The sequence below is a fragment of the Hyla sarda genome, chromosome 7 (genome assembly GCF_029499605.1).
Source record: "Hyla sarda isolate aHylSar1 chromosome 7, aHylSar1.hap1, whole genome shotgun sequence".
Classification (NCBI taxonomy): domain Eukaryota; kingdom Metazoa; phylum Chordata; class Amphibia; order Anura; family Hylidae; genus Hyla; species Hyla sarda.
Window position 1 is genome coordinate 201,867,372 of NC_079195.1, and position 144,179 is coordinate 202,011,550.

The 144,179-nt window shown below is 43.9% G+C and overlaps 1 long non-coding RNA gene across 1 annotated transcript; it reads left to right on the forward strand.

Annotated features, from left to right (window-relative positions):
• Positions 1-21,062: 21,062 nt before the first annotated feature.
• Positions 21,063-81,563, forward strand: LOC130283059 (uncharacterized). Its single transcript, XR_008846600.1, has 3 exons — positions 21,063-21,104; positions 58,272-58,317; positions 81,322-81,563. It is a non-coding gene; the product is annotated as an uncharacterized LOC130283059 (long non-coding RNA).
• The last annotated feature ends 62,616 nt before the right edge of the window (positions 81,564-144,179 follow it).

Below are 144,179 nucleotides of genomic sequence, written 5' to 3' on the forward strand. Positions count from 1 at the left end.
AAAACCCTTTAAATTACTAAAACGAACTCAAAAACATATCACTATAAGTTCTTAAAAAGATAAGAGCTATGTGACTGAAAAAAACTCACTACAAAACAGCAATGTACAATCTTTCCTAAGACATAAGTGTCTGTAGGACTATTGTTATGCGCTCTAAATTGCCGCCCCTTGCAGTCCTAGCCTGAGGCAAAAACTTCAACATGCCTCAATGACGGAGTAGCTCTGACGCCTAATCTGCCCCTTCTGTAACTGATGTCTCCTACGCATGAGATGTCTACCCCTGCTTCTCCTACTGCTTACAGTACCACAGGAGACTTCCTCCTCCATCCACTCCCTTTCCTCTCCTTTACATAATGGGCGAATTATCATGTATGGAGTAGGGTTCAGGCCTGACATTTTCCCAAAGCACTATCCCTACCTACTTGAACAATCCACGTTAGACAGCGACCCCCAACGGGGTGACAGTCCCTACGGTGGACAAAGTTGCAGGGGCATCAAGAATAGTCAGTCCAAGTTAGCAGCAATAGGCTAAAATATTACTAGGTTGGACTCAGAAACAAAGAGCCTACCACCAGAGGACAAAATCATCAGGCAAAAGGGAAATAATGTCACAAGCAAAGGTCAGGTATCACAGAACACATCACTAGAAGGCAAGAGGTATAAACATAATTGCAGGGGTTGAAGGGGTACTGCAGCAAAACTTAACTTATCCCCTATCCACAGGATAGGGGATAAGTAGCTGAAAGTGGGAGGGGTCTGACTGATGGGACCCCCGTGATCTCCTGAACAGGACCTGGCTGAGGAGCACGTGCAGTAGACTCCATGCACTCCATTGATTTCTATGGGAGCTCCAAAGAGACCCGAGTCCAGCATTCGGGCATCATGGACGCTTCCATAGAAATGAATGGAGCGCATGCTGTCAAGCGGTAGACAGCATGTGCTCCTCACTGAGCGAGACGGGGTCCCGTTCCGGAGATCTATAGATAGTGGATAACTTAATTTTGGCTGCAGTACCCCTTTAACTTCTTACACAGGCAAAGACTGTGAGCACAATAGGATTTTAGGCTATAACACCAGCGCTGCTGCACATTGGTTCGGCACCAAACCTCCTCATTGACTGGACCTGCAGTGTCGTTCAGTGACAAATGGGTCTGCAACGTGCAGGGCTGCTGTCAAGACAACAAGTGATGTTTCAGCCATATTGAGGGAGGAGTCCAGTTGGAACTGGAGCCCAGACCAAGTACGCATGTGACAATAACATTATACTTTCTGCACTTTAACTGGGGAGGTGGCAAAAGGGGTGTTTTGGCTGCTAAAAAAGATAAGGAGGGCACTTTCCCCAAATAATCTATACAGTACTATATAATTTCACATATTCACATGTACTTCAGTTTTATGAAATCTTCCTTAACTCTCATTCACCTTAAGTGGACATCATGTACAAAAATAAGGATTTCATGAATATTTACGATGGAACAAACGAAATTATATCCATCCCATCTGTGAGAACTCATGGCTGATAATTGCTCTGACACTGTCACCATGCCAATGTGGTTTTCTGTCACAGAGAAGATGGCAAGATGACAGCAAACCACTTTGCAATTTTAAATCTGTCCCATTTCCCTGACCTTGTGTGCACAGCCAAACAACCAGCGCTCATTTCAGGCAGACTAGCAAAGAGATGCGCAAGTGGCCTTTATGCTTTTCCAAACCCCTGACAACTTTAGAAAATTATTTTACTCATCAATGATGAAAGCTTAGAAGCAAATAAAAAACAATAGAAACTACAGTGACTTGGAAAAAATATTAAATCTGAATTCATAGAGGATGTCACTCGACTTATTTACTGTACAACAAATTTACAAATCACAGATATTACACAAGACAATATTTAAAGGGGTACTCCGGTGAAAAAAAAATGTTTTACAGATTTGTTAATTATTTCCATTTAAAAATCTTAACCCTTCCAGTACTTATCAGCTGCTGTATACTACAGAGAAACTACACAACTTCCTCTGGAGCATACAGCAGCTGACGGCTTTCTGGTGCCAGTTGATTTGAAAACATTTATTTTTCACTGGAGTTCCCCTTTAAAGCGTTAATGTCATTAAAAACAAAAAACTTTTTATTCTCATGAACATTAAAAGTTTTTGACATAGCAAGGAGAAGCACAGGGCTGTGCCTTACTTTTCCCAGTTCATTACCCTATGTTTGCAGGAGACAGTCTCCATTGTACATCGATGCAGGGGTCAAGTCCAGGGGAAAAAACTCACCCACTCCCTCCCGTTTTTTGGCTTCGTGAAACATCTTTTAAAGAAATTATTTTAATGAAAGGAATATGTTTTTCCAGATAAAAATTATGGAATCATCTTACAAAAAAAATCTAATTATTTATTACTTTGTTACTTCTTCTATCTTTTATTCTAGTTGGCTCCAACTTGCTAGATGATTGTTTACCTGTTTAATGACCGCCGATAAGCCTTTCTTCTGCACTGTCATTAGCAAAAACCTTTTCATATTATGTAGATAATAACATTATATGTATTTTTTCTAATATACAATGGTTAAAGAAATTGCATATTTTTGGCTAAAAAAAGGCTGCATACTTCTTACCACTAGGGATCCCTTAGCTGTCCAGAACACTGACTTTTCCCTGCAGCTATTGCCTGTGTGTCTCTGTACTAAAACAAAATAGAGGAAGTGTGAGCAAGTCAAGCAAGGCTTAAGTGCCCAATGGCCCCTTTGTGGTGTCCCAGCACAGGATGTCATCCTGTGGGCTAAAGATTGCCTCGGATAACCCTGTTGTCTCTGTGTTGGGCCCACTGATCCATAGTCTAATTTGTTATGCTGTGATGAATTCATGGGTTATGGTCTGCCTTAATGATGTACTGTCTTTTTAAGGGATTGCTGCAGAGTGACCCAGATGACCCTGATGCCTCAATGGGAGCCCTCCAACGATGGTCAGTGTAGTCTGAATCTAGCTGTAGTCTGGGCTTAGTCTCTGTCTAGTGAGGAGCAGTTCAGAGTACAGTGTGGAGAAGTGTGTGAAGAAGTCAGAGGAGACCTAAGGAAGAAAATCTAAAATCTGCAGCCGGGCCAATCTCAGGAAAACTCCATCGTTCAGGTGAACGTCAAAGCCTGGCGGTAAGCACGAAGTTCTTGGGGAGAAATAATCTTCAGTCATTTAAGGGTGTGTGTTTTTATAATCAGACTACACAGTATTTGTTTGTAGTCTGTAACCATGGAGATACATAGGGGCACATTACAAAATAGTACATCTTTTTGCAAAATTATTATTTTTCTTTTATATTATATACGTCTAAGAAATAAACAAATGGTTTCAAAGGTAAACATGTCCTTTGTGAGTTAAGATTTATTCTGTGCAAACTATCCACACACCATGGTTCAGTGAAAAAATGGCATTTATAGAATGGCTGGTTTTATAATGAAATTTGCCTGCGAGCGTGTTTAGACAAATCTCACTTTGCGGTAACCTGAAGCCTGTAATTTGGTAATGCATAACCCGAGATTATTCCTTAGTAACAAGAATCTGATGTCAGCAAATCCACTGCAGTAAGTGATGTTTGCAGGCTAATAGTTCATGTATTTTCCCTGACAAAGCAGCATGACAACTCCATAGCAGTTGCACCGACGCAGAAGGAAATATACGACACAATCAATGTACATATGATATTGTTACGCCCCATACAGATGTGCAACAATCTAGTACAGATTTTAGGTACAGAGTTATATGGGAAGTTAAAAAGATGAAAAACTGTTCGCTGGGGTGATATGTGTCTACAACATGAAGAATGTGCCCACATGTTGTTTGTTTTTGTCCACACTTGAGAATTCAGGTTCAGTTTTGGATAATTTAGAGCCGACCGGTTAGACACGGAAACAAGAGTAAAACTTACATTCTTATTATTGCTCCAGGTGTTAGAACAGTCTGTGGAAAGGACCCAAGAGAAAAGTGGTGGGAATAGGAAAAGTAAGCTTCCAGCGGTAGCGATGGTGACTTAACATAGGAATGGGCTCGTTAATGTGATATCTCCGGAATAGTTTCTCGCTCACCTAGAAGAAGAAAGCAGTTATTGAAAAGCTTTGGACATTCCCTTGTGCTGGTCTAACATTTTAGCAAAACATAATACAAAGGAAACCAGTAACATGATAGAGGTAACACAACAAGAAAAAACATGGACCAGGGTTGAACAATAAAATGTTTTAAGTGCTACGTTCCCTATAACATGATAAAAAGAAAGTATATTAAAAGATTCCCAATTAAAAGGTAACTTTTATTTAATTCACAATTACATTTAAAATTTGTTGGGTGCCCAGAACCTTGATGAAAATAAATTTATAGAGATGGATGATGTAGTATTTAACCATCAGACAATCAGATGATTAAAATGATAAAGTATAAATATATAGTGTGTAAGTGTGGGGACCACGGGGAAGTGGACAGACTGTGGTATGGTACGTTACTCAGGGTGGTTAGATGTATCACTACTTGACGCCAGGGCACTGTTAACCTACCGTTAAGTGTCTTTACTGAGGCAGGAGTAGTTGTTACAATCCTCACAGCGCAGATTAGAGTAGAGAAGATGCTAAGTAACCCTTGGGAGCCTTGTAGACTTGCTGTGACTTGAGTTTTACATCCACTTGACTTTACTTGTTGCAGACTTGGGACTTAAAAGGTAGCTCCCACCAACCCTCTTTTTTTTTTTCTGTCCCTGCCTATTGCCCTTCTATCCCTAATCCCCTCCCTGCCTTTATTTTTATATTTATTGACTAATAAATACCATTTTGTCTGCCTGGTAGTGACTTCCCCAGCAGGCACCACGTCACTGATGCCTGCTGGGGGTGACTTCCGCCCTTAGTTCTAACAGGGTGCCTCCAGCTGTTTCACAACTACAACTCCCAGCATGCCCTGACATCTATTGGCTTACAGGGCATGCTGGCAGTTGTAGTGGTGAAACAACTGGAGGCACCCATTCATACCAACCCCCCCCCCCCTCACCTCCGGTCGCTGCCGCCGGCAGCAGATGGGGAGAAGAAGCTGGGACCGCAAACTCTGCGCTGTGCGGCGAGCTGCGGAGAAACAGGGAATCCGGATGAAGGACGCACCGGGGAATCCAATTATGTTACCGGAGTCTGCAGAGAGAGTGCGGCCGCAATGACACCAACTGGGCTGAGGTATAGGCTGCGTGCCTGCTGCAGCCAGGGCGGCTGCTCCTGGACTTTACTGCGCTGGCTTCCTGCCTGTTTGATTGACAGACAGGAAGCCAGCGCACAGTGAACGAATTTCGACTCATTGCCAGGCTGAAATGAGACGAAATTCTGTAGTGACGTCACTGCCGAATGCATTCGGCCACTAGGACAACCCCCAGTGGCCGAATTTAAAAGTGATTTTAAACTGTTTTAAAATCACTTTTTTTAATTAAACTATATTAGAGATATGTTGTAGTACTTAAGTACTACAACATATCAATTTTTTGTTTTCATGACAGTGCCCATTTAAGACTTAGGAGGTCTCCCACACTAACTAGGGTTCTGATAGTGTCCAGTTGATGCTACACCGCCAGGGTATGAACTAGCCCTTGGGATCCAGCTGCCAGAGGTTTTCTACTGTATCTATCCCGGACTAGCACTGTGTGGCCCTTCGACTCAACGGCTCTAGTGCCCACAAATAGGAATTTCCAACACTTCCTGAGCGGAGAACACTTGCAGAATGGCGCGGTCCCTTGCTTGAAGATTTTCCCTTCTTCACACTACAGCTCATAGTGAGCGCTGCGCTCCACACACACTCTACAACACTAGAATAGCTCCTCCCCCTACACTATATATGGTCTAGCTAGGGGGCCTCCCACTGGGCAATCAGGGTAACATGGTTATTCTGCATCATGCCTCCTAATAGATATCCTTTACATTTCTTAAAGGTACAGTGCAAAACATTATAAATTAACAGGCAAAGACCATAATGAAGCATCACCTGAGCAGCAGAGCCCATCGCAAGCACCTGAAGCAATGTATACCTGACAGAACCCACTCTGCTACTGGGACACCACATAAGTATAATGTATAAATATATCAAAGGTCAATATAGAGATTTGTATCAAAGGTCAATATAGAGATCTCCCCCAGACCTCTCTATATCCCGGATTGTGACTGTATCAAGAGGCATCCTTTGCATCTAGAGGAATGAAGGATTCTACAACAAAATGGAACATGATTCTTTACTGTTAGAGCAGTGAGACTATGGAACTCTCTAGCAGAAGTAGTGTTCATGGTGAACTCACTAAGAGTTAAAAATGGGTCTGGATAAAGTGTAACAATGTTATTAGAGATTGGTCATTGATCTGATAATTTATTCTGATAACTGTATATGGGAAGGATTTTTTTTTTTCAATTAAATGGGAAATGATAAGCTCTGCCTCATAAGGTTTTTTACCTTCTTCTGGATCAATATTGTAGTATAATACTCCTCGAGGAAGCTATTGTGGAGCACACGAGTGTCTTGTGATCTGCACAAATATGACTAATAACATCATTCACTAGGGCAGGGGTACTCAACTATTTTTAGTAAGGGTCCTTTTATCCAGGTTTACTATTCGGTAAATGTCTGTGCTGAACACTAAGGCCTGGTTCATCTAGCAGTCACAGTTGCCATGAAAGAAACATACAGTGCCATGTAGAACATTATCATTATTCTAAGAATAAGTCACAGGAAAATATGAGCTACTGAAGTGTTGAGGATGCAGATCTACCCTCCATAAGCTGAAAACTGCCACATAACGTGCCTCTGAATATAATACTGCTGCACACTGTACTCCTGGTATATTACTGCCACACACTGTGCCCTTTTGTATAATACTGCCACACACTATGCCCCCAAATATAATATTGCCAAACACTGTGCCCTGAACCGAATAATTGCACCTCTGTGTCCCTCAAACCAATAAAATGAGGTATATGTGCTCCCTAAATAAATGGTACCACAGTGCCCCCTTATGAACTTTTCCACAATACCTCCCTTGAACTATGCCACTATGCTTTCCCATGAACTCAGTAGTGGATCCAGATTAATTTCCCCCATTAGTACTAAGGACATCCCTGTGTCCCAAAAGATCTTTTCTGGACACAAGGATGCCCCGGTTTACTCTCTGCGGCCCTGCGTTAACTTTAGGAGCGGAGGAGCGGAACATTGAGAAGGAGGACGCGCACTGGCCAGCATGGTAAGTTACCAGCGGCGCATCAGCTTTGGTGCTCTGACCACCGCTCCTCTGGCCCCGGGACCTGCTGCTGTAGCCTATAGACCATAGGAGGAGCGGTGGTCAGAGCACTGAGGTGGGGCAGTACACAGATATATAGGCTCCAGCCATACACTGTATATGACAGGAGGCTGTATGTCTGTGGGGGCCACTGCCTACCTAATGTGGGGGGAACTATACTGCCAACCTAATGTGGGGGAAACTATACTGCCAACCTAATGTGGGAGAACTTTATTGCCAACCTAATTTGGGGGATCTATACTGCCAACCTAATGTGGAGGACCTATGCTGCCAACCTAATGTGGGAGGAACTATGCTGCCAACCTAATGTGGGGGGGGGGGGGGACAATGCAGCCAACCTAATGTGGGGTAACTATGCTGCCAACCTAATATGGGGGAACTATGCTGCCAACTTAATGTGCTAACTGTTTTGCCACTTTAAAACAGTGAGCCTGCCGGACGGCCCGGGTCTCACATGGGACAACACGCAAGTGACATTCCTCCGCAGACCCGCGCAGGAGGACGTCAGTGACATCACTCGTTAGGCCGCCACCCCCGGAGATAAGTAAGGTGAGTGTGTCTCTGTGTTTGTGTGTCTGTCTGTGTCTGTCTGTGTGTTTGTGTGTGTGTGTCTCTGTCTGCCTGTGTTTTTCTGTGTGTGTGTATGTGTTTGTGTCTGCTAATTACTATGTCAATGTGGGGAAACTACCTAATGTGGGGGAACTGCTAATTAATGTGGGACACCAAGGGGGCATTTTTTATAGTGTGGAGGCCTATAGATGGGGAGATTGTGTAGAGGAGGGCACTGGAAAAATGCAGAGTCTAACATGTTTGTCCTGCAGATGCCGAAGATATGAAGTTTTGGCTGGAAGAAGCCATCATGTTGGTTTGATCCAAGTGGAGAAGAAAAGGAAAGAGGACGCTGCTGATCAGAAAAGACACCATCTGTGAGTCCCTAGATGTTATTTTATGGCTATGTTCACACGAGTGTATTTTCTGCTGCAGATTTGCTTTGGTAGATTTTGCTGCCCACTGACTTTAAGCGGTATCAAAATCTGCTACAGCAAATCTCCAGCAGAAAATACGCACGTGTGAACATACCCTTAATCACTTATGGAGTCCAACTTCAAGATTTCGGTGTTTAAATCAAGGCTGAAGATTTATTGCACCATATAAAGTGCTTTGTTTTATGGTGCAATAAATCTTCAGCCCTGATTTGAACACAGAAACCTTGAAGTTGTGCTGTTACTTTCTTTGTCTTTCTGTACTGTGTACAGCCGGTATCTACCTCTATATGGTCCTGTATATAATCACTTATATGGTATACAGATCCTGTGTACAGCTGGTATCTACCTCTATATGGTCCTGTATGTAATCACTTGTATATACACCAGCTGTACACAGGCTCTCTATACCATATCTCTATATGGTCCTGTATATAATCACTTATATGGTATACAGAGCCCATGTACAGCTGGTATATACCACTAAATGGTCCTGTATATAATCACTTACATGGCATACAGATCTTGTGTACAGCTGGTATCTACCTCTGTATGGTAAATGTATTTGGGAATTTGGTCTTTTGTATAGTTTATTTTATTCAGCAACAAATATAGTGTTATTAGTCAGTGGTAATGGTGGTCATTGTATGTGGTATTATTTGTTCCTACTGTTAACACACAAAACTAGCAGTGTGCACATGTTTCATTTTGTTTGCAGATGCTGACCATTTTAGTTTTTTTGTACTGGTATTATTGGTAAAATTGGTCTTAGTTTTGGTTAGATATGGTCACTAACAGTATGACGGTAATATGTATGGTGATAATATTTCTCCTTGTATACTGTACGTGATTGGGTGTGAATGAGGGCATGGTTAGGGGCATGACTGTGGTGTGGTTAGGGGCGTGGCTTGGGCTATGGGCTCTAGCCCCCAGTCTTTTGCAGACCTAGCAATGCCCCTACTGCCAATCAAACTAATGTGGGGGAACTATGCTGCCAACATAATGTGGGGGGGGAACTATGCTTCCAACCTATTGTGGGAGGTACTATGCTGTGTACTTAAAGAGGTAGTCCACTGCCCAAGTGTTCAAAACATTGTGTTCCAAACGTTGGGTGCGAACTGTGAGGGTCGACACGCCCCGTCCCATAGACTTGCATTGTGGGGGTGTGGTGTGATGTCAAGAGGGGTGTGGACGTGACATCACGCCCCCTCAATGCAAGTCTATGGGAGGGGGCATGTCGACCACCGCACGATACTCTGATAGTGCCCCCCCCCCCCGAGACTAGACTCTGGATCCGCCCCCGCATGAACTGTTGCCATTATGCCCCTCCATATTAACAGTGCCACTATGCCCCCACATGAACTGTGCCACTATGCCACTACCTGTACTGTGCAACTATTCCCCCACATAGGCTGTGCCAATATTCCCCTATATAATCTGTGCCACTATGCCCCCACAGGGTTCCTGTACCACTATGCCCCCACATGAAATGTACCACTATGCCCCCACCTATATTGTGCCACTATTCCCCCATATGTGCTGTCCCAATATACCCACATATGAACTGTGCCACTATGTCTCTACATGTACTGTGCCACTATGCCCCACATGACCTGTGCCACTTTGTCCCCATATGAACTGTGGACTTAAACAATTTCCTGTGACCATCCAGCTGTTGCAAACTACAACTCTCATCATGCACAGACAGATGGGAGCTGTAGTTCTGCAACAACTAGAGAGTGATAGACCACAAGTGAATGTTCACTGTTCCCTGTCCGAGGTCCTGCACTGATCCACTGCTCTGGCCTCTTCTAGTATGGCCTAGCCAGAGGAGAATCATACAGGTAGAGCTAATCTCGTTGCATGCATCATAGAAGAAGCGTCAGGTGGCCGTGCAGGAAACAGTGTTCCTTTGCACTGAGCTGTTCTTGGCTATTTATTGGTATTGGTGTCTTAAAAACACTGATACAAGTGAATACGGGGAGAGACAGCAGTCTCCTCGGGGAAGTGGATGGCGCTCTAGATGACTGGTGGCCATGGTCTGGATCTGGACTCTGGTCCACCAGTTAAGTACTGCTACATTAGGGATTTCTTTGGTGCACCTTACAGTTTCCTGTGTATATTTTGACCTACAGCGCAATTCTTCCCTAGAATAAGCTTGTGAAGCTGCTCACACAGTGCACCTCTCTGACTATTCACCTGACTCCAGGAGGAATTACAAAAAAGTTTTCTGTGACATTTATTCATACAGACAGAGTTGTCAGCAGAGAGCACTGTGGTCAGACTAGAAAGAACTGCACAATTTTCTCTGTAGTATACAGCAGCTGATAAGTACTGGAAGGGTTAAAAAAATGTTTCCACCAGAGTTCCCTTTAAGGGTGGGGTCACTGGTGTCGTATGTTGCTGCATATTTGCTGCTATGTATATTCCTACCCCAAAGGGGGAGATTTATCAAAGGATTTAGACAGTTTTTTCCTGTCTAAATTTGTCACACAGAAAGTCGCAGTCTAAATATGTGCGACTTTTCTGCGACTTTTGCTTTAGAGGATTTTTAGAACATGATGCATTGGTGCAGAATGTATCAAAAGCGTCTTTTCAGCGACAAGTCGCATCGGCTGAAAGTACGTCAAAATGTCAGACCATACTGGGGCAGGTTTAAATACAGTCTAAAGCATAGATCCGTTCACAGAATTTATCAAGAGCCGTGCGCCTTTTGATAAATTAGGCGCACAATAGACCGGCCTAACGCTCTGTAGTTTGGTCTATATTGATGCGGGACGAGACAGCTTTGATAAATCTCCCCCAATGGGTAGCAAAATACGCAGCAAAATACGTCAAGTCTGACCCTTCCCAAATAGTTAGAAATATAAAGGGGTAGTACAACCCACCAGGAAGGGGACAGAATAGGACCGGAGGGGCACATGACAGGGGAATTATGCGGGTATGGGAAGGGTTAATGGTTAGAGGTTAGGTCAGGTGATAGGGAGGAGTCAGATAAGGATTAAAAGGCCAGGGGGGGTAGGGGGAGGGACTCTAGTCGGCACGTGGCCAGCTGGCAAGTTCCCGCTTGCCTTTGTTGTTGTTTGTTTGTCGCAGGGTCGGGAGAGGGATCTGCAGGCATCAGCGGACAACATGGCGGTCTTTAGGAATGGAGTGTGGAAGTGGGCTGGGAGCGGTTCCCAGCCCGGTGGGGAACTCTCTATTGACATGGGGCCCCAGGGAGGTTTTGGGCTTCACAAATGGTGCTCCTGGGTCAGGTGAGCTACGGCCAGGAGTAAGTGAAGAGGTCCTAGGTTTGTAAGGACGGTGCCTTAAGGTTCTTTTCCTGCTTTGGTTGACTGCTTTGGTTTACGTATGATGTTCATACCAATTGTTATTGTTACAATGTTTTAATTGGTTTGTTAATAAATTGGGCTGCTGTGGCCTTTTTGCACCAACACCTTGTCTCAGTCTTTCTTGTAGCGAGGGGTCAATAAAGGAAAGGTGGGGAGGTGTAGATGGGGTGGTGGTGGTTGGTAGTGACATAGCCGCTATAATATCTCCTAATCATGGGATTCATCTCTGTGGACACATTATCATGTGCCGGACAGCTGTCAGCAGTACTGCTCTTCCGAAAGCTTGAAAGGAGGAGAAAATGACTGACTGGCTCCTTCAGGGAAACTCAAATAAAGTAACTGTATGTATATGTGTAGTTAGTTGTCTTCCCCAGGGCTCCCCTCTGGTAGTAGATGACATATACCAGTGTATACCCACATAGTGGGATATGCCCCATTGGAGGCACGTGTTTGGAGCTCTACTGATGTATACTTCCAACAAAAGGCCAAAATGTGATGTGAATGGGGCCTAATAGATTTTTGAAATTATTTAATTTTTATTTCTTACTTAACTAATATCAGTAACCAGTGCCACTAGCTCATCACAATATGTCGGCCTCCTCCTACAGTCTACTGAGGCCAATCTGCTGAATGACACACTCATCTCTGCTGCTGGCATCACCTGCACATAACAGCACAGTAACACAGGATGGCTGTGGGGTTGTTGGGGTAACATTGCTGACAAGAACAACACGTGCACCTTCCTTCTGGCTGCGGTTTATAGATATAAAAGTGGTTCTGAATTGGTAGATGCACCCCTTTAAAAAGTGATGAGGAAGAAATTATAGACGGAGATCAGGGAAAAACTAATATATTAAAGGGGTATTCCAGGAAAAAACTTATAGATAGATATATATATATATATCTACATCTATCTATCTATCTATCTATCTATATATATATAGAGAGAGAGAGAGAGAGAGAGAGAGAGAGAGAGAGAGAGAGAGAGAGAGAGAGAGAGAGAGAGAGAGAGATCTATATATATATATATATCAACTGGCTCCAGAAAGTTAGACAGATTTGTAAATTACTTCTATCAAAAAGTCGTAATCCTTCCAATAATTATCAGCTGCTGAAGTTGAGTTGTTCTTTTCTCTCGCAACAGTGCTCTCTGCTGACATCTCTGCTTGTCTCGGGAACTGCACAGAGTAGAAGAGGTTTGCTATGGGGATTTGCTTCTACTCTGGACAGTTCCCAAGACAGGTGTCATCAGAGAGCACTTGGACAGAAAAGAACAACTCAACTTCAGCAGCTCATAAGTACTGAAAGGATTAAGATTTTTAATAGAAGTAATTTAGCCAGTTGATATATTTAAAAAAGTTATTTTTCCTGGACAACCCCTTTAAACACATTCTTCTCCACTCTATTCACAGAGAAAAATGAAATGCCAGATAAAATACAGCGAGATAAGGTAAACTCTCCAGTACATGTCATCTGTCTAAGGCTGGGTTCACACTAAGATTTTACTGTACAAGAACCGGATACGGCTGGGGGGAGCGAAAACCGGGCACTCCCATATCCCAGCCGGACCCGGACTGTATTTAATTCATTTCATTGAGCCGACTGGAGTCAAACGGGGATTCCGGTCGGCTCATTTTTGACCCAGTTTTATGCCGCTGTTTTAGGTCCGGCCTCACACCGGATACGGGGAAAAAATTCACCGACCGGAGTCACCGCTTGACTCAGTGAAATTAATTAGATATGGGCCGGTTCCAGTACAGTAAAATCATAGTGTGAACCCAGCCTAACCCAGGAAGAAGTTACAGTGCTGCCTACAAAAAATCTAAAGGAAATCTGTCAGTAGAATCACCCGCACTAAACCTTTCACAAAGGCTTATAATGCGGGTGATGCTGATTAAAATGATACTCACATTGTCCACATTCGCCCAGCCGTTCCACCGCAAATGGCATTTTTCAATTTATGCTAATGAAGGCCCTGGGGCATGGCCGGAGCTTGACGTCATCTTTGCCAGACTCCGCCCAGCTCATCAATATTTATAACCCTCCTCCCTGCTCCTTCGCCCGTGTTAGTGTACTGCGCATGTGCCAGTTACTGTGTACTCCTGGAAGTGGCATTCCCCCCGGCTTCTTACTTATCAAAGATGGCTGCGGCAGTGAATGGGGAATGCTGCTTCCGGGAATACACAGTACATTAACACGGGCGAAGGAGCAGGGAGGGGGGTTATGAATATTGATTAGCCGGGTGGAGTGGCCGCTCGGCGAAGATGATGTCAGCGTGCCCTAAGCTCGTATCAGAGCTCCGCCCATGCCCCAAGGCCCTCATTAGCATAAATTGAAACACGCGATTTGTGGCGGAACGGCTGTGAAAGTCTGAACAATGTGAGTACAGTTTTAATCAGCATCACCCGCACTACAAGACTATGTGACAGGTTTAGTGTGGGTGATACTACTGACAGATTTTCTCTAAATAGACCAATCGCCAGGTCCAGATGTTATTCACCCCCGTGTTCTAAGGGAGTTAAAGGGGTTATCCAGGAAAAAACTTTTTTTTTATATATCAACAGGCTTCAGAAAGTTAAACAGATTTGGAAATTACTTCTAAATTACTTCTTAATCCTTTCAGTACTTATGAGCTTCTGAAGTTAAGGTTGTTCTTTTCTGTCTAAGTGATCTCTGATGACACGTGTCTCGGGAACCGCCCAGTTTAGAAGAGGTTTGCTATGGGAATTTGCTTCTAAACTGGGTGGTTCCCGAGACACGTGTCATCAGAGAGCACTTAGACAGAAAAGAACAACCTTAACTTCAGAAGCTCATAAGTACTGAAAGGATTAAGATTTTTTAATAGAAGTAATTTACAAATCTGTTTAACTTTCTGGAGCCAGTTAATATATAAAAAAAAGTTTTTTCCTGGATAACCCCTTTAAGTTAAGTAATAGACAGACCCCTATTTCTAATACTCCAGGACTCTATAGTGAGAGAGAGAGTTAGCAAATGTGGTGCTAATGTTTAAAAGGGGGTCAAAAGGTGACCCTGGGAATTACAGGCCTGTCAGTTTAACCTCCATTATGTAAATTGTTTGAGGGTTTTCTAAGAGATGCTATTTTGGAGTATATTGATAAAAATAAATGTATGACTCCATATCAGCATGGCTTTATGAGGGATCGGTCCTGTCACCTGATCAGCTTTTACGAGGAGGTGAACTCCAGACTGGACCAGGGGGAATCGCTGGAGGTCGTATATCTGGATTTTTCCAAACCTTTGATACGGTGCCACATAAAAGTGGTTGCATAAAATGAGAAGGATTGGGCTGGGGGACAATGTGTGTAAGTGGGTCAGTAACTGGCTCAGGGTAGGCCATTTATATGGATACTGTCACGATTCGGCTAGCTGGATGTGGATCCTCTGTGTTAGCGAGGGATTGGCATGGACCGTGTCGGTGGACCGGTTCTAAGATGCTACTGGTATTCACCAGAGCCCGCCGAAAAGCGGGATGGTCTTGCTGCGGCGGTAGCAACCAGGTCGTATCCACCGGCAACGGCTCAACCTCGCTGACTGCTGAGAAGGCGTGGGACAGAAGGACTAGGCAGAGGCAAGGTCAGACGTAGCAGAAGGTCGGGGCAGGCGGCAAGGTTCGTAGTCAAATGGAATAGCAGAAGGTCTGGAACACAGGCTTTGGACAACACTAAACGCTTTCACTGGCACAAGGCAACAAGATCCAGCAAGGAAGTGCAGGGGAAGTGAGGTAATATAGCCAGGGAGCAGGTGGAAGCTAATTAGGCTGATTGGGCCAGGCACCAATCATTGGTGCACTGGCCCTTTAAATCTTAGAGAGCTGGCACGCGCGCGCCCTAAGGAGCGGAGCCGCGCGCGCCAGGACATGACAGCCGGGTGCCGGGACAGGTGAGTGACTTGGGATGCGATTCGCGAGCGGGCGCGTCCCGCTATGCGATTCGCATCCCCGCCGGCAGTGTCAGTGCAGCGCTCCCGGTCAGCGGGTCTGACTGGGGCGCTGCAGAGAGAGAAACGCCGCGAGCGCTCCGGGGAGGAGCAGGGACCCGGAGCGCTCGGCGTAACAGTACCCCCCCCCCCCACTTAGGTCTCCCCCTTTCTTTGTCCGGCAATTGCTTCACGTGGGACGAGGACACTGGGAGCGATTGTAGGGTTTCCTCATCAAATGCAGGCAGTTCAGCAGGAGTGGGAATGGGGAGGGAGGGCAGAGGGTGAAGCTTGGCACGGGGCAGAGTGTTACCAGGACAGGGGCTATGAGGAGGCAAAGCATAGTCCTGATAGGTTTTGGGGAGACCAGGTGTAGGAGGAGGCACCGAGGCTTGCCTGACAGGACTGGGAGGAGACGTGAGGCATTTCTTGCGGCAAGCAGGGACCCAATTCTTGATCTCCCCGGTGGTCCAGTCAAGAGTGGGAGAATGATGCTGGAGCCATGGCAGACCGAGGAGGACTTCAGAGGTACAGTTGGGAAGGACGAACAATTCAATCTTTTCGTGATGGGGTCCAATGCACATTAAGAGGGGTTCTGTGCGGTAATGCACGGTGCAGTCCAATTTAACTCCGTTGACCGAGGAAATGTAGAGCGGCTTGACGAGACGGGTCACCGGGATGCAGAACTTATTCACCAAAGAGTCCAGAATAAAATTTCCAGAGGCACCAGAGTCCAAGCAGGCCACGGCTGAGAGGGAGGAGTTGGCAGAAGGAGAAATCCGCACGGGCACCGTGAGACGTGGAGAAGCAGACTTCGTACCAAGAGACGCCACACCCACGTGAACTGGGTGCGTGCGTGCGTTTCCCAGACGTGGAGGACGAATAGGGCAATCCACCAAGAAATGTTCGGTACTGGCGCAGTACAGACAAAGATTTTTTTCCCTACGGCGAGTCCTCTCTTCCTGGGTCAGGCGAGACCGATCCACTTGCATAGCCTCCTCGGCGGGAGGCACAGGCGTAGATTGCAAAAGATACTGTGGGAGAGGTGCCCAGAGATCAAGGTCTTTTTCCTGGCGGAGCTCCTGGTGTCTCTCAGAAAAACGCATGTCAATGCGGGTGGCCAAATGGATAAGTTCTTGCAGGTTGGCAGGAATCTCTTGTGTGGCCAGCACATCCTTGATGTTACTGGATAGGCCTTTTTTAAAGGTCGCGCAGAGAGCCTCGTTATTCCAAGATAATTCGTAAGCGAGAGTACGAAATTGGATGGCGTACTCGCCTACAGAAGAATTACCCTGGACCAGGTTCAGCAGGGCAGTCTCAGCAGAAGAAGCTCGGGCTGGTTCCTCGAAGACACTACGGACTTCAGCGAAGAAGGACTGGACTGTGGCAGGATCATTGCGGTCCCAGAGCGGTGTGGCCCAAGACAAGGCCTTTCCAGAAAGAAGACTCACTACGAACGCCACCTTAGACCGTTCTGTGGGGAATTGGTCCGACAACATCTCCATATGTAGGGAACATTGAGACAGAAAGCCACGGCAGAGTCTAGAGTCCCCATCAAATTTGTCCGGCAGGGACAAGCGGAGGCTAGGAGCGGCCAGTCGCTGCGGAGGAGGTGCAGGAGCTGGCAGAGGAGATGGTTGCTGCTGTAGTAGTGGCAGAAGTTGCTGTAACATGGCGGTCAACTGCGACAGCTGCTGTCCTTGTTGGGCAATTTGCTGCGATTGCTGAGCGACCACCGTGGATAGGTCAGCGAGACTCGGCAGCGGCACCTCAGCGGGATCCATGGCCGGATCTACTGTCACGATTCGGCTAGCTGGATGTGGATCCTCTGTGTCAGCGAGGGATTGGCGTGGACCGTGTCGGTGGACCGGTTCTAAGATGCTACTGCTATTCACCAGAGCCCGCCGCAAAGCGGGATGGTCTTGCTGCGGCGGTAGCAACCAGGTCGTATCCACCGGCAACGGCTCAACCTCGCTGACTGCTGAGAAGGCGTGGGACAGAAGGACTAGGCAGAGGCAAGGTCAGACGTAGCAGAAGGTCGGGGCAGGCGGAAAGGTTCGTAGTCAAATGGAATAGCAGAAGGTCTGGAACACAGGCTTTGGACAACACTAAACGCTTTCACTGGCACAAGGCAACAAGATCCGGCAGGGAAGTGCAGGGGAAGTGAGGTAATATAGCCAGGGAGCAGGTGGAAGCTAATTAGGCTGATTGGGCCAGGCACCAATCATTGGTGCACTGGCCCTTTAAACCTTAGAGAGCTGGCGCGCGCGCGCCCTAAGGAGCGGAGCCGCGCGCGCCAGGACATGACAGCCGGGGGCCGGGACAGGTGAGTGACTTGGGATGCGATTTGCGAGCGGGCGCGTCCCGCTATGCGAATCGCATCTCCGCCGGCAGTGTCAGTGCAGCGCTCCCGGTCAGCGGGTCTGACCGGGGCGCTGCAGAGAGAGAAACGCCGCGAGCGCTCCGGGGAGGAGCAGGGACCCGGAGCGCTCGGCGTAACAGATACAGCTTAATAAAATGGGAATGGTTGGTGATATTAACTTCCTGTTTGTGGCACATTAGCATATGTGAGGGGGAAAACTTTTCAAGATGGGTGGTAACCATGGTGGCCATTTTGAAGTTGGCCATTTTGAATCCAATTTTAGTTTTTCCAATAGGAAGAGGGTCATGTGACTCATCAACCTTATTTGGAATTTCACAAGAAAAACAATGGTGTGCTTGGTTTTAACGTAACTTTATTCTTTCATGAGTTATTTACAAGTTTCTCTTTGTTTACAGCCATTGACATGTCGTCGAGGTTAACACGTGAGGAGCGGATAGAAATTGTGTTGATGTCTGGTGACAGGGTCATTGCAGCAGATTTCAATGCAAGACACCCTACGAGACCACCCATCTCCCATGCTACAGTTAGCAAACTGCTTGCTAAGTTTTGTGAAACTGGTTGAGTGTTGGATTTGCCAAAATGTGGACGCATGAAATCTGTCACTAATGAAGAAACATCAGTGGCTGTCCTAGCTTCATTCAGCAAGAGCCCACAGCGTAGCACTCGCCGCATGTCACTGGAGAGTGGCATTAGTCGAACATCCCTTTGGTGGATATTAGCTACTCTCAAATGGCACAAACTCCAGCTACTGCAGCATCTCAACGAGGATGACCCAGATCGGCGCATTGAATTTGCAAAATGGGCAAAACAAAAATTGGAACAGGACCCTCAGTTCACGCAGAAGATTTTGTTCAGTGTTGAGGTAAACTTTTATGTGAATGGTGAAGTTAACAAACAAAACCACCGCTATTGGTCTGACACTAACCCACATTGGATAGATCCCTCCAAGACTGTTGCAACACAAAAATTTATGGTATGGTGTGGTATATGGGGTACAAAGATAGTGGGGCCATTGTTCATCAATGGAAACCTCAAGGCCACTGGATATGCGAAATTGCTCCATGATGATGTGTTTCCCTCTTTATACACTGAAGCTGGCACGTTCCCTGAGTTTTTCCAGCAAGATGGTGCACCACCACTTTATGGGTGTCAGGTCCGAGCATTCCTAGATGAACAGTTTCCTGGAAAGTGGATTGGTTGTCGTGGGCCAGTTGAATGTTCCCCCAATGTCTCCCGATCTGACCCCCTTAGACTTATCTTTGGGGTCATCTGAAGGCAATTGTCTATGCTGTGAAGATACGAGATGTCCAGCACCTGAAACTACGGATACTGGAAGCCTGTGCTAGCATTTCTCCTGCGGTGTTGCTATCAGTGTGTGAAGAGTGGGAGAAGAGGGTTGCATTGACAATCCAACACAATGGGCAGTACATTGAATCACATCGTTGTTTTTCTTGTGAAATTCCCAATAAGTTTGATGTGTCACATGACCCTCTTCCTATTGAAAAAACTAAAGTTGGATTCAAAATGGCCGACAAATGGCCGACATGGTCACCACCCATCTTGAAAGTTTCCCCCCTCACATATACTAATGTGCCACAAACAGGAAGTTAATATCACCAACCATTCCCATTTTATTAAGGTGTATCCATAGAAATGGCCCACCCTGTATAATAGATTTATAGTGACAGAACGTTGATCCAGGGATTTATACTGATGCCATATTTGGAGTCGGAAAGGAATTTTTACCTCTAGTATGAGGGTTTTTTGCCTTCCACTGGATCAGCTCAGTAGGGACTCATTAGGGTTATAGGGTGAACTTGATGGACTCTGGTATTTTTTCAACCTTATGAACTATGATCTCACTTTCTCCATAGTGTTTGAGGCTTTGCGGTGCATGTCCCCTTTATCCAGCCCCCATGATCCTTTGTGATTACCCCCTGTGACTGATAACAAGTACTTGTTTGCCTGTCTACATTCTGCCTGTTGGTTTGTATTTCCCAGTCCCCGGTTGTGATCTCAGCTCCGCAGGATGTTTTGAGTGTTTTTCTGCGTGAGCGCTTTCCAAGCAGACCTCTGGGATTTTCTATATAATGTAAAAAGCTTGAGGACAGAGAAGAATTGCTGTGCTCAGCTCCTATTAACCTGTAACTTCATATGGTTTTGCACCGAGCATTGGTTCATTACATGTACTAAAGACTAAAATGTATGTTCTGGGATAATCAATATGGTTGAAATAGAAATGTAATTGTTAAAGTGGTTTCCTACAAATACATATTACATATCTTAGTTCGATTACAAACACGTCTAATAATCATTAAAGTGTACCATTACACAGAAAAAAATAATGCTCATATATGTTACTCACTAGGTCATGCAGATGCTTTACATGACTTTTTTAGACTTTTTTATGTGTATAACTTTTGTATTTTGCTCACAAATCTCTCCGTTCTGCTGCTAAAATTTTGTAACCTTCACTGTCCGTGGCAAGCACTGAGCCTGCCCTCACTCATCAAACATTCACTTCCTTCCTTTCTTTTAATGTACTGATTTTTCTTTTTCTTCTAATGGGCATCTACAATAATATAAATCACTCCTCTGACTATGTGTAACAGGGGAAATGGGTCCCCAGGGTATGGTAGACACCCTGTTTGGAGTGGGGTGAAATAGGTTCTGTGATGGGGGGGTCACAACTCAATGATATAAGTGGGGTCTGCAGAGAGACACAACACAGTAACTGGCCAGAACTTTAGACTTGAGGCTGTCCCCTTGCTCTGGCCACTCTTGTGGACAACTTTTGGCACATTGTCTTGAATGGGCCACCTCCACAGGACAGTCCAGGAAACATCTGCACAATTTAGGATACCTCCAAGGGAAAGCAAAAATTTGCTTTACGGCTGGGAAGTGGTGTAAAAATAGTACACGTTATTTTCATCTCCACCAGTGCTGTGCTAATGATTTAGGTTCTCCTCTGGTCTCTTTTGGTTCTGTGTCCTTTTGACCCCACAGGTCCAGTCTGCTCAGCCAATTATTGGCCACAGTAGTCTCCTATCTTAGTCATTGATTGGCTGAACGGGCAGGTCCAGTGGGATCAGGATGACACAGAACCGGGAAGAAGTGGAGACCAGTGCAGGACCAGGAGTGTTGGCATGGCAGCTGCAGGGGACCGGAGGAGAAGGTGGGTATAGCGTGTGTTTTGTTTTTACACCAGCCCTAGCCATTTATACCTAATGACCTCCTTCAATTATCTTTCTAGCCAACCTAATTAAGGGGGTTATTATTAGATACTGTAGTGTCATATAGAGGGGGGGAATTTACCAAGGGTGGTATCGGTGAGTGATTTCTCTACACCTTTAACTTGTATGGTGGTAATGTGTAGGTGTGCCAAACTTATTAGATGCATTCACCAATAGATCACCATCCAGGTGATCCAATAATTTCCCTTTATTTCCCATAAACTAAAATAGTTTTTTAAACTTTATTTCTACACACAATAGGTTAAACACTATGGGGGAGATTTATCAAAACCTGTGCAGAGGAAAAGTTGCCCAGTTGCCCATAGCAACCAATCAGATCGCTTCTTTCATTTTGCACAGGCCCTTTTAAAAATGAAAGAAGCGATCTGATTGGTTGCTATGGGCAACTCATCAACTTTTCCTCTGCACAGGTTATGATAAAGCTCCGCTTAGTCTCACACAATCCCTGGTCCAGTTACTTCTTGTCTGAAGGTTGCTCAAATCCTTCCAAATCATTATTTATTGAAGGCTCTGTGGATGCAGACCACAGTAGCTTGCATGGATTGGGTGAGCACTGCTTTTTAAACTTAACACTCTGCCTCCCTCGACATGTTTCACCGCAAGCTGCGGCTTTGTCAAAGCCGCAGCTTGCAATGAAACATGTCGAGGGATGCAGAGTGTTAAAGGGGTATTCCAAGGAAAAAACTTTTTTTTTTTTTTTTAGATCAACTGGCTCCAGAAAGTTAAACAAATTTGTAAATTACTTCTATAAAAAAAAATCTTAATCCGTCCAATAATTATCAGCTACTGAAGTTGAGTTCTGATCTGTCTGGAAACAGTGCTCTCTGCTGACATCTCTGCTTTTCTCAGGAACTGCTCAGAGCAGAATAGGTTTGCTATGGGAATTTGCTTCTACTCTGGACAGTTCCCGAGACAGGTGTCATCAGAGAGCATTTAGACAGAAAAGAACAACTTAACTTCATCAGCTCATAAGTACTGAAAGGATTAAGATTTTTTAATAGAAGTAATTTACAAATCTGTTTAACTTTCTGGAGCAAGTTGATATCTAAAAAAAAAAGTTTTTTTTCCCTGGATAACCCCTTTAACCCCTTAAGGACGCAGAACGTAAATGTACGTCCTGGTGAGGTGGTACTTAACGCACCAGGACGTACATTTACGTCCTAAGCATAACCGCGGGCATCGGAGCGATGCCCGTGTCATGCGCGGCTGATCCCGGCTGCTAATCGCAGCCAGGGACCCGCCGGCAATGGCCGATGCCCGCGATCTCGCGGGCGTCCGCCATTAACCCCTCAGGTGCCGGGATCAATACAGATCTACACATCTGCGGCGGTTCGCGATTTAAATGAACGATCGGATCGCCCGCAGCGCTGCTGCGGGGATCCGATCATTCAGAACGCCGCACGGAGGTCCCCTCTCCTTCCTCCGTGCGGCTCCCGGCATCTCCTGCTCTGGTCTGTGATCGAGCAGACCAGAGCAGGAGATGACCGATAATACTGATCTGTTCTATGTCCTATACATAGAACAGATCAGTATTAGCAATCATGGTATTGCTATGAATAGTCCCCTATGGGGACTATTCAAGTGTAAAAAAAAATGTAAAAAAATGTAAAAGTAAAAGTAAAAAAAAAGTGAAAAATCCCCTCCCCCAATAAAAAAGTAAAACGTCCGTTTTTTCCTATTTTACCCCCAAAAAGCGTAAAAAACATTTTTTATAGACATATTTGGTATCGCCGCGTGCGTAAATGTCCGAACTATTAAAATAAAATGTTAATGATCCCGTACGGTGAACGGCGTGAACGAAAAAAAATTAAAAAAGTCCAAAATACCTACTTTTTTAATACATTTTATAAAAAAAAAAATTATAAAAAATGTATTAAAAGTTTTTTATATGCAAATGTGGTATCAAAAAAAAGTACAGATCATGGCGCAAAAAATGAGCCCCCATACCGCCACTTATACGGAAAAATAAAAAAGTTAGAGGTCATCAAAATAAAGGGATTATAAACGTACTAATTTGGTTAAAAAGTTTGTGATTTTTTTTAAGCGCAACAATAATATAAAAGTATATAATAATGGGTATCATTTTAATCGTATTGACCCTCAGAATAAAGAACACACGTCACTTTTACCATAAATTGTACGGCGTGAAAACAAAACCTTCCAAAATTAGCAAAATTGCGTTTTTCGTTTTAATTTCCCCACAAAAATAGTGTTTTTTGGTTGCGCCATACATTTTATGATATAATGAGTTATGTCATTACAAAGGACAACTGGTCGCGCAAAAAACAAGCCCTCATACTAGTCTGTGGATGAAAATATAAAAGAGTTATGATTTTTAGAAGGCGAGGAGGAAAAAATGAAAACGTAAAAATTAAATTGTCTGAGTCCTTAAGGCCAAAATGGGCTGAGTCCTTAAGGGGTTAACTGCCTCTCACTGGATGACCCCTTTAATGGTGTTTTGTTCATTGTCTAACATATAAATGAGCTTTCAGGATACCAGCAGGAAATTGGATGCTCACCTTTGCCACCAGTTTCCCACACCAGAAGTGCTGTGATGATGTACTTATACACTGAGCATGTGACTCTGCAGCCAATCACTGGCCTCACTAGGTGAGCGTCACATGGTCAATTTGCAGGGTCATCATTGCAGCACTTTCAGTTGGGGAAACAGGAGCAGCAGAGGTGTTGGCAAGCTAAGGGGTGAGTACATTTATTTATTTTTTTTCCGCAACCCATTCCTTGCCAGTATGCATTTTTTTTTAAAAGGCTGGAAACAATCTTTAAATAATGTCAAGCGATTTCTTTCGTGAGCTTTAGAAAATACTACACAACGACAATGTTCACAGTATTGAGACCATACATTGTGATTACATTACTCCTACTCACTGCTCTAGAGCACAAGGACAACATCTACTTGAATAGGGGAATATTTGTCTTCATCTTTATAGAATTTTATCATTCGCATTGAAAAGTTTTATTTTTTCTGTGACATTTCAGGCTATGTACTTTTACAATTCATGTGCAGGAACATTACTAGGTACATTTAACCCCTTAATGAGCTTATCAGGAGTAGGAAAACAGAGCGCACTTCTTCCAAACTGTTCAATGAATTCTTCAGGTTAGGGTTAGTCTCCGGAAGAACCCTTACTTTTTTTCGCCCACGCGCCAATGCATAGGTTACCGACATGGTGTGTTTGACCCTCTTAATCTGAATGTATCCTCTGTTATACACCTCCCCCCACAGCTATTTGTCTTTATTTCTTTCACCTTCCTTTCTTTCTCATCGTCTATGATCCATAACATCTTCACTTTTTCCATTGACAGAGCTGTATAAAAGCTTATTATTTTATATATATATATATATATATATATATATATATATATATATATATATATATATATATTTGCACCATATAATGTATTGCAAAGCAAAAGAAAAAAAATTGGGGTCAAACTGGAGAAAGAAAAAAAAGAATTTGCACAATTTTATTGTGCGTTTATTTCTTCTGCATTCAAGGTGTAGTAAAAAAAATGTTTTGCAGATCCTTATGATTATAATGATACAAAATGTATTTTGTTTTTGTTTTATTTTACTACTTGACAGAAAATAAATAAATTAATAAATAAATAAATTTAGTATTTGACTTTGTATTACCATGTTCTGACCCCTATAACTTTTTTTTCTATCTTTCTGTCTACGATGCTTTGTGAGGGTCCGTGTTTTTTTTTTTGCATGGTAAACTATAGTTATTATTGGGAACATTTTTTATACAGATGGAAATTTTTTATTGCTTTTCTTATGTTTTTAGGAATGTGTGCTGACAAAAAAAAAAATAACACAATTCCGGCATTGGGTATTTAATTTTTTTGTTACGGCATTCACCCTGTAAAATACAGAACATTATTTTTTAATAGTTCAGACATTGTGGTGACCCGCCTCAGCAAGTGATTGGCTGGATGTTTATTAGCCATTACTCATGTGCTGAGGTGAGAAAAAAATGGTGCATAGCGGGGATCCAGTATTGGTGGGAGATTAGGGAGGTGAGTATATATATATATTTTTTTTATATATATATATTTTTTAATCCAACCTGGGCCACTTTATCTATCTATCTATAAATATAAATATATATATATATATATATATATATATATATAAAGAGAAGGCCTGACTCACTGACTCATCAACGCCCAGTCTAAACCCTTGGTCCTAGAAAGCTGAATTTTTGCACGTGTTGTTTTTAAGAAGTAGACGAGGAATTAGAGAGGATTTTTCAAAATTCAACCCTTAAGGGGGTGAAAAAGGGGTTGAAAATTTGTATGGAAGTCCATCATTTTTGAAGCTAGAAGCATGAAACTTTGTTTTTAGGCTAACAATTAGAGATAAAGAAACACATGTTTTAACGTTTTCTAGAATTCCACCCCTGAAGGGGTGAAACGGGGGTTCAAAGTTTGTATGAATTAACCCCTTGCTGCAGAACGCTGGGTATACCTGGCACTGTGGCATGGGAGGGTTATGAAGCGAGCTCAGGAGCCAGGAGCTATCAGCAGCCAGGAACCGTGGCTAAAGCCGGACATCGCTGTTCCGGCACATGTCCGGCATTAACTCTTTAGACACAGCGATCAAAGTTAAAAGAATTCGGGTTGTTTGGATGCCGTAGACTTTACCCAGAGCGGCCTCATTACTATAGGATCGTTAAAAGTAGATCTATGTTACCCAAAATTTAATGCGAGCAAAGCAGTGGGCAAAAGCTGGTACAGAATATAATGCCAAATATTCCCAGCAAAAATAAATACTGCCGTATAAACATTTTTGCAGTTGTTTGTCTTATAAAATCGAGCCTACGATTAAAGAGTCCCAGGGAGCAGGTGCCATCTTGGATTCTGAGCTTCGGAACGCACCTCCAAACCGCTTTGATCAGTATTGATCAGGCCCTACTCAGACACCCTGACCAATCTTTAAGGTAGAAAGCTTGGTGGTAAAGAGATGGAAGGGGCGGTTATTATCTAACCTGGCCCTAATGGACATCTATGCCTTTTACTTACCAAGTGGCACAGCATAACTTCTTTGGTGGAACAATTTAAACTAATTTGGCTTGTTTCACAATGTCTTATGTTGTTTAAACCCTTCCTGACCCATGATGAACATTTACTTTGGGGTGGCTAGGGGAGTATGGCGAAGGCTCGGGACCCAAGCCTGTCCCATACCTGGCAGGTGCTGGCTGCTATCTGTATATGGAATAGAAAACCAGCACTCACCTGAAATGTTAAATCATGTAGATTCAGGATTGAAGGTTCAGGATTGAAGGATTGAAGGATGCAAGATTGAAGGATGCGTTTTCGGTGTATTGCCTTCCTCAGCTCGCTTCCTAGGCAGCGAGCTGAGGAAGGCAATATGCCGAAAACGCGTCCTTCATGTTACTATTTCTTCTATGGATCAATAAATCTACATGATTTTGCATTTCAGGTGAGTGCTGGTTTTCTATTCCATATACTGGTCTGCTCTCACCTCGTGCACCACCACCATAGACAGAAGTGTCGACCTGACTACTACCAAATTGGCTGCTATCTGTGACAGAGATCTGTAAGTAATGATGGACATTGGAGATCACTCTGATGTCCGTCATTTAACTATTTAGATGCCATGATCAATAGTAATAGTAATAGCATCTAAACAGTTTTTGTAAATCGTAATCCTTTCAGTACTTATGAGCTGCTGAAGTTCAGTTGTTCTTTTCTGTCTAAGTGCTCTCTGAGGACACCTGTCTCGGGAACTGTCTAGAGTAGAAGCAAATCCTCATAGCAAACTTATTCTACTCTGTGCAGTTCCCGAGACAAGCAGAGATATCAGCAGAGAGCACTGTTGCCAGACAGAAAAGAACAACTCAACTTCAGCAGCTAATTATTGGAAGGATTAAGATTTTTTTATTGAAGTAATTTACAAATTTTTTAACTTTCTGGAGCCAGTTGATATATATATACATATATATATATATATATATATATATATATATATATATATATAAAATAAAAAAAGGTTTTTCCTGGAATTCCCCTTTAAAGGGGCTAAATGAAAAAGTAAAAAAAAAAAAACAAAGTCAGAAAAAGGTTTTTATAAGTATAAAAAAAAAATCCCCCTTCATACAGGAACAAGGATTTGGAATGTCCAGCGGAAATGGTCATGCAAAAATGGATTTCTTTATTATAAAAAAGCCATAACAGGGGTAAAAAGTAACGCGTTTCAGGAGTGTTAGCACCCTTAGTCGTACATGAATAAAACCACAAATGCCAGTATCTTTTGAAAGGCTATTTGTTTTGTGCTCCCCTGGGGATTTATTCCTTGCCCCTTTCTCCGATATGACTACGACCAGTATGCCAACTGGGAACTCCAACACCAGCATGTGTTTGAAGTCAGCAGAAGATTGGAAGGTTGGTGCACAAAAAATGAATACATTGTTAAATAATGCAAGCCGAGACAAACAGGAGGTTGTAGATCTATGCATCAACATGTCACAGCTGGAAACGGCATTAATACAAGAGCTGAGACTCACATGGGAGATTTCAACTTTGCAACAATACCTGGATGATAAAATGATTCCGAGAGGTCTCAGAATAAGGAAATTTCCTTCTACAATTTACTGTGATGCCTTTAGAAAGGAATGGGAAGAGATATTAACTGACTCATCTCTATGATTTATAAAACTCCTGATTAAATATGAAGAAAATGCTTTGGATCAACTCCAGAATAATATTTCTACGCTGCAAAAAAACAGTTTCTCAATTTGAGGACAATGCTGCCTTTTCTGATTTGGACAAGAAGATTCAAGAAAACCTGAACAGGCTAGAAGCCACCATCATGGACATTAAACAGTCTAATCCGTGACACACAAGATTATAAAATGGACAATGAATATATTTGGACTCAAACAGATACAAATTCCTCAGATTCTGCTCCTGAATCCATTGATGTGCCCGGTCCGCACAATTCCACTCCTTCTTCACATGTTCTAGCTGCACCTGTGAAACCTAAATCGTCAAAAAACGACAAGCGGGCAGAAAGCATCGCAGGAGGAATTAACAATTCCCATATATATAATTTATCGGCCAAGGTTCTGTCCACTCATCACATTTCTTTATTGTCTAAAGGATTGTCCTTTTCTCCAACTCAAATTTTTGATTTATTTTCTACTTTATTGGACGTTAACAGATGTGTGAGAGGTATTACAACCCGTAAACACTTTGCCCATGTCGATAATCCATCTTATATATGTGGGGAGGATTATTTAGTAGATGTTTCAAATGACAATATATTGGAGGATGGTATTGCTACTTTGTTTAATACACAGATTGGTGGCGTAAAAGTGTTCACTTGTTCTTTTTCTGAATTGTGCACTATATCTGAATTACAACATATGTATGAACCCTCTGATTCCACAGGCAGTGTCATTCCCAATTTCAATATAAAAAATCCTTACTTCTATCCGGTCATGTCTCGCACCCAGACACTTGATTTTTTCCAGGAGTCTGTGGAGCGAGACCTGACCGAATTATTCCATTCAGTTAAAGAGGCACTGTCATTGTTAAAAGCTTTTCATATATTGCAGGACTCATTATAATATGACATTTCACAATATACACCTGTTAAAATTTTTTACATTTTCACCTGAAATTCAAGCTCAAAGTAGCCACCACTAGGGGTCGCCTGTCTTTAAGCCAGACAGACTAGTCTAGATTTTACAGCATACTGGATACCGGCCGTAAAGCATACCGGTATCCAGTATAGTAGATTTCTATTGTGCATGCAAAACTACAGATAAAGGATGTGTGGACATGCTGGGAGCTGTAGTTTTAAAACAGCTGGAGGCAACACTGCTCTAACACAGTTATTTACAAACATTGCAGCTTCAGTTGTTACTAAACTACAACTCCCAGCATGCTGAAATAGTCAAAGCTTTCTCGGACTCCTGAATGACAAAGTTGATCAAACATTCAGGAGTCTGTGAAAGATGAATGACACACATAGTGATGATTGGCATCCAGCTTTACTAGGAGAAGATAAAACAGATAGAACATGTATTCATAAAAATGCTGTACTTTTATCTAAAAAAATCCTTGCACTAATTTTATAAAGATCTATTCTTATATTTATAAATTTTATCCTGTGATGAATTCACCATAATGTCTTCTGATTACTGCAGGCAAGCTCCAAGTATCTGACACATGACACAGCATAAAACCAGAGAGGAAAGGGTTACAGAGTAGAGAGTACTGATTGGCTGACTGCCCAGGCTTGCTCCTGTGAGGGAGACAGACTGACACGCCCCCTCCAGCCTGCACAATGAAAAAGTAACTCACCAGCAGATAAATGCTTCTATCTCTGGATATATAGGTCCGAGACACATAACAATTATATGCACATGATCAGGATTGGGTCCTGAGTAACATATCACTTTTTTTCATTTTTTTTAGCTTTAAATGAACTTATTCTAATCTCACATAACAGGAATTCATGGCCCTTAAAGACATTTCGACTTGATTGTACGTCAAGCAGATAAAGGTGGGGCTGTAGTGTTGCTCGATGCCGACCTATATAAAAAACTTAGCCTTGAATTATTATCTGACACTGATACATATAGACCGCTATCCAGCAACCCCTGTTCCATATTTAAAGAACAGTTAAAACATCTTGTTGATTTGGGGGAAGTAATGGCTTTCTTTCCAAATCACAGGCTGATTACATTAAAATTGAACATCCTATTACAGCCATTTTTCATTCACTCCCTAAAATACACAAGAATTATTTTCTCCCACCAGTCAGACCCATAGTTGCAGGTATAGGTTCTCTAAATGAGAACCTATCGGCCTGGTTGGAGAATCTTCTTCAGCCACTCATCCCTACTATATCTGGCTTTATTCAAGATACTAAGCATCTTTTGTCTGCAGTTGAAAATTTAAAGTGATCTGACCAGTTTTCATGGATTACAGCAGATGTGACATCACTCTACTCTGTTACTCCCCATGACCATGCTAAAATAGCGCTGAAATGGTTTCTGTCAGTATATTCCAACTAGAATAAAAGTAGCATGTTCGTTTAAAAAAATAATAATAAGCTGCAATTCCCTTTCTAGTTTTACATTTTTCACTACAAATAATTTTTTCCTGTCTGGCTTTGTAATTTATTATATGGTAAAATAAATAGGATACATAAAAGTTTAGTTTAACCCTGGCCAGGCTTTTTAAAGAAGCACTCCGCTCGCGGATCACTTCCCAATCCACTTACCTATCCCGGTCCCCGGCTTTCACGTCCTGGCGCGCGTGGCTCCGCTCCCTAGGGCGCGCGCGCGCCAGCTCTCTAAGATTTAAAGGGCCAGAGCACCACTAATTGGTGCCTGGCCCAATCAGTGTAATTAGCTTCCACCTGCTCCTTGCTCTATATTACCTCACTTCCCCTTCCCTGCATTGCCGGATCTTGTTGCCCTTGTGCCTAGTGAAAGCGTTTCCTGTGATTGCCATACCAGTGTTTCCAGACCTTCTGCCGTTACCATTGACTACGAACCTTGCCGCCTGCCCTGACCTTCTGCTACGTCTGACCTCGCCTCTGTCTTGTCCTTCTGTCCCACGCCTTCTCAGCAGTCAGCGAGGTTGAGTCGTTACCGGTGGATACGACCTGGTTGCTACCGCCGCAGCAAGACCATCTCGCTTTGCGGCGGGCTCTGGTGAATACCTGTAGCAACTTAGAACCGGTCCACCGGTACGGTCCACGCCAATCCCTCACTGACACAGAGGATCCACATCCAGCCTGCCAAGTCTCGCTGACCTATCCACGGTGGTCTCCCAGCAATCCCAACAGATCGCCCAACAAGGACAGCAGCTGTCGCAGTTGTACGCCATGCTACAGCAACTTCTGCCACAGGTACAGCAGCGACCATCTCCTCCGCCAGCTCCTGCACCTCCTCCGCAGCAAGTGTCCGCTCCTAACCTCTGCTTGTCCCTGCCGGACAAATTTGATGGGGACTCTAAACTCTGCCGTGGTTTCCTGTCTCAATGTTCCCTACATTTGGAGCTGTTGTCGGACCAATTTCCTACAGAACGGTCTAAGGTGGCTTTCGTAGTTAGTCTTTTGTCTGGAAAGGCCTTGTCATGGGCCACACTGCTCTGGGACCGCAATGATCCTGCCACAGCCACTGTCCAGTCCTTCTTCGCTGAAGTCCGTAGTGTCTTCGAGGAACCAGCCCGGGCCTCCTCCGCTGAGACTGCTTTACTGAACCTGGTCCAAGGAAGTTCTTCTGTAGGTGAATACGCCATCGAGTTTCGTACCCTCGCCTCTGAGCTAGCCTGGAACAATGAGGCTCTCTGCGCGACCTTCAAGAAAGGCTTATCCAGCAACATCAAAGATGTACTGGCCGCACGAGAAATTCCAGCTAACCTGTCTGAACTTATCCATTTGGCCACCCTCATTGACATGCATTTTTCTAAAAGACACCAGGAACTCCGCCAGGAAAAGGACCTTGATCTCTGGGCACCTCTCTCCCAGTATCCTTTGCAATCTACCCCTGTGCCTCCCGCCGAGGAGGCTATGCAAGTGGATCGGTCTCGCCTGACCCATGAAGAGAGGACTTGCCGCAGAGATAAAAATTTATACCTGTACTGCGCTAGTACTGAACATTTCCTAGTGGATTGCCCTATTCGTCCTCCGCGTCTGGGAAACGCACGCACGCACCCAGGTCACGTGGGAGTGGCGTCTCTAGGTGTGAAGTCTGCTTCTCCACGTCTCACTGTGCCCGTGCGGATTTCTCCTTCTGCCAACTCCTCCTTCTCAGCTGTGGCCTTCTTGGACTCTGGTTCTGCGGGAAATTTTATTTTGGCCTCTTTTGTTAATAGGTTCAGCATCCCAGTGACCCGTCCCGTCAAGCCGCTCTACATTTCTTCTGTCAACGGAGTAAAATTGGACTGCGCTGTGCGTTACCGCACAGAATCCCTGCTTATGAGCATTGGAGTGCATCACGAAAAAATAAAAAATTTTGTTCTGCCCAACTGCACCTCTAAAGTCCTCCTCGGTCTGCCATGGCTCCAACGTCATTCTCCTACCCTTGACTGGACCACCGGGGAGATCAAGAATTGGGGTCCTTCTTGGGTCCTCCCCTGGGAACTGCAAATAATTTGCACTGACCCCACCCACTTATGAGTCTCAGCAGTTTAGACTGCTGAAGTCTAGCCGGGTGATAGATCACCAGTGATATCATTAGGGGAACTGCAGAGACAGGGCCGGCGTTAGGGCGGGGCAAACCAGGCAATTGCCTAGGGCCCCCATCCCCCAGGGGGCACCCTGCCGGCTGCTCAGCATAGGCCTAATCAAGCCCAGTGGGGATCCGCGGCCGCCACTGCGCAGCCCGCAGGGGGCCCCCCTCACATTCTGGACATCCATGTGTCCCGAAAAATCTTTTTGGGACACAAGGAATTCCCTGTTACCTTTCTGCGGTGGCCCCCCGTGCGTGCGCCCATAGCAATGGAGGAGTGGAGCGGAGCAGTGAGGAGGAATCGCGCCGGCCGGAATGGTAAGTCACCAGCACCAGCTGGCAGCACGTCCTCCTCGGTGTTCCGACCACTGGTCTTCCGGTCCAGGGACCTATTCCTATGGTCTATAGGCCATAGCAGTAGATCGTGACCCCAGACTAGAGGACCGGTGGTCGGAACACTGAAGTGGGGCAGTACACAGACATACATACTCTGTATATGGCTGAAGGCTGTATGTATGTGGGGGAACTGTACTGCACCTTATATGGGGAACTATACTGTACCTAATGTGGGGGAACTATACTGTACCTAATGTGGGGGACTATACTGCACTTAATCTGGGGGAACTATACTGCACCTAATGTGGGGGAACTATACTGCACCTAATGTGGGGGACTATACTGCACTTAATCTGGGGGAACTATACTGCACCTAATGTGGGGAACTATATTGCACTTAATCTGGGGGAACTATACTGCACCTAATGTGGGGGAACTATACTGCACCTAATGTGGGGGAACTATACTGCACTTAATCTGGGGGAACTATACTGCACCTAATGTGGGGGAACTATATTGCACCTAATGTGGGGGAACTATACTGCACCTAATGTGGGGGACTACACTGCACCTAATGTGGGGGAACTGTACTGCACCTAATGTGGGGGAACTATACTGCACTTAATCTGGGGGAACTATATTGCACCTAATGTGGGGGAACTATATTGCACCTAATGTGGGGGAACTATACTGCACCTAATGTGGGGGAACTGTACTGCACCTAATGTGGGGGAACTATACTGCACTTAATCTGGGGGAACTATACTGCACCTAATGTGGGGGAACTGTACTGCACCTAATGTGGGGACCTATACTGCACCTAATGTGGGGGAACTATACTGCACCTAATGTGGGAGAACTGTACTGCACCTAATGTGGGGAACTATACTGCACCTAATGTGGGGGAACTATACTGCAGCTGATGGGGGGAACTATACTGCACCTAATATGGGGAACTATCCTGCACCTAATGTGGGGGAACTGTACTGCACCTAATGTGGGGAGCTATACTGCACCTAATGTGGGAGAACTATACTACACCTAATATGGGGAACTATACTGCATCTAATGTGGGGGAGCTATACTGCACCTAATGCGGGGGAACTGTACTGCACCTAATATGGGGAGCTATACTGCACCTAATGTGGGGGAACTATACTGCACCTAATGTGGGGAACTATACTGTACCTAATGTGGGGGAGCTATACTGCACCTAAAGTGGGGGAACTATACTGCACCTAATATGGGGAACTATACTGCACCTAATGTGGGGGAGCTATACTGCACCAAATGTGGGGGAACTGTGCTGCACCTAATGTGGGGGGAACTGTACTGCACACCTAATATGGGGGGAACTGTACTGCCAACCTAATGTGGGGGGAACTATACTGCCAACCTAATGTGGGGGAACTATACAAAAATATAAAATTTTAATTTTCTGATTCTGATCCCTATAACTCTTATTTTTCTGTATATGGGGATATATGAGGGTCATTTTTTGGGCTTTCATTTGTAGTTTTTATTTTATCCTGCACCTAATGTGGGGGAACTGTACTGCACCTAATGTGGGGAGCTATACTGCACCTAATGTGGGAGAACTATACTACACCTAATATGGGGAACTATACTGCATCTAATGTGGGGGAGCTATACTGCACCTAATGCGGGGGAACTGTACTGCACCTAATATGGGGAGCTATACTGCACCTAATGTGGGGGAACTATACTGCACCTAATGTGGGGAACTATACTGTACCTAATGTGGGGGAGCTATACTGCACCTAATGTGGGGGAACTATACTGCACCTAATATGGGGAACTATACTGCACCTAATGTGGGGGAGCTATACTGCACCAAATGTGGGGGAACTGTGCTGCACCTAATGTGGGGGGAACTGTACTGCACACCTAATATGGGGGGAACTGTACTGCCAACCTAATGTGGGGGAACTATACAAAAATATAAAATTTTAATTTTCTGATTCTGATCCCTATAACTCTTATTTTTCTGTATATGGGGATATATGAGGGTCATTTTTTGGGCTTTCATTTGTAGTTTTTATTGGTACCATTTTTGTTTTAATGGGACTTTTCAATTGCCTTTTAGATATTTTTTATGGTATTTGAAGTGACCAAAAATGTGCAAATCCGGTTAGTTTTGATTTTGCCTAGTGCCACGCTAAGCCTAAAACCGGCCCTGTGCAGAAAAGAGACTCCACCTTCTCTCTCTGCAAAGCCAGAGAATTTATGGGAAAAAGCAGCATTAGAAAATAATTTCAGTGCTTAAACTGGAATCAGTATGGCTGAAAATTCATGCCTGCCACTTGAACAAAAACGCACAAGGCATACACAAGAAACTCTACATTATTCTTTAGAAATAGCCTTTGATTAATTATATAAGCACAAAAACATGTTCCCAAAGTTCTTCTTTAATTGAAATGTAACATTTGAGAAAATTAGAGCAATTGGAACAAAGCTTATTGTTCTACTTCCATGTTCTTTCATGCAATTCATACTGTATTTTCTGCTCCGTTCCCAGGGCTGGTTGGACACTGGCCACACACTGAGCTATTTAATAATACATAGGTTGTAATTCCTGCTGCTTGAATACAGTGAGAGCTTTCATCAATCATCTCCTTGAGGACAGTCCCTGGACAGTACGGGGGACAGGAGGAGGGGGTAGTAGGCGATATTCTCCGCTTTTATAAGTCTGCACAATGAATCGTTGTGAGTTTCTTATATCCCACAGAGACCATAGAAAAAGCGATGAATAATTCTTTCTTTATTATAGGTGCAGCATCTAATTGATTGTTTTACATATTAAAGGAGTCACTCAAATGTGAAATGTTTAAATCTCAGATGTTTTTGTGTTTTTATCAAGTTTAAATAACAAAATGGGGAACAAACAAGCAGCATCACTTGAATGCACATGACAGTAACATCAATTCAGGGATTTTCTGTTCATGACACCGAGATTATAAAAATGCCAGAACCTGTAAGATTTAATGTTACTGATTTTTTTTACACTTAGTAGGATATATTGGGGTCACCATCGCTCAACTTGTCTGTGGTACCCAGGTGGTGTAGTGCAGGTAGTAGTAGGGGCAGGTTGTAATAGCCATGGGGCAGATAGTAGTATAATCCCTTGTAGTGTTCGTGACGCCAGGATGTGGTCGTTTGGTGTAGGGCACTGGCGGCACCGCCGACAACCGACCCAGAAATGGCATATATTAAATGAGAGTCCAAAGCAGGTTTTGATGCAACTGGAACTTTACTGAAGCAGGCAGTATAACATTTCTTACAGATAGCCAACTTCCACAGAGGTGACCGGGACACAGGAAACCTGTTTGCTTGGACTAGTAGTAGTAATAATGATGGTGCAGGCCCCTGTGCTACTGTTATGACTTTGGTAGGGACAGTAGAGACTTGACTTAGACATAGATGAGACTAACAGATTAGATGTGGCTGCAGACTTGTAGGATTTGGTCTAGCTGTACTGGACTGAACTTGTACAGGACTGGTGCTTGCTTTACTGTAAAGGAAGTGAAGAGAGAAGAGAAGACCTAGTGTGGAGGCTACAGCCCCTTATATATCAGGGGGCTGGACTAAAGCCCATTGGTAGCTGGTTGCCTGTGGTTACCTGTGCCTCTGGAATTCTGGGTGTCAGGTGATCACATAACACATGACCATATCACATGACCTTAGGAAGGTCCTATACAGTAACCTTTGTACATAGGTTAAATTCACTGTACAATACCTGAAATAAACATACAGAATTAATGTACAATAGAAATAATAATAATGACCTACGGAGATCCCGCAGGAGAGCCCCGTGGACTTGAGGGACTTTACCTGAGGGGACTTTAGGAAACTGTACAGAACCACGTTCTGCACTGGAACATGACATGTCTATGTATTCAGAGATATAAATTATTAAAGGGCTTTTCTCATCTTGTAAAGTTATCTGATCTCAGAAGGCTCGACTGCCACTCCCCCCCCCAATCTTGAGAGCAGAGACCAGAGTCTCCAGTTAGAAAGAAGCACCTATGGTCTCTGAATGGAGACCCAAGGGTGCCATGACTGCCCTGAGCATCTGAATGACTGCTCTGAGCTATCTGATAGTACTCCTCTGTGCTCTCTCCTGTCTGATAGGACTCCTCTGTGCTCTCTCTCCTGTCTGATAGTACTCCTCTGTGCTCTCTCCTGTCTGATAGGACTCCTCTGTGCTCTCTCCTGTCTGATAAGACACCTCTGTGCTCTCTCTTGTCTAATAGTACTCCTCTGTGCTCTCTCCTGTCTGATAGGACTCCTCTGTGCTCTCTCCTGTCTGATAGGACTCCTCTGTGCTCTCTCCTGTCTGATAGGACTCCTCTGTGCTCTCTCATGTCTGATAGGACTCCTCTGTGCTCTCTCATGTCTGATAGCACTCCTCTGTGCTCTCTCATGTCTGATAGCACTTCTCTCTGCTCTTTGCTAACTGATAGTACTCCTCTGTGCTCTCTCCTGTCTGATAGGACTCCTCTGTGCTCTCTCCCGTCTGATCGGACTCCTCTGTGCTCTTCTGTTTCATAGTACTCCTCTGTGCTCTCTCCTGTCTGATAGGACTCCTCTGTGCTCTCTCCTGTCTGATAGGACTCTTCTGTGCTCTCTCCTGTTTGATAGCACTCCTCTGTGCTCTCTCCTGTCTGATAGGACTCCTCTGTGCTCTCTCCTGTCTGCTAGGACTCCTCTGTGCTCTTCTGTTTCATAGTACTCCTCTGTGCCCTCTCCTGTCTAATAGTACTCCTCTGTGCCCTCTCCTGTCTGATAAGACTCCTCTGTGCTCTCTCCTGTCTAATAGTACTCCTCTGTGCTCTCCCCTGTCTGATAGGACTCCTCTGTGCTCTCTCCTGTCTGATAGGACTCCTCTGTGATCTCTCCTGTCTGATAGTACTCCTCTGTGCTCTCTCCTGTCTTATAGGACTCCTATGTGCTCTCTCCTGTCTGATAGGACTCCTCTGTGCTCTCTCCTGTCTGATAGCACTCCTCTGTGCTCTCTCCTGTCTGATAGGACTCCTCTGTGCTCTCTCCTGTCTAATAGTACTCCTCTGTGCTCTCTCATGTCTGATAGTACTCCTCTGTGCTCTCTCATGTCTGATAGCACTCCTCTGTGCTCTCTCATGTCTGATAGCACTCCTCTGTGCTCTCTCATGTCTGATAGGACTCCTCTGTGCTCTCTCATGTCTGATAGTACTCCTCTGTGCTCTCTCCTGTCTGATAGGACTCCTCTGTGCTCTCTCCTGTCTGATAGGACTCCTCTGTGCTCTCTCCTGTCTGATAAGACACCTCTGTGCTCTCTCCTGTCTGATAGTACTCCTCTGTGCTCTCTCCTGTCTGATAGGACTCCTCTGTGCTCTCTCCTGTCTGATAGGACTCCTCTGTGCTCTCTCCTGTCTGATAGGACTCCTCTGTGCTCTCTCATGTCTGATAGGACTCCTCTGTGCTCTCTCATGTCTGATAGCACTCCTCTGTGCTCTCTCATGTCTGATAGCACTCCTCTCTGCTCTTTGCTAACTGATAGTACTCCTCTGTGCTCTCTCCTGTCTGATAGGACTCCTCTGTGCTCTCTCCCGTCTGATCGGACTCCTCTGTGCTCTTCTGTTTCATAGTACTCCTCTGTGCTCTCTCCTGTCTGATAGGACTCCTCTGTGCTCTCTCCTGTCTGATAGGACTCTTCTGTGCTCTCTCCTGTTTGATAGCACTCCTCTGTGCTCTCTCCTGTCTGCTAGGACTCCTCTGTGCTCTCTCCTGTCTGCTAGGACTCCTCTGTGCTCTTCTGTTTCATAGTACTCCTCTGTGCCCTCTCCTGTCTAATAGTACTCCTCTGTGCCCTCTCCTGTCTGATAAGACTCCTCTGTGCTCTCTCCTGTCTAATAGTACTCCTCTGTGCTCTCCCCTGTCTGATAGGACTCCTCTGTGCTCTCTCCTGTCTGATAGGACTCCTCTGTGATCTCTCCTGTCTGATAGTACTCCTCTGTGCTCTCTCCTGTCTTATAGGACTCCTATGTGCTCTCTCCTGTCTGATAGGACTCCTCTGTGCTCTCTCCTGTCTGATAGCACTCCTCTGTGCTCTCTCCTGTCTGATAGGACTCCTCTGTGCTCTCTCCTGTCTAATAGTACTCCTCTGTGCTCTCTCATGTCTGATAGTACTCCTCTGTGCTCTCTCATGTCTGATAGCACTCCTCTGTGCTCTCTCATGTCTGAGAGCACTCCTCTGTGCTCTTTCCTAACTGATAGTACTCCTCTGTGCTCTCTCCTGTCTGATAGGACTCCTCTGTGCTCTCTCCTGTCTAATAGTACTCCTCTGTGCTCTCTCATGTCTGATAGTACTCCTCTGTGCTCTCTCATGTCTGATAGCACTCCTCTGTGCTCTCTCATGTCTGAGAGCACTCCTCTGTGCTCTTTCCTAACTGATAGTACTCCTCTGTGCTCTCTCCTGTCTGATAGGACTCCTCTGTGCTCTCTCCTGTCTAATAGTACTCCTCTGTGCTCTCTCATGTCTGATAGTACTCCTCTGTGCTCTCTCATGTCTGATAGCACTCCTCTGTGCTCTCTCATGTCTGAGAGCACTCCTCTGTGCTCTTTCCTAACTGATAGTACTCCTCTGTGCTCTCTCCTGTCTGATAGGACTCCTCTGTGCTCTCTCCCGTCTGATAGGACTCCTCTGTGCTCTTCTGTTTCATAGTACTCCTCTGTGCTTTCTCCTGTCTGATAGGACTCCTCTGTGCTCTCTCCTGTCTGATAGGACTCTTCTGTGCTCTCTCCTGTTTGATAGCACTCCTCTGTGCTCTCTCCTGTCTGCTAGGACTCCTCTGTGCTCTCTCCTGTCTGATAGGACTCCTCTGTGCTCTTCTGTTTCATAGTACTCCTCTGTGCTCTCTCCTGTCTAATAGTACTCCTCTGTGCTCTCTCCTGTCTGATAAGACTCCTCTGTGCTCTCTCCTGTCTAATAGTACTCCTCTGTGCTCTCCCCTGTCTGATAGGACTCCTCTGTGCTCTCTCCTGTCTGATAGGACTCCTCTGTGATCTCTCCTGTCTAATAGTACTCCTCTGTGCTCTCTCCTGTCTGATAGGACTCCTATGTGCTCTTTCCTGTCTGATAGGACTCCTCTGTGCTCTCTCCTGTCTGATAGCACTCCTCTGTGCTCTCTCCTGTCTGATAGGACTCCTCTGTGCTCTCTCCTGTCTAATAGTATTCCTCTGTGCTCTTTCATGTCTGATAGTACTCCTCTGTGCTCTCTCATGTCTGATAGCACTCCTCTCTGCTCTTTCCTAACTGATAGTACTCCTCTGTGCTCTCTCCTGTCTGATAGGACTCCTCTGTGCTCTCTCCTGTCTGATAGGACTCCTCTGTGCTCTTTCCCGTCTGATAGGACTCCTCTGTGCTCTTCTGTTTCATAGTACTCCTCTGTGCTTTCTCCTGTCTGATAGGACTCCTCTGTGCTCTCTCCTGTCTGATAGGACTCTTCTGTGCTCTCTCCTGTTTGATAGCACTCCTCTGTGCTCTCTCCTGTCTGCTAGGACTCCTCTGTGCTCTCTCCTGTCTAATAGTACTGCTCTGTGCTCTCTCATGTCTAATAGTACTGCTCTGTGTTCTCTCATGTCTTATAGCACTCCTCTGTGTTCTCTCATGTCTTATAGCACTCCTCTGTGCTCTCTCCTGTCTGAAGGCACTCCTCTGTGTTCTTTCCTGTCTGATAGGACTCCTCTGTGCCCTCTCCTGTCTGACAGCACTCCTCTGTGCGCTCTCCTGTCTGATAGGACTCCTCTGTGCTCTCTCCTGTCTGATAGGACTCCTCTGTGTTCTCTCCTGTCGGATAGGACTCCTCTGTGCTCTTTCCTGTCTGATAGTACTCCTCTGTGCTCTCTCCTGTCTGATAGCACTCCTCTGTGCTCTCTCCTGTCTGATAGCACTCCTCTGTGCTCTCTTCTGTCTGGTGGCACTCCTCTGTGTTCTTTCCTGTCTGATAGGACTCCTCCGTGCTCTCTCCTGTCTGGTGGCACTCCTCTGTGTTCTTTCCTGTCTGATAGGACTTCTCTGATAGGACAGGAGAGAGCACATAAAAGTGCTACCAGGCAGGAGAGAGCATAGAGGAGTCCTATTTTGTATATATTTTGTGTATAACAAGCCTATGTCCAGGGGTGTTGCTGGCGGGGGGAGGGGGGGGGGGGTCGATAACGGGGCTGGAGCCCCAAGTCTCAGGCCCATAGCCCCGGGTCTCAGGCTGCATCTGTGTTTTTTTTTTTTTTTTTGCCACTGCTGCTTTAAGACAGCGGTGGCTTTAACCCCTTAAGGAGTCAGCACATTTTCACCTTAAGGACAAATTTTCATTTTTTGCATTTTTTAATTTTCCTCCTTCCCTTCTTAAAATTATAACGCTTTAAATTTTGCACCTACAGACCCATATAAGGTCTCTTTTTTGCGTCACCAATTGTACTTTTTAATGACATCACTTATTTATAATATAATCTGCAATGAAAAACAAAAAATATTTGTGGGGTGAAATAAAAAAGCCATTTTGTAAATTTGGGGGCTCCTGTTTCTACGCAGTGCACTTTTCAGTAAAAATTACATTATCTTTATTCTGTAGATCCATACGGTTACAAGGATACCCAATTTATATGGGTATTTTAGTACTTAAGAAAGTATTCACCATGCACCAAAATTTGTATGTTTAAAATTGGCACCTTCTGACCTCTATAACTTTAACATTTTTACACATATGGGGCTATATGTGGGCTCATTTTTTGCACCGTCATCTGTAGTTTTTATTGTTTTTTGTTTCGGGGTCGGTTCCGGCGGCTATCAACGGCCGGGACCCGCGGCTAATACAGGAGATCACCCATCGCGGTGATGCCCTGTATTAATCCTTCAGACGCGGCGATCAAAGCTGACCGCCGCGTCTGAAGCGAAAGTGAAAGTATCCCGGCTGCTCAGTCAGGCTGTTCGGGACCACCGCGGTGAAATCGCGGCATCCTGATCAGCTTACAGGACACGGGAGGGCCCTTACCTGCCTCCTCGGGGTCCGATCGGCGAATGACTGCTCCGTGCCTGAGATCCAGGCAGTAGCAGTCAAGCGCCGATAACACTGATAACAGGCATGTTAATACACGCCAGTGATCTGTGTAAGAGATCAGTGTGTGCAGTGTCCCTATGGAAGCTATAACACTGTAATAAAAGTTTGAATCCCCCCCCCTTTTCCCATAAAAAAAATAAAACAGTGTAAATAAAAATAAACATATGTGGTATCGCCGCGTGCGTAAATGTCCGAACTATAAAAATATATCGTTAATTAAACTGCACGGTCATGTAAAAAAATTCCAAACTCCAAAAAAGCTTATTTTTGGTCACTTTTTATACCATTAAAAAATGAATAAAAAGTGATCAAAAAGTCCAATCAAAATCATAAAGGGGGAAAAATCCCAAGGGAAGTGCTCTAAAATATAGCTTTTAATGATACATGATAAAACTACACCAATATCAATATGTGTGACCCATTAAAAAGGTATTAAACTATATAGGTACCAAAGAAATGCAACCCAACGCGTTTCCACTGTATATGACAGTTTCCTCAGGGGAATAGCATCGGTACAGTGACCACTGCCCACTCAAGGGTATGTTACAGTGGTCAGAGTCTATATTGTTGGTATGCAGAACTAGCCAAATTTAAATGAGCCTCAGTTGGTGGGCATTCACATCCAAACAGGTAGTTATGTAACTGACAACATGGTGTGATTCATAACTTTATGTTGAACTGAGTTAAAAAAGGTTCACATGTAATTGTTGCTCAAAATAGTATATTCACAATAGAAATAATTTTGCCTATACCGGACTGCTTGGTATCCCACGATGACCTAGGAATAAAGGACAGCAAAAATAGGTACAATTACTTCTAATTCAACCAGTATGTGAGGTTGATTTAGTAAATTCCATCGTAGTGTCTACCTGCCATCACCTGGGAAAAAGTAAACAGAGGAAAAAGAGTTCCCCATTAGGGGTACTGTCTAACTCTTGAGTACCTGTAAAAAGAAGAGTGCAGGCAAAGCCTGACTACTCACGTTTAAATGTCCGGGTAAGTGGAGCAATGAGCGCTACCTACAGTGGTAGGGAGCCACGCTGCTGGCTACTGGCACTCTGCTCAAACTTGGCCTAATATCCGGAACAATGCGCTCACGTGACCCACATCATGTGACGCGAGCCCCGCTCGCCTAGATCATGATGCCGTGATCTCGCGAGAGGCACATTGATGCGCATCACTGGCGTGTGCATAATGTAAACATGACCAAGCCGCGGTGCGCTCATGTGATCAATGCTGGCCACATGATTCAGAGCCCGTTCCTTAATGACAGGCGTACATAGAAATAGCGCTACAGGTATGTGTCAGTTCTAGTGCTGCAGGGCTATAGTGATTAACTACTAGTGGGCATATTACTGTTAAGACTAAAGTAATTTAGGCTGATGGGCACATCCAATTTAGATACTATGCCCATAACTATGACATGGGACAGAATAGAGGGAGGGGGAGGTACTAAAGCAATAAGGCGGTCAATTCACAAAAAATGATCACGGATGAGGTAAGGCACGCATAGAGTCACCGCAATCGCGAAAATTGGTGAAAAATGCGTGTTGATGATAGTAGGAGGAACATAGGTGAATAAGAATTAGAGGTGGCCAACCCCCACCAGTGTGGGATCACTAACCAAGAAAGGGGAGGGAGGGGGATCAGACAGGGGCCTAGTGGGCCTCCCCTAGGTCCCTAAAGCAGCCCTAGTTACAAGCCCTAATGCCCAGGCGGGGTGGCCCCCCTAAGAAGGGCGGTCCCGCTCAGGAACCTCCTAGTGGTCCCTGCCTTATTCTGTCTAGGTAGTGATACTAAACTTCGGACCTCGACTGCGAGTCCTCTCTCTGCCTAACCAGTCACTACCCAGGGGTGGGGCAAGCCACCTCCGATTCAATTATAAATAGCAAGAAAAATGTTGTTGTTCGTTCAGTCCTGTTGGTACCACCGAGTTGAGTTTAAAGATCCACCGACACTCCTTCTGTAAAAGTATCCGGTCAATATCACCTCTTGTGGATGAGTCTAGGATATCGCAATGCTTTATTATTTATAGCAGAGGTTCAATTCAATTCAATGAGGTCCAGTTAGAGAAAAGTTCCTCAAGCAAAGGAGGAAAATTATGATAATGACTAACTTTTGTCTATCACTCAGTGCCATGGCCTGTTGGCAGTAACAGCCTCCCTGTAAATAGTGACAGACCTCCTGTAAGTAGTTACAGCCCCCATTAGTAGTAGCAGCCCCCTGTAGGCAGTAACTGTCCACCCTGTAGACACTAGCAGTTTGCTGTAAATAGTATTAGCCCTTCCCCGTGTAGGTAGTAATATCCCCCTTAGTAGCAGGTAATAACAGACACCATCTAGGTAGTAACAGCCCCTCTGTATGTAGTAGCAGCCTCCTGTAGGTAGTAACAGTCCCCCTGTAGGTAATAGCAGCCCCCATTGTAGGTAGTAGCAGCCTCCTTTAGGTAGTAACAGTCCCCCTGTAGGTAATAACAGTCCCCCTGTAGGTAGTATCAGCGTCCCTTGTAGGTAGTATCAGCGTCCCTTGTAGGTAGTAGCAGCCCCCCTTGTAGGTAGTAGCAGCCTCCTGTAGGTAGTAACAGCACCCCTAGTAGGTAATAGCCGCCCCCTGTAGGTAGAAACAGTCCCCCTGTAGGTAATAACAGTCCCCCTGTAGGTAGTAACAGCACCCCTTGTAGGTAGTAGCCGCCCCCTGTAGGTAGTAACAGTCCCCCTGTAGGTAATAACAGTCCCCCTGTAGGTAGTATCAGCACCCCTTGTAGGTAGAGCAGCCCCCTGTAGGTAGTAACAGTCCCCCTGTAGGTAGTATCAGCACCCCTTGTAGGTAGTAACAGCACCCCTTGTAGGTAGTAGCCACCCCCTGTAGGTAGTAACAGTCCCCTGTAGGTAGTAACAGTCCCCTGTAGGTAGTAACAGTCCCCCTGTAGGTAGTATCAGCACCCCTTGTAGGTAGTAGCAGCCCCCTGTAGGTAGTAACAGTCCCCCTGCGGACAGCAGTAGCCCTCCTGTAGGTAGTAACCACCACCTTGTGACATGAATATCACATGCTACTCCATAGGATGCCATGTTATGAATGGGGGAACAGAGCAACTACATATTACAGAGAATTGGGCCATACAGTATATGACTAAGTGATCCCTTTCTGTTCCCTTTTCAGAGATGGGAGGAGCTGGATCCGGTGCGGACGGCAGCTGGGTCCGGACCCCGACCACCATCTGGCTATTAGTGGCCTCAGATTTACAGCCTCCATTATTACCCAGATACACTGTGTTAGGCAGGATTTAGAACCTCTATACAATGTCATAAACATTTAATTGAGCAAACAAATTACACAATTTAAACAGCTTTCCTGACTATAACCCATGACCATTTATTTGTATTTTGGATGGTAAGAAAAAGATAAGATGTACAAATGTCATTACTTCCCTATGCACTGCTTTTATGACTGCAAAAATTGTGTTGCTACAAATTTGGATGTCACTGTCCAAGAATAATAATTCCTATTCAATATTCTTTCAAAGAGTCATCTCTATAATAGAAATAAATATGCACCATTTCAACACATTTAGACCAAATAGATGTCAGGGTCCAGACTAGCGGCTGGTGTAGACACTGGAGGTGGATCCCCTGTACCAGAGAGGCGATGACGTGGGCCGTACTGGGGAATCGGTTCTAAGCAGTTACTGGTGTTCACCAGAGCCCGCCGCAAAGCAGGATGGACTTGCTGCGGCAGTAACTACCAGGTCGTGTTCCCCAGTAGCGACTCGACCTCTCAGGCAGCTGAGACTGGCGCGGTACACAAGGACTAGACAGAGGCGAGGTCAGACGTAGCAGAAGGTCAGGGCAGGCAGCGAGGTTCGTAGTCAGGGGCAACAGCAGAAGGTCTAGGTACACAGGCTTGGGACACACTTAAACGCTTTCTCAGGGCACAAGGCAACAAGATCCGGCAAGGAGAGGAAGGGGAAGTGGGTTTTTATAGGTTAGGGAGTGATTGGGCCAGGCACCAATCAGTGGCGCACTGGCCCTTTAAATCTAAGCAAGTCGGCGCGCGCACACCCTAGGGAGCGGGGCCGCGCATGCCGGGAGGAAGCAGACAGGGGCGAGAGGTGAGTGAGACGGGGCGCGACCCGAGGGCGGACACGAGCCGTGCCTCGGATCGCGTCCCCTCCGGGGACCAGAGAGCAGCGCTCGCGGTCAGCAATGCCGACCGGAGCGCTGCAGCCAGAGGAACGCCGTGAGCGCTCCGGGGAGGCAGCGGGACCTGGAGCGCTCGGCGTGACAATAGATAGTAACATGTAATCTGAGCATTTAGATTTCAGAGGCCTTTTTCTTTTTGTGGTTGAGTGAGTTGAATAGCTTAACAGATATAAAAAAATGAAAATTATAGTATATATATAATAAATATAGTGTGCTAAAGTATGTCTTGTGCAACAAGAAACGGGTGTGGATCGCTGTGCCACCCAACTGGTTTGGCTTATTTTTGTGTCGCCCTAATTTTTTTACACAGTGAACTTTTGTTAGTGCAGCCATTACAGCTGGCTGGGGTGGTACCAAATATGTGTATTTTTTTTTTATTAGTTGTAAAACATTTTATTTAAAAAAAGTTTTCTTTCTTGTGCCTTTTCACTAATATTTGTTTTCCAGGGAACTCCTCCCTTTGTCTAACCCTCTAGATGCCATGATCACTGTTCATAGAGGCATCTAGGGAGTAAATGGTCAGGATCAGAGCTAACTTCAATCCTAGCATTGCAGCAAGAGCCAAGCAGTATATTACAGACGGGCACAGTTGCAGATGGCACAGGCACAGTAGCTGAGCCTGTGCAGTCCGACTGTATGTCGAGTTGCGGGTAGGCACTTAAAAAAACCAAAAATGCTGTTTCGTTGTTTTGGGGGAAGGAGTTAAATAGGGAAGAAAAACTTAATAAATATTTCAGTTCAAAAGGTCAAAACTAGCTATGGGTTGGCTGCATCTCAGATTAGTGGACAAATAACTGGTTTATTGATTTCCAGCAGCAGACACATCTCTACATTAGCGGTAGCTTCAACTAATTTATTGTGGAAAATTTCTCCAACAAATAGCAAAAAGCCACAGGGAAATCTACACCAAATTATCTGAATTGTGTTGTGAATTATGCTGCGGGGTCGAAGCTCCTCATTGTAAAAAAAATTAATGGAGTATATTAATTTTACCAAATCCCTTGGTGAGCCAATAGTAAGACTTCTCTGGTCCTCTGCTAGTCTTTGTTTACTGTTGCGGTGTCCCGGTACAGGACCTGTCCTGTACCATCCTTGAGTCCCCTCAGGAAGAGTCCCGTAGGTCCATTGGGCTCTCCTGCTGAGCTCCCCCCTTGTTGCCTGATATAAATGCAATGTATATTCATTATGTGTATCTGTTGTTCGTATGTATAAAGTTGTACAGTTTGTATAAAATGTATAGGCAAAGACAAAGAGAAAAAAAGGCACACGCGCCCCTAGTGTGATATGTTAGGATGATGGATAAGTGCAATAAAAGTCACACTTACCAGAAAGTGTTGCGCTAAGGACACAACACCATACAGCTTATTAATCAAGGAAGGTCTGTTAGCAGCCACGATCCTCCGGTTGATACCAGCTCACCGGTCCAAACGGCAAGAAGCAAAAAATTGTACAGCAAATATGGATCATTACAGGCGCATAAACAGCAGAGGATAACGTACCAAAGGTCATCAAATCTATATATTTATTTAAAACACATAAAGCAATGCGTTTCCTGCCCGTAGCGGGCACTTCATCAGGCAAGTGTGCATGCACACTTGCCTGATGAAGTGCCTGCTTGGCGCAAGAAACGCGTTGCTTTATGTGCTTTAACCCCTTAAGGACTCAGCGTTTTTCCATTTTTGCATTTTCATTTTTTCCTCATTACCTTCTAAAAATCATAACGCTTTAAATTTTGCACATAAAATTCCAAATGATGGCTTATTTTTTGCGCAACCAATTCTACTTTGCAGTGACATCAGTCATTTTACCAAAAAAATCCACGGCGAAATGGAAAAAAAATCATTGTGCGACAAAATTGAAGAAAAAATTTCATTTTGTAACTTTTGGGGGCTTCCGTTTCTATGCAGTGCATTTTTTGGTAAAAATGACACCTTATCTTTATTCTGTAGGTCCATACGATTAATATAATACCCTACCTATATAGGTTTGATTTTGTTGCACTTCTGAAAAAAATCATAACTACATGCATGAAAATGTATACGTTTAAAATTGTCATCTTCTGACCCCAATAACTTTTTTATTTTTCCGCGTACAGGTAGTTGTGAGGGCTCATGTTTTGCGCCATGTTCTGAAGTTTTTATCGGTACCATTTTTGTATTGATCGGACTTTTTGATCGCTTTTTATTAATTTTTTTATGATATAAAAAATGACCAAAAATATGCTATTTTGGACTTTGGAATTTTTTTTCGTGTACGCCATTGACCGTGCGCTTTAATTAATGATATATTTTTATAGAGCGGACATTTACGCACGCAGCGATACCATATATGTTTATTTTTATTTACACAGTTTTATTTTTTATGGGAAAAGGGGGGGTGATTCAAACTTTTAATAGGGAAGGGGTTAAATGACCTTTGTTAGCTTTTTTTTTCACTTTTTTTTTTTGCAGTGTTATCGCTCCCATAGGGACCTATAACACTGCACACACTGATCTCCTATGCTGATCCCTGCAGAGCCATAGCTCTGCATGGATCAGCGAGATAGGGGCTCGATTGCTCAAGCCTGTAGCTCAGGCTTGGAGCAATCAAACCCCGATCGGACGTTGCGGACACAGGTAAGGAGACCTCCGCCTGCGTCCCAGCTGATCGGAACATCGCGATTTTATCGCGATGTCCCAATTAGCCCGACTGAGCTGCTGGGAAGCGTTTAGTTTCACTTTCAGACGCGGCGGTCAACTTTGATCGCCGCGTCTGAAGGCTAACACCGATCGTTGTGCCGTGCGCTGTTAGCCCAGGGTCCCGGCTATGATTAGCAGCCGGGACCGACCCGGTGTGATGCGGGGTCACGGCGTGACCCCGTTTTAAACACCGGGAGCTGGGCTCAGGACGTACCGGTACTTCCTGAGTCCTTAAATGGGCACTGTCATCAACTTTATTTTTTGATATGTTGTAGTACTTATGTACTACAACATATCTCTAATATACTTCCATTATTTATTTATTTTTTTTCATGGTGAAATTTACGTTTAAAAACCGGCCACTAGGGGTCACCCTCCTAGTGGCCGGCAGCAGCCTGGCGTGATGTCAGGCCAAAAAAAGGACTGTTTTTGGCTGGGCAAAATCAGTCCTTTTACTTTTCGGCTGCGCTCGCTCCCTGCCTGTCAATCAGACAGGCGGGAGCGAGCGCATTAAACGCCGGGGCTGCACGCATTGGCTGGTTATAGTCGCGCGCAGCCCAATCATCCCCGCCCCCGACATGTACACGGCAGTATAAACACACTCTCGGTCCCGGGTCTCAGCAGGTGTCTGTCGCTATGCAGGCTACTCCTATACTCCTCCTCCCCGGGTATCACATGTACAGATAAACAGGGAGGAGGAGACCCCGGAGCAGCCTGCCATGCGATTGGCTGATCATCTATGCGCGCTCCCGACGCGAGCGCAGCATAGATGAAATGAGGGCGGAAGTCTTTGCCTAGCAGGCGTCAGTGACGTGACGCCTGCTGGGAAAGCCGGCTTCCGGGAGAGGAAAGAGCAGCAAGCAAGAAGACCAGAAGATGACCGCTATGTAAGTCCCAAAAAATGTTTTTAAAGGCAGGGAGGGGGTTAGGGATAGATTACCTATAGGTAGGGACAGAGTAAAATAAATATGAGATGGTGGGAGCTACTCTTTAAGGAGTTAAATAAATATATGGACTTGAAGACCTTTGGTACATTTCCTCTGCTGTTTATGCACCTGTGATGATCCATATTTGCTCTACAATTTTTTGCTTCTTGCTATAAAATGTATAGGACCTTCTTTGGTCATGTGACCTACTGTCATGTGATATACCCAGAGTTCCATGGGCACAGGAACCCCAGGCATTAGCAACCAATGGGCTTTAGTCCAGCCCCCTAGTATATAAGCGGCTCTTAGTTCCTGCTCTTGTTCCTGCACTCCCTTATCTCCTGGACCTAAAGAAAGCATAAAGTCCTGTATATTGCAAATCCATCTCATCTAGGTCAAAGCCTAAAGAAACGCAGCCACTTCTAAAACGTGAGTTACAATTCTCTCTACAAATCCAGTGACTACTACTCAGCTAAGGAATATATTAGTAGCACAGGGGCCTGCCTAATATCTCAATAACTACAAGTCCAAGCAAGCCTGCGAGGTATCCTGTGTCCCGGTTGCCTCTGAAGAAACTGCATAATAGTAAAGACTGTTTCCTAAGCATTTCGTGTAAAAGTTCCAGTTTATTCAGAATCCCTGCTGTGGACATTCCTTTATTACAAACCGTTTTTGGGTTGGTTGACGGCGGTTACCATACCGGAATAATCACATCCTGGCGTCACGAACACTAAGGGGTTAACAACATCTTGCCCCCAGGGTTAATACCACCAGACCCTACTACGTACTGCAACATCCCAGTCACCACACTGTCCTTCTGGTATAGTGTAGGCCAGCCAATAAAATCCAGTACACTAGAGAAGGCTTCTTCTTAATGGTCTATTCACACGTACAGTATTCTGCACAGATTTCATGCGCAGGATTTTCAGCTGCAGATTTTAATGTAAACTTAATGATTGAACACAGCTTGAAATCCTGTACATCAAATCTGCGCAGAATACTCTATAGAATTGCGCACTGGAGGCAGGCTCACTGGCTGGATTTGAATATTCATGGTAGGCACAGGCGTTCACATGACCAGCGACCATGAATATTCAAATCCAGCTGGCATGCCCGCTTCCAGCGCACAATTCACAGAAGAAACAAGCCAATCTTCAGAGTGACCAGGCGCTGGACTGCAGGTACGTATATTAGTCAGAGAGCCCCCCATCGGTCTCCTGTTCACCCGCACTATAACCCGGTGTATTGGGTTTAGTGTGGATGAATGGGTGCCCGTTTTACTTTATCATTAGATGGGTGTTCTGGGAGAAAATCTAAAGGACAGCAGGGGGAACCATAACAGGAGTACTGTGTGATCTAAAAAAGAAGGTAATGAATTGTCATAATAGATATAACCACCTGACCTAAAGCCACTAGAAACCAATGTGTTCACAAAATAACCAAATATGCAGGAAAATCATTTTGTGGTAATCTGGAGTATACAGATGTAACCAACGCTCATGTAAAAAGTGCTACACTAATAGCATTGTGGGCTTTGCAAGGAGTAGGGACATCTGTCTTTGCTATTCTATTCAGTGGTTGGCACTGTTGCCTTGCAGCGCTGGGGGCCTAGGTTGGCCTAGGTTCAAATCCCACTAAGGAGGATGTATGTTGACATGGGACCCTGGAAAGCAAATGCTGGTTTACCCAGTGCTGTCTTATCTACTAGTGTTGCTCGCGAATATTCGCAATTCGAATTTTATTCGCGAATATAGCGCTATATATTCGTAATTACGAATATTCGTTTTTTTATTTTTTTTATTTTTATTTTGTTCACAGTACACATGACAGTGATCATCCCTCTCTGCTTCCAGCTTATGTGGTGTAAGAAGGCTCTAATACTACTGTGTGAGAGCGGTGTGCGAATATTCGCATATACGAAAATGTGAATATGCTAATATTCGCATATGCGAATTTTCGGTTGTGCTAATTTTTGCATATGCGAATATTACGAATATGCGAATATTCACGAATATGACGAATATTCGCGAATTCGAATATGGCCTATGCCGCTCAACACTATTATCTACTAATGTTTAATTCTACAGGGTTTCCAGGGTCAAATTCAAAAGGGCACTTGGGCCCCCAACCAAAATCCGGTGCTTCCTCTGCGTTAGCACAGAAAACTCAGTGGCGTTAACTCCTTAACAACATATGCTGTACATTTACAGCACAGCTGTGTGAGCGGTGGCCATGAGTTAAAATTGCATCAGGGGGCCACTGCGTACCTCCGTGCTGCTGATCCTGGATCTTTCATATAGTCTATAGGCTATACAAGTAGATCATAGGGAATATTGATTAATGCTAGGGCACACGTCATGTAATAGTCCTCTATGGAGACTAAAAAATGGTGAATAAAACTAAATAATTAAATAAAATAATTGAAATAAGCCCCTACCCTAATAAAATATTAAAATCATCCCCCTTTTCCTATTTTATAAATAAATAGAGTAAACAAAACTAAAAATAAACATATTTGGTTTTGTTACATGCGGAAATGTCTGAACTATTTACTAGTGTTGCTCGCGAATATTCGCAATTCGAATTTTGTTTGCGAATATCGCATATTACGAATATTCGTTTTTTTTTTTCACAGTACACATAACAGTGATCATCCCTCTCTGCTTCCAGCTTGTGTGGTGTAAGAAGGCTCTAATACTGTGTGAGACTGGCGTGCAAATTTTCGTATATTACATATGATAATTTTCGCATATACGAATATTCGCGTATGATAATGTTTTTTTGTGTAAATTTTCGCATATGCTAATTTTCGCGCACACGGATATTCGCATATGCGAAAATAAAACGGGGATGTTGCGAATATGCGAATATGACGAATATTCGTCCATATATTCGCGAATATTCGCGAATTCGAATATGGCCTATGCCACTCAACACTACTATTTACATATAATGTGAAAGAAAAACTGATATTCTGTTCGCCCGCACTAAACAATACACTGGGTTATAGTGCAGGTAAACAGATAAAATGAAGACTGGGAGCTGGCTTGCCAAGCTCCCCTGCCTCCTCTTTATGCAGCGCTATGGCTCACCTGATAGGAATTTTCTGATTTCTTCACTTTCACACCACTGGGGTGGTAGATAGTGTTGCTCACGAATATTCGCAATTCGAATATTATTCGTGAATATCGCATATTCGCGAATTCGCGAATTTCGCGAATATAGCGCTATATATTCGTAATTACGAATATTCGTTTTTTTTTTGTTTGTTTTTTTCACAGTACACATCACAGTGATCATCCCTCTCTGCTTCCAGCTTGTGTGGTGTAAAGAAGGCTCTAATACTACTGTGTGAGACTCGCGCGAGAAAATTTGCATATGCGAAAATTAGCATATGCGAATTTGCGCGTATGTTAATTTTGTATATGCTAATATTCACATATTTTTATTTTCGCATTTGCGAAGTTTCGCATATGCGAAAATAAAACGAGAATATAACGAATATGCGAATATCCGCGAATATATGACGAATATTCGTCCATATTCGCGAATATTCGCGAATTCGAATATGGCCTATGCCGCTCAACACTAGTGTTAGAGTGAAAACATTATAATATCGTTCAGATGGGCAGCATAGCGCTGCATAGAGAAGAGGCAGGGGAGCTTGGCATAGCAGTGCTATAGCAATGCCGCTACTGGAAGGGAAGAATTTTTACCTGCTGGACAGAATTATATAAGTAATCTCTCTTTTTATCGCTGTTCACCCGCGCTACAACACAGTGTTGTGTTTAGTTCAAGTGAACAGGATGTCAGTTTCCCTTTAATGAAATCGCACAGTGAATGGAGTAAACGCAAAAAAAGAAAAAAAAATCTGAAATGCTGACTTCTGGTCACTTTATATACTAGACAAAAATATATATAAAGGGATTGAAAAGTCCCATCTACATAGAAATGGTACCAATAAAAACTACAGCTCCATTTACAAAAAATAAATAAAAGAGTTATAGGAGTCAGAAGAAGACAATTTTAAGTACAGTCATAAAAAAAAAAGAAAAAAAAGAAAAGAAAAAACTATAAATTGGGCATTGTTCTAATCATATGGAACAACAGAATAAAGATAATAGGGGTGATTTACTAAGAGTGGAGTTTTCTTTGTAGGTTTTGATTCCCGACTAGTGTTGAGCGGCATAGGCCATATTCGAATTCGCGAATATTCGCATATTCGTTATATTCTCGTCTTATTTTCGCGCATGCGAAAATACGCATATGCGAAAATTAGCATATACTAATATTCGCATATGCGAATTTTCGCACGCCAGTATCACACAGTAGTATTGGAGTCTTCTTTACACCACACAAGCTGGAAGCAGAGAGGGATGATCACTGTGATGTGTACTGTGAAGAAAAAAAAAAACAGTACGCGAATTCGCGAATATGCGATATTCGCGAATAATATTCGAATTGCGAATATTCGCGAGCAACACTATTCCCGACAGGTATTTTTAAATCCACCACATTTTCTGTGGAAACATTAGTAAATAAGTTGGGATTTCTCAAAACTGTCTGGGCCACACTCCTTTTGTTGGGGCCTCTCCCCCTTTCTCCAGTGGTTACGTCCCTTTTCGGGCTTTCCTTGTAATATGGAGAGTTTTGGGTATTTTGGTCACAAATTCTGTCACATGAAACACAATTTGGGCGCAAAAACCGTAAAAAAAAGAGTCAGGATCACGTTAGCAAATAACCCCTAATGTGTTATTTTAACAGTAAAGTGCAAAAGTGTAAGTGTAAAAAAAACAAAGCTAAATTTGCAAATTCCATTGTTTTTTCTTCTAATTTCACCCCAGTAGGTTTTGTGTTAAAATAGTTCATGTCATTACAAAGTTCAATTGGTCCTAAATAAAACAAGCCTCATATGGGTCTGTGGATGGAAAATAGAGTTATTATTAAAGGAAGAAACAAATGAAAATGCTAAAGTAAAAAAATCTCTGTGTCCTTAAGGGGTTAAGCACAAACAATTCTGGACTCAGCAGAGGTAAGAGTGTTTTTTTTTTTGTGTTGAGCGGCATAGGCCATATTCGAATTCGCGATATTTCGCAAATATATTTACGAATATTCGTCATATATTCGCTAAATTCACATATTCGTAATATTCGCATTTTATTTTCGCAAATGCGAAACTTTGCGTATGCAAAAATTAGCATATGTGAAAATTAGCATAAGGGAAAATTTGCATATGTGAAAATTTGTGCGCCAGTCTCACACAGTAGTATTAGAGCCTTCTTTACACCACACAAGCTGGAAGCAGAGAGGGGTGATCACTGTGATGTGTACTGTGAAAAAAAACAACAACAATATTCGTAATTATGAATATATAGTGCTATATTCGCGAGCAACACTATTGACTACATATATATACCGTATTTATCGGCGTATAACACGCACTTTTTAGGCTAAAATTTTTAGCCTAAAGTCTGTGTGCGTGTTATACGCCGATACACCCCCAGGAAAGGCAGGGGGAGAGAGGCCGTCGCTGCCCGCTTCTCTCCCCCTGCCTTTCCTGGGGTCTAGAGCGCTGCTGTCGGCCCTTCTCTCCCCCTAGCTATCGGCGCCGCTGCCCGTTCTGTCCCCCTGACTATCGATGCCGGCGCCCCATTGCCAGCGCCGATAGCCAGGGGGAGAGAAGCGGCGCCGACAGCCAGGGGGAGAGAAGGGGCAGCGGCACCCATTGCCGGCGCCGCTGCCCCGTTGCCTCCCCCCATCCCCGGTGGCATAATTACCTGAGTCGGGTCCACGCTGCTCCAGGCCTCCGGCGTGCGTCCCCGGCGTCGTTGCTATGCGCTGAACGCCGCGGCGCATGACATCAGAGCGCCGCGCCGTGCATAGCAACGACGCAGGGGACGCACGCCGGAGGCCTGGAGCAGCGCGGACCCGACTCAGGTAATTATGCCACCGGCAATGGGGCGCCAGCACCGATAGTCAGGGGGACAGAAAGGGCAGCGGCGCCGGTAACCAGGGGGAGAGAAGGGCCGACAGCAGGGCTCTAGACCCCAGGAAAGGCAGGGGGAGAGAAGCGGGCAGCGACGGCCTCTTTCCCCCTGCCTTTCCTGGGGATGTATCGGGGTATACACGCGCACACACGCACCCTCATTTTACCATGGATATTTGGGTAAAAAACTTTTTTTACCCAAATATCCTTGGTAAAATGAGGGTGCGTGTTATAGGCCGGTGCGTGGTATACCCCGATAAATACGGTACATATATATATATATATATATATATATATACACTGCTCAAAAAAATAAAGGGAACACTAAGGTAACACATCCTAGATCTGAATGAATGAACTAATCGTATGAAATACTTTCATGTTTACATAGTTGAATGTGCGGACAACAAAATCACACAAAAATTATCGATGGAAATCAAATTTATCAACTCATGGAGGTCTGAATATTGAGTCACACTCAAAATCAAAGTGGAAAACCACACTACAGGCTGATCCAACTTTATGTAATGTCCTTAAAACAAGTCAAAATGAGGCTCAGTAGTGTGTGTGGCCTCCACGTGCCCGTATGACCTCCCTACAATGCCTGGGCATGCTCCTGATGAGGTGGCGGATGGTCTCCTGAGGGATGTCCTCCCAGACCTGGACTAAAGCATCCGCCTACTCCTGGACAGTCTGTGGTGCAACGTGGTGTCGGTCGATGGAGCGAGACATGATTTCTCAATCAGATTCATGTCTGGGGAACGGGTGGGCCAGTCCATAGCATCAATGCCTTCCTCTTGCAGGAACTGCTGACACACTCCAGCCACATGAGGTCTAGCATTGTCTTGCATTAGGAAGAACCCAAGGCCAACCGCACCAGCATATGGTCTCACATGGGGTCTGGGGATCTCATCTCGGTACCTTATGGCAGTCAGGCTACCTCTGGCAAGCACATGGAGGGCTGTGCGGCCCCCAAAAGAAATGCCACCCCACCCTTACTGGCCCACCGCCAAACTGGAGGATGTTGCAGGCAGCAGAACGTTCTCCACGGCATCTCCAGACTCTGTCACGTCTTTTACATGTGCTCAGTGTGAACCTGCTTTCATCTGTGAAGAGCACAGGATGCCAGTGGCGAATTTGCCAATCTTGGTGTTCCCTGGCAAATGCCAAACATCCTGCACGGTGTTGGTCTGTAAGCACAAACCCCACCTGTGGATGTCAGGCTTTCATACCACACTCATGGAGTTTGTTTCTGACCGTTTGAGTGGACACATGCACATGTGTGGCCTGCTGGAGGTCATTTTGCTGGGCTCTGGCAGTGCTTCTTCTTGCACAAAGGCAGAGGTAGCGGTCCTGCTGCTGGGTTGTTGCTCTCCTACGGACTCCTTCATGTCTCCTAATGTACTGGCCTGTCTCCTGGTAGCGCCTCCATGCTCTGGACATTTCGCTGACAGACACAGCAAACCTTCTTGCCACAGCTCACATTGATGTGCCATCCTGGATGAGCTGCACTACCTGAGCCACTTGTGTAGGTTATATACTCCGTCTCATGCTAACACTAGAGTGAAAGCACCGCCAGCATTCAAAAGTGACCAAAATATCAGCCAGGAAGCATAGGAACTGAGAAATGGTCTGTGGTCACCACCTACAGAACCACTCCTTTATTGGGGGTGTCTTGCTAATTGCCTATAATTTCCACCTGGTGTCTGTTCCATTTGCACAACAGCATGTGAGATTGATTGTCAATCAGTGCTGCTTCCTGAGTGGACAGTGTGATTTCACAGAAGTGTGATTGACTTGGAGTTACATTATGTTGTTTAAGTGTTCCCTTTTTTTGAGCAGTGTATAATTTTTTTTATATTAATTCATTTTTTCCTTGTTTTTAATATGTGTTTTTTTTTTTTTTTTTACTACTTACTTTAGTGGAGCTGTGGTTTCCCCGTTCTTAGTCAGGGGCTTTAGTGCCTTGAAGAAGGTGCAGCGTTCTGTGTGCTATTACAGACTTTAAGTACACATCCCATTTTATTGGACAATGGTCGTTTTCTTTCATCCAAAACATTCCTTGTAAGATCTGGTAGTCATAGAAGTAGCAGCAGCGCAGAAAACATTTTTTTTTGCAGTTTTCAGAGCTGGTAACTGCTCCATTGTGTCAATTCATTTTATCTCTTGCTTCTAAGGGTTAGCAGCAGAGCAGAAAAGAACATTTTGTTTTCTTCCAAATAATTTTCTATTACTGTTATGAACAAATGTTTTCAGAGCCGAAATTGTGCGCATTCGCTTTTCACATTATGTGACATGTCTGTTACTAGTAGTAATACAGTAGCTGCAGAGCAGGAAAAAAGAATAAGGTTTTTTTCCACACAAATTACCATCTCTGTACGTACACAGGCGATAAAGGCAGCACTGTGCACATTTGTTTTTCAAATTAAATTACATATCTGTTTCTCATAGAGGCTAGTAGTAGTAGCCACGGCGCAGACAAAAAATATCCTTGTGAACAATTTATTTTTACTGCAGTCACACACAAACATTTAAGAGGCGGTAAAGGTTTCGCTATGCAAATTTGTTTTCACATTAACTCTTTTGTTCTTTTTCTCTTTTTACAAAAAGCTAGGGCAAGGGCCGGAATTGCCTCCTTTGAAAACTATCTATTCAGGTAAGGTAAAGAGGACCTTTGGCCAACCCCCCCAAAATTTAGATATTACTGTCATTAAATTAAAGTGCCTTGATCTAACACATTTAGAGATCGCTGGAGTAAGGTGAAGATCTCTGTGAGGGACAGTGATAAGTGAACAACACAAATAGGAATAGGACCACACATTTAGAATGATTTAAAGAGTACCTGTCATCAAACCATATTTTCTAAACTAACTCAGATTATATTCACTAATTCCTCCTAACACTCCTCCTGCCCTAAAAAAAAAAAAAAAAGCTGTATATCATACCGTTTCCTTTGCTCCCATTGTTTGACCTCCCGCCAGGAGAAAGTGGGTATTCCCCAGCAGGGGTGACGTCACTGAAGCCTGCAAGAGCTGTGCCTCGCCATGCCCCGCACCTACTTCCTGAGTTTGGACTTCTGGAAATCCGGGTGGAGACCAAACTAACTGTTTGACTTGTTTCACTTGCAGGGAACAGAACAGAGCCACCTATTGGCCGTTTTTTCAATCACATTAAAAACATATAAAGGTTGAGAATTTTAACAGCAAGTAAGGAGCAAAGTGTCTTATAATAACATAAGGAACAATACATAAAAAGTTTTGTTTGGTGACAGGTAATCTATAAAGGGGTACTGAAGTGGAATTTTTTTTTTTTTTAATCAACTGGTGCCAGAAAGTTAAACAGATTTGTAAATTACTTCTATTAAATCTTTACCCTTCCAGTACTTTTTTTAGCAGCTGTATGCTACAGAGGAAATTTGTTTCTTTTTGAATTTCTTTTTTGTCTTGACCACAGTGCTCTCTGCTGACACCTGATGCTCGTATGAGGAACTGTCCAGAGCAGGAGAAAATCCCCATTGCAAACCTATGCTGCTCTGGATAGTTCCTGACATAGACAGAGGTGTCAGCAGAGAGCACTGTGGACAAGACTAAAAAGAAATCCAAAAAGAAAAGAATTTCCTCTGTAGCATACAGCTGCTAAAAAGTACTGGAAGGGTAGAGAGTTTTTTAACAGAAGTCATTTACAAATCTGTTTACCTTTCTGGCACCAGTTGATTTAAAAAAAAAATGTTTTCTATCGGAGTACCCCTTTAAGTAAAGCAGCAGAGAGCTTTACACTAATTGTGCACTAATAAAAGCACAGAGGGTTTTGTGTCACTTTTATGCGCTTTCTAGGATGCCAATCATGTTGTTACTCCCCAAAGTAGGAATCATTTTTCACAGCGGAGAGTTGAGTTGTTTATTGACTACTCTATTTGGTGTGAGGCAGACTGAGATCTATCTTTTCCAAATCTATTCTGGTTACTCAAGGTCTTCCTCTACAGATGGACAATTAGTTCTGATAAAAGGACTACTGAAATACCGTCTGTAAAATTATATATACCTTATACTGTGGGTGTCCAAGCACAGGATGTCGTCCTGTGGGCTTAAAGGGGTACTCCGCCCCTAGACATCTTATCCCCTATTCAAAGGATAAGGGATAAGATGTCAGATCGCTGGGGTCCCGCTGCTGTGGACCCCCGGGATCTCGGCTGCGGCACCCCGCTATCATTACTGCACAGAGCAGACTCGCTCCATGCGTAATTACCAGCGATACAGGGTCCGGAGCATTGTGACGTCACAGCCCGCCCCCTTAATGCAAGTCTATGGGAGGGGGCGTGATGGCCGCCACGTTACGATGCTCAGGCCCCTGTATTGCCTGTCATTACGCACAGAGCGAGCCTGCTCTGTGCAGTAATGATAGCGGGGTGCCGCAGCCGAGATCCCGGGGGTCCACAGCAGCGGGACCCCGGCGATCTGACATCTTATCCCCTATCCTTTAGATAGGGGATAAGATGTCTAGGGGCGGAGTACCCCTTTAAGATTGCCTCAAGCATCCCTGCTGTCTCTGTGTTGGGCCCACTGCTCCATAGTGTAATTTATTGTACTGTGTTGGTTTCCTGTGTTGTGTTATCATTAAATAATGTACTGTTACTTTAAGGGATTGCTGCAGAGTGAAACAGGTGACCCTGACGCCACAATGGGGTACCCCAAAACCCAGGCCTTGTATAGTTTATGGGGGGGGGGGGGGGGTTAGAGTAGTGTAGCCTGAGCCTAGTCTCAGTCTAGCTGCTATTTATTCTCAATTCTGCAGCAACAGCAACTGCAAATCCCAGCAAGGCGACAGGCTATCCCAAATCACTCTGCACTTCCCTTTGAACTAAAGTTTGTACTGTGACGGATTTAACAACTTCTGCCTCAGTAAACATAGTTATCCATAACCTTGCATAGATGTATTCATTACCCCGCACCTGGCCCAGGAGAAGCTATCTCATCCTCGGAATGTGTAGGTTAACGTTGACCTGGCGTCACAAATAGCACCTTACACCCTTTATTCACTCAACCCACGATCAATACCAGTGGGCGCCACAACACTTTTAGCATTTCATTATGTACTGAAAACAAGTTTGTAATACCTTCTGACATTTATATACACTGCTCAAAAAATAAAGGGAACACTTAAACAACATAATGTAACCCCCAAGTCAATGACACGTCTGTGAAATCACACTGTCCACTCAGGAAGCAACACTGATTGACAATTTCACATGCTGTTGTGCAAATGGAACAGACAACAGGTGGAAATTATAGGCAATTAGCAAGACACCCCAATAAAGGAGTGATTCTGCAGGTGGTGGCAACAGACCACTTCTCAGTTCCTATGCTTCCTGGCTAATGTTCTGGTCACTTTTGAATGCTAGCGGTGCTTTCACTCTAGTGGTAGCATGAGACGGAGTCTACAACCCACACAAGTGGCTCAGGTAGTGTAGCTCATCAAGGATGGTACATCAATGCGAGCTGTGCAAGAAGGTTTCTGTGTCTGTCAGCGTAGTGTCCAGAGCATGGATGTGGAGGAGGTAGTAGGAGGGCAACAACCCAGCAGCAGGACCACTACCTCCCTCTTTGTGCAAGGAGGAGCAGGAGGAGCACTGCCAGAGCCCTGCAAAATGACATCCAGCAGGCCACAAATGTGCATGTGTCCACTCAAACGGTCAGAAACAGACTCCATGAGGGTGGTATGAGGGTGTGCTTACAGCCCAACACTGTGCAGGACGTTTGGCATTTGCCAGAGAACACTAAGATTGGCAAATTCATCACTGGCGCCCTGTGCTCTTCACAGATGAAAGCAGGTTCACACTGAGCACATGTGACAGACATGACAGTCTTGAGATGCTGTGGAGAACGTTCTGCTGCCTGCAACATCCTCCAGCATCCTCCAGTTTGGCGGTGGGTCAGTAATGGTGTGGGGTGGCATTTTTGGGGGTCCTGCACAGCACTCCATGTGCTTGCCAGAGGTAGCCTGACTGCCATTAGGTACAGAGATGAGATCCCCAGACCCCTTGTGAGACCATTTGCTGGGTGGTTGGTCCTGGGTTCCTCCTAATGCAAGACAATGCTAGACCTCATGTGGCTGGAGTGTGTCAGCAGTTCGTGCAAGAGGAAGGCATTGATGCTATGGACTGGCCTGCCCATTCCACAGACCTGAATCCGATTGAGCACATCTGGGACATCATGTCTTGCTCCATCCACCAACGCACGGTTGCACCACAGACTGTCCAGGATTTGGCAGATGCTTTAGTCCAGGTCTGGGAGGACATCCCTCTGGAGACCATCCTCCAGCTCATCAGGATCATGCCCAGGTGTTGTAGGGAGGTCATATGGGCACGTGGAGGCCACACACACTACTGAGCCTCATTTTGACTTGTTTTAAGGACATTACATAAAGTTGGATCAGCCTGTAGTGGGGTTTTCCACTTTGATTTTGAGAGTGACTCCATATCCAGACCTCCATGGGTTGATAAATTTGATTTCCAATGATAATTTTTGTGTTATTTGTTGTCAGCACATTTAACTATGTAAAGACAAAAGTATTTCATACGATTAGTTCAATCATTCAGATCTAGGATGTGTTATCTTAGTGTTCCCTTTATTTTATTGAGCAGTGTATGTTGTACCACTTTGCAAACAAGTTATATTTCTTTGCATAATCATAGATTTTGTGTGCCTTGCATTGTAAAAATGTTTTTTTTTGAAGATTAATAAAAAACAAATTTATCATGGTGTGAGACAATGACAGGAATGGTAGTCGGGAAGCGCTATATTTCCCTAAGGTACCTGTCATGCATAGCTACCTTCAGGAAGTGCATATCTCATCCTAGGAAATCTGTATGAGATATGAGAAATCCGGTAATAGCTGAATCTCTTGTAGACCATAGCATGTATTTTTTATGGAATAAAAGACAGCTTTTTAGCCTTTCATTCCATTCGTGGCCAGTCTAGGTTTTCAGTGTGACAAAAACCAGCACAGGTGCTGAAGACAGCTGGTTAATGTGCCAAAGACAAGGGGTAACTCAGTCTGCAGGCTGAGGCAGTGAGGAACGTGAATCTCTGATAGGAGTTGGAGTTCTGCTGTCTGCAGCCTCAGAAAGGGACATTTTAACATGTGTGAGACTGCATTTGATGACTATTTTGTTGGGTGGCTAGTAGTAAGCCACCTGTATAGACAGGGAATATTACTGTATAGCTTGACAAGCAGGCATTTATTTAGTATGTTCTACCTGAGAATGAAAGCTGTATTTTGTTTGCTAAAACATAAACACAGATGTTGCATTGCGGTTAGCTAAATGTTCACCTGAAATGCTGTTGTGGTAGGGCCTTGGGGGTGTAGTGTAGTTGGGGTGTTGCTTCGGTATATGAGGGGTCAACTTAACCCCTGTCACTCGTGACGCCAGGGTGAGGGTTAAATCTTCGGCCTATCTCCACCCTTCCCAGAAACAATAGGTGCGTGCTTAAATGAATGAAGGTCCACAATAGGGATGAACTTGAACTTGTATAAACTTTACTGAGGTACTTGCGGTTCATCCAATTAACAGCAACAGTCTTAGAAATACAGTCTCTACATAGTACGGCAGTGATTGACAGATGTCGCGGACCATTAGCTTATCCAAAGGACTAGTAGAATTAGGATTGATGCAGAGATCCGTCCGGATTTAGGGGTCTGTTTAGGTCCGGTGATCTTGCAGACTTAACAGGAATTGAGATAACTCACAGTTTTGTAAGATGGCCGTTGCCGCAAGGCTTGGGCCTAGTCACTGCTGACGACAGCTGCGCAGATGCTCCTCTATCAGCAGCCCACGAGGAAAGAGAGAGAGTAATGGCCGCCGCTCCCTTATATGGGCAGGTCCTGCGACACTACAACAAGGTAAGTACACTTTATTTACATATTTACACATTGGATTTTAATAATTTTAACTATAACAGGGGTGACAAGGGGCTAACTATAGATGAGGACCCCACCGGTACCTAGGGACTCTGACTTTGGGGACCTCACCACAAGGTAACGGATGCAATCCGGTACCGGGACACCACAAACCCCCTTTCTTAAAACAAGTCGACCCCGACGCCTGTCCCATAAGGCAGAGGAACTAGGGCAGGTCGAACAGGATTGCTAACTAGACAGAATCTATATCCTGACAAAACTTTTATACACATTAGGTACTTTTAAACCTACTAGATATTTTTCTAGGCATTTCTAAACATTTGCAGACTAGTAATCCTACTAGGCAATTATACAGGCTTCCTGGACAATTATGAAGCTATCTAGACCTTCAGTTTCTAGCTTCTTAGACATTTTAATTAAGCTTACTATACATTCTAAGCTTACTATACAATTAGGCAGCTATCTGACATTTAGTTGCTAGCTCCTAAAACATTTTGTTTTAGCTCTCTACACATTTTATGAGGCTAGCTAGACATTAGTACAGCTCTCTATACATTTAGCTTCAAGCTGACTAAACACATTTTTTATTATCTCACACATTTTTTTCTTTTTGCCAACAATGAGTTAGTTACCTGTTAGTACACGAAAGGTATATTGGCTAGCCGGAATCTAGGTCACAGTAAGTTTGGCTGCTAGGGTCTATCGGCTACATGCCACTTACCCCTAGAGCACTTCAAAATAACCTACCTAGGTTACCTTTAGAACTACATGTTTAATTCTATACTCGCAAGAGCACCTACTGGCCAGGTAGAGCATCTCACACACGCAATACAGAGAAGAGAAATATGAGTGTACCTAACAGTGGCAGGAATTGGGTATCAATAGGCTACAATTCCTAAGTGTTTCTTGAATGTGAGATACATTTTGTTTTTGTGTATGTACTGAAGTATATTGAAGTAGTACAATTAAGTGAGTATTCTAGAGTCTATGTGTACAAGTACTATCTTAAGGGTAAGTTACCCTATTATTTTTGTTGAGACAGGTGCTAGCAATTGGTCGACTAGAACAATGTCACTCTCGGAGGAGCCAAGAGAGTCACCTATTGAGCAACTACTAAAACACCTTGCATATAGCGGGCAATTTTCTGTGTACAACCCTTACTTACTTTTTATGTACAAAGACATGAAGCTATTTTTCCTGTTTACAAGAACCATATACTATTTTTTATGATATATTTATTAACACTCCAACAAGGTTCAGGCGCATACACCTGATAAGTGCAACATTTAGCAGAGAGTCCTATAAATATAGGGTTATGTACATAAAACGTACGTGTAAGGATCTGCAGTCCACCTACACTAGGAGTCTATGGGAAACACGGCTTTACCACAATCAGCTGGGCACAAAACTTACGAATCTCCTACTGGCTAGGAGTCTCTTGACCTGATGGTCAGGCACAAAGCTTGATGGTTACGTTGCTGAACTTAAAACTGGAACAATCTTAGCACAGTCCTGCTAGGCACATGTCTTGAACTTTTCTGTTACTGAAAAACAAAAGTGGTTAACAAGAGAAACAACAGGACATTACTTTAGAGTCTCTTTAGAGGATGTTCTTCCTCACTCTTCTTGTGCCTCTCTGGGTTCCCCTATACCTGCCAACATCTGGAGCAGATGAGGAGTTAATGTAACTCTCCCACACCACATTGGTGAGAGTAGAATGGGCAACAGTAGGATTCAAGGTGACCAGAGGCTTACTAGCCGGAATGTAAGTGGGGCAATAGGGCTTGAGCACCATCTCCAAATTAGGAGTGGGGCAAAACACTTTCGTCGGTACCCTGGAAGCAGGCAAACTCTCCATGTCAGAAGAGGCCCTTGGTACATACGTTGGTACCTGTGCAGGAGGAAAACTCTCATTGCTCCGAGAGGGCCTATGTACATGCGTTGGTACCTCTGGAACACACAAACTCTCATTGCTCCGAGAGGGTCAAGGTACGGTCTTTGGTGCCCGCAGTTTAGGCTTACTTTCTTGATCTTGAGCAGGACTTGGCACTTTACTGTACACAGAAGATGATTGCTGCTGTAGAGGCTCCTCCTCCTTGAGTACGTTGGTAGAGGCATCAGGAGCAGACCATTTCGGCCTCAGGTTGAAGGGATCCAATTCCCAATCTGTAGACGGAAAGTATTTGAAGGGAAGCTGTGTTGGGGCTGTTGGTCTTGTGACCACTGCAGCCCATTCTCCACGCAGGCTCTGGATGGGGGTGTACTCCACAATTTCACCCACCTCCAAGGAGTAGAACTTCTTATGAAGATATGGCCTCTGTACTGCTCGTCGGTTTACAGGGATGGTTTGCCCTGTGTGGCAATCTAGGAGTGTCCCATAACCTCTGACCTTGTTGAACTTGGCCACAGTTGCTCTTCGTCGTTCTAGAGGCTCCTCCCCTTCTCGGGGATGTCCCATTTGCGGATGAATAAAGCTTCCATCTCTTTAGTATTCTCCTGGTAGCGAATTCTTTCTTCAGGAGGCAAATGCACATGCTTAGGGGCGTACAGTTCTCTGTGTCGGGCCTTTAGTCTGACCATCAATTCAGCCAGCTCGGCTTCTTGACGGGCCCTTTCCCTTTGAGCGGCTGGAATTGGTGGGAGTGGCTTCCCAGGTATAAGTTGTAGAACCGCGTGCATATGCTTGATGAGTCCCGGCTCATCCACAAAGATCCACTGGGGCAATTCTGGTAAGCACGGTCGTGCACTTGGCAAAGTAGATAGAGGTATTTTAGCTTCAGGGCTGGAGGAGGAAGAATAGGCGGGGTACTCACTGCAGACTCCTCCGATGGGATCTCGGCCCACGAGCCCCAAGTTCTGTGGTGAGGGGACAGTCTCACCGGCGATGCACCTCCAGGTGTCCCTGCGCTCTCCGCTGGAGGTGTCTCTGGTCAATCGTCGTCATCATCAGGCAGTGGGGGAAGATTTCAGGCCCCCTCTTCGTCTAATGACAACCACTGCAGACGGTCAGCAAGTTCTTGGAAAAGTCAGGCTGCAACTGCCACAACTTTCCGCTGTTCCGGCGCCATTTTGCCATCTTCACCATGTGGAATGCTGCTCTCCGCCATGTCTGTACTCTCCGGCTCCCTGTGCAGACTGAAGAGGTCGCTGTGCGTGGCGTCTTTTATAGTTGGCTTCCCCAAAATGGCGGCCGGCAGGAAGGACATCATCGGTGCAGCACCGACTTCCAGTCGCTCCAAAGATGACTCCTGTATCTCCAAGTTCCCTTTCGGCTGTGATACAGCAACTTGGCAGCCACGCCCAGGGGCAGGGCATGGCGCAGAGCGGGCCTTCTTCGCGCGCTTTTCCGGCAGCAGTTTAGCTCCACCTGTGCAGACCGGACCAGAGGATCGCAGCATGAACTCATTGCGCAGTTTACACATCTTAGTTGCAGATAAATTTTCGCCTCCCCCTTACTTTTCTCGTGGCCCTTGTATGGCGCACCACAGACACCACTCCCGTAGACAACAACACGGTTCACAGCACATGAATAAAGTTCGTTACTTGGGGGGGAGTACACTTTCACTAGTGGCAACTGTAGTAGGCACACACCCGAATCCTGTTCATGCGATGCCAAAAAGGCTTTGTGGTAGGGCCTTGGGGGTGTAGTGTAGTTGGGATGTTGCTTCGGTATATGAGGGGTTAACTTAACCCCTGTCACTCGTGACGCCAGGGTGAGGGTTAATACGCTGAGGTAAATCTTCGCCCTATCGCCACCCTTCCCAGAAACGATAGGTGCGTGCTTAAATGAATGAAAGTCCACAATAGGGATGAACTTGAACTTGTATAAACTTTACTGAGGTACTTGCGGTACATCCAATTAACAGCAACAGTCTTAGCAATACAGTCTCTATGTAGTACGGCAGTGATTGACAGATGCCGCGGACCATTAGCTTATCCAAAGGACTAGTAGAATTAGGATTGATGCAGAGATCCGTCCGGATTTAGGGGTCTGTTTAGGTCCGGTGATCTTGCAGACTTAACAGGGATTGAGATAACTCACAGTTTTGTAAGACGGCCGTTGCCGCAAGGCTTGGGCCTAGTCACTGCTGACGACAGCTGCGCAGATCCTCCTCTATCAGCAGCCCACGAGGAAAGAGAGAGAGTAATGGCCGCCGCTCCCTTATATGGGCAGGGGCAGGGCCGTTTTGGATTGGTCCATGTCAGCTGTCACTCACCGTTACAATGCATGGTGGGCGATCACATGACTTCCTCCAAAGGTCCTTGAACCATAAACCATAGAGTTTTGGAACGCATCACGTGACCCGCAGGTCCTGCGACACTACAACAAGGTAAGTACACTTTATTTACATATTTACACATTGGATTTTTAATAATTTTAACTATTACAGGAGTGACAAGGGGCTACCTATAGATGAGGACCCCACCGGTACCTAGGGACTCTGACTTTGGGGACCTCACCACAAGGTAACGGATGCAATCCGGTACCGGGACACCACAGTGTTAACCTGCATTTTTAAATACTTTTCAGCTTTTGATTTTTAGCATTTATGGTGCAAGTGCTAAAACTAGCAAGTATAAAGAAACAAAGATAAACTGCAGACATTTTTAAGTATTCACTAAATATGGCCAACCGCCACACAACCACATTGGCCCTCATTTCTAAAAGCGGGGTGTAGTTTTTTTTATTGTATCTTGGCAAATTTCCCTCTTTTTACACATGCTTTGAGGTTTCTTTTGAAATTGTAGGTTTTTTTCAGACACGCCCCTTTTCCCTAACGGCAATGCCCCCTTTATAAGATTTTAAAGTAAACTGGAGAGTTTGTAGGATTTTTTGTCGGAAATTCTGGTGACTGACACATGGAACATGAAAAACCCTACAAAATCTACTCAGAAAAGCCTTAGTAAATGAAGCCCATTGTGTTTTTACCTTGAGGGTATGTTCAGACGGCAGAATTTCCATGGGAAATTCTGTGGAAATTCCAATGTTCTTTACTGTCTTATGACTTAAACGGAATTCTGCAGTCCCATTCAGATGGCAGAATTTCTGTGGTGGGCATTCCGCTGCAGAAATTCTGCTTTCGGCATTGCACAAAAATATAAAACCAATCTTATATTTTGCGGAATTTTGGGGTGGAATCCCATTTAAATCAATGGGGCTTGAATTTTTGCATTCTCAGAAAAGAGAAATTCTGCCAGAAATTCCACTGGAATTCCGCTAGAATTCCGCAATTCTGTTCAGCATGCTTTGCTGAACAGAAGTTCTGCGGAATTGTGGAAATTTGGCTGTGTAAACATAACCTAACACTGCTGGAGGCTTAAAAACACTATACAATATGTATACATAAATGATGCTTTGTATGCAGCTTATTTGCCACTTCATGAAATTTTAGGAAAAAGGCAATACTGAAGTGTTTCCCACTGAAAGCTCTGCATTCAAGCTCAGACTAAGCTGCCAAAATGTAGCCACATAACGGGCTACATACACAAGGACCCGCTCTGCAGCCACTTAGTTCACATGGTGCAGTCATCATGGGGTTAATTAAATAGGTTACTAGTTCTACTGAATCTTATTCCACAAATATATATATATATATATATATATATATATATATATATATATGTCATTTGCTGCCACAGGTTGGACATAACATGGCAGGTATAAAGGAGCAGGCAGAATAAAATTATTGAAAAATTGTTCTTGTTTTTTGTACATATTATATTATAAAGATCAATTTTTGCTGTCAATTAAAAAAAAAAACTTAAATAATGTACTCAGAATATATAAGAGATAAGGACAGAGCACTTTGATGTATTAAGGGCAGCCTCACAAGGTGACAGGTTGAGACATCACTGAGACAAATCCCTGGAGAGCGACAACTACCGAGGAAAACTAACAAGGCCCAGAGGAAGTTGTTTTATCAGTCGTTCATAGAGATCACTGTGGATGGCAGGACATTGGCTGCTTAAATAATACTTTTAGTGTGTCTAGTAGAGTTTTATAAGGGAATATGACAGTATCCAACATAAGTAAGTCTACCCCTCACATTATATATACAGTATCTCCCATAAGTGAGTCCACCCCTCACATTATATATAGTATCTCCCATAAGTGAGTCCACCCCTCACATTATATATACAGTATATCCCATAAGTGACTCCACCCCTCACATTATATACAGTATTTCCCATAAGTGACTCCACCCCTCACATTATATACAGTATTTCCCATAAGTGACTCCACCCCTCACATTATATATAGTATCTCCCATAAGTGAGTCCACCCCTCACATTATATACAGTATCTCCCATAAGTGACTCCACCCCTCACATTATATATAGTATCTCCCATAAGTGAGTCCACCCCTCACATTATATATACAGTATATCCCATAAGTGACTCCACCCCTCACATTATATACAGTATTTCCCATAAGTGACTCCACCCCTCACATTATATACAGTATTTCCCATAAGTGAGTCCACCCCTCACATTATATATACAGTATCTCCCATAAGTGAGTCCACACCTCACATTATATATACAATATATCCCATAAGTGATTCCACCCCTCACATTATATACAGTATATCGCATAAGTGACTCCACCCTTCACATTATATACAGTATCTCCCATAAGTGAGTCCACCCCTCACATTATATATACAGTGTCTCACAAAAGTGAGTCCACCCCTCACATTATATATACAGTATCTCCCATAAGTGAGCCCACCCCTCACATTATATATATATATACAGTATCTCCCATAAGTGACTCCACCCCTCACATTATATATACAGTATCTCCCATAAGTGAGTCCACCCCTCACATTATATATACAGTATCTCCCATAAGTGAGTCCACCCCTCACATTATATATACAGTATCTCCCATAAGTGACTCCACCCCTCACATTATATACAGTATATCGCATAAGTGACTCCACCCTTCACATTATATACAGTATCTCCCATAAGTGAGTCCACCCCTCACATTATATATACAGTGTCTCACAAAAGTGAGTCCACCCCTCACATTATATATACAGTATCTCCCATAAGTGAGTCCACCCCTCACATTATATATATATATACAGTATCTCCCATAAGTGACTTCACCCCTCACATTATATATACAGTATCTCCCATAAGTGAGTCCACCGCTCACATTATATACAGTATATCCCATAAGTGAGTCCACCCCTCACATTATATATACAGTATCTCCCATAAGTGAGTCCACCCATCACATTATATACAGTATCTCCCATAAGTGAGTCCACCCCTCACATTATATACAGTATCTCCCATAAGTGAGTCCACCCCTCACATTATATATACAGTATATCCCATAAGTGAGTCCACCCCTCACATTATATATACAGTATATCCCATAAGTGAGTCCACCCCTCACATTATATATACAGTATATCCCATAAGTGAGTCCACCCCTCACATTATATATACAGTATCTCCCATAAGTGAGTCCACCCCTCACATTATATACAGTATATCCCATAAGTGAGTCCACCCCTCACATTATATACAGTATCTCCCATAAGTGAGTCCACCGCTCACATTATATATACAGTATCTTCCATAAGTGAGTCCACCCCTCACATTATATATACAGTATCTCCCATAAGTGAGTCCACCCCTCACATTATATACAGTATCTCCCATAAGTGAGTCCACCCCTCACATTATATACAGTATCTTCTATAAGTGAGTCCACCCCTCACATTATATATACAGTATATCCCATAAGTGAGTCCACCCCTCACATTATATATACAGTATCTTCCATAAGTGAGTCCACCCCTCACATTATATACAGTATCTCCCATAAGTGAGTCCACCCCTCACATTATATATACAGTATATCCCATAAGTGAGTCCACCCCTCACATTATATATACAGTATATCCCATAAGTGAGTCCACCCCTCACATTATATATACAGTATCTCCCATAAGTGAGTCCACCGCTCACATTATATATACAGTATCTCCCATAAGTGAGTCCACCCCTCACATTATATATGCAGTATATCCCATAAGTGAGTCCACCCCTCACATTATATATACAGTATCTCCCATAAGTGAGTCCACCCCTCATATTATATACAGTATATCCCATAAGTGAGTCCACCCCTCACATTATATACAGTATATCCCATAAGTGAGTCCACCCCTCACATTATATACAGTATATCCCATAAGTGAGTCCACCCCTCACATTATATACAGTATATCCCATAAGTGAGTCCACCCCTCACATTATATACAGTATCTCCCATAAGTGAGTCCACCCCTCACATTATATATACAGTATCTCCCATAAGTGAGTCCACCCCTCACATTATATATACAGTATCTCCCATAAGTGAGTCCATCCCTCACATTATATACAGTATCTCCCATAAGTGAGTCCACCCCTCACATTCTATACAGTATCTCCCATAAGTGAGTCCACCCCTCACATTATATATACAGTATCTCCCATAAGTGAGTCCACCCCTCACATTATATATACAGTATCTCCCATAAGTGAGTCCATCCCTCACATTATATACAGTATCTCCCATAAGTGAGTCCACCCCTCACATTATATATACAGTATATCCCATAAGTGAGTCCATCCCTCACATTATATATACAGTATCTCCCATAAGTGACTCCACCCCTCACATTATATATACAGTATATCCCATAAGTGAGTCCACCCCTCACATTATATATACAGTATCTCCCATAAGTGAGTCCACCCCTCACATTATATATACAGTATCTCCCATAAGTGAGTCCATCCCTCACATTATATACAGTATCTCCCATAAGTGAGTCCACCCCTCACATTCTATACAGTATCTCCCATAAGTGAGTCCACCCCTCACATTATATATACAGTATCTCCCATAAGTGAGTCCACCCCTCACATTATATATACAGTATCTCCCATAAGTGAGTCCACCCCTCACATTATATACAGTATCTCCCATAAGTGAGTCCATCCCTCACATTATATACAGTATCTCCCATAAGTGAGTCCACCCCTCACATTATATATACAGTATCTCCCATAAGTGAGTCCACCCCTCACATTATATATACAGTATCTCCCATAAGTGAGTCCACCCCTCACATTATATATACAGTATATCCCATAAGTGAGTCCACCCCCCACATTATATAAAGTATCTCCCATAAGTGAGTCCACCCCTCACATTATATATACAGTATATCCCATAAGAGAGTCCACCCCTCACATTATATACAGTATATCCCATAAGTGAGTCCACCCCTCACATTCTATACAGTATCTCCCATAAGTGAGTCCACCCCTCACATTATATATACAGTATCTCCCATAAGTGAGTCCACCCCTCACATTATATATACAGTATCTCCCATAAGTGAGTCCATCCCTCACATTATATACAGTATCTCCCATAAGTGAGTCCACCCCTCACATTATATATACAGTATATCCCATAAGTGAGTCCATCCCTCACATTATATATACAGTATCTCCCATAAGTGACTCCACCCCTCACATTATATATACAGTATATCCCATAAGTGAGTCCACCCCTCACATTATATATACAGTATCTCCCATAAGTGAGTCCACCCCTCACATTATATATACAGTATCTCCCATAAGTGAGTCCACCCCTCACATTATATACAGTATCTCCCATAAGTGAGTCCATCCCTCACATTATATACAGTATCTCCCATAAGTGAGTCCACCCCTCACATTATATATACAGTATCTCCCATAAGTGAGTCCACCCCTCACATTATATATACAGTATCTCCCATAAGTGAGTCCACCCCTCACATTATATATACAGTATATCCCATAAGTGAGTCCACCCCCCACATTATATAAAGTATCTCCCATAAGTGAGTCCACCCCTCACATTATATATACAGTATATCCCATAAGAGAGTCCACCCCTCACATTATATACAGTATATCCCATAAGTGAGTCCACCCCTCACATTATATACAGTATATCCCATAAGTGAGTCCACCCCTCACATTATATACAGTATCTCCCATAAGTGAGTCCACCCCTCACATTATATATACAGTATCTCCCATAAGTGACTCCACCCCTCACATTATATATACAGTATCTCCCATAAGTGAGTCCACCCCTCACATTATATATACAGTATCTCCCATAAGTGAGTCCACCCCTCACATTATATATACAGTATATTTCAGAGCAGAATTCCGTTTTTAAATTCCGCTCAGAAATTTCAGTGCAGCAGAGTCCCATTGCTGGCAATGGGAATCTGCTACACAGTGAACCCTGCAGAGTTTTCGAGGCAGATTTTCTACCCGGAAAATCCCCTAAAAAAATTCCGCCAGAACATTGAACTCGTTCAAAGTTCTGGCGGATCCTCGTTCCACAGACATTGCCATTTATGGGAACGGCAATGTCTGTGTGGTTGCTGCTGCCTGCACTGGGACCACACAGTGTGAAGCCTTATAGCCACACATGCGTTAAGTGGCCAAAAATTACTTCTTGCAGTATTTTCTTCTCGGCTCATGTCCAGCTATTTGAATGGATCCTGCAGAGTTCCCTGAACAAAGCTCGTAGATGTGAACTCCTTATTCTATGCGGATGTACACACCATGAATTTTTAGCCCAGGAAACATTTGAAACCTTTATTGTTTTCCCATATATTTTCCCAAATAGGTACGAACCATATATAATGTTTTACTGAGCTTCTTTATGAGTTTAGCATTTTTTACAATATGGAGAGATGTTACTTATAGAAAGTTAGACCTGTTTTGTTTTGAGACTGCCATCTCATAAAATGGAGTGTTACACCCTGGAGCAGGGCCAGACAGTGTTGAATATTGTTGTGAGCAATGAATCGCTGTTTCAATGCTGTTCCTTGCCAAACCATAATCATATTTTACACTGCGGATCCGCAGATGACTAACCCTGTAGTGTGCCTCCTGCTCTGCCTGCTTTGTCTGCTTGCAGCAGCAAAAACTGCACTGCACGTGGCGACTCCCCGGTCCCTGTATGTCTGCTCGTAGCGGCAGATTGCTGCCACGAGCAGGCACAGCAGGAGGCACATTATAGGGTCAGTCATCGGTGGATCCACAGCTGCGGATCCGTTAGGTGTGACCGTACCCTATCTCTAATATCGTAATCACTTCCGTATATCAACCTTACATTTACACACATAAAGTTGCATATAAAGAATTCCTTTTTGGTGCGTTATTTTTTTGTTGAATGTATATTAAATTATTCAGCACAGACCTTTTGACCTAAAAATAAGACTAATCTTTTGATTCTAGCATTTCTGCATTGGTAGAATAGGTATTTATTATGGCTTTCATACATAAATAGGTGCTAGAGATGGTCATTTCGTTCCCACCAGTATGGAGTACAGGCATCACTTAACATTTAACTTTTGCGCTCTGTAGTTTCTGCAGGAAATCATGACAAGTGCACAGGGAATCGGCTTAACAGCGGAGGGATAAAGTGCCAGCTCAGTAGTAGCTATTCTAAAATAAGATATCTTTTCCAGAGAACTGCAGCAGTTAAGACAGCTAGAGAATTACAAGTTACACGTGTAAGTGACATAGTGACAAGGCTGATAGAACAGGAAGAAATTGTTAGATATTATCAAATGGTATAATTTTTCAAGAAGATAAATGGAGAAGTTTTCCGACAATTTACTGAGGAAATATCCAGTTACACAGTTTTCTTATCTAAAGTTGTTCTCTGCTTTGCACAAACCCTAAGTGTGAAAAGATCCCTTAAAGGGGTATTCCAGGCAAAAATTTATATATATATATATATATATATATATATATATATATATCAACTGGCTCTGGAAAGTTAAACAGATTTGTAAATTACTTCTATTAAAAAATCTTAATCCTTTCAATAGTTATTAGCTTCTGAAGTTTTCTGTCTAGCTGCTCAATGATGATGTCACGTCCCGGGAGCTGTGCATGATGGGAGAATATCCCCATAGGAACTGCACAGCTCCCGGGACGTGAGTCATCAGAGAGCAGTTAGACAGAAAACAACAACTCAACTTCAGAAGCTAATAACTATTGGAAGGATTAAGATTTTTTAATAGAAGTAATTTACAAATCTGTTTAGCTTTCTGGAGCCAGTTGATATATATAAAAAAAAGTTTTGGCCTGGAATACCCCTTTAACAACAACCTATTGGGAATCCTTTTGATCAGCTGTTATGTGAGGCTATTGTATGTGTCCAATTTTCCTTTAGGACCCCCATAGAGAAAATTAACCACTGCACAGTGCCCATTCAAACCAATGGTAATCCAGGATGATATGTGCTGGTTCTACCCAGTCTTCATTATGACCAAGAGATCTCAAACATTGGATTTTCCTCTATTAAAGGAGTTTTTTCTGGTTATTAATAACTTGCCCTCTATCCTCAGGATACAGGATGTGTCTGATCATGGGGGGTCCTACAGCTCCAGAACGGGGCCTGTCCTTCTCTGCAGAGTGCTCCGGCCCCCACCTTCGGAGATGTACTAGTCTTGGCAGTGACAGCCGACTTAGCCAATCCCCGGCTAAAGCAGGAAATCACTGCTGCTAGAGATTGGTTGAGCGTCAGTCACTGCTGAAACCAGTTAGTTTCGGCAGGTGAGGGCCAAAGCAAGGAGAAGTGGGTCCCATTCTGGAGCTGTAGGACACATTCCCTATCCTGTGGATATCACCGTTAATGACCATTGGATTGAATGGGCACTGTGCAATGGGTTCAAATTTACCCCCCCCCCCAATGCACTCCCAGTGACCCCCCCACCCCCACCCCCAAGGGGCAAAGTTTTTAATGAACTCAAGGCATAGGATAATAGTAAAGGCATCCATACACATTAGATCAAGTTAATGGGCTATTTCCACTAAAACAAATGTACATTGGGTGAAAAGTAACTAATGATGAAAGATTGTTTTAGCTAACCAATGACATCCATCGTCTGGAAAGAAGTCAGCCATGCCAATAGTCATAGTCAGATAAAAATATTTTTGTTCAGAAAGGATATTTTGTCTATAAATGATCTTTCAAAATATTGCTTTCTCAGAACGCTTCCAGGTTGTCCAATTGTCATCGACAATCAATGGCCAGTTAAACTGTAAATGGCAAAGTAAGGCTGTGTCTGCAATACGATTGTTCATCAGACAAATGTTCATTCAATGATCAACCTTTCGCATTTAACCATCCACATTATAATGTTTGTTCAATCTATCTTATGTGTATAGCAAGCAAGACTCATGGAGAGGGAAGGTAATTAAAGGGGTACTCTGGTGGAAAACAAATGTTTTCAAATCAACTTGTTCAAGAAAGAAAAACAGCTTTCTAAATTACCTCTACTGAAAACTCTTAATCCTTCCAGTACTTATCAACTGCTGTATGCTCCACAGGAAGTTGGGTAGTTATTTCCAGTCTGACCATAGTGCTCTCTGCTGTCACCTCTGATAGTGTCAGGAACTGTCCAGAATAGAAAAGCAAATCCCCATAGAAAACCTTTCCTGCTATGGACAGTTCCTGACACAGACAGAGGTGTCAGCAGAGAGTAGTGTTGAGCGGCATAGGCCATATTCGAATTCGCGAATATTCGCGAATATATGGACGAATATTCGCCATATTCGCGAATATTCGCATATTCGCAATATTCTCGTTTTATTTTCGCACATGCGAATTTTCGCGTATGCGAAAATTGCCATAAGCAAATATTCGCATATGCGAACATTAGCGTATGCAAATTTTCGTAAATGCGAAAATTCGCACACCGGTCTCATACAGTAGTATTAGAGCCTTCTTTACACCACACAAGCTGGAAGCAGAGAGGGATGATCACTGTGATGTGTACTGTGAAAAAAAAAAAAAAAAAAAGAATATTCGTAATTACGGATATATAGCGCTATATTCGTGAATATTCACGAATTCGCGAATATGCGATATTCGCGAATAAAATTCGAATTGCGAATATTCGCGAGCAACACTAGCAGAGAGCACTGTGGTCAGACTGGAAAGAACTTCACAACTTCCACTGGAGCATACAGCAGCTGATAAGTACTGGAAGGATTAAGATTTTTAAATAGAAGTCATTTACAAATCTGTTTAACTTTCTGGAACAAGTTGATTTGAAAACATTTGTTTTCCACCGCAGTAGCCCTTTAAGGACGTAAACAAATTTGTGTATACTTAGAACTGATGAGTGCAGGGGCGGTCCGATCGGACGTGGTCCAAGAGTCCGGCTGGGTAAAGGGCCATCGCTGCCGCTACTGGGGATCCAGGACAACGCTGCCTTCTGTTGTATGTGCGGTACATGCACATGCAGCAGAAGGCATCCCTTCTGTGTGAGCTGCATCTGCCTACACAGAGGGGAGACGTGACCTCTGCCCCCACGCAGCACGCAGTGTAGGCACCGATGAGTGATCACTCATCGGCGACTGCGCTGTGGAGGAAGGAAGATGTGGGCCCCTGCTGCGCTCTGGAGAAGATTGCTGCATGGGATATCAGGTGAGCTTTTTTTTAAAACCTGGGAAGAGGGGGGGGGGGGGGGACTCTGCAACTCTGCTGCCTACACCTGCTGAAGGGGGGGGACTCTGCTGCCTGCACCAACTGGGTAGGGGGGGCAGGGAAAAACTCTGCTGCCTTCACCTACTGGGGGGGGGGATTCTGCTGCCTACACCTACTGGGGGGGAGGGGGAGGTGAGAGGGAAAAACTCTGCTGCCTACACCTACTGGGAGGGGGAGGGGGGGAAATCTGCTGCTGACACCTACTGTGGGGGATCTCTGCAGCCTACACCTACTGTGAGGGAAATCTGCTGCCTACACCTAATAGGGGGGGACGACTCTGCTGCCTATACCTACTGGGGGGGGGGGAGAAGTCTGCTGCCTATACCTACTGTGGGGAAATCTGCTGCCTACACCTAATGGGGGAACCTCTGCAGCCCACACCTACTGTGGGGAAACTCTTCTGCCTACACCTACTATGGGGGGACTCTGTTGCCTATATCTACTGTGGGGAGCTCTGCTGCCTATATCTACTGTGGGATAACTCTGCTGCCTACACCTACTGTGGGGAAACTCTGCTGCCTACCCTACACCTACTGTGGGGGAACTCTGCTGTCTACACCTAATATGGGGAAACTCTGCTGCCTACACCTACTGTGGGGGAACTCTGCTGCCTACACCTAGTGTGGGGGGGACTCTGCTGTCTACACCTACTGTGGGGGAAATCTGCTGCCTACACCTAATGAGGGGAACTTTGCTACCTTTACCTACTGTGGGGAAATCTGCTGCCTACACTTAATGGGGGAAACTCTGCAGCCCACACCTACTGTGGGGAAACTCTGCTGCATGCACCTATTATGGGGGAATTCTGCTGCCTACACCTAATGTGGAGGAACTCTGCTGCCTACACCTACTGTGGGGAAACTCTGCTGTCTACATCATACTGTGGGGAAACTCTGCTGCCTACACCTAATGTGAGAGACTATCTGCTATGTTCCTGCCTAGCTAATATGGGAGCAAACTACCAAACTAATAGGAGGGCTACCTACTACCTACATCGGGGGTTTTAATGCAAGGGAAACCTATCTGAGGGATTTACCTACAGGGGGCATGACTATCTATCTGGGGGACATTAACTACCTGGGGGCATGATCTACTAGGGGCCACTACCTCCTGGGGACATTACCTTCCTGTAACTGCCATAAGCAACACCTTATTTTCTGCCCGGTAAAGAGAAATTCTGATTGTGCTGATCCTGAGACTAGACTCTTGATCTGCCACTGGGTGGAAGGGGGTGCTGGCTACCTACTTGAATAACTACCTGTCTACCTAACATTTTACCTGAATGCCTAACTACTTACCTTCATACTTGGCTATCTAACTACATACCTGGCTGCCTAACTACCTACCTACATATCTTGCAACATACCTACATACCTGGCTACCTAACTATGTACATACCTTGCCTTCATACATGGCTGCCTAACTACCTAGCAAGCAACCTACCTACCTTGCTTGTCACCTACCTACAGATCTGGCTTCCTGATCTACCTACCCAGTTACCTATTTACCTGCCTACCTGCCCTTTAACTGTGCAGGACACCAAGGAGGGAATTATTAGTTTGTGGGCCTATAGATGGGAATATTGTGTAGAGAAGGGGAGGGCACTGAAAAAATGCAGAGTCTATCATGTTTGTCTTGCAGATGTTAAAACATCGGCATGGCGGTCTGATCTGGATAGAGAAGAAAAGGAAAGAGGGCACCGCCGTTCGGAAAATACGTAATTGTGAGTCCCTAGATGTAACTGTAATCACTTCTATGGTGTACAGATCCTGTGTACAGCTGATATCTACCGCCATATGGTCCTGTATATAATCACTTATATTGTATACAGATCTCTGTACAGCTGGTATCTACCGCCATATGGTCCTGTATGTAATCACTTATATTGTATACAGATATCTGTACAGCTGGTATCTACCACTATATGGGCACTTTATATAATCACTTATATAGTATACAGATCCTGTATAGTATACTGGTCTGTGTATAGTGGTTTTATTTAGAACAGTATGGTATTATCCAGTTATTGTGTGGTGGTATATATTTACTCCTTGTATACTGGTATTATTAGTCATGCAAAATTATATTACCTACCTTAAAGTGTTTCTTATATATAAAATTGTGTTTATTTTGTGTGCAGGGGTGGTGGAGGGATTTGGGTGGAATAGGGGCAGAAGTGTGACCAGCGGCAGAGCATCGCAGGGGGTCCTTGCTTTTTTTGGACCCTGAGTGTTGTCAGTTTGCTCCTGGATGAGTGAATTGATTGCTTCAGGTCTCAGAATAGATAACTACATACAAAAGTAAAAGCAACTCAAGAGTAAAAAAAAAAAAAAAAAAAAAAAAAAGGTGGAGTGAGGAGTAAGGTGTCAGGCATAGTATGTTCCCCAGTAGTGTTGCTCGCGAATATTCGCAATTCGAATTTTATTCGCGAATATCGCATATTCGCGAATATTCGCGAATATAGCGCTATATATTCGTAATTACGAATATTCGTTTTTTGTTTTTTTTTGTTTTTCACAGTACACATCACAGTGATCATCCCTCTCTGCTTCCAGTTTATGTGGTGTAAGAAGGCTCTATTACTACTGTGTGAGACTGGCGTGCTAATTTTCGTATATGCGAATTTCCGCTTATGTCAATTTATTGTATATACAAATTTTCGCATATGTTAATTTTCGCACACGCGAATATTCGCATATGCGGAAAAAAAACGAGAATATTACGAATATGCGAATATTCGCGAATATGACGAATATTCGTCCATATATTCACGAATATTCGCGAATTCGAATATAGCCTATGCCGCTCAACACTATTCCCCAGCAGGTGCCAGGACGATTTTGTCTTTACTAAGGTACATGGGGTTAAAGCATAAATCTGAATCTTTCTCCTGGGTGAAGGAAAGACTTGCTACAACTAGTGTATGATGGGCTTTGTTTATATTTCCACTAATCTCTGTTTGGACAAGTTTCTGTTGCTTTTTGATGGTAATGAAAGCTTAGACTGCTGTATTACAAACCTTATGGGTCCAATAAAAGTCAATCCGTTAGGGTTGGCTTGTAGTGGATTAGTATGTACTAATAGAAATACTTATACTAAAAAGGTTAATTTTTTCCTAATCTGCATTGTTTATCCTCCTCCAGCTGAACTGCTCCCTCCTCCTTCACCTGAAATACTCCTTCCCCTTCCCATCAGGAATCGAAGCTGGCGCTGGAATGTAGCAGGGAGATGGAATGCTACTTTCTAGAAAAGTATGCAGAAGGAGATTTAACCAATAAAGTGCTTTTAACACCCAATTAACACAACCCCTTTTGCAGACGTCACTATCATCTATATAAACCTTGTACAGTCTCTTGGTAAACCTGGTTTAATAAAAGAAAGTATCAATTCAGCTAACAGGTGTCTGGGTGGTTTTTCTTAGCATGTGCACTGCTTCTGATAAAACTAATCAGGTTGAAGATAGGGTCCCCATCTGTCTAGTGAGCGGCTGGTTGCCTCCAATGCTGGCAATAATTCATATGGGTATTTTGCCTGTACAGATTGCTGAAGTTCAGTAGCCTCTCATCAGGGAGGTCAAGGTAACACACAAAGGGGAACAAGGATATAAGACAGGCTGCACTGTCAGAACATGGCTTGTCTTAAGGAGAGTTGACTCAGGAAAGAATCTCCCAATTTATGTTTCACATTCTTTATTAACCACTTAGGGACAACGGGCGTACAGGTACGCCCTCGCTCCCTGGTACCTAAGGACCAAGGGCGTACCTGTACCGGACAGGGATGATGCTGATATCTATCAGCAGATATCCCTTGCCAATGCCTAGGGGTTCCTGAGACACCCCTGTCACGAACCGAGACGTGCGGGTGGAAGGGTTATCTATAAAATCACTATTTGCCTGCACTAGACCGAAAATAATTATAAAAAATCCCTCTTACACCACCCAATTTAACGATATCGCTGCCAACACCTGCCTGTTTCAAGCCGACAGGAAGCTATCAATCCAATCTAGATATGTTACAATTCACAAATATAATCTACTATCCCCAGTAGTATATATAAAAAAAAAAAAAAAAACAGGAAAAAGATTAATCCAAATCTATAATGTAGCCGAACCGGTAAGTAAATTTAACGATATAACTTAGCTCTCTTCAAGGACAATGTATGTCCGTTTTACCAGACATAAGGCGGTACTTAATAAATTAATGATTTTTTATGAAAGAAAAATATTCACAGTACATGTAAAAATAGATGTTAACAAGACAAAGTTTCACCATGCAGAAAATAAAATAAAAGGGAAAAAACATAGAGTCCTTACTTACAAAAGTTAGAGTTCTATCCCATGGGGTCTGGTAGGAAATGGCGTCTGGCATCCAAAATTACATCTCGTCCCCCATGCAAGCGCCCCCTAGTCCCCCAGGTCTGCAGTTTTATACTCTGCTATGGACAGGTGACACCTCTATGTTCAGCCCCTGGGCAGGACAAGGAGGAGAGATTGATTCTGCCCCCTTCCTCCTGATAACCTTATGCCCAAAGAATAGGAAATTACCCCTAACTGTTATCATGGGTCAAGCACCCACATCATTTTGTTATATTTGGGTTCTCCATCAAATCCTCTTTCTAGGGGTACCTGACATGACCCCCTTATTGTGTATGATTTACCCAGCACATACAGTTCGGGCAGGGATCAATACACAAGGGTCATGTGAGGACTAATTTTAAAGGTAGTATGATGGAGAATCTAACCGTACAAGATAGGGGCTGCGGACATACTACCCTGACCCCCATATCTAATATTTGGAAGATATGGCATCTACATCAATTGATCTATTGACATCAGGCCTTGGAGTCTGCTTGGCTGTGAAGGTGTTACCTTTCCTGTCATAGAGCAGCTGTGTTAGTGAACCCCCTGCTAGGATTAGTCACACCTATACCCAGGCTGGATAGACATGTAGGCTCCATGGTGCCCTGATCAAAGAGAATTAATTGGCCCCCACTGGCCACTGGATGCTATCGCTCAGATTGTCGTCTCTGGACAGTTAGACCAAACAGAAGGGATTCTTTGAAATGTTCAGCGATGCAGATAGGTGTGTAATGGAATTAACAGTTGTGCATACCGATAGAAATTTTGCAGAACATGTATCACAAATGACAAGCAATCACAATGCAACATGAATACATATTTTGCCATGGTATATGACACCCCCCATGTCAGCTGGAGATATGCAACTTCAAGTCCCAGCATGCTGAGACAGCTGTTTGTGGTTTGGGCATGCTGAGAGTTGTAATTTTGCAAGATCTGAAGGGCCACAGTTTAGAGACCACTGCACAGTGATCTCCAAACTGTGGCCCTCTAGATCTTGCAAAACTATATCTCCCAGCATGCCCTCCGGCAATCAGTACATGATGGGAGTTGTAGTTTTGCAACAGCTGGAGGCGCACTGGTTGGAAAATACTAAGTTAGGTAACAGAGCCTAATTGAAGGTTCTCCAACCAGTATGCCTCCAGCTGTTGCAAAAGTACAACTCTCAGCATGCACGGTCTGTCAGTGCATGCTGGGAGTTGTAGTTTTGCAACAGCTGGAGGTTTGCCTCCCCCCGTGTGAATGTACAGGGTACATTCACACGGGCGGGTTTACAGTGAATTTCCTGATTCAAGTTTGAGCTGCGACAAATTTTCCGCCGCAGAGCAAACTCCAAGCGGGAACCGCACTGTTAACCCCCGCCTGTGCAAATGTACCCTTAAAACACTACACTAACACATAATAAAGGGTAAAACACTATATATACCCCCCTTACACTGTCCCCCCCTCCCCCCAATGAAAATGATAATGTATCATACGGCAGTGTTTCCAAAACAGAGCCTCCGGATGTTGCAAAACAACAACACCCAGCATTTCTGGACATCCACTGACTGTCCAGGCATGCTGGGAGTTTAGCAACAGCTGGAGACACCCTGTTTGGGAATCACTAGTGTAGAATACCCCTATGTCCACCCCTATGCAATCCCTGATGTAGTCCTCAAATGCGTATGGCGCTCTCTCATTTTGGAGCCCTGTTATATTTCAAGGAAACAGTTTATGGCCACACATAGGGTATTTCCGTACTAAGGAGCAATTGCACTACAAGTTTTGGGGGGCTTTTTCTCCTTTTACCCATTAAGGAAAAGGTGGGTTCTACACCAGCCTGTTAGTGCAAAAAATTTTAATTTTTACACTAACATGCTGGTGTTGCCCCATACTTTTTATTTTCACAAGAGGTAAAAGGAATAAAAGGCCCCAAAATTTGTAACGCAATTTCTCCTGAGTACGGAAATACCCCATATGTGGGTGTAAAATGCTCTGCGGACATGCGGACACACAACAAGGCTCAGGAGTGAGAGCGCACTATGTACATTTGAGACCTAAAATGGTGATTTGCACAAGGGTGTCTGATTTTACAGCGGTTCTGACATAAACGCAAAAAAATAAATACCCACATTTGACCCCATTTTGGAAACTACACCCCTAACGGAACGTAACAAGGGGTATAGTGACCCTGAACACCCCACAGGTTTTTGACAAATTTTTGTTAAGGTTGGATGGGAAAATGTATAAAAAAAATGCTGGAGTTACCCAAAATGTTTCATTTTCACAAGGGAAAATAGGGAAAAAAAAGCCCCCCAAAATTTGTAACCCCATTTCTTCTGAGTAAGAACATAGCCCATATGTGGATGTAAAGTGCTCTGCAGGCAAACTACAATGCTCAGAAGAGAAGGAGCGCCATTGGGCTTTTGGAGAAAAATATTTGTCCTGAATGGAAGGTCACGTGTGTTTACAAAGCCCCCATAGTGCTAGACCACCCCCCCCACATGTGACCCCATTTTAGCATCTACACCCCTCACGTAATGTAATAAGGGGTACAGTGAGCATTTACGCCCCACAGGTGTCTGACAGATTTTTAGAACAGTGGTCCGTGAAAATAAAAAATGTAAATGTCATTTTCTCAGCCCACTGTTCCAAAGATCTATCAAACGCCAGTGGTGTGTAAATGCTCACTGCACCCTTTATTAAATTGTGTGAGGGGTGTAGTTTCCAAAATGGGGTCACATGTGCGGGGGTCCACGGTTTTGGCACCACGGGGGGCTTTGTAAACGCACATGGCCCGTGACTTCCATGCCAAACAAATTCTCTCTCCAAAAGCTCAATGGCGCTCCTCATCTTCAGAGCATTGTAGTGCACCAGCAGATCACTTAACATCCACACATGGGGTATTTCCATACTCATAAGAAATGGGGTTACAAATTTTGGGGGGCATTTTCTCCTATTACCCCTTGTAAAAATGTGAAATTTGGGGAAAAAAATGCATTTTAGTGAAAAAATTTTTTTTTTCATTTACACATCCGACTTTAACAAAAAGTCGTGAAACACCTGTGGGGTGTGAAGGCTCACTGTACCCCATGTTACCTTCCCTGAGTTTTTTTTTTTTTTTGCTGTTCTGGCACCACGGCCACATGCCTTGCAAAAACCATTTCAGCAAAATTTGCTTTCCATAAGCCAAATGTGACTCCTTCTCTTCTGAGCATTGTAGTTCGCCCGCAGAGTATTTTATGTCCTAACATGGGGTATTTCCATACTCAGAAGAGATGGGATTACAAATTTTGGGGGGCATTTTCTTCCATTACCCTTTGTAAAAATGGTAAATTTGGGGGAAAAACTGCACTTTAGTGAAAAAAAATTTATTTTTATTTACACATCCGACTTTAACGAAAAGTCGTCAAACACCTGTGGGGTTTTAAAGTTCCCTGGACCCCTTGTTACATGCCTTGAGGGGTGTAGTTTCCAAAAGAGTATGCCATGTGTTTTTTTTTTCTTTGATGTTCTGGCACAATGTGACATGTGACATGCCCTCCAAAACCATTTCAGCAAAATTCACTCTATAAAATCCCATTGTTGCTCCTTCCCTTCTGAGCCCTCTACTGCGCCAGCTGAACACTTCACATACACATATGAGGTATTTCCTTACTCAAGAAAAATTGAGTTACAAATTTTGGAGGCTTTTTCTCCTATTACCCCTACAAGAACATGCGAGTGTAAAAAATGAAGATTTTGAATTTTCTCCTTTACTTTGCTGCTATTCCTGTGAAACACCTGAAGGGTTAACAAACTTTCTGAATGCATAAACATTTTGAATACTTTGAGGGGGTGCAGTTTCTATAATGGGGTCATTTATGGGGTATTTTTTAATATGAAGGCCCTTCAAATCCACTTCAAAACTGAACTGGTCCCTGAAAAATTCAGATTTTGAAAAAAATTTGGAAAAATTTTAAAATTGCTGCTGAACTTTGAAGCCCTCTGGTGTCTTCCAAAAGAAAAAACATGTCAACTTTATGATGCAAACATAAAAAAGACATATTGTATATGCGAATCAATATATTATTTATTTGGCATGTCTATTGTCCTTACAAGCAGAGAGCTTCAAAGTTAGAAAAATGCAAAATGCAAAATTTTATCAAATTTTGGAATTTTTCACTAAGAAATTATGCAAGTATCGATGAAAATTTACCACTAACACAAAGTAGAATATGTCACAAAAAAATTACGGAATCAGAATGAAAAGTAAAAGCATCCCAGAGTTATTAATGCTTAAAGTGACAGTGGTCAGATGTGCAAAAAATGCTCTGGTCCTTATGTGAAAATGGGCTTCGTCCTTAACGGGTTAATAACCCAAGTGTGCCACCGCTAAGAGTATGTGACACTTAACAGTGTCCTGGTTTTGCTGCCTACCTGACTAGCAACATAAAAATATGGCTGTAAATTGGTAAAAAAACAAACAACTCTTGTAGGTTGAAAGAAAACCTGGCGTTCTTTTGTGTCTTCTGGTACTTTTATTCAAAAGTTAAAGGGATACTCCACTGGCCAGCATTTGGAAGTAAATGTTTTGAACACTGTTTTCGCACTGCGGGGGGTCTCCACTTCCCTTGTGACATCACGGCAATGACCCCTCAATGCAAGTTTATGGGAGGGAGTTGTGAAAGCCATCATGCCCCCTCCCATAGACTTGCATTGAGGGGGCATGGCCATGATGTCACGAGTGGTGTGGCCGACCCCCTCAGCGCGAAAACAACGTACAGAACAGTTACTTCGGAACGCTGGCCAGTGGAGTTCCCCTTTAAGTAGCAGGTGGAACCGTAACATGTTCAGCATTTGTATGTTTGCCGTCTCCCGAATAAAAGCACAAGATGACATGTCCAAGTATAGGGTTTCCTTAAAACCTAGATAAGAACAGAGTGACAAAAAGCACATGTAGCCGTAAACTTTAAGCTAAAACGGTTTCATAGTGAGCACAGGTGAAGCTAAATAAAACTGCAAAATCAGTGCCAAGAAGAATGTATCACAACCACTAAGTGTGGATGCAAACTAAGGTCATTTCAAAAACTAAGACTATGAAGCCTGCAGTTATTTTCTCACTTATCTTCACATGAGCCTAATTCATGCTAGGCAAATACTTTATCACAAATAGGTTTCTGCCATAACACGTGACGTTTTGCATCCAAGATTATCTTAGCTTTAAAGTTATCTACTAGTGTTGCTCGCGATTATTTGCAATTCGAATTTTATTCGCGAATATCGCATATTCGTGAATTTGCGAATATTCGCGAATATAGCGCTATATATTCGTAATTATGAATATTCGTATTTTTATTTTTATTTTTTTTTACAGTACACATCACAGTGATCATCCCTCTCTACTTCCAGCTTATGTGGTGTAAGAAGGCTCTAATACTACTGTGTGAGACTGGTGCGTGTATTTTCGCATATGCGAAGATTTGTGTATGCTAATTTTCGCATGTGCGAATTTTCACTTATGCTAATTTTTGTATATGTAAATTTTCGTATATGTTCATTTGTGCACACGTGAATATTTGTATATGCGAAAATAAAACGAGAATATTACGAATATGCGAATATTCGTCCATATATTCGCGAATTCGAATATGGCCTATGCCGCTCAACACTATTATCTACAACTAGCAGAGTACCCAGTGTTGCTCAGTCTTCATATCCTGCCCTCATATCTCGACCTCATATCCCATGTTCATATTCCTACCTTGTATCCCATCCTCATATCCCAACCTCATTTCTCGTCCACATAGTCCATCCTCATTAGTGTTGAGCGGCATAGGCCATATTCGAATTCGCGAATATTCGCGAATATGTGGACGAATATTCGTAACATATTCGCGATTATTCGCACATCCGTTATAGGATTGTTTATTTTCGCATATGCGAAAATAAGCATATGGGAAAATTTAGAAAATTCACATATGCGAATATTAGCATATGCTAATTTTCGTATATGAGAATTTTTGCACGGCAGTCTCACACGGTGATCACTGTGATGTGTACTGTGAAAAAAAACAAACAAAAAAAAAAAACGAATATTCGTAATTACGAATATATAGCGATATATTCGCGAAATTCGCGAATATGCGATATTCGCAAATAATATTCGAATTGCGAATATTCGCGAGCAACACTAGTCCTCATGTCTCATTCTCATATCTCTTGGTTCTGTGTGTACTGAGGTAAGGGTGTACTATATTTATGTTGACACAAAAATATTGAGCTCAGTTCTAGTTCCATACTTATTCATTGTGCTTGGTTCAGATTCCATATTCACACGGATATATATATCAAGTAAGGGCATTCTTTGTAATCACCTATATTCCTGCATTAATAGTATTAATTAATAGATAGCACTGTACCTCACAAGTTCTATCACAAGCCACATAAGTATGTAAAACTATCAAAATAATAGGTGTAGAACACTGAAATATGGAGATCCTGGTACTAGGGGGCTTCATATATGTACTCCCTTGGAATAGAATTATACACTAAAAACATGGAGTCATTTCAATTGAGATAAAAGGTATAATTTTATTGATCACATTAAAAACAGAAATAAGGAAAAGCTAACAAATAGTGTTGAGCGGCATAGGCCCTATTCGAATTCGCGAATATTCGCGAATATATGGACGAATATTCGTCATATATTCGCGCATATTCGTTATATTCTCGTTTTATTTTCACATATGCGAAAATACGCGTATGCGAAATTTTGCACGCCAGTCTCTCACAGTAGTATTACAGCCTTCTTTACACCACACAAGCTGGAAGCAGAGAGGGGTGATCACTGTGATGTGTACTGTGAAGAAAAAAAAACAAAACACGAATATTCGTAATTACGAATATATAGCGCTATATTCGCGAAATTCGCGAATCCGCGAATATGCGATATGCGCGAATAATATTCAAATTGCGAATATTCGCGAGCAACACTACTAACAAATAGTGTTGCTCGCGAATATTCGCAATTCGAATATTATTCGCGAATTTCGCGAATATAGCGCTATATATTCGTAATTACGAATATTCGTTTTTATTTTTTTTATTTTTATTTTTTTTCTTCACAGTACACATCACAGTGATCATCCCTCTCTGCTTCCAGCTTGTTTGGTGTAAAGAAGGCTGTGTGAGACCGGCGTGCGACAATTCGCATATGCTAATTTTCGCATATGCGCATTTTCGCACATGCTAATTTTGTATATGCTAATATTCTCATGTTGATATGCGAAAATAAATCGAGAATATAGCGAATATGCGAATATTCGCGAATATATGGACGAATATTCGTCCATATATTCGCGAATATTCGCGAATTTGAATATGGCCTATGCCGCTCAACACTACTAACAAAGGAGGGGAATAGGACAAAGAATGGCGTCACTACTGCCAGCACATGTAAACATTATGGGAAGTACAAAAGTAGTGTTGAGCGGCATAGGACATATTCGAATTCGCGATATTTCACGAATATATGGACGAATATTCGTCATATATTCGCTAAATTTGCATATTCGTAATATTTAGTGTTGCTCACGAATATTCGCAATTCGAATATTATTCGCGAATATCGCATATTCGCGAATTCGCGAATTTCGCGAATATAGCGCTATATATTCGTAATTACGAATATTCGTTTTTTTTTTCACAGTACACATCACAGTGATCACCCCTCTCTGCTTCCAGCTTGTGTGGTGTAAAGAAGGCTGTAATACTACTGTGTGAGACTGGCGTGCGAAAATCCGCATATGCTAATTTTCGCATATGCGAAAATACGCATATGTTAATTTTCGTATACGCGTATTTTCGCACACGCGAAAATAAAACGAGAATATTACGAATATGCGAATATTCGCGAATATATGACGAATATTCGTCCATATATTCGCGAATATTCGCGAATTCGAATATGGCCTATGCCGCTCAACACTACTTGTATTAGCCGCGGGTCCCGGCCGTTGATGGCCGCAGGGACCGCGGCGATAGGTGTGTATTCGCCGTATAAGACACACCAACTTTTCCCCCCTAGTTTTGGGGAAGAAAAAGTGCATCTTATATGGCGAAAAATACGGTAATCCTATATGGTACACATATTTTTTAAGTGTTTCTCACACTGGAATGGCTATTTGTTTATTGTTCTTTTTTTTTCTTGAATTAATATGATGATTTTTTTGTCCCAGGGAGCAATGTTAAATGTCAATTTGTAAGTAAAATATTACAGCTGAATATTTCAGTCATTATATTCACCTGCAACATTGTTTCTTATCAGTTTCTACTTTACCTTTCGTAGAGAGTACTGGATTAAATATCTGAATTTCAAGCAAGTAATTATTCATCTCTGGGTAATAATGTGATAAAAGAAGATGGAAATGTAAAAAGCCACATGATAATTAGTGTTGAGCGGCATAGGCCATATTCGAATTCGCGAATATTCGCGAATATATGGACGAATATTCGTCATATATTCGCGGATGTTCGCATATTCGTTATATCCTCGTTTTATTTTCGCGTATACGAAAATTAGCACGTGTGAAAATTCGCATATGCGAACATTAGCATATGCGAATTTTCGCACACCAGTCTCACACAGTAGTATTAGAGCCTTCTTTACACCACACAAGCTGGAAGCAGAAAGGGGTGATCACTGTGATGTGTACTGTGAAGAAAAAAAAAAAAAAAAACGAATATTCGTAATTACGAATTTATAGCGCTATATTCGCGAATTCGCGAATATGCGATATTCGCGAATAATATTCGAATTGCGAATATTCGCGAGCAACACTAATGATAATGACACATTGTTCTGCTTGTCACTGGCTCTTATGGAGCATGAATCAAATTACCTGATCCAATGTTCTGTGCATCATCCGTAGACAAAGTGTTCCAGAGCCCTGTGATCCGGAGCCATACATGGATCAGACCGCACTGTAAATTATAAGCTTGTCGGTCACAGGTGAACGTCCTCATTGTTTTTCTTCTATGTTATTCCATCATCCTTCAGCTTCAATATTAGTGTTGCTCGCGAATATTCGCAATTCGAATTTTATTCTCGAATATCGCACATTCGCGAATACGCGAATATTCGCGAATATAGCACTATATATTCGCAATTACGAATATTCGTTTTTTTCTGCTTATGCAAATTTTAGCATATGCTCATTTTCACATATGTGAATTTTCTTATATGTAAATTTTCTCCTATATAAATTTGCGCACTAGCGAATTTTTCCGCATATTAATTTTCGTGCATGTGAATTTTCTCCTATGTAAATTATCGCATATGTTAAGTTTCTTATATACGAATTTTCTGGTATGACATTTTTCGTATATGCGTATTTTCACCTCAGTAAAATTTTCTTATAGGCGAATTTTTTAATATGCGCATTTTCTCGCATGTACATTTTCGTGTATGCGAATGTTCGCATATGCGAAACTTTACACGAATATTACGCATATGCAAATGTAGCGAAAATATGATGAATATTCGTCCATATATTCGCGAAATATCGCGAATTTGAATATGGCCTATGCCGCTCAACACTATTCAATATTTGTCTTAGCTGCTCATGTTAAAGGGGTACTCTGGTGGAAAACTTTTTTTTTTTTTTAAATCAACTGGTGCCAGAAAGTTAATCAGATTTGTAAATTACTTCTATTAAAAAATCTTTACCCTTCCTCTACTTATTAGCTGCTGAATACTACAGAGGACATTCTTTTCTTTTTGGAACACAGAGCTCTCTGCTGAATCACGAGCTCAGTGCTCTCTGCTGACATCTCTGTCCATTTTAAGAACTGTCCAGGGTAGGAGAAAATTCCCATAGCAAGCATATGCTGCTCTGGACAGTTCCCAAAATGGACAGAGATGTCAGCAGAGAGCACTGTGCTCATGATGTCAGCAGAGAGCTCTGTGTTTCAAAAAGAAAAGAATTTCCTCTGTATTATTCAGCAGCTAATAAGTGCTGGAAGGTATCTGTGGAAACCATAGTAAATATGTTGGGTTTTTGTGAAAATGTCGGGGACACGCCCCATTTTGGTGACCACGCCCACTTTTTTTTTACCAATGGCCATGCCCCTTTTTCATTTTTTCTCAGTAAAATGGCTAGTCGAGTTTTTTTCAATTCTGGCGCAGACCTAACAAAACATGTCGGGTTTGCAATAGTAAATCAGGGCCATTGTGTTCATTCAAAATTACAATGGATCTGACTTATCTAGAAAATTAGGTTAACCCCTTAAGGACCCAGGGTTTTTCCGTTTTTTAATTTAAATTTTTTCCTCATCACCCTCTAAAAATCATAACGCTTTAAATTTTGCACCTAAAATTCCATATTATGGCTTATTTTTTGTGCCACCAATTCTACTTTGCAGAGACATTAGTTATTTTACCAAAGTATCCACGGCGAAGCGATTAAAAAATTAATTGTGCGACAAAATTGAAGAGAACATTTTTGTAAGTTTTGGGGGCTTTTGTTTCTACGCAGTACATTTTCCGGTAAAAATGACATCTTATCTTTATTCTGTAGGTCCATATGGTTAAAGTGATACCCTACTTATATAGGTTGGATTTTGTCGCACTTCTGAAAAAAATCATAACTACATGCAGGAAAATTTCTACGTTTAAAATTGTCATCTTCTGACCCCTATAACTTTTTTTTATTTTACTGCATATGGGGCGGTACGATGACTCATTTTTTGCGCCGTGATCTGAAGTTTTTATTGGTACCCTTTTTATGTTTGTTGGACTTTTTGATCGCTCTTTATTCATTCTTTCTTGGAATTTTTTTGAACGCCATTTTTTTTCTTGGAACGCCATTGACCGATTTCAATTCATTCATGCGGTTTCATTAACAATATATTTTTATAGTTCTGACATTTCCGCACGCGGCGATACCCCATATGTTTATTTTTATTTACACAGTTTTTTTTAAATGGGAAAAGGGGGGTGATTCAAACTTTTATTAGGGAAGGTGTTAAATGATCTTTCTTAACTTTTTTTCACACTTTTTCTTTGCAGTGTTATAGCCCCCCCCCCCAGATCAGCCCAACTGAGCTGCTGGGAAGCTTTTACTTTCATTTTAGACGAGGTGATCGACTTCGAACGCCACGTCTTAAGGGTTAATAGCGCGCGGCACAACGATCACTATTAGCTTTCATTAGCCGCCGGGACCAGCCCGGTATGATGCGTTATATACTGGGACCGGGCGCAGGGCGTACAGGTACGCCCTGCATCCTTAAGAGGTTAAAGGGGTACTCCGATGGTGGGAAACAAATGTTTTCAAATTAACTGGTGCCAGAAAGTTAAACAGATTTGTAAATTACTTCTATTTAAAAATCTTAATCCTTCAAGAACGTAGCTGCTGCATACTACAGAGGAAGTTCTTTCCAGTCTGACCACAGTGCTCTCTGCTGACACCTCTGTCCGTGTCAGGAAATGTCCAGCATACAAGCAAATCCCCATAGCAAACCTCTCCTGAAAAAAATCTTTTTTCAAACCAACTGGTGTCAGAAAGTTAAACAGAATTGTAAATTACTTATTTATTTTAAAAAATCTTAATCTTTCCAGGACTTATGAGCTGCTTTATGCTCCAGAGGAAGTTGTGTAGTTCTTTCCAGTAAGATCTCAGTGCTCTCTGCTGACACCTCTGTCCATTTTAGGAAATGTCCAGAGCAGGATAGGTTTGCTATGGGGATTTAGTCCTACTCTGGACAGTTTCTGACACGGATAGAGGTGGCAGGAGAGAGCACTGTGGTCAGACTGGAAAGAACTACACAACCTCCTCTGGAGCAAACAGCAGCTGAAAAGTACTGGAAGGATTACGATTTTTACATAGAAGTAATTTACAAATTTGTGTAACTTTCTGGCAACAGTTGACAGGATTTTTTTTTTTTACCAGCGGAGTACCTTTAATAAAAAGCTAAGCTGATTGCTTGCTATGGGCAACAAGACTAGTTTTTCCTTATATGTCTGGTGCAAAAATGTAGTTACCTATAGCAGCTGATCAGATGCCAGCTCTTTTTTTTAGGGGCCCTTTGAAAAATGTTTGCTTGCTATGGGCAGTGATTCTGTTTCCCCTCGCATTAGCTTTCCCCTCAATACTCTCCCTCAATATTCTGCAAAATGTAAAAATTTTTGGCTAATAAAAGTATGTTTTAGGCTAGGATTCCACTTGTTTTTTTTCTGGCAGTTTTCGGATTGCTGCCACTGCAGTTTTTGAGCCAAAGCCAGAAGTGTATTCAAAAGGAATAGGACATTTAAAGGAAGGACTTATACTTCTCCTTCCTTATGGATCCACTTTGGATCTGACTTTGGCTCAAAAACTTCAGTGGCAGTTTTCCAAAAACTGGCAAAAAAAAAACAAAACAAGTGGAATCCTAGCCTTACAATCAAGGTATAGAGCAAAATGGAGCCTGAATATGTTCATGAAGGTGTGATACAGTAGGGGTTGGCATAAAAACAAACAAACCTGCAGCTCTGGGTGAATGACGCAACACTTGTGGTTCACCATTTAACTACTTTATCTTAAAGGGGTACTCCGGTAGAAAACTTTTTTTTTTTTTTTTTTTTAATCAACTGGTGCCAGAAAGTTGAACAGATTTGTAAATTACTTCTATTAAAAAAATCTTAATCCTTCCAGTACTTATTAGCTGCTGAATACTACAGAGGAAATGTTTTTCTTTTTGGAACACAGAACTCTCTGCTGACATCACGAGCACAGTGCTCTCTGCTGACATCTCTGTCCATTTTAGGAACTGTCCAGAGCAGCATATGTTTGCTATGGGGATTTTCTCCTACTCTGGACAGTTCTTAAAATGGACAGAGATGTGAGCAGAGAGCACTGTGCTCGTGATGTCAGCAGAGAGCTCTGTGTTCCAAAAAGAAAATAATTTCCTCTGTAGTATTTAGCAGCTAATAAGTACTGGAAGGATTAAGATTCTTTAATAGAAGTCATTTACAAATCTTTTTAACTTTCTGGCACCAGTTGATTTTAAAAAATAAAGTTTTCCACCGGAGTACCCCTTTATCTATTGACGTGTATGGGCAACATGTCAAAAGTTATTCTAAATCACAATAGTTTAGTATGGCTCAATGGGAAGCTAAAATTCTCTTCCGTATTCGTTTTCAAAGACATTTCATGTGAAAAGTTTTGCAATGTTGACATCATTGTCTATAAAACTTTCTGTGCACTTTTTGTGCTACTGTAGTCAGTAAAATCGTGTAGTAGGAGTGTGACCACATCGACACACCACAGATGGGATGTATGGCATTGCCAGCAGTTCATTATCAGGGGGATTGACTTTAATTAATTAAAATTTGGAGAAAGAAAAGCTTTGTTGTTTTTGGATGCGCTAATACTGTTTATCTTCCCTCAAAGCAATTGGGCGGCTAAATGAAAGATGCAGACTGCAATGCATTCTGGTTGTTACTCGTCGTCTTTGAGCTCAGCGTGGCTTATGCCTGACAATCTGTAACAACATGACAAAATGTAATACTGTATTCGGCTGGCAGCAAGAAGATTAGGAGAAATCACTCTGTTCTGTCGTATCCAAGACATTTTCCTGGATTAATAAAAGCCCCGATAGTGACAGTCCATGTCTGCTTATTTTATGGGAAAAAGACACAGAGATGGAGTTTTTATTTGTTATACCCGAACCACCACCTCTCCGGCCGGCAGAAGATATTGCAGAGACACCTAATGCTACAAATTAGATTGTTTTGCTCCAATTCAATATTAAAGGGGTATTTCGGCTTCAGACAACTTATCCCCTATCCAAAGCATAGGGGATAAGATGTCTGATCGCGGGGGTACCGCCACTGGGACCCCCATAATCTCTGTGCAGCTCCTGGCATTCTGTGCCAGGTGCGGCTCCAGTCTCGGACACCCTAAGTTTCCAAGACGGAGACGTGATGTCACGCTACGCCCCCCTGTCACGTCACGCCACACCCTCTTCATTAATGTCAATGGGAGGGGGCATGTGCAAATATAACACTAAGCAGCTAACCCCCTCATGTATAGTAGAAGTGTAAGTGATTGTTCATCGGTATTTTGCACCTGTGCCACCTCCTCTTATATAGCATTGTGGCTGATCTGAATCATGATGGAAATAGGTGCCTATCCTGTCCTTGTACCAGTAACCAGTAAATTCAGCTTTTTTTCTGTGATTTTATGAGTGATTTTTGTCTCATTTGTCTGTGATTTTTTTAATTTTTTTAATTGAATGAGCAGTTATATGAGCTCCCCCCTAATCTTATCAATGGTCTGGTCCTCATCAGTCGGAAGGGAGAATGGAACAGGGACAGAAGCTTTCACAGAGTGTGATATGATGTCACAGTTACAAACCAGACAGCTCAACTAATATGGAAAGATCTGTGCAGTATGCCTAATAATATTTTATACCGTATATATTCGAGTACAAGCCGAGTTTTTCAGCATGATTTTTCGTGCTGAAAACACCCCCCCCCCCCCCCCCCCCCCCCGGCGGCTTATTCCCGAGTGAACAAAAAAACATTTCTGGCTTAGCTGTGAGGGGATCGTCCGGGCCGTCCATCTCCACCTGTCAATCGCTTTTTAAGTGGTCTTCAACCTGCGGACCTATAGATGTTGCAAAACTACAACTCCCAGCATGTCCGGAGTTGTAGTTTTGAAACATCTGGAGGTCCGCAGGTTGAAGACCACTGCGGCCTTCGTCATCATCCAGAACCCCCCCCCCCTTTTTTTTTCTACTCTTCTCCCCTCGGTGGGAAGGAATGGTGAGCTGGTCCGGGCCGTCCATTTTTGGCCATCTATGCTGCAGGGATCGTCCGGTGGGGAGGGTTAGTCATTCCGGACTGTCCAACTTTATTGGGAGGCCCTCTTCTCCGCTCCGGGCCGGCACCGAACTAGTGACGCTGCATTGACACCACTGCGCAGGGACGTTCATGCGCAGGAATGTCATGGACATCTGCTGCACACAGACGTCCCTGCGTGTCATCGTCAACGCAACGTCACTAGTCCGGGGCTGGCCCGAAGCGGAGAAGAGGGCCTCCCGATGAAGATGGACAGCCCGGAATGGATGATGACAAGGGTGATGATGACGGGGTGATGATGACAGGGTGATGATGACGGGGTGTTAATGACGGGGGTCTGAATGATGACAGGGGAGGATGATGACATGGGGGGATGATGTATTTCCCACCCTAGGCTTGTAGTCGAGTCAATAACTTTTTCTAGGTTTTTGGGGGTGAAATTAGGGGCCTCGGCTTATATTCGGAGCGGCTAATACTCGAGTATATACGGTAAGTTGTTTATTATACTTTTTGACGCTATAAAAAGGTTGTTTCTTTCACCGGACAACCCTCTATTTTATAGTGGAAGCCACAGAAAAATGCTGGATCTGTTGTATGACTGCACCTGATAGACGCAGTGACATTCAATGCTTGTTTTATTGTGTTTTCCATCAATTTAACTACAAGAACAGCATAATTGGTAGCAATCTGAGTTCATAGACCCCAGTTACATAATCTTCTCAGGCTTCTGAGATAGGCTTCTATTACTATAAATAAGCAATCCCTTGTTACCTATTGAAGAGCACATTGATGTTTTAGCACTATTTGTGGACTCTACTCTTCCAAGCTGCTGTAAACAACTATGTAACATATCATTAAAATATTAACAGGTAAAGTGAATAACAATGTGGAAATGGCAATTGTCAGAAGGTCAGAATACAACAGCCATTTCTTGAAGTTGATTTGTTAGAAGCAGAAAAATGGGCAAGAGAAAGGCTTTTTTGTGGCGATTTTTGTGGCATAAAAACGCCAGAAAAACTGCCACAGTTTTCCCCTGCGTTTTGGCGTTTTTTTCTGGCGTTTGTACCTTTGTGTGGAATTTTGCCTTTTTTGGCCCCTTTTGCATTTTTTTTTACGAAATAGTGGGTACCAAAAAAAAAAAAAAAAAAAAGGATGCATTAGGGATGTAAAAATGTATTTAACTAAATGTTTATTTTTTATAACAAAATTTTTAATACATTTTTTTGTAAAGTGTGTGTGTGTGTTTAACTTTTTCTTCTCTTTTCTTACGTAGTACTACTACTCCCAGCATGGAACACACTGTAGTACCTGTACTATAGACATATCGCCCCGGGTGTCAGTCTGACACTCGATGCGATCGTCCATTATGTAGCAGAGAAGCGGAACGGCTCTATACAGCACTCGCACCTCTGCTCTGTACTTTGAGTGATGTTCTATTCACATCACTCATTCATATTTTCCACCCAGAGCTGTGATTGGCCAGATGGTTGCAGCCAATCACAGCTCTGAGGAAAAGATGAATGAATGAATGGCCGGCCTGGAGTACAGAGCGATGTATACAGCCGCTCCATCTCTGCTATAGACAGGACAATCACATCGGGTGTCAGTAGTGATACCCACTGTGATCTGTCACTTACTGCAGGTACTCCTACTCCCAACATGGAGCACACTCGGCTCCATGCTGGGAGCTGTAGTACCTGCATTAATAGACAGATCGCAGCGAGTGTAACTTCTGACACCCACTGCGATCTGTCTATTAATACAGGTACTACATCTCCCAGCATGGAGCAGAGTGTGCTCCATGTTGGGAGTAGTAGTACTTGTAGTTAAGGAAAGATCACTGCGGGTATCACTCCTGACACCCGCTGTGATCCTCCGGTATAATGTATAGATGCGACCGGCGCTCTCCTATGGTCCCCTGCGCGCCGTATATATACACATTCCGATTTCTCACAGAGAGCTGTAATTGGCTGGAACCATCTGGCCAATCACAGCTCTGTGGGAAATATGAATATGTGTAAATATACGGCAGTGCAGGAGACCATAGAAGAGCGGCCGCCGCATCTATACATTATACAAGAGGATCGCAACGGGCGATCTGTCAATTAGTACAGGTACTACTACTCCCATCATGGAACAGTGTGTTCCATGCTGGGAGTAGTAGTACTACCTAAAAAATTTGAAAAACACACACACACACACACACTACATTTTTATTATTGTCGGCTACATTTTTAGTGCTTTACCCTCTCACATAAATTGATCCCTGTTTAAAAATGAATAAACATTTCATAATAAAAAGATACATTTCGTTAGATACAATTTTTTCCATCACTACTGTATCTTTTTTATGAAATTTTTTTATTGTACCCTACGAAATTTTAATAAAAAATCACCCGGTCAACAGAGTTCCTGCACTTCAGGTTGTCCCTTACATATAGCTTCCCATGAAAGCAGCACCAGGCCAAGTCCCAAAACTTCTGGGGGATCCTTTTCATGTTTAAAAGGTACAACCCCACCCTCAGATTCCGACCTGGGCTGTCCCTGAGCGCCTGAGGCTTCTGGAAGTGGGTCAACAGAACCCGTTTGTCAAGGAACGGCCTTGACTGGTCTGCCTTGACTGGTCTCCCTGATCTCCCACACTCCCAGACCCCACCAACGTATCACCTTCAGAGTCGGGGTAGCGTAAGCCGGAAGATATCCATGGGGCGTACGGAGGTCCTTCACTCGCCCTCCTCTCTCCCATTCCTGGAAGAAAGGCCGAAACCATTCCCTGCAGGAGAGTACCCACGGAGGAGCCCTCTCTTTCCAGAGGTTTGCAATGTTGGCTTTCAAGAAGGTGTTCGTAAAGAACAGCACCGAGTTTACCATAGATAAACCCCATAGTCTCCTCGTGCGGTACGTAACCTCCCTCTTGACTAGGTTCATCCTGTTCCCCCATAACATCTGGAAAAACAGGCTGTAGATCCTAGTGTAGTAAGCCTCTGGCAAGATACATACACTGCCCAGATAGATAAACAAGGGGAGCAGGTACGATTTGATCAGGTGTACCCTCTCCCTGAGGGTAAAAGACCAACCCTTCCACTGGTCCACCTTCTGAGTGGCATCCTGGAGCTTACCATCCCAGTTTTTGATGGAATAATCATCCTGGCCGAATGTGATGCCTAAGACTTTTGCTGATTCTTGGGGCCCTGGAAGGGTGTCCGGGAGATCAAACGTGGGATCTCCCCCCTCCCAGCCAGAGACTCTCACACTTCTCCCGGTTGATCTTAGACCCGGATGCCTCCGAATAGCGTTCCACCTCCGACATCACCACATCGACCTCCTCTCTCGAGGAGACGAAAATAGTGACATCGTCAGCGTACGCCACTACCCTCTGGATGGCCTCTGGCTCCGCCAAACTCATCCCGACTCCTGCCAATGGTCCGCGACTCACCCTCCTAAGGAAGGGATCGATCGCGAACACATATAACAGCGGGCTCAAAGGACAACCCTGACGGACTCCGGACCCCACTCCAAAAGAGTGGTCAGACCACCCGTTCACCAGTGGGAAACTCTGTGCCCCTGCATACAAGATCTTAAGCCAATTAACAAAAGTACTCGGTAAGCCATATCTCAGGAGGACGGACTAGAGGTACTCATGGTTCATCCGATCAAATGCTTTGGCCTGATCCAAGGACAGCAAGTACCCCTTCCAGAAACCCGCACTATTCCGCTCCACTGCCTCCCTGACACTAATGACAGCACTTAAGGTGCTTCGGCCTGGAACAGTGCCGTGCTGGGCCTCCGAAAGGAGCCGGGTGCAAACTTCCCCAACCGATTAAACAGTATCTTAGCCAGAAGCTTCCTGTCCGTATTGAGAAGAGCTATGGGCCTCCAATTCTCAATACGGCTAGGATCTTTACCCTTTGAGAGAAGAATCAAGGCTGACCTCCTCATTGACTTCGGCAGAGTGCCTGAGGAGAGACACTCATTGAATACCTCAGTCAAGAGGGGAGCTAAAGACTCCTTAAAGGTCCTGTACCACTCAGATGTTAAGCCATCCGGACCTGACGACTTCTTGGGGGCAAGCCCCTCGATCGCCAGTCTCACTTCCTCTTCCCTGATCTCTTCTGCCAAAACGCCAAGAGAGGGGTCTACCCCTGGCTCAGGAATGGCTTCAGCCAGGAAACCCAACATCACATCCCGATCCAGATCCTTCCTTCCCAAGAGGTGCGAGTAGAAGGATCTGACGACCTCCAAGATCCCCGATCTGGACCGATTCAGAGATCCCGTACTATCAATCAGTCCTGAAATTACTTTACTACTCACTGAAATCTTGCAGTTTCTGTAAGGGTCGGGCGAGCGGTACCTCCCGTAATCCCTCTCAAAAACCAAAGATGTGTGCCTATCGTACTGACAACTCATCAGCAAGGACTTCACTCTGGAGATATCCTCCCGGCTACCTCCAGTCGAGACGAGAAGTTCGAGTTTCCTCCTCAGACCCTGATACAGGCGATACCTGTTCAGGGACCTGAGGCTCGAGAGGTGGTGGAAGAACCCCGCAACCCGCTTCTTGAATATCTCCCACCACTCTGACTTACTACTACATAGGTCCAGTAAAGGTACCTGACTCTGAAGAAAATCCTCAAAGGACTGTCTTATCTCCGCTTCCTCCAGGAGGGACGAATTCAGCTTCCAATAACCTTTTCCCATCCGGGGGGTCTCTGAAACATTCAGGGAAAACAAAATCATACAGTGATCGGAGAACTCCACCTCAACCACGGACACTGCGGAAGAGACGGCTTCCTTCTTTAAATAAAACCCATCTATCCTAGACCTGCGACTACCTTGATGATAGGTGAAACCCACGTGGCCCAAGGGGCTCCGGATGTGGGCGTCCTCTAGGCGAGCTTCTCTAGCTATGCTAATCAGTGCCACACTATCGCATGTCAGCGGACCATTGGAGCCTCTCCGATCTTGGGACCTCGTGACATTCTTGAAGTCCCCTCCAAAGATCATTTGCCGACTTGTAAAAAGAAAGGGCTTAATCCTCATAAAGAGATCTTTACGGCCCCACTTAGTTTGCGGGGCGTAGATGTTAATGAGCCGAAGCTCTTGTCCCTTCATGAAGACATCTAAGATCAGGCACCTCCCCATTTCTAATTCAATAACCTGTCGGCATTCAACAGGAGCGGTAAAAAGCCGCAAGAGACCAGTGGGAGGGACCGTGCCTACACTCTCTTCTGGCTTTTACCAGAGAGGCTAGATCTGACAACCTGGTCTCCTGTAAAAAGAAAATGTCGGTTTCAACGCGGCCGAGAAAATCAAAGGCTGCAAATCTAGCCGAATCAGACTTTATGCTGGCACAATTAATAGATGCCAGCGTAAATGGGGTGAGTGCCGCCATACAGGGTGATTGAATTAGATGGCCTCACCCTTTATTTCTTTTTCCCCTTCTTTTTTACCCCCTCATCCCCCGAAGAAGACGAGAGGGTTGGACCACACTTAGACCTTTTTTTGGATTCCGATTGACCCATTTGATCCCCGTCTCCATCCGGCCCCGGTCTAGCCCTGCCCTCCGAGGAAGGTGTCCCAACAGGACAGGGCCCAGTTCCCCCCAGAGGCTCTTTCTTCCTAGGTACCCTGCCCTCACCTTCCCCCTCCAAGGAGGGGGATGAGATGGTATCGAGAACAAGGTACCGGTTTTACAGGTCAATCAGAGGGGGGGCAGTCAGGCTTCCGTCTTGGACCTGGCCCGTAGTACAAGGTACAAGTACTGACCTCTTCTTTCTCCCTTTCCTTTTGCCCTTATCTTTCTTTTTAGGCCTCTCCCCACTCTCCTCATCCACACTTTCATAGTGGGAGGAATCAGAAGGGTCGGACATATTGCCCTCCTCTTTATGCAGCCTCCTGATCTCCTCATCCAGGACGTTCTCCTCCAGGGCTTCAGCAGTTACAGGGCGAGCTTCAGGAGCAGGGGCTGAAGCTACCCCCGCCACCTGGGCACTCTCCAGCTCCCTACTCCTTCAACGATTTTCTTTCCGCCTTAGTTTGGCGGGGCCCTTTTTCCTCCTCACTAGCCCTGTTGCACCCCCATCCCTGCCCGTACCCTCCCCAGCCAAGGCAACTTCACAGCTCTCTTCAGCCAGAGCAGCCGCAGCACAGGCGAAGGCGCTGGGACAACGGCTAAAAGGGTGCCCGAGGACACCACACAGGTGGCACCGGATCTGCCTGATGCGGCCAGATGACCCACCCCACCACACAAAGCGCAGACCTGCACAGTACAGGCTGCACTAAAGTGGGTGGGGCTGCCACACCTGTGACAGACCTTAGGTTGCCCCTGGTAGAAGACCTGGATCCTATCAGGTCCAAGGAAGGCGGCTGACGGAACGAGGGCAACCGTACTCCCTGAACGCTTGAGTTTGACGGAAAACGTCCAGGCTCCGGACCAGATACCGTGCTCATCAAAGTTTCTCTTGGGCATGTCTGTCACATCCCCAAACTGTCCAAGCCAGGTCATGATGTTATAACAAGAAAGCGACTTGTTACGGGTCAAAACGGTCACTTTCTTGACAGAGTTCTGATGGGAAATCACCTTTACAGCAAAATCCCGCCAGCCGGGCTCGTTCTTCCCCACTTCGTAGTTTGACCAGAAGAGTTTAAGACCCTCTGGCCGAACGAAACTGACGTCAAACTCAGACGAACCGTAGGGGTGAATCAGGGCAAAGATGCCACTCTCCCTGAATTCCATCAGAAGGAGGAGCTCAACCACTTTAGCGCGAGGTGGACACGCATCCTCGCCCCTCCAAATCAGACGGACCACATTCCTACGGTTATTGTCCTGCCCGGGTGTCGGGAGGGACCAGACCACCTCCCCATTCCGCTCTCGGAAAGCCCCCAAACCGTGCCTCTCTATCCAGAAAGACAGGTCGACCTCACCCCTTCCCTCTACCTGGATCGACCTGTCGCTCCTGCGTAAAGCCTCCAGGAGGCGCTGTTGCAAGAGGCCTCCAGAGCCGGATGGAGACGGGGACCCCCCTGAACCCCCGGCAGCGACATTGGCATAGCTCCTAGGAACAGTCGCTACCGGGGGGGCAGCCAGACCAGACCCAGAACCAGAACCACCCATACCACCATTCACACCACTATTCTCATCCTCTTTATTTTCATTCATACCACTACTACCACCAACATTCACTCCACTGACACTCCCACACACATTCCTCTCATCCACAACACTACTACACCCATCATTCTCACATCTTGCACTCTTATCATCCTGCCTAACAAATTCTGGGCTGGCTGGGACTTGTAGTGTTGCTGGTTTAATATAGGTTTTCTGTGCTGGTCTAGCTGCTGGGGTCGACGCTGATGGCTCCCCCTCCATGGCTGATGTCTCCTCCTGAGTCTGGGGCTGCCCCACCGGGCGCACCCTAGCTCCTCCCACAGTGCCAGTGCTTAATTTGCCTGACCGTACGGGCTCTGCAGCTGATCCAGGCGCCCGGACACTCCCCCCCCTCACAGAGGAGTGCCCCGCAGCACCCGCAGAACACACTGTACTCGGAGGACTGCCCCCCGAGCACACAGATGCAACACTCTCTGCCACCAGCGCCCGAACACTCCCCCCGTCACAGGGGAGTGCCCTGCAGTGCCGGTAGTGCCCACAGCACTCAGGGAACCGCCCCCCAAGCACACGGTGGCATAGCTTGCCTCTGGCACTTGGACACGTCCCCCGCCACCCTGGGGCGGTCCTGTAGTGCCAGAGCTGCCCACCATGAGCCCATCCTGCCCCTCCCTACCGGCAGGATGGGTGGGCTTCACATCTATTGCGTCCACAGCCTTTACTGATGCCATGCTGTACCCCCCATGCTGGCTCTGTTCAACCACAGAAACGGGGTCTGGCAGTCTAGGGGGCCCAGCAGCCTGAACCAGCTTTGCAGCTGGCCCAGACTGCTGGAAAGGAACAAACACATATTTCACTGCTTCTTTGCTTTTTCCTCTTAACTGCCACATCTTCACAGAGATCATCACCAAAGGTGAAATTCTGGAGGTACGCTGGGGACTCCTGCATGACTATCGCCCTTAGCAATCCCCCAGCCTCACTCTCCACATCATCCTCCTCACTCTCACGTGAAGGAAGAGCCACCTGGGCCGGTTCAATATAGCTGTTCTGGGTGGTCTGGGTATCACAGGGAGCAGCCACAGGCACAGCATGTTCCTCCACCCTCTCCTCCTCCTTTTCATCACCACCATCCTCACTTTCTTCACCGCCACTACTCTCCCCATCATCCACCTCCACCTTACCTGGGGATTTCATGGCGGCAAACCGGTCTCCATTCACCAGCTTTTCCCGGAAAAGATTGCTCCCCTCCAGGATCTCGGCTCTCCTCTCCTCCAGCTTTTCTATCTCAGCCTTCAGGGCTGTGATTTTTTTCCTCAGGTCTGGCTTGTTCCTCCTGGACCCAGAGTTTGCCAGACTCTGAGTCCCGCGCAGGTCTTCTCTGGCAAACCTTAGCTCCTTACCACACCGCTCATACTCTGAAAAGCGTGCTGTAATGCAGGAACAGAAGGTCTCGCTGGATTCCTTGGGCCCTCTTTCTGCCCACATCTCAATGGTCTTCCTCCTCGCCTTCTTTCCACCAGATCTCTGGCTGGCACCCGTTGCCAGAGGAGCAGAGCCTGCATTGCTGCAGACTCTGCTAGATCTTCTTCCTCCGGCCAGAACATTGGCTGTTGCAGTTTTCTCTCCACTCCCCGCCAGCCTGGAAGAACGAGGAGTGGAGGCCCGAGACTCCATGCAGGGAGGCTCTCCCGAGGAGCCTGCCACACTCCTGGGATAGGCTGATGTAACACCTGCTGCTTTGCCTCTGGAAATCTGGAGGAGCTCAGAAAGGGACACACCCGCTCGCTGCACACACTGAACTTCTCTGGACTACAGGAAGTGCTCTCTGCTGACACCTCTGTCCATGTTAGGAAATGTCCAGAGCAGGATAGGTTTGCTATGGGGATTTACTCCTACTCTGGACAGTACCTGACATGGACAGAACTGGCAGCAGAGAGCACTGTGGTCAGACTGGAAAGAACTATACAACTTTCTCTGGAACATACAGCAACTGATAAGTACTGGAAGGATTAAGATTTTTTAATAAAAGTAATTTACAAATCTGTATAACTTTCTGGCACAAGTTGATTTGAAAAAAATAAAATAAAATAAAAATATGTTTCCACTGGAGTACCCCTTATAATAATGCATGTGGGGAGTAAAAGTTAGCTTGTCTGGTCCAATCCCACAGAAGAGCTACTGTAGGGAATATTGTACATAAATGTGCCAGACCACACTGTGTAGTTGCACACCGGTTAGAGTGCCCATGCTCAGTGGCGTTGCAACCCGGGTGCGGGGGGTGCGGCCCTCACCGGGTGACACCAACCTAATGGGGTGACAACAAGACGCTCCGCAGCACCCCCCCTTCCCCAGCTACACCGACACCGCCCATCTGTGCCCGACCTGCCTCCCGTCCGTCAGCACCCCCCCCCCCGGCCTTCACCTGTGCTGTGTGTGCGGTGTGTCCGTCCGTCAGCACCCCTCCGGCCTTTAGCTGCACTGTGCGCCCGTCCGTCATCACCCCCCCCTCGCCTTCCCCAGCACTGTGACCGGCCTCCGCTCCCACGTCTGCGCCGGCCTGACGTCACACCGCATGGCCGCGCAGGAGGACGTCAGTTACGTCACTCGCAGGATGGAAGGATGAGAAGGATCGCTGCACTGGATGGGTGAGTGTGTGTGTCTGTCTCTATTTCTGTCTGTGTGTGACTCTGTGTGTGTGTTTGTGTGTGTGACTCTGTGTGTGTGTGCATGTGACTGTGTGTGTGACTGTGTGTGTGTGTATGTGACTGTGTGTGTATGTGACTGTGTGTGACTGGATGAATCTGTGTGTGTGTGACTGTGTGTATGTGTAACTCTCTGTGTGTGTGTGACTGTGACTCTGTGTGTGTGTGTTTGTGCGACTCTGTGTGTTTGTGTGACTCTGCGTGTGTGACTGTGTGTGTGACTGTGTGACTCTGTGTGTGTGTCTGTCTGTGAGTGTGTGTCTCTCTGACTGTGTGTGTGTTTGTGTGTGTGTCTCTCTGTGTTGTATGTGTTTTTTTTTGTGTGTGTGTGTGTGGGGGGGGGGGGGGGGGGGGCAGTTTGAACCAGCGATCTAATGTGGGGAGACTTTGACCCATTGTGGGGAACCTGCAAGGGAACCTGCGGCCTAATGTGGGGAAACTACTACCAAATGTGTGGAGTCTATGCTACCTAATGTGGGGAGTCTATGCTACCTAATGTGGGGAAACTGCTACCTAATGTGGGGAATCTGTGCTACCAAACATGGGGAGTCTATGCTACCTTATGTGGGGAATCTGTGCTACCGAATGCGGGGAATCTATGCTACCTAATGTGAGGAAACTGCTACCTAATGTGGGGAATCTGTGCTACCTAATGTGGGGAAATTGCTACCTAATGTGGGGAATCTGTGCTACCTAATGTGGGGAAATTGCTACCTAATGTGGGGTAACTGGTACCTACCTAATGTGGGGGAACTGGTACCAAATGTGAGGAATCTATGCTGCCTAATGTGGGGAAAAGATGCTACCTAATGTGGGGAAACTGCTACCTACCTAATGTGGGGGAACTGCTGCCTACCTAATGTGGGGGAACTGCTGCCTACCTAATGCTCCCCCCCTTGGCAGTAGCACCCTCATCATCCACCAGCAACCCCCCCCCCCCCCCCAGCATTAGCACCTCCATCAGCAGATCCTGATGGTGGATGATGGCGGTGCTCCTGCCAGGAGGATGATCCTGCCTATGGATGATGGGGGTGATACTGCCAGGGGGGATGGCCAGTAGCACCCTCATCATCCTCCAGCAACACCCCCCCTAGTAGTAGCACCCCCATCCTCCACTAGCAACACCACCAATACCCCCCTCCTGTGGTAATAGCATCAGCTAACGTATGTTGAGTGGTGTTACTGCGGTTGTGGTATTATATTCAGAGGGTGCACTGTATGGCAACGTTATATTCAGAGGGCGCAGTTTGTGGTAGTATTATTAGAGATGAGCGAACTTACAGTAAATTCGATTCGTCACAAACTTCTCGGCTCGGCAGTTGATAACTTATCCTGCGTAAATTAGTTCAGCCTTCAGGTGCTCCGGTGGGCTGGAAAAGGTGGATACATTCCTAGGAAAGAGTCTCCTAGGACTGTATCCACCTTTTCAAGCCCACCGGAGCACCTGAAAGCTGAACTAATTCATGCAGGAAAAGTCATCAACTGCCGAGCCGAGAAGTTCGTGACGAATCGAATTTACTGTAAGTTCGCTCATCTCTAAGTATTATATTCAGAGGGTGCAGTGGGTGGTAGTATTATATTCAGAGGGTACAGTGTGTGGAGGTATTATATTCAGGGGTACAGTATGTGGCAGATTTTTATTCAGAGGGTACAGTGTGTGGTAGTATATTCAGTGGGTACGATGTATGCAAGGTTTATAATCAGAGTATAGTGTATAGTAGTATTATATTTAGAGGATACAGTGTCTGGCAGGTTTATAATAATACTTGTTTTCATATATAGTGTTGAGCGGCATAGGCCATATTCGAATTCGCGATATATATTCGCTAAATTTGCATTTTCGTAATATTCGCGTTTTATTTTTGCATATGTGAAAATTTGCGTATGCGAAAACTAGTATATACGAAGATTAGCATAAACCAAAATTCGCATATGCGAAAATTCGCACGCCAGTCTCACACAGTGGTATTAGAGCCTTCTTTACACCACACAAGCTGGAAGCAGAGAGGGGTGATCACTGTGATGTTTACTGTGAAAAAAAATAAAAATGAAAAAAAAAAAAAAAACGAATATTCGTAATTACGAATTTATAGTGCTATATTCGCGAATATTCGCAAATTCGCGAATATGCGATATTCGTGAATAAAATTCCCATTGCGAATATTCGCGAGCAACACTATTCATATAGAGGATGAGAATGCGCTGACATAGTGAGGAGACGTCTGGGCGTCACATTCTGCAGAGAGAAGATGTAGCAGGAACAAGTCCTGGCGGTATGTACCATCTGAATTGATGTGATATCTATTGATTTGGTTAGTAATGTAGTTGCCTAATGATTTTAATGTTGTCCAATGCTATACAGCTGATCAGTTTGCAGGTTACCTGGCCGATTAGGCTTAGGTAACCCTGACTGCAGGGACGGAAGGGGTTAAAGCAGGGAACCAGGGGTTATCCCTCCCACTTTGTGATGTGCCTGGGAGGGGAGTATGGGATACGCCCAGAGGCTATATCCTATCCCTCCCTTCCCTGTATCACCCTCTTTGGACTCACCACCATCTGAAGGTCCCACTCGCCCTCCCTGCCTTCTTTCTGTGTTGTAATATTGTGTTATTTGGCCGCGAGTCCTATTGTGGGGCTCTGCGGTCCCTGTTACCCCTTTTTCTAAAAACACGTCTATTTACCTTTCATCTTACAGTACTATTGTCACAGGCTTGTTATTTTGCATTTTGTAGTGTTTTGTGCTTTCCTACTCAGGTCCTTTGAAGTCAAAGCTGGCGTGAAGAGATCGTCTGTGGATGGAAAGGGGCCGTTGGCATTCATGCCGTCATGGACACGGCGGGGCATACTGCTTCGGCTTGAAGCCATGAGAGTTTGGAGTTACTGTTTAATGTTACTGCTATGCAGTGGTTATAGTTAATTATACGGTTATATTTTAATAAACGAGCTGTGACCATCACCCAGCCCACGAAAATATGGAACAGTGTGCAGTGTTTTATTTAATGGGAGAAGGGGAGGGACGTGGGTTCTATTACACAGTGGTTGTTCCATGCAGTCATACCATCTGGTGCAGTAGACTGGACACTTGTGCTTTGTTGCTGTCTTTGTTGTTTTTCCACAGTATGATCTCTGCAAATTTCATTATTTTGGATGTAAGCATTTTAGAAAACAATTTACAGAGTAAAGAAAGTTTCCACAGTCTCTTCATATGTAAAAGAGGCAAAAAGCAGACAATTCTTTGTAGAAACAGATTATTCTGTTTTGTAACAGTTTTTTGTGCTAATCATTCAGAAACAGAAGCCTGGAGAACCGCAACAAAACAGGAGAAAATAAGAAAACAGGTGCTTATAGAAAGAAAATAAATCTACAAAAGTACTACGCTGAAAGATGGTACAAAAACCAACATCTTGGAATCTTATCTTATAAAAAAAAAAGCAAATCCTAATTCCTTTCATTCCTAATAGAAATTTGACAAAAGTTTTTTTTTTTCCCTATTTTTTTGGCATGGCATTTAACGCATTGCATGCCGTAACGCAACACAGTTTGCATCATCATGGTTTGTAACAGGTTAAATGTCAAGTTAATATCTACTACAGCTGTAATGTGATATCATACAAACTAAATGGACACTGTCAGTTTCAAACACTTCTTATATATATATTGTACATCTTGGCAAAATATGAACCTTTCTCATATACTTCAAATGAAAATTGTATTTCCCTTTTATATAAATCATGGCTTATAAAAAATAAAAAAACACTAGGGCCCCCATACCATCCAGAACTTAATCCTGTTTGGCTGCAGCATCACTTTTGTCCCAGCTGAAGTACAGGCAGGGACAAAGTCCAGTAAATGAGGGTTGGACTAACACTACTCTGTGCTCACTCCTGTCCTGTCAGCCTTCAGCAGAGAGGAGGGGGTTACAGAGCTTTCAGTGATTGTATAAAGATACCCAGTACACAGGGAGGAAGAGGAGTCATGCAGAGTGAGGACATGCCCCCTCCGAAGCACAGAATGACAAACCAAGTGAGCAACAGAAAGAAGGTATTTGTAAGAAAAATAGGTGCTAGACACATAAACTGATATGTACATGATTAGGTAGTGAGTAACATATGATTTTTATTATTATTATTATTATTTTATGTGACAGGTATGCTTTAAGCGGCCATAAAAATTCCTCCATTAGGCTCAGTGTTACGCCTAGCGCTCCGGGTCCCCGCTCCTCCCCGGAGCGCTCACGGCGTCTCTCTCCCTGCAGCGCCCCGGTCAGTCCCGCTGACCGGGAGCGCTGCACTGTCGTGGCCGTCGGGGATGCGATTCGCACAGCGGGACGCGCCCGCTCGCGAATCGCATCCCAGGTCACTTACCCGTCCCGGTCCCCTGCTGTCATGTGCTGGCGCGCGCGGCTCCGCTCTCTAGGGCGCGCGCGCGCCAGCTCTCTGAGACTTAAAGGGCCAGTGCACCAATGATTGGTGCCTGGCCCAATTAGCTTAATTGGCTTCCACCTGCTCCCTGGCTATATCTGATCTCCTCCCTTGCACTCCCTTGCCGGACCTTGCCGCCTGCCCCCGACCTTCTGCTACGTCTGACCTTGCCTCTGCCTAGTCCTTCTGTCCCACGCCTTCTCAGCAGTCAGCGAGGTTGAGCCGTTGCTAGTGGATACGACCTGGTTGCTACTGCCGCAGCAAGACCATCCCGCTTTGCGGCGGGCTCTGGTGAAAACCAGTAGCCTCTTAGAACCGGTCCACTAGCACGGTCCACGCCAATCCCTCGCTGACACAGCGGATCCACAACCCGTAAGCCGAATCGTGACACTCAGGCTCCAATGTGACATGGTAGTCAGGGGGTTTAAAAGTCTTGATAACGTTTGATAATCTCAGCTGATGATATCATCCAGAGTGTTGTCGGACACATGGTTTGATGGATCCGCTGTAGGGTATAAGTGGATGTGATGGTAATGGTGTGACATTGTTGGCAGCATCATAAGAGTGTTGACATAATTCTTGGCACTGTCAATAAAGTTGCTTAACTTATTCCATTCAAGACCCCAGAACAGGAAGTGATGTCACAAAACAAGGACTTACAAAAAAAATCCTATAACGTTTATTATTTCATATATGGGATTGTATGAGGGCTAATTTTTTGCACTGCAATCTCTATTTTGTTTTTACCATTTTTGTTTTGATGAGATTTTGTTTTATCACTTTTTAATTAATTTTTCTCATATATGAAGCGACCAAAAATCAGCAATTCTGGATTTTTGTTTTTTGTTTAGATCATTCAACGGCGATACCATACGTTTTCGTTTATTTTTATTTACATTATTTTATTTGAAAAATGGGGAAGGGGAAGCTTTTACTAGGAGAGAGGCTTATTTACATTTATTAAAACTTTTATCCCCATAGGGGACTATCACATGCAATCTTTCAAATGCAAATACTATTCACTGATCAGTGTTATCGGTGCTCTGCTTATACAGGCGTATCCGACGGCACATAGGAGTGACCTCCAGCCGTGATGTTAACTGATCAGGACCCTGCAGTCAGAGATGCGGAGGTTCCGATCAGCCCCCCTATCCGACCGGCAACATTAGTTTAACACTTTTAGAAGTCGCAGTCGACATCTGAAGGGTTAATGCCCAATACTGGTGATCATGCCAAGTAAATTCACCCTGGCAGAGATTTTCTTTTTTCACCCTGGCAGACAATTTTCATAATAAATTTAGACGTATATAAAACTATGACAAAGGAGCAGTGCTGAAAGGACATCTACCTTATCGGAAACCTGTCATCCCTCAGAGCGTAAATCCTCTTAATAATCTAGCCATGTCCGTATGGCTTCCTTCCAGCAATCCTCCGCCTCTATTTCATGATGATATTCACAGTTTCGTGATCCTGTTGAATATTTCGCCTTTCTGGAAACATAGATCAGTTTCAGGATTTCATTACAATTATCTTTTTCATCTTTTTTTTTTTGGTTTTAATTTTTTTATCTTGTTATGTTGTTTCTGAGAATATACTGTTTCCAAATGATGAGTTTTTATTCCATTTCCTTAGTTAATCTCACCGTGTCAGGTTGGTTTTGGTCTCGGTGTGATAAAATTATTTACAGTTTCACGATCACATTGAATACTCCGCCTTTCAAGAAAACATAGATCAGTTTCAAATTTCATTACAATTATCTCTCCTCAGCCGAAGTTTTTCCTCTAAAGACTTTTTTTTTTTTCATTTTCTTCCTTGGTTTGATTTACTGTCACTAAATTGTGAGATTATTTAGTTTTCTCTCCAAAGAAAATTAACGTGATTAAATTGGCCATCTGCTTACTCTGTAGAATCTTATGGGAACACGTTTCAGTTCTGAAGGACTCCGCTCGGAGCCTACCCGCTTGTGAAATGGCATGTCATTTGTCATCTGTGTTCTGTACATCACAGCCAATGGGATTTGTCACATCATTTGTAACATCACCTCTCATTTTCTGTTTTAGCAAAATAGTTACATGAAATTTACACCCCTTTGTAATATAATATTGCAACAATCCAGGAAGGAATTATTTGTATATATACTCTGGACTTCCTTAAAATTGGTAAAGGAGGGATTATCCTATGGGGTGTTTTTTGTTTTTTATTCTTTCAATAGATTTTAATAGCCTGTGTGAGTTAGTTAAGTTAACCCTTCAGTGTGGTAACAAGATTATTTTAGTGCTCTCATTTGTTATTGAGCCCATGAGTGTCCCCTCCATGGTCCACAACTCTTTCCGATTCTCTCCATTATATTGAGGGACAAGACCAGAGCTGGGCTGTTCACAAGCAGTAATTATTATCTTTCTCTCCCTTATTTATTTGGTAAATCACAGGGCAGCACCTATACCTCTCTACAATTCCATGACATAGTGCTGGAGAAAGTGCACTCGACTGATCAGGCTGGCACTGTGCCGGGGGATGATTTATAGTATACTACTTCAGATAACATAATTGATGGACTGGCTTAAAAAATTGCTATACGAACAAAAACAGAGACAGCATCACAGCAAGACATCACAAAAGCAGACCTGGTCTAAGTAGTGAACTGCTGCTGGTGATGGCAAAAAGCTAAAGGGAGATGGGATGTTATATTCTTACCTGTCTCGACTCAAGTGCCACCTCCATTGTCCGTTCAGCGCTTCGATATAGCCAACCTAAGTCATGGCATTGTAGAGAGGTGTAGGTGCTCAGGAAGTGAGAGGGACGGCCAATCATCTGTCTCTCCTGCTCTCGCAACTCCCGGCAGCAGAGAATTTAAATTATGCAGCTGTTTTATCCTCCATGTTTCCAAGATAGAGATTTATTCCTTTTACTAGTGTCCCTTATCCCTGTGATTTCCCTGACATTCTGCTGCTGTTCTGTGCTTCTGCGACCTGACTATTTGCCTGTGCCCTTACCATTCTCCTGTCTGCTGAATTTGTACTGTTCCACTCTCTAGGTTTAACCTATTGCCTGTCCTGACTTTGTTTGCCTCTGATTTTACTTTGCTGCCTTCTTGCTTCTGACTTTCTTGCTTGTTCCTATTTACTTTTTATTTGCTGATTTAGTACTGTATATGCAGTTGTGGTGGCCCAGAATGCGAGATGTTACCCCGTACCCTTGCTTCCCTGTCAGGCAGCCTCCTTCAGTGTCCCCAGGGTCCCTTGCACCTGTATCCCCCTGTACATTTGTTCTGAAACGTATTGTATTATAAAATGTGTTGTATCTTTAAGATGTTATGTCATGTGATTGTTCCCCAGGAGCTATCAGTGACCAGGTGATCCCAAGAGTGACCTATGGGCTCACTGCTAGTCTCCCCCACATAAGCCCTGGGTAGAGCTTCTCTCTCTTTGAGCTCTGCTCTTCTGCTAAGCTGAGGTTCAGTGCAGTCGTCTAGTGTGTGTCCAGAGTGTATGAGGCCTCAAAGTCAAGTCCTGCAGCCACCATCAATTCAAGTAAGCTAAAGTCGCAGCTTTAGGAGTCATGTCAAGTCAGTCCCAGTCATCTGTCAAGTCAGTGTGGTCTGCATTCAATTGTCCAGTCCTACTACAAGTCCCAGCAAGCCCTTAAGGTCTCTGCGTCACTGGTCACCTCCTTGTGCCCTGGCTGAACTGTATAGATTTTACCATCTGTCTACCCTCAGTAAAGCTACCGTTGTCCGTAACTTGGCGTCGGAGTCTTTATTGCCCCGTGCCTAGCCCAGGATCCAGCTGTATACCTTCTAGTGGTTTTAGGCTAAAGCACACCCTGGCATCATGAATACAAGGGGTTAATGCCATCTGCCCCTAGGGTAACAACATCTGGCCTCATCACACCCAGCTACCACACCGTGTTCAATTGACCTGGATGATTTGACACTTCTCGATGTCCTAGCTCTCAGACCATCGTAGGGACTGCTGCCTAGTTCGAGACTGCCGTTTAGGCAGGGACAGTAATTTGGAGCTACATCTAGGTTGCGCTGCTCCCTACCGATCTGTGACGGGGAAAGGGAATTACAGCAAGTAAGGGGTTACAATACAAAATCAAGCCTGGTCTCCTCCGGAGAGGGTAGAAAGGCTCCACTTACATTCACATAGTACAGGCTCTCTCCTGCGCATAACACTAGCTAATCCCTGCCCCCACGTTATGTGTTCCATCTTGGTGTCACTGCTATTAGAGAATAACTGGCAGTAAACTGCAAATTCAATGGAAGTAGGACCCCTAGTGGCTGAACGTTTGAAGTCAACAGGTGTCAAACTAATGGATGTGATCTTAGAAAAGCAATAAATCTTTAATTATACTTACATTACCCATTCCTTACTGATCCCCCACTGGTCAAGTCTGGCCTCTTTGCTGCTTCTCTGTTTACACCGACACCACCACAGTCATAGTAATAGTAACAGCAGTTCAAAAAATAAAGATTAGCGAAAATACAACAGAAACCATAGTTTTGCCTCTTGGGTTTATTTCTTTGACTTGATTTGTGACTAGTGTCATGGGTCACATACCAGATAGAGATCCCACAAAACTGTAATTAATTTGGGTCTGACAAAATGTGGAGTCTAAGGTATTAGCAGTAACCATGCTGCAGATCAATGACGTGGTCAAAAGGGGTGGTCTTCACGGAACTAAGGACATGAGAGCGAGGGCTTCAGAAGCAGGCTGAGGCCAGAATCCAAAACTAGAACTACATATTCAAAGAAGTCGATGCCCAAATAATTGACAGAACTGCTACTGGTCAAAAACAAATCCAAAATCTAGGTCAAACTATAAATCTGTAAATAGGCTCGATCCAGGTACCTCAATCACTTTGCAGTGTCCAGCTGATTCAAAGGTGTCGAACTTTATGCAGATAACCACAAGAAAAAAGAAGGTTGCGACCTAAATCTGTAGAGCTGCTGGAGAGACACTTATTTATATGTAATTTAAAGGGGGTTGTCCAGGGAAAAAATGGCTGGGAGTTGAATAAAATAACAAACAAGCTACCGTATATACTCGAGTATAAGCCGAGTTTTTCAGCACGATTTTTCGTGCTGAAAACACCCCCCTCGGCTTATACTTGAGTGAACTCTCCACCCGCAGTGGTCTTCAACCTGCGGACCTCCAGAGGTTTCAAAACTACAACTCCCAGCAAGCCCGGGCAGCCATCGGCTGTCCGGGCTTGCTGGGAGTTGTAGTTTTGAAACCTCCGGAGGTCCGCAGGTTGAAGACCACTGCGGCCTTCGACATCATCCAGCCCCCTCTCGCCCCCCTTTAGTTCTGTACAGTACTCACCTCCGCTCGGCGCTGGTCCGGTGCTGCAGGACTGTCCGGAGAGGAGGTGGTCCGGTGGGATAGTGGTTCCGGGCTGCTATCTTCACCGGGGAGGCCTCTTCTAAGCGCTTCGGGCCCGGCCCCAGAATAGTCACGTTGCCTTGACAAGGCAACGCCTCTATTCCGGGCCGGAAGCGCGGAGAAGAGGCGCCCCCAGTGAAGATGGCAGCCCGGAACCACTATCCCACCGGACCACCTCCTCTCCGGACAGCCCTGCAGCACCGGACCAGCGCTGAGCGGAGGTGAGTACTGTACAGAACTAAAGGGGGACGAGAGGGGGCTGGATGATGTCGAAGGCCGCAGTGGTCTTCAACCTGCGGACCTCCGGAGGTTTCAAAACTACAACTCCCAGCAAGCCCGGACAGCCGATGGCTGCCCGGGCTTGCTGGGAGTTGTAGTTTTGAAACCTCTGGAGGTCCGCAGGTTGAAGACCACTGAGGGCGGATGATGAGAAGAGGATGATGAAGGGGGGGGTGGGATGATGACAAGAGGATGATGAAGGGGGGGTGTGGGATGATGAAGGGGGGTGGGGATGATGACAAGGGGATGATGAAGGGGGTGTGTGAGATGATGACAAGGGGATGATGAAGGGAGGTGGGGATGATGACAAGGGGATGATGAAGGGGGGTGGGGATGATGACAAGGGGATGATGAAGGGGGGTGGGGATGATGACAAGGGGATGATGAAGGGAGGATGTGTGGGATGATGACAAGGGGATGATGACAGGTGATGATGATGAGGGTCTGGATGATGACACGCGGTGATGATGATGAGGATGTTAATGACGGGTCTGGATGATGACAGGGGGGGGATGATGTATTTCCCACCCTAGGCTTATACTCGAGTCAATAACTTTTCCTGGGATTTTGGGTTGAAATTAGGGGTCTCGGCTTATACTCGAGTATATACGGTATACTAACCTGGACCCCACAGGAGCTGCCCCATAAGCCAATCAGTGGCTTCCTTAATCAATGATTAGCTGAGCAAGACAGTTCTTGTGGAATTGGCACATCACAGAAACAAGATAGAAGTGGTGACCAGTGGTGGACCGGAAGCATTAGTATGGTAGCTATGGGGGGTGGGGGGGGTTGTTGAGGCAGGTGAGTTTAACTAGTTTATTATTTTTCACCACCCCCAGCATTGTAGAAAATATTTTTAACCCTGACAACCCCATTAAAAGTGAACATGCATATATTCTGCATAGAAGGAAAGTGGAACCTCAGAGTCATTTTATTTGTCAGGCCCAAAGAAACCCAATCGGGCACTTGGAGTAGGCACAATAATAAATATTTTTGATCAACTCCCCCTCCCCCTTTCATTGTGCTCAGCATTTTTGTTGTAATGAATATTAATAAATAGATACTAAAATTTCACAACCTAAAGAACTGTGAACATGTCATAAACACCAATGGCTGATATATAGTCACAGTGATAATTGGAAAATATCTGTAGATCAAATATGGCTATTAGTCCATGCATAGAATACTGAACATTTACATGTAACGTAATGTGAGAAATAATTGTTAAGGTCATCGAGTATCAGTTAGCTTTCTAGTTATGAATTCTTATTTGCGGCTCTATCATGTACATACAATGTATTCTGCAATACTGTAGAATCTAATAACTACTGTATAATAATATAATACATAATTATGAGATCACAACTTCTTGTTATTACTAATTGTTTATGTAGTCAGCTAGCAACGATCAAAGATTCCACAAAAGAATACCTGCCATGTAAGCTACCTCCAACCAGACCACCTATGTACCCCAAAGTATGTTTCGCACTAGGACTACTTCAGGCCCCCTGATGAAGCCCTAGTGTGAAACATATGTTGGAGTACGTAGGTGGTCTGGTTGCAGGTAGCATACATGGCAGGTACTCTTTAGTTTTCTGTCTCTAGTGTACTAGAGCTATTATCCTTTATATGGTGCATTGTATTTGACTTGAAAGTTTTCTTTATTTACATTTTGGTATCCAGCAGTCCTGTAGTTCCAGCGTTTGTCTGATATTAATTTCCGCTGTGACCCTTTTACATCATTTGTTCTCAAATTCGTCTGTATGTAACCATCATATGTACCCTGTGATTACCACCTTCTCTTCTGTGACTCCTCTGCTTATGCTTTTTTAATGTTTTTATGTATATTGATTAATAAAGTTTTTGTATTAGTTTGTGATAAGTCTTAGTGACTGGTGTTCTTTTTTTTTTTTGTGGGGGGGGGGGTTAATTTATATTATGTCCCAGTCTTGCTTATTCTCTGCCCATTTTTTTTTTTAAATGTTGATCATACAGAGTTTTCATTGTAGCGTTTCTCAGAAGTGAGACCCGGTCTGATTAAAACTTTTTGACATGCCATTTATTGCACCCAAGGTATTACCAGCTAGCCTGTACTGTCACTCCTATTCTCCTTGTGGACACCACATATATTAAAGGGGTACTCTTGAGCACGGTTCTAAAATTGAAACACCAGGTGAAACAGAAAAGCTCATCTCACGATTTGGACAGTAGTATCCCTTATTTGTATACCAGCAGGTACAATCAAAGCCCTGTGAATACTTGCCAAATCATAATGGTCATCAATATCAGATGCCAAAGTCCCAAAATGTACTTTATCATGCACACAGGAAGAATGCCGATCAACCTGAGCAATGGTAGAGTCCATCTTACAGTCAATAGCTTCCATACATGCACCCAACACTTGAACATCAGACCTCAAATCGGAGGAAATTCTAATGTAAGTTTTACAAACTTCAAGAAAAAGTTATAAATATTATATCAGACCGCTTGGTTAAAACTCTATAGTAAAGTGGATACAAACATGTATTGTAATCAGATATAATAAAAATAATACATAGAAGATAAGAAATGGAAATTAGAGAATATAGATTAAATCGTACAAGCCACAGGGCCCTTGTGGGAATCACCACTTCATTAACCTAGTTGCCTTTTTAAAGAAGAAATCCAGTCTGCAGGATAGGTATTAAATGTCTGATCGCAGGGTGTCCGACTGCTGGGGTCTTCCATGTGGAGCCCCGACTTGGCCCTGGTTGAGCTGCTGTGTGTGATGTTTCGCACACAGCAGGTCAGCTACTCCATTTATCTCTACAGGAGAGGAGGAGACCTCTCCCATAGAGATGAATGGAGGGGTCCTGTGTCCCAGCGTTCGGACACCCCGATCAGACATTTATCCCCTATCCTGCCAATAGGTAATACATTTCTAAGCACTGAACATCTTCTTTAATACCTATAAATTATGAAGAAATTTTTTTTTCACAGAAGACACTGATGACAGTCCTCTGACACAATAGACGCAAATATACCATGCCACTCGCAGTTAATATTCAAATAAAATATAAGAGTACTGCCAGGATACATACAGCACCAGCTATAGACAAATATCTGGCACACGGACAACTCACAATGCCCTACGCGTTTCGGTACACCAGTCTTGATGACCTCATCAGGGGCTGCATATAGTGTGTGTCCATAGACAATTCAAAACAGAGGACTGTATATTTACACACCAGTCCCCTATAGCATTAGGATCATATAGGTCATATATAGCTGCAGATACATAAAGGGCTGCCAATACAGTCACAGCCCTTAATGATATTAAGGCAATCTTATTTTGCTGCAGAATTTTAAGCTGCTCGTTCAGTTTAGACACCATACACAATCTCTGTTCCGTACCATATAAAGCTGTTTTATAATATTACGTTTATTTCAGTCTTCTTTTGATCTTTTAAAGAACACAAACCTATTGTCGAGGCACGTGGTCTACCTTTATTTGACTTATTTCATGTTGTCTGGAATTAACCTTTCGAGGTGTGATTATCCTTGAAGCGTTGTTTTGTTGTGATGCTCCGGCGAACATTTTAGATTCTAAACCATTATTTAGGCCAGCAATTTTATCGCTCCTCCAGCAGCAGTCAGATAAGACAAGTTTTAAAAATAATGTATTCACAATGAGGTTTTTTGTTTAGCACAAAAGGTATCAATTTCTGGCATTGATTCTTGTAAGTGTAACGGGGCTGTTTTACTGACAAGGAAAATGCTAATAATTGCCAATTTATTCATACGTTCGCATGAGCCAAACAACATAGGGGAAGACTTATCAAAACCTGTCCAGAAGAAAAGTTGCCCAGTTGCCCATAGCAACCAATCAGATCACTTCTTTCATTTTTAACAAGGCCTCTGCAAAATGAAAGAAGTGATCTGATTGGTTGCTATGGGCAACTGGGTAACTTTTCCTTTGCACAGGTTTTGATAAATCTCCCCCATGAGTTTAAACAAAAGAAGCTCAAGAATTGTTATTTTATGAGGAGGACAATACCTAATCTGTCTTGTGGCGACATTCCTGTTAAAGTGTACCTGTCGTTAACAAAAAACTTTTATATTATGTAGATAATACTATTATATGTATATTTGTAGTATACATTGGTTAAAAAAAATGTGTATTTTTGGATGAAAAAATTCTGTTATTGCAGCTATTGTCTGTGTACTTAGTCTGCCTAATACACCCCCCTCCTGACTGTATAATCCCACCCATCACCTGACAGTCCCACCCATTATTCAAATTAAGTTCACGCCAATCTGACCGATTCCCTGAATTGTCAAACAAACTATAAACTAGTGTTGCTCGCGAATATTCGCAATACAAATTTTATTCGCGAATATCGCATATTCGCGAATTCGCGAATATTCGCAAATATAGCACTATATATTCGTAATTACGAATATTCATTTTTTTTATTTTTATTTTTTTCACAGTACACATCACAGTGATCATCCCTCTCTGCTTCCAGCTTGTGTGGTGTAAAGAAGACTAATACTACTGTGTGAGACTGGTGTGCGAATTTTGGCATATGCGAAAAATAGCATATGCTCATTTTCACATATGCGAATTTTTGCTTGTGCAAGTTTTTGTATATGAAAATTTTCGCATATGTTAATTTTCGTATACGCGAATATTTGCATATGCGAAAATAAAACGCGAATATTCGCGAATATATGACGAATATTCGTTCATATATTCGCGAATAATCGCGAATTCGAATATGGCCTATGCCGCTCAACACTACTATAAACCCTCATATCTCAGGAACAGGAGGGGGCATATCAAGAATCTGTAAACAGGTGTGTGATTAGGGCACCGTAAGCTAGCTAATGATTAGTGTTGAGTGCGAATATTCGAAATGCAAATTTTTACTGCGAATATAGGCACTTTCGCGTATATTTAGAATATAGTGATATATATATATACGTAATGATGAATATTCGTTTTTTTCTTCAAATATGCGAACATATTCAAATATTTGTGAATATGCAAATATTCGTGAATATCGGCACTTCCAGTCAGAGGACACTGATCCCTCCCTTCTTTTAGGTGAAAGATATAATCGCGCATGCGCACTATGTGAATTTCGCAAACATAGGACGAATATTCGTCCATATATTCGCAAAATATTGCAAATTCGAATATGGCCCCTGCCGCTCATCACTCCAATTGACAATGATATCTCTTTTTTTTTTTTTTTTGCCACAGGTCCTCTTTAAGAGAAGAAACCACAAGAAGGGATCAGATGTCTTAAATCAGAATCTATTTCTAGCAGTGAAAGGAAATCAAAGTACGTGGAAATTCATCAATATGTGACCTTTTATCAGCAGTCAGCATTCATGGACTAATGACAAGTATACATCAAACAGCATTTTAAGAGCATAACGGAGGTTATTCAGCTATTATTTACCATCACAGCCGCCATTTGAAAGCTTCAATTACACTTCCGACCAGAGCACTGGTACATAGAATATCTGTGCTGCGGGGTCACATCGATGTGATGTATGTTCCCAATTACCACGTAATTCCCTAATGTTAACATTGCAGTATAATGCCTTCATGGTTTGTTAATTGCTACCTAAATCATGGTATCCATTAAATCTATCAATTAAAATTCATTATTTTAGTTGTCATGTATTTACCAATACACCTTCTCCAATATATTATCAGTTCTGATAGCTCTAATTTATTAACATATAATTGATAGGGTTGCCTACAGTGCACTGACAGCCTAATGCAATTTACTGAAGCACACTGAGGCCGATTTTAGACCTGCGGTATTTGCTGTGGGAAATCCTCAGAAAATACAGCAATGGATTTAAAGTGTACCTGTCATTAGCAAACACGTTTTATACAATGTAGAAAATAACATTATGGCCCTCATTTACTATTGCAAACTCGACATGTTTTGTCAGGTTGTGCACCAGATTCTGTCGCATTGCGCCCAAAATTCTGTCTGTGCCAGATTTTGTGCCAGAATTTGCACCAGAAATGAAAAAACCCAGACTAACTCTCCATTTTGCTAAGAAAACATTTTCACAAAAACCCAACACATTTACAAAGGTTTCCACAGAAAATGTGGAGGATTTGAGCTGAGGAAAACCACACAGATCGGAGCAGGTGTAAAAAAAAAAAGCAAAATGTAGGGAAAGTTGAAAATGTAGGGAAACCTTAGTAAATACCGTGGAAAATAAATTGTAGGGAATTAAAACCCACAAAGAAACCTACACAACACTCTTAGTAAATGAGGGCCAATATGTATATTTGTAACATACATTGGTTAAAAAATGTGTATATTTGTGTCCCTGCAGCCATTGCCTGTGTGTCCCTGTGAGGAGAACAAATACACAAAGTATGGGTGGACAAGCAGGGCTCTGTGCACTGAAGTCAAGTGGGGATCTGTGCACTGAGGACACGCTGGGCTCTGTGCAGTGAGGACAAGCGGGGCTCTGTACACTGAGGACAAGCAGGGCTCTGTGCAATGAAGTCAAGCGGGGATCTGTGCACTGAGGACACGCTGGGCTCTGTGCAGTGAGGACAAGCGGGGCTCTGTGCACTGAGGACAAGCAAGGCTCTGTGCAGTGAGGACAAGCTGGGGTCTGTACACTGAGGACAAGCAGGGCTCTGTACACTAAGGACAAGCAGGGTTCTGCGCACTGAGGACAAGCAGGGCTCTGTGCACTGAGGACAAGCAGGGCTCTGTACACTGAGGACAAGCAGGGCTCTGTGTACTGAGGACAAGCAGGGCTCTGTGCACTGAGGACAAGCAAGGCTCTGTGCACTGAGGCAAGCTGGGCTCTGTGCAGTGAGGACAAGCAAGGCTCTGTGCAGTGAGGACAAGCTGGGGTCTGTGCACTGAGGACAGGCAGGGCTCTGTACACTAAGGACAAGCAGAGCTCTGTACACTGAGGACAAGCAGAGCTCAGGACAATAAGGACAAGCAGAGCTCTGTGCACTGAGGACAAGCAGGGCTCTGTACACTGAGGAAAAGCAGGGCTCTGTACACTGAGGACAAGCAGGGCTCTGTGCACTGAGGACAAGCAGGGCTCTGTGTACTGAGGACAAGAAGGGCTCTGTGCACTGAGTACAAGCGGCACAAAAAGACAGGAGGGGCTCAACCTAGTGCAAGCGGGGTGCTATCCAGTGAAAAAACAACAGAATGTCTAAACCAGAAAAAGCCATCACTGATAAATGGTAGCACACCCAGTATGATTAATTGAAAATGTTTATTGATACAAAAAATACATTAGAACATGCAGTTGCACACAGGAAAGAAATTAAAAGCAATAAAATCTCTGGCTAACTAAAGCCAGCACACAACTAGGGGAGGGGCCATGAACCCCCTCTCCTACCTGACACCCGTCCTCAGTAATACAATCAACGACCTACGTGTCGGGTCTGCGGATCATATACAAAGAACAGGAATGCAGAAAGCAATGATATCAATAAGGGGTATGTATCACAATAATGATATAACTAGTGTTCAGCGGCATAGGCCATATTCGAATTCGCGAATATTCGCGAATATATGGACGAATATTCGCGCATATTCGTTATATTCTCGTTTTATTTTCGCATATGCGTAACTTCGCGTATGCGAAAATAAACATATGTGAATATTAGCATATGCAAAATTAACACATGCGAAAATTCGCATATGCGAAAAGTAGCATATGCTAATTTTCGCTTATGCGAATTTTCGCACGCCAGTCTCACACAGTAGTAATACAGCCTTCTTTACACCACACAAGCTGGAAGCAGAGAGGGATGATCACTGTGATGTGTACTGTGAAAAAAAAAAAAAAAAAAAAAAACGAATATTCGTAATTACGAATATATAGCGCTATATTCGCGAATTTCGCGGATTCGCGAATATGCGATATTCGCGAATAATATTCCAATTGCGAATATTCGTGAGCAACACTAGATATAACCAATAGTGTTGCTCGCGAATATTCGCAATTCGAATATTATTCGCGAACATCGCATATTCGCGAATTCGCGAATTTCGCGAATATAGCGCTATATATTCGTAATTACGAATATTGTTTTTTTTTTTTGTTGTTTTTTTGTTTACAGTACACATCACAGTGATCATCCCTCTCTGCTTCCAGCTTGTGTGATGTAAAGAAGGCTCTAATACTACTGTGTGAGATTGGCATGCGAAAATGCGCATATGCGAAAATTAGCATATGCTAATTTTGTATATGTTAATTTTTTTATATGTTAATTTTCGTATATGTTATTTTCGCACACGCGAATTTTCGTATATGCGAACATAAAACGAGAATATTACGAATATGCGAATATATGGCGAATATTTGTCCATTATATTCGCGAATATTCGCGAATTCGAATATGGCCTATGCCGCTCAACACTAATAACCAACCATACACTAACTGACTGCAACATTGCACTGTGCTAGGTTACCACACAGACCAGACATCAAGGGCCAAATGAAGGTGGAAGAGTGAAGGAGGACGGGGTCACCAGATACCCACGCGTTCCGTTGCACACAAGGGCAACTTCCTCAGGGATCCTGAGGAAGTTGCCCTTGTGTGGCAACGGAACGCGTGGGGATCTGGTGACCCCGTCCTCCTAGACATTCTGAGTACAAGCGGGGCTCTGTGCACTGAGGACAAGCAGAGCTCTGTATACCAAGGACAAGCAGGGCTCAGTACACTGAGGACAAACGGGGCTCTGTACACCGAAGACAAGCAGGGCTCTGTACACTGAGGACAAGCAGGGCTCTGTGCACTGAGGACAAGCAGGGCTCTGTGTACTGAGGACAAGAAGGGCTCTGTGCACTGAGTACAAGCGGCACAAAAAGACAGGAGGGGCTCAACCTAGTGCAAGCGGGGTGCTATCCAGTGAAAAAACAACAGAATGTCTAAACCAGAAAAAGCCATCACTGATAAATGGTAGCACACCCAGTATGATTAATTGAAAATGTTTATTGATACAAAAAATACATTAGAACATGCAGTTGCACACAGGAAAGAAATTAAAAGCAATAAAATCTCTGGCTAACTAAAGCCAGCACACAACTAGGGGAGGGGCCATGAACCCCCTCTCCTACCTGACACCCGTCCTCAGTAATACAATCAACGACCTACGTGTCGGGTCTGCGGATCATATACAAAGAACAGGAATGCAGAAAGCAATGATATCAATAAGGGGTATGTATCACAATAATGATATAACTAGTGTTCAGCGGCATAGGCCATATTCGAATTCGCGAATATTCGCGAATATATGGACGAATATTCGCGCATATTCGTTATATTCTCGTTTTATTTTCGCATATGCGTAACTTCGCGTATGCGAAAATAAACATATGTGAATATTAGCATATGCAAAATTAACACATGCGAAAATTCGCATATGCGAAAAGTAGCATATGCTAATTTTCGCTTATGCGAATTTTCGCACGCCAGTCTCACACAGTAGTAATACAGCCTTCTTTACACCACACAAGCTGGAAGCAGAGAGGGATGATCACTGTGATGTGTACTGTGAAAAAAAAAAAAAAAAAAAAAAACGAATATTCGTAATTACGAATATATAGCGCTATATTCGCGAATTTCGCGGATTCGCGAATATGCGATATTCGCGAATAATATTCCAATTGCGAATATTCGTGAGCAACACTAGATATAACCAATAGTGTTGCTCGCGAATATTCGCAATTCGAATATTATTCGCGAACATCGCATATTCGCGAATTCGCGAATTTCGCGAATATAGCGCTATATATTCGTAATTACGAATATTGTTTTTTTTTTTTGTTGTTTTTTTGTTTACAGTACACATCACAGTGATCATCCCTCTCTGCTTCCAGCTTGTGTGATGTAAAGAAGGCTCTAATACTACTGTGTGAGATTGGCATGCGAAAATGCGCATATGCGAAAATTAGCATATGCTAATTTTGTATATGTTAATTTTTGTATATGTTAATTTTCGTATATGTTATTTTCGCACACGCGAATTTTCGTATATGCGAACATAAAACGAGAATATTACGAATATGCGAATATATGGCGAATATTTGTCCATTATATTCGCGAATATTCGCGAATTCGAATATGGCCTATGCCGCTCAACACTAATAACCAACCATACACTAACTGACTGCAACATTGCACTGTGCTAGGTTACCACACAGACCAGACATCAAGGGCCAAATGAAGGTGGAAGAGTGAAGGAGGACGGGGTCACCAGATACCCACGCGTTCCGTTGCACACAAGGGCAACTTCCTCAGGGATCCTGAGGAAGTTGCCCTTGTGTGGCAACGGAACGCGTGGGGATCTGGTGACCCCGTCCTCCTAGACATTCTGAGTACAAGCGGGGCTCTGTGCACTGAGGACAAGCAGAGCTCTGTATACCAAGGACAAGCAGGGCTCAGTACACTGAGGACAAACGGGGCTCTGTACACCGAAGACAAGCAGGGCTCTGTACACTGAGGACAAGCAGGGCTCTGTACACTGAGGACAAGCAGAGCTCTGTACACCGAGGACAAGCGGGGCTCAGTACACTGAGGACAAACGGGGCTCTGTACACCGAAGACAAGCAGGGCTCTGTACACCAAGGACAAGCAGGGCTCTGTACACGGAGGCTCTATGACGCGCTCCCGTCTCACACATCAGGATGTTTGACAAACCAGGAGCATGCACAGAGCCCTGCTTGTCCTGCCCTCACTTCCTGTATTCGGTCTCCCCAAGGAGACACACAGGCAATAGCTGTAGGGACAGCATTTTTTAACCTAAAAATATACACATTTTTTAACCAATATATATTACAAATATACATATAATGGTATTTTCTACTTTATATATAGGATTTTTCTCTTTGCTGGTTTGTGCATTCATCTATGAAAAGTGAAATGCGTTTTTATTTATATAGTTATTTTTTCATGAAGCAGAGAGGAGAATCAGGCGTGTGAGGCTGGGGTTGATATCCATGACCCCATCTGTGTTTATACATATGTGAGGCTGTCACGCTTCAAGGGCGAGATTCATAGTTGCGCAGTTTACAAAAACCCTTCATGAAAAAAGTGTGTAAATTAGAGCTTGCAGCTTACTGTAGGTTTAAGGCAGGATTAAGTATTTCTGAGCGGTCATCCTGATAGACGCCTCTCCCCTGCCCCGCACACTAGAAATAATAACCTTGCAATTATTTTTTTTCCAACCACAATAATTTATTATGAAAGGTTAAAATGTCTGTACAAAATAAAAAACACTAAAAGTGTGGTTGTGCACATTTTTGCAAGTAACACTGTATTTTAGAGAAACAATAATCTTTTGAAATTAACAAAATATGTGAGATTTGTAAAATTGTAGATTTGTAAATTACTTAACTGATGTATGTCCTAGAGGAAGTCATCTAGTCTTTCCAGTTAGACATGTGCTCCATACTGCCACCTCTGTCCATGTCAGGAACTGTTCAGGGTTTACTCTTTGGGTTTGCTCTGGATAGTTTCTGACAAGGACAGAGGTGGCAGCAGGGAGTGAATATGTAAGGGTATTATACTATATGCTACACTCATATATGGAAAAGAAGGTTATCATGTGGTGTCCTGGAGAGGAACACCATTTTCTACCTGCCCTGTCGGGTGGATGTAATGATAAGTTGCCCGTTTCCACCACCCCACTTATAAAACATATAAGATTTTTGATATACTTATATACAATACTGTGATATATTTTATTAGTTATAGCTCTCCTGCAGCACACCAGTTATTCCAAAAGTTTGTGCATATAAGGCCCTTATCTTTATTGCAAGGTATTAATTTATTGTACATTTTGTAAGGAGTGTGATACTAATAAAGTTGGGGGTATTTTTTAGATAAGGTGAAGGTGTGGGGTTCAAGGATAGGCCATGAATAATTGCATGTGAGTGGGAAATGGCCCATTGGCCTGAGTGGTATCTGTGACCAGACCGGAATAAATATTGGCAGAACTATAAGTGCCTCCTCGATTCTTCTTTAAAGATTATCCATTGGCTGATTTCTGTGGGATTGAGCACCTTAAAAAGGCCCTAGTTGTGGTTCCAGGTAAAAGACTGCAGTTCACACTACCTTCGGGACTGTATACGCGGCATTCCCAAACCTATTTTCTTTCTCTATATATGAATAATAAATAGGGATGTCACAGTACAGGGATATTACATAGTGATGTCACAGTACAGGCATAATAAATAGTGATGTCACAGTACAGGGATGTTAAATAGTGATGTCACAGTAGAGGGATAATAAATAGTGATGTCGCAGTACATGGATAATAAATAGGGATGTCACAGTACAGGGATATTAAATAGTGATGACACAGTACAGGGATATTAAATAGTGATGTCACAGTACAGGGATAATAAATTGTGATGTCATAGTACAAGGATAATAAATAGTGATGTCACAGTACAGGGATAATAAATATTGATGTCGCAGTACATGGATAATAAATAGGGATGTCACAGTACAGGGATATTAAATAGTGATGTCACAGTACAGGGATAATAAATAGTGATGTCACAGTACAGGGATAATAAATAGTGATGTCACAGTGCAGGGATATTAAATTGTGATGTCACAGTAAACTCCAGAAGTTGGGCAAGCAGCACTACCCTGTATTTTGCAAAAAGTGTATCCGGGTGCCGACGGCACAGCCCTGGTCACGGTCTGTCAGCCTGGTATATGTAGAGAAAACATCCGCAGCACTTCAAGTAGAAATAAAGGTGATTTATTCTCCCATAGTGATACAACGTTTCACAGGTCTCACACCGGCCTTTTCAAGCATGCTTGAAAAAGCTGGTGTGAGACCGGTGAAACTTTGTATCACTATGGGAGAATAAATCACCTTTATTTCTACTTGGAGTGCTGCGGATGTTTTCTCTACAGATGTCACAGTACAGGGATAATAAATAGTGATGTCACAGTACAGGGATAATAAACAGTGATGTCACAGTACAGGGATAATAAATGGTGATCTCTTTGTCTCTACTAAATGTTCACTTGATAACGCGAATAGTACGAGATTTTGTGTTCATCTAGGGATATATCTGTTGAACTAAATAGTAAAACTATGGATGTCATAATTCAGAAGCATGGAAAGGCTGTTTAAAGAAAATATTAATGAGCTACTATATACAAGATTGTAGATAGTCTTTATAACAGCGACGCAAAAACCTATAGAGACCTAGACATAGTTTACAGCTTTACAGATGTAAGATTCTTGGTATCCTATAACATGTCTTTACTGGAATTGTATTTTATTTTTTACCCTTGTTTCTACTGGGTTTTTCTCCTTTTTCTTCCTTTTTTGCTGTATTAAAATTTTTTATTGATAAAACAATAAATAAACTGTTAAAAAAATAAATTAATGGTGATCTTTTAGTACAAAATAAACATTGTTATTTCATTATGTGGCTAAACGACTCTCATTGAAACAAATGCAAAGGCAGCTCAGCATCCCCTATAGTTAGACAATCAAAGGGGATTTTAAGACCTTATAGGGAGCATAAACCCTTATGGGCACATCTATGATATTTCTGTCATTGGAAATCTGATCTTATTGTCCTCAATAAGCAAAACAAAATATTGGTTTGGCTTTTATGATATTTGCAGTTATATAAGTCAGACATGATCTATGGCAGTGAACTTTACCAGTTTAATCTTCTATAACGTATCAGAAGATTAACTTTGACCGAACTTGAAGCTAATTTCACTGTCTTGTGCTATTACTGTGTCATCTCAACCGATAAATAGAATGGAACATTTCTTTCGGTTTAATATTTTCTTTTTAATAATTGTTGAATGGAACATGAATTAATGTAAAGTAAAATTGGTGCTAAAGGTTCCCTGTCTGCAAAGCCATTATTTTTTCTCTATGGCATTGTGTATAAGACTAGCCAGAATAACGGTTTGAGAACAGAAGACTATGCAACCATTTTATGCCAATTTCCTACGGGGTTTGACATTGCTGGTAGCACTGCAGCTAATCTATAGGGGAGAACGCTGCCAAGATACAGGCTCTGGCATTCTGGACAGCTGAACTGTAAAAAAAAAACTAATTTTTTAACCCTATAAATAAATAAATTCACACTAGTCAATAAATTCAGTGAGATTCTGCTGCACCGTGTACACTACATAATTTGGACTCTGCTGAAAGGTTGAACATGTTCATTCCTCGATTTAAATCCACACGGACTGCAGTGCCGCCAATGGTGACAGCACATGTCCACGCGGTCTTAGCACTAATGCATTTCGGCAGCACCCAAATTGAGTCTCCACCCATAATATCTCCAAGCAGAGTTTTCATAGGCTACATTCACACTACAGAATTTCTGTGAGGAATTCCACACAGAAATTCAGTACAGAAATTTCTGTGCAGCAGCCTCCCATTGTCTTCCATGGGATTTTGTTACACTGTGCACACGGAAGAATTTCCTTGGCGGAAAATTCTGCAGTAGAAATTGCAATTCTGGACTCACCAGAGAGAAGATACATGTTCATGCCATTTCAGCAATGGGATTCTGCTGCACCCTGCACACTGTAGAAGAACTGCAGAAATTCTAATTTGTCGGCGCACCGTAGTAAAATCTCTGCCCGTAATATATCCAGGGTAGGGATTGCGAAGTGTAAACTTAACCTAACTGCAATATTGGGAACTGAAGGGAAAATGTAGCTTTTATTATTAAAGAGGTTTTCCAGATTCAGATTTAGTTTTTTTTTTCCAACTGCAGGATATGATAGTATAGCAAATTAACTATTGAATGGGACCCTTCAAACAGTCTTTCCAGCAAGCGAACATACCCAAACAGTTTACAGTTAAGTAGTTTTTTTTTTTTTTGTAATCATTCATATACAGCAATAAGTTCCACTTGCAGCATGCACTATAGCAGAAACTTAGACATTCTTCACATCAGGTTCTTTTTACATAAACCTCTCAGCTTCTCACCTAAAACTTGGAAATGTCAATCCCAAAGTTAGTCTGTTTTTGGTGCAGTGTATCAGTATCCATCATACCACAGACAAGCCAATCTGCTTCAGTGTAACTCCTCTCTGCTGCCTTCTGTCAGTGCTCACACACCCATGAGATCAGGTTCAGGACTCTAACACACCAGAACTGAAGTATGCGAGTGACTTTATCTCTAGGATCTTCAGTCACTGCCAAATCCCAGACCACAAAGCCCAGTCTTATAGAAACCTTCCTCCTCCACTTGCCAGTTGCGGACCTACAGAACGTATACAGTGGTCCCTCAACATACGATGGTAATTCGTTCCAAACGAGCCATCGTTTGTCGAATCCATCGTATGTTGAGGGATTCGTGCAATGTAAAGTATCGGAAGCTGTACTCACCTGTACCCGCCACTCGAGATGGTGTCCCCGCCGCTCCCGATGGTGACCCCCGGGCCTCCGCTGGTCGCTCCGCTGTCTTCTCCGGGCCTCCGCTGTCTTCTCCGGTCCTCTGCTGTCTTCTCCGGTCCTCTGCTTTCTTCCGCAAGGCCTTACTGGGCCTGCGTAGCGATGTCATTATGCCACTGCGTACGCCATTCCTATTGGATGACGGGCGCAGCAGCGTATTGACGTCATCGGAGAGGGCCGAGAAGACACCGGAAGACCAGCGCTGGACCCGGAGGGCACCCCGGAGCATCGTGGAGAGTAAGTAATACTTACCGCACCACACGGGGAACATTAAGCTGCTATTCGGCAGCAGCTTAAGCATTTGGCGCTGCCGGATAGCACTTAATTCGATGGCCCCGACATAAAAAAGCATTGTATGTCGATGCTGACATCGACATGCGATGGCCTCTGAGAGGCCATGGTATGTCGATTTGATCATATGTCGGGGCCATCGTAGGTCGGGGGGTCACTGTACTTTTTTTCCACCATAGAAGTGTACTAGTGACATGATATAGATCTATGTGTGTATACAATTAAAACTTGTACCATTGATGCGTTTTTTGCTGGTTTAACATATTATCAAAAAAGAATAACCTTTATTGGGATATTTAGGGAAGAATGAGCTGTGTTTATACCACACTGCTTTATGCTGAGCAATGGTGTGGAGCAGATAGGAATTTAATACGGAATTGTTTGCAGACTTGCTGCATGGAGATATAGTCTGCTGTATTATGCAATGTTCTTCACCACGTTTGGGTGGTGAACTGGCAGAAGTGTTGAGGAGGGGGGGAGAGACTGTAGACATGGGGAGGGCTATAATGAAGTTTTAAAAGAAACCATTGCATTCTGGGAATTGTAGTGTGGAGTAACAGCTCAAACAGGAAGCACAATTATTATCTGACATAGAAAAAGACCCACAGAAACACAAACCAAACAGACTTCCGTGGTTTCAGTACTGGGGTAGGTTAGCAATGTTAAATACTCATGCAGCAATTTTATTTTTTACGTGATGTCGGAATACCCCTTTAATGACTCATGACGAATACACCAATCATGTGTCTGTTAAGAGTGTATGGAGAAGGCTCAGGAATTGAGCCCGCTTCATACCCAGTGGCTCTTGGCTGCTTTTTAAACATCTGAAGGCCGCAGCTAATACCTGGCACAGAGCAATCTCCATTAACAACTGTTTTAACTGTTTAGATTTAAACATTTATAAGACACTTATTTGATGGTTCCTGGGTCGATGAGATCGTGGGGAGCAGATCCCTTGTCATGGCAGCCCAATGCCTCCTGAAGGCCCCTGTGCCTGACTTGACTGGTCTCCTGTTACAGCCTGCCATACGCTCACAACCAATAAATCCTTTGCCATTCCTGACATACTATATGTCATCCCATTCACTTTAAAGGGGTACTCCCCTGGAAAAAAAATTGAACACCGCATCTAAAGGGTTAATAGCACCCAGCACTGTGATCAGTGCTGCACGCTATTAGCCAAAGGTCACGGCCACTGTTAGAGGCCGTGGCCCCGCGTTATAGAACGGGAGCGGACTCATGACGTACCAGTACGTCATGGGTCCTGAAAGGGTTAAAGGGGTACTCCGGTGGAAAACATTTTTTTTTTTAAATCAACTGGTGCCAGACAGTTAAACAGATATGTAAATTACTTCTATTTAAAAATCCTAACCCTTCCAGTACTTATCAGTTTCTGTATGTTCCACAGAAAGTTATTTTCTTTTTGAATTTCCTTTCTGTCTGACCACAGTGCTCTCTGCTGACACCTCATTTTAGGAACTGTCCAGAGCAGGATAGGTTTGCTATGGGGATTTGCTCCTACTCTGGACAGTTCCTAAAATGGACAGAGGTGTCAGCAGAGAGCACAGTGGTCACAAAGAAAGGAAATTCAAAAAGAAAAGAACTTCCTCTGGAACATACAGCAGCTGAAGGGTTAATATTTTTAAAATAGAAGTAATTTACAAATCTGTTTAACTTTCTGGCACCAGTTGATTTATAAAAAATATATATATTTTCCAGGGGGGATACACCTGGAAAAGGAAGGTGCAAAAGGGCATGAAAAGCCAAGACAACAGTGGAAATCTATCAGTAATGAAAAAGCAATCCAGCCACATGTCAGCAGGTTTATTCCCAACTGATGGCTACAAAAAGGTCTCATTGCCAAGGTGTCACACAAGACACATCTCATGATGGGTAAAAGCAAAGAGCTGTCTCAAGACCTTTACAACCTGATTGCTGAAAAGGGCACTTGTGGAGAGCTTCAAAAAGACCTGGAATTAGCAGATACTGTTGTCTCAAATAAACAGTATTTAGTAAAAAAAAAATTGTGTCGTGCGTAAAGTGGCCTGAACTCGGTCACTAGATGACTATGTTTGAGTCATTCAGCCCGCCTCCTGAAGTGCAGCAAGGCAAATTTGAGAAGGCCTTTTTTTGAAGGGATCCTGATGTATACATAGAGTGCACTGCATTAACACAGAGTAAGATTATATTTTGTAGTACACCTCATGTTATCCATTATTATCTTGACATTGCTGTAGAAACCAAAGCCCATATTTTATTTTTTAATGTAGCTTCCAATAGTTATGTTTTTGTGGGACTATTTTGCAGTCTATACCACACATGAGAGGCAGGGATTATGCATGCTTTGCATGGTATATCTTTCCATTTTGGAGAGTTTTTCGATGCAATCATGTTAGCGACAGTCCCTGAAATCTTGTGTTCCCCACACCCCCTGCACCCGCACCTCAACTCCCCCTTGCCATGTCAGACCGCTTCTCTTTGTAATTACCTGAGATAGTACAATAAAGGAAATTTCCTCCACCGATGTAGCGAATTCTACACTTTTCTTATTTCTCTTCTCAAGTGTTGGAACATTTTGTGACTTTCATTGAGCCTTTGAGCACCCCATGGTTGCAGAGTCACTTTTTACTGTGATCAACTCGGAAAACTTATACCTGTAATGCCTAGTTTTTGCTTCATATGGTTGTGACAGTCCCTGTCTTATCAGACAATTTCTGGATTCTACTTTTTTAAATTTTACTTCATTTTTAATCCTTCTGTCAAAGCTTTCCTGCTAGCTTTAAAATAAATCCCATGGAGAAGATGAAACGTGACAGTCATCTTATGGGTAGAACGATGAACAAGAACTTGGTTTGACTTTGAGTTAGAAACAGTTTTATAGAGACATGTACAAGGAATGATACATCCCGCTACGAGTGGCACAGAAAGATTATTAAAGTTCGGACAAAGAATCTTCTGTTCCTAATTTTACTTAAAAACACATAAATGTCAAACAGAAGAAATAGCTCAATGTTTAGTAGAATTTAGATAATTCAGTAGACACTTTGCAGCCTACTGGAAGGCTGCAAAGTTTGTTTGGGCATAGGTATTACAGGTTCAGAGGCTGCATTCACCAGGGCCCAGGCACCTAAAGGGGCCCAATGGCCCTTTTAACACTGTGCCAACCAAGGGAATTTGTTCCTCTGCTTAGGAGTAGGCCAGACAACAACTAGCTTACTTCTGAAGACTGGGAGGCCCATTGCCATATCAGATGGAACCATGAGTCCCTGCTCAGGAGCAGAAGATGTGCTAAAATCATTTGGTGAAGAGTGAAGGAAGACATTTTGTTGGTCAACCAGCTTTCCTTAAAATAACTAAGAATGTATATTTAAAGGACAAGTCCATATTTTCTGGTCGCGCAAACTTCAGCTGCAGTGTGGGGAGAAGTAGGCCATCCTGGGACTCGTTCATGGAACTTCACTGAGTGTGGTACGGTTGCCTAGACAACTGTACCGCCCAGTGTGGCCTGTACCTCCCCAAGCTGGAGCTGAAGATCGCGCAGGCCTAAAACATTGGACTTGCGCTTTAATGGCAATACTTTTGTTATTTTTAGGGAAAGTGGTTAATCAAACCATATCTACAGGTTGCATTAGGATAACTACCTTTTCAGTATAGGATCTAGTTTTTGAGTAGCCATAATGATCCACCAAATTACCATTGGACATGTGGCATTTTTATCAGGTATAAACGCCATCAGGAGAACAGCTTGGTGGCCTTAAAGCTCTGAGGTCTCCCAGAAGATTACAGTCTAATGTTCAGCTACCAGTCCTAGATGTTTTTAACAAACAGTAACACTAAAAATCTAGGGTTGGTTGGATGAGTCGTCAAAAGCTGGTTGGTTGGTTGGTCGGTCAACTGGATGGTCAAAAGTGTTGAGGATGGAGAGAGGATAGTTGGATTAATGAATGGGCAGCTGTATGGCCAGGCAAAGAAACCACAGGTTAAAGCCTGGAGACTTCTCCATTGTACATAATTTATCAGCTGGCGATGGAACCTAAATCAATCACTAAACAGTCCATGAATGAAGCTTATCACTGAATATAGTGAATTATTCATTACCTGTAACTACCAGCCCAACGACAAGACTGCAGGATATTTTCTATTAATATCATTGTCTCTTCTGTGGATATAATATACTTCTTAGATCTCCAGGGTACAAAACCTTCTTCCTGTGTACGAATAAATTGATGAATTTATAGACAGACAGAAGAAAAGGCCAGAATATTCAATAACAATCTTAGAAACTGACTTTTCTTGCTATACAGTGCTCAATATAGAAAAATGTATAATGAACCTATATGCAAGTATAATTTTGAGCAATTAATATAGCTGAGCTGAATGTACTACTTAATTATATGTACTGAGAGTGTCCGCACATAGAGACACAATATTCATAGCAGTTACTGTTGCTTTAACCTCTTAAGGACCCGGCCATTTTACACCTTTGGACCCGGCCATTTTTTGAACATCTGACCACTGTCTCTTTAACCATTAATAACTCTGAAATGCTTTTAGTTATCATTCTGATTCCGAGATTGTTTTTTCGTGACATATTCTACTTTAACATAGTTGTAAAATTTTGTAGTAACTTGCATCCTTTCAAACTCACAATTTTTCAGGGACCAGTTCAGGTTTGAAGTGCATTTGAAGGGTCTTCATATTAGAAATACCCCACAAATGACCCCATTATAAAAACTGCACCCCCCAAAATATTAAAAATGACATTCAGTCAGCATTTTAACCCTTTAGGTGTTTCACAGGAATAGCAGCAAAGTTAAGGAGAAAATTCACAATCTTCATTTTTTACACTTGCATGTATACCTATATTTGTAGCCCAATTTCTCTCGAGTAAGCACATACCTCATATGTCTATGTAAAGTGTTCGGCGGGCGCAGTAGAGGGCTCAGAAGCGAAGGAGCGACAAGGGGATTTTGGAGAGTACGTTTTTCTGAAATGGTTTTTGGGGGGCATGTTGCATTTAGGAAGCCCCTATGGTGCCAGTACAGCTAAACTCCCCCACATGCCATACCATTTTGGAAACTAGACCCCTTGAGGAACGTATATGTATATTTGCATATGTAAAAAAAAAAAAAAAAATTCTACTAAAATGTGTGTTTCCCCTCAAATTTCACATTTTTGCAAGGGTTAATAGCAGAAAAGACCCCCCAAAATTTGTAACCCCATCTCTTCTGAGTATGCGGTACCCCATAAGTTGACCTGAAGTGCACTACGGGCAAACTACAATGCTCAGAAGAGAAGGAGTAATATTTGGCTTTTTGAGAGCAAATTTTGCTCGGGGGGCATGTCGCATTTAGGAAGCCCCTATGGTGCCAGGACAGCAAAAAAAAAAAAAAAAAAAAACACATGGCATACTATTTTGGAAACTAGACCCCTTGAGGAATGTAACAAGGAATTAAGTGAGCCTTAATACCCCACAGGGGTTTCACGACTTTTGCGTATGAAAAAAAAAAAATTTTTCACAAAAATGTGTGTTTCCCCCCAAATTTCACATTTTTGCAAGGGTTAATAACAGAAAAGACCCCCCAAAATTTGTAACCCCATCTCTTCCGAGTATGGAGGTACCCCATAAGTGGACCTGAAGTGCACTATGGGCGAACTACAATGCTCAGAAGAGAAGGAGTAATATTTGGCTTTTTGAGAGCAAATTTTGCTCGGGGGGCATGTCGCATTTAGGAAGCCCCTATGGTGCCAGGACAGCAAAAAAAAACACATGGCATACCATTTTGGAAACTAGACCCCTTGAGGAACGTAACAAGGAATTTAAGTGAGCCTTAATACCCCACAGGGGTTTCACGACTTTTGCATATGTAAAATTATTATTTTTTCACTAAAATGTGTGTTTCCCCCCCAAATTTCATATTTTGGCAAGGGTTAATAGCAGAAAAGACCCCCCAAAATTTGTAACCCCATATCTTCTGAGTATGGAGGTACCCCATGAGTGGACCTGAAGTGCACTACGGGCGAACTACAATGCTCAGAAGAGAAGTGTCACGATGCCGGCTGGCAGGTAGTGGATCCTCTGTGCCAGAGAGGGATTGGCGTGGACCGTGCTAGTGGATCGGTTCTAAGTCACTACTGGTTTTCACCAGAGCCCGCCGCAAAGCGGGATGGTCTTGCTGCGGCGGTAGTGACCAGGTCGTATCCACTAGCAACGGCTCAACCTCTCTGACTGCTGAAGATAGGCGCGGTACAAGGGAGTAGACAGAAGCAAGGTCGGACGTAGCAGAAGGTCGGGGCAGGCAGCAAGGATCGTAGTCGGGGGCAACGGCAGGAGGTCTGGAACACAGGCTAGGAACACACAAGGAAACGCTTTCACTGGCACAATGGCAACAAGATCCGGCGAGGGAGTGAAGGGGAAGTGAGGTATAAATAGGGAGTGCACAGGTGAACACACTAATTGGAACCACTGCGCCAATCAGCGGCGCAGTGGCCCTTTAAATCGCAGAGACCCGGCGCGCGCGCGCCCTAGGGAGCGGGGCCGCGCGCGCCGGGACAGGACAGACGGAGAGCGAGTCAGGTACGGGAGCCGGGATGCGCATCGCGAGCGGGCGCTACCCGCATCGCGAATCGCATCCCGGCTGGAGACGGTATCGCAGCGCACCGGGTCAGTGGAGCTGCCCGGAGTGCTGCGGTAGCGAGAGAGAAGCGAGCGCTCCGGGGAGGAGCGGGGACCCGGAGCGCTCGGCGTAACAGTACCCCCCCCCTTGGGTCTCCCCCTCTTCTTAGAGCCTGAGAACCTGAGGAGCAGACTTTTGTCTAGGATGTTGTCCTCAGGTTCCCAGGATCTCTCTTCAGGTCCACAGCCCTCCCAATCCACCAAAAATAACTTTTTTCCTCTGACCGTCTTGGAGGCCAGTATCTCTTTCACTGAGAAGACGTCAGAAGAACCGGAGACAGGAGTGGGAGAAACTAATTTGGGAGAGAAACGGTTGATGATGAGTGGTTTAAGAAGAGAGACATGAAAGGCATTAGGAATACGGAGAGAAGGAGGAAGAAGAAGTTTGTAAGAGACAGGATTAATTTGGCACAAGACTTTGAAGGGACCAAGATAGCGTGGACCCAGTTTGTAACTGGGGACACGAAAGCGGACATATTTAGCGGAGAGCCATACCTTGTCTCCGGGAGCAAAAATGGGGGGAGCTCTTCTTTTCTTATCGGCAAACTTTTTCATGCGAGATGAAGCCTGTAAAAGAGAAACTTGGGTCTCTTTCCATATGGTGGAAAGATCACGAGTCACTTCATCTACCGCGGGCAAACCAGAGGGCAAGGCAGTAGGGAGGGGGGGAAGAGGGTGACGGCCGTACACCACGAAAAATGGGGATTTGGAGGAAGATTCAGAGACTCTAAAGTTATACGAGAATTCGGCCCATGGTAGAAGATCTGCCCAATCATCCTGGCGGGAGGAAACAAAATGTCGTAAATAATCACCCAAGACCTGGTTAATTCTTTCTACTTGTCCATTGGATTGAGGATGATATGCAGAAGAAAAGTTTAATTTAATCTTGAGTTGTTTACAGAGAGCCCTCCAGAATTTTGACACGAATTGGACGCCTCTATCCGAGACTATTTGTGTGGGCAACCCGTGAAGACGAAAAATGTGTACAAAAAATTGTTTAGCCAACTGAGGCGCTGAAGGAAGACCAGGAAGAGGGATGAAATGTGCCATCTTGGAGAATCGATCAACGACCACCCAAACAACAGTGTTGCCACGGGATGGGGGTAGGTCTGTAATAAAATCCATACCAATCAGAGACCAAGGCTGTTCGGGGACAGGCAGAGGATGAAGAAAACCAGCGGGCTTCTGGCGAGGAGTCTTATCCCGAGCACAGACAGTGCAGGCTTGCACAAAGTCCACGACATCCGTCTCCAGAGTCGGCCACCAATAGAAGCGAGAGATGAGTTGCACAGATTTCTTGATGCCTGTATGACCTGCGAGATGGGAGGAGTGACCCCATTTGAGGATTCCGAGGCGTTGGCGTGGAGAGACGAAGGTCTTTCCTGGAGGAGTTTGCCTGATGGAGGCTGGAGAAGTGGAGATCAGGCAGTCAGGAGGAATGATGTGTTGCGGAGAGAGTTCAACTTCCGAGGCATCCGAGGAACGAGAGAGAGCATCGGCCCTAATGTTCTTATCGGCAGGCCGAAAGTGAATTTCAAAATTAAATCGGGCAAAGAACAGAGACCACCTGGCCTGGCGAGGATTCAGCCGTTGGGCAGACTGGAGATAGGAGAGGTTCTTGTGATCGGTGTAAATAATAACTGGAAATCTTGATCCCTCCAGCAGATGCCTCCATTCCTCAAGTGCTAATTTAATGGCTAGAAGCTCTCGATCCCCGATGGAGTAGTTCCTCTCCGCCGGAGAGAAGGTCCTAGAAAAAAAACCACAAGTAACAGCATGCCCGGAAGAATTTTTTTGTAGAAGGACCGCTCCAGCTCCTACAGAGGAGGCATCAACCTCCAATAGGAAGGGTTTAGATGGGTCAGGTCTGGAGAGCACGGGAGCCGAAGAAAAGGCAGACTTGAGCCGTTTAAAGGCGTCTTCCGCTTGAGGAGGCCAAGACTTGGGATTGGCATTTTTTTTGGTTAAAGCCACGATAGGGGCCACAACGGTAGAAAAATGTGGAATAAATTGCCTGTAATAATTGGCGAACCCCAAAAAACGTTGGATAGCACGGAGTCCGGAGGGGCGTGGCCAATCTAAGACGGCAGAGAGTTTGTCTGGATCCATTTGTAGTCCCTGGCCAGAGACCAAGTATCCTAGGAAAGGAAGAGATTGGCATTCAAACAGACATTTCTCTATCTTGGCATAAAGTTGATTGTCACGAAGTCTCTGAAGAACCATACGGACATGCTGGCGGTGTTCTTCTAGATTGGCAGAAAAAATCAGGATATCGTCCAGATACACAACAACACAGGAGTATAAGAGATCACGAAAAATTTCATTAACAAAGTCTTGGAAGACGGCAGGGGCGTTGCACAGGCCAAAGGGCATGACCAGATACTCAAAGTGTCCATCTCTAGTGTTAAATGCCGTTTTCCATTCATCCCCCTCTCTGATGCGGATGAGATTATAAGCACCTCTTAAGTCCAGTTTGGTAAAGATGTGGGCACCTTGGAGGCGATCAAAGAGTTCAGAGATGAGGGGTAGAGGGTAGCGGTTCTTTATCGTGATTTTATTAAGACCGCGGTAGTCAATGCAAGGGCGTAGAGAGCCATCTTTTTTGGACACAAAGAAAAATCCGGCTCCGGCAGGAGAGGAGGATTTACGGATAAAGCCTTTTTTTAAATTTTCCTGGATGTACTCCGACATAGCAAGAGTCTCTGGGGCGGACAGAGGATAGATTCTGCCCCTGGGTGGAGTAGTGCCCGGGAGGAGGTCAATAGGACAATCATAAGGCCTGTGAGGAGGTAGAGTCTCAGCTTGTTTTTTGCAAAAAACATCCGCAAAGTCCATATAGGCCTTAGGGAGACCGGTTACAGGGGGAACCACAGAGTCACGGCAAGGTGTACTGGGAACCGGTTTTAGGCAGTCCTTGAAACAAGAGGGCCCCCAACTCTTGATCTCCCCAGTGGACCAATCCAGGGTTGGGGAATGGAGTTGAAGCCAGGGTAGTCCAAGGAGGATGTCGGAAGTGCAATTGGTGAGGACCAAAAATTCAATCTTCTCGTGATGAGGTCCGATGCACATTAGAAGGGGCTCCGTGCGGAAACGTATGGTACAATCCAATCTTTCATTGTTTACACAATTGATGTAGAGGGGTCTGGCGAGACTGGTCACTGGGATGTTGAACCTGTTGACGAGAGAGGCCAAAATAAAATTTCCTGCAGATCCGGAATCCAAGAAGGCCATAGTAGAGAAGGAGAAGGCAGAGGCAGATATCCGCACAGGCACAGTAAGACGTGGAGAAGCAGAGTAGACATCAAGGACTGTCTCACCTTTGTGCGGAGTCAGCGTACGTCTTTCCAGGCGGGGAGGACGGATAGGACAATCCTTCAGGAAGTGTTCGGTACTGGCACAGTACAGACAGAGATTCTCCATGCGGCGTCGTGTTCTCTCTTGAGGTGTCAGGCGAGACCGGTCGACCTGCATAGCCTCCACGGCGGGAGGCACAGAAACGGATTGCAGGGGACCAGAGGAGAGAGGAGCCGGGGAGAAAAAACGTCTTGTGCGAACAAAGTCCATATCCTGGCGGAGCTCCTGACGCCTTTCGGAAAAACGCATGTCAATGCGAGTGGCAAGATGGATGAGTTCATGTAGGTTAGCAGGGATTTCTCGTGCGGCCAGAACATCTTTAATGTTGCTGGATAGGCCTTTTTTAAAGGTCGCGCAGAGGGCCTCATTATTCCAGGATAATTCTGAAGCAAGAGTACGGAATTGTACGGCGTACTCGCCAACGGAAGAATTACCCTGGACCAGGTTCAACAGGGCAGTCTCAGCAGAAGAGGCTCGGGCAGGTTCCTCAAAGACACTTCGAATTTCTGAGAAGAAGGAGTGTATAGAGGCAGTGACGGGGTCATTGCGGTCCCAGAGCGGTGTGGCCCATGACAGAGCTTTTCCAGACAGAAGGCTGACTACGAAAGCCACCTTAGACCTTTCAGTAGGGAACTGGTCCGACATCATCTCCAAGTGCAGGGAACATTGGGAAAGAAAGCCACGGCAGAATTTAGAGTCCCCATCAAATTTATCCGGCAAGGATAGTCGTAGACCAGAAGCGGCCACTCGCTGCGGAGGAGGTGCAGGAGCTGGCGGAGGAGATGATTGCTGAAGCTGTGGTAGTAGCTGCTGTAGCATCACGGTCAGTTGAGACAGCTGTTGGCCTTGTTGCGCTATCTGTTGTGACTGCTGGGCGACCACCGTGGTGAGGTCGGCGACAACTGGCAGAGGAACTTCAGCGGGATCCATGGCCGGATCTACTGTCACGATGCCGGCTGGCAGGTAGTGGATCCTCTGTGCCAGAGAGGGATTGGCGTGGACCGTGCTAGTGGATTGGTTCTAAGTCACTACTGGTTTTCACCAGAGCCCGCCGCAAAGCGGGATGGTCTTGCTGCGGCGGTAGTGACCAGGTCGTATCCACTAGCAACGGCTCAACCTCTCTGACTGCTGAAGATAGGCGCGGTACAAGGGAGTAGACAGAA